Source organism: Pistacia vera, unplaced genomic scaffold (genome assembly GCF_008641045.1).
Source record: "Pistacia vera cultivar Batoury unplaced genomic scaffold, PisVer_v2 Contig545, whole genome shotgun sequence".
NCBI classification, from domain to species: domain Eukaryota; kingdom Viridiplantae; phylum Streptophyta; class Magnoliopsida; order Sapindales; family Anacardiaceae; genus Pistacia; species Pistacia vera.
The window spans coordinates 189,078-291,760 of NW_022196385.1; the positions used below are offsets into that span (position 1 = coordinate 189,078).

At 34.8% G+C, this 102,683-nt stretch overlaps 9 protein-coding genes, 1 non-coding gene and 1 pseudogene across 15 annotated transcripts; 5 read left to right on the top strand and 6 right to left on the bottom strand.

The window, feature by feature from the left end:
• Positions 1-21,846: 21,846 nt before the first annotated feature.
• Positions 21,847-24,458, bottom strand: LOC116107690. The gene is made up of 4 exons (XM_031393984.1): positions 24,294-24,458; positions 23,175-23,649; positions 22,133-22,249; positions 21,847-21,901 (listed from the first exon to the last, which is right to left on the bottom strand). The coding sequence occupies exons 2-4, from the start codon at positions 23,183-23,185 to the stop codon at positions 21,847-21,849; spliced, it is 183 nt and encodes a 60-aa protein (XP_031249844.1). The 5' UTR covers positions 23,186-23,649; positions 24,294-24,458.
• Positions 24,459-28,127: 3,669 nt separating this feature from the next.
• Positions 28,128-31,002, top strand: LOC116107670. Its single transcript, XM_031393964.1, has 3 exons — positions 28,128-28,246; positions 30,556-30,721; positions 30,863-31,002. The coding sequence occupies exons 2-3, from the start codon at positions 30,557-30,559 to the stop codon at positions 30,908-30,910; spliced, it is 213 nt and encodes a 70-aa protein (XP_031249824.1). The 5' UTR covers positions 28,128-28,246; position 30,556; the 3' UTR covers positions 30,911-31,002.
• A 4,702-nt stretch (positions 31,003-35,704) lies between these two features.
• LOC116107641 (receptor-like protein CLAVATA2) lies at positions 35,705-38,192 on the top strand. The gene has a single exon (XM_031393933.1). It carries the CDS (start codon positions 35,928-35,930, stop codon positions 38,100-38,102), a length of 2,175 nt encoding a protein of 724 aa, XP_031249793.1. The 5' UTR covers positions 35,705-35,927; the 3' UTR covers positions 38,103-38,192.
• A 652-nt stretch (positions 38,193-38,844) lies between these two features.
• Positions 38,845-44,032, bottom strand: LOC116107689 (protein TRIGALACTOSYLDIACYLGLYCEROL 3, chloroplastic). Its single transcript, XM_031393983.1, has 11 exons — positions 43,752-44,032; positions 43,399-43,673; positions 42,457-42,585; positions 41,286-41,381; positions 41,086-41,163; positions 40,936-40,997; positions 40,718-40,793; positions 40,174-40,281; positions 39,890-40,065; positions 39,725-39,809; positions 38,845-39,300 (listed from the first exon to the last, which is right to left on the bottom strand). The coding sequence occupies exons 2-11, from the start codon at positions 43,612-43,614 to the stop codon at positions 39,262-39,264; spliced, it is 1,065 nt and encodes a 354-aa protein (XP_031249843.1). The 5' UTR covers positions 43,615-43,673; positions 43,752-44,032; the 3' UTR covers positions 38,845-39,261.
• Positions 44,033-46,627: 2,595 nt separating this feature from the next.
• On the top strand, positions 46,628-48,740 carry LOC116107668 (molybdopterin synthase catalytic subunit-like). Of its 2 annotated transcripts, none has more exons than XM_031393962.1 (2): positions 46,628-46,788; positions 47,846-48,740. In XM_031393962.1, the coding sequence occupies exon 2, from the start codon at positions 47,871-47,873 to the stop codon at positions 48,453-48,455; it is 585 nt and encodes a 194-aa protein (XP_031249822.1). In that variant the 5' UTR covers positions 46,628-46,788; positions 47,846-47,870; the 3' UTR covers positions 48,456-48,740. The 2 variants fall into 2 exon arrangements, with proteins under 2 accessions (XP_031249822.1, XP_031249823.1); XM_031393963.1 differs by lacking the exon at positions 46,628-46,788 and adding an exon at positions 46,836-47,728.
• Positions 48,741-49,338: 598 nt separating this feature from the next.
• On the top strand, positions 49,339-49,410 carry TRNAE-UUC. Its single transcript has one exon. It is a non-coding gene; the product is annotated as a tRNA-Glu (tRNA).
• Positions 49,411-53,064: 3,654 nt separating this feature from the next.
• Positions 53,065-62,111, top strand: LOC116107666. 4 transcript variants are annotated; one of them, XM_031393959.1, is made up of 9 exons: positions 53,065-53,705; positions 55,440-55,531; positions 55,897-56,597; positions 58,747-58,817; positions 59,630-59,719; positions 59,832-60,044; positions 60,146-60,283; positions 60,660-60,795; positions 61,327-62,111. In XM_031393959.1, the coding sequence occupies exons 1-9, from the start codon at positions 53,340-53,342 to the stop codon at positions 61,488-61,490; spliced, it is 1,971 nt and encodes a 656-aa protein (XP_031249819.1). In that variant the 5' UTR covers positions 53,065-53,339; the 3' UTR covers positions 61,491-62,111. The 4 variants fall into 4 exon arrangements, with proteins under 4 accessions (XP_031249819.1, XP_031249820.1, XP_031249818.1 ...); XM_031393960.1 differs by lacking the exon at positions 55,897-56,597 and adding an exon at positions 57,020-57,720 and having other exon boundaries at positions 61,330-62,111; XM_031393958.1 differs by lacking the exon at positions 55,897-56,597 and adding an exon at positions 57,020-57,720 and having other exon boundaries at positions 53,066-53,705; positions 61,327-62,110.
• Positions 62,112-67,007: 4,896 nt separating this feature from the next.
• On the bottom strand, positions 67,008-70,974 carry LOC116107644 (annotated as a pseudogene).
• Positions 70,975-76,182: 5,208 nt separating this feature from the next.
• Positions 76,183-77,231, bottom strand: LOC116107645. The gene is made up of 2 exons (XM_031393934.1): positions 76,411-77,231; positions 76,183-76,304 (listed from the first exon to the last, which is right to left on the bottom strand). Exons 1-2 carry the CDS (start codon positions 76,778-76,780, stop codon positions 76,183-76,185), a joined length of 492 nt encoding a protein of 163 aa, XP_031249794.1. The 5' UTR covers positions 76,781-77,231.
• A 1,369-nt stretch (positions 77,232-78,600) lies between these two features.
• Positions 78,601-93,589, bottom strand: LOC116107682. 2 transcript variants are annotated; one of them, XM_031393981.1, is made up of 5 exons: positions 93,514-93,589; positions 80,843-80,943; positions 80,679-80,756; positions 80,260-80,331; positions 78,601-79,187 (listed from the first exon to the last, which is right to left on the bottom strand). In XM_031393981.1, the coding sequence occupies exons 1-5, from the start codon at positions 93,535-93,537 to the stop codon at positions 79,067-79,069; spliced, it is 396 nt and encodes a 131-aa protein (XP_031249841.1). In that variant the 5' UTR covers positions 93,538-93,589; the 3' UTR covers positions 78,601-79,066. The 2 variants fall into 2 exon arrangements, with proteins under 2 accessions (XP_031249841.1, XP_031249840.1); XM_031393980.1 differs by lacking the exon at positions 93,514-93,589 and adding an exon at positions 82,290-82,439.
• Positions 83,944-88,179, bottom strand: LOC116107679 (flavin mononucleotide hydrolase 1, chloroplatic-like). The gene is made up of 6 exons (XM_031393976.1): positions 88,037-88,179; positions 87,377-87,428; positions 86,637-86,751; positions 85,796-85,866; positions 84,759-84,846; positions 83,944-84,339 (listed from the first exon to the last, which is right to left on the bottom strand). The coding sequence occupies exons 1-6, from the start codon at positions 88,118-88,120 to the stop codon at positions 84,174-84,176; spliced, it is 576 nt and encodes a 191-aa protein (XP_031249836.1). The 5' UTR covers positions 88,121-88,179; the 3' UTR covers positions 83,944-84,173.
• Positions 93,590-102,683: the final 9,094 nt, after the last annotated feature.

Genomic DNA, 102,683 nt, shown 5'->3' on the forward strand with positions numbered 1-102,683 from the left:
TTCTCCTTTATGAGTAACAAAATTGCAAAGCCAAGTCTTTTACGTACACCTTAGACCGACAAAACAGTAAAGTACAGATGGTAATACTAAAATAAAAGATGAAAATATAAGGCTGAGATGTTGCCTGACAGAAGAGAGAAACCACGTGTGAGCATCTGGGTGAGGGATGATGTCACAAGGATGTCGTCATTCAGAGGATGATGTGTCCAATGGTAGTAGAGATTGGGGATACAAAACTACTGAGCTCATTCATATTGGAACTCTCAAAGAATATGTTGTTCGCCTGGCTCTTACCTTCCATGGTCGTAAAGGTCTTCCTACGACAGCTCGAATTGCCCTATTGGACACAAGGTTTCCCACTTATATCAGTGCCTGTATTGGCAGCATGGAAACCACACTTAATGCTGGCACTGTTCCTTTACTACCGTTCATCCTCCCGCAAAACAACCACGAACCACACACCCCCAAAATGGTTCGTCTTCTCAGCCTGGTGGTTCCACACAGTTTATGATGTATTCGGCAGATTCTAACCCCATCACTGATTTCCTCACTCATCATACTCTTCAGGACCCAATACCCATTCACAATCTCCCAATACACTACTCTGCCATTGGCGAAGACTCCAGTTCTTTTGACGAATCAGATGAGACTTCATCAACTGAATCAGAATCTCCAATTATCTTTATGAATCAAGCCCTTTCTATGTGCATTCCAAGGAAATCAATGGCAGTTGCCATAGAATTTCAGCATTCTTAGATTGCCAATTCAATATTGTTTCTGCAGGAGAAAGCTTGATTGGAGTTCCACCTCCCATATCATCTTTACTTTTCAACGAGTCCCATACATAACTACTGAGCTCATTCATATTGGAACTCTTAAAGAATATGCTGTTCACACATTTTCTCTCCATACACACTGGTGGATGGTAATGCAATCCTCCAAAGGTTTGTAATCCTGTAGCCTGGATAGTACGGAGCTGGTATTGGGTTGTAAGGTTGGGAAGTTGTTGTTCCAGAGTATTATTTTCAAGGAGGGCTGGAACTTCTGGGGGTTGATCTGAAAATGGGTTCATCATGCATAGTACAGGGATTGATGGTGGTTGGATATGGGTAATAGGCCTTTGAAGTATGTAGCCATGGATTGGATAGGAAATTCTATGGCTAAGATGTGTTTGTAAAGGAGGCACCATAAGAGGTACAAAAGGTGGGTAGAAAACATGTGTGGGCCTTATCGAACCCACTCAATCTCCATGGGCTTGCCAGGCTGACAGAAGAGAGAAACCACGTGTGAGCATCTGGGTGAGGGATGATGTCACAAGGATGTCGTCATTCAGAGGATGATGTGTCAGTTCTGTTTGGGTCTTCTTCGGAGTCCATTGGGTCGTGGGAGTACCCAAGTATTTTCCACCAAAGAGGATCAGGGGAATATGGGTTTTGAGAATCTTGGGCTGTTTGATCTTGGGCCTGTATGTAGGCTGGGTCATTTAGTATAATATCAAGATCAGGGCCGTTAACTGGACAGGATATCCTTTTCAGTTCAATTGGTATCAGAGCCAGACTTCCATCTCCAGTGCCTGGGTTCGAGTAACGCGGCTGTCAACCCCATGCATAAATTCAGACTGGGCGTACCAGCTGGGTCGTGGGGGGAGGGGAAAAAAGGTATTTGTCCTCTTTTCCCCGCATGCTCGAGTTCAAGCAGAAAGAAATTCCTGACGGACAACGACTCAGATGGGCTCAATGGTTTTTCCACCACCTCCCATATCATCTTTACTTTTCAACGAGTCCCATACATAACTACTGAGCTCATTCATATTGGAACTCTCAAAGAATATGCTGTTCATGGGAAAATATCCAAATTGGAGAGAACTGCTACTTGAATATTCATCTGGAGAAGAAGAAGAAGAATCTTCCATCATGGGGGGGATGGTAAAGAGATCAACAGCAAAAACTGTAGCAGGAGTCTGTTCTTCTGTCTCAGAATATAAAGACTCGAGATCATGTTGATCAAGAGCAAGGTCTGTAGCAAAGGAATTTCCAGTAGGAAACGGGGTGAAACCATTCAAGAAAGGTATGAAACAGATATTCAGGAAAACTGTTGGTATGTTGAAAAGGGGGCAACTTGGGCTCCACCTTGCTGATAGAGAAAACCCTAAACCCTGTACACTTTGGCAAGAATTGCCCGAAAAAAAAGAATCTTGCACACCAACTCATTGCTACAGACTCTGCTCTTGATCAACATGATCTCGAGTCTTTATATTCTGAGACAAAAGAACAGACTCCTGCTACAGTTTTTGCTGTTGATCTCTTTACCATCCCCCCCATGATGGAAGATTCTTCTTCTTCTTCTCCAGATGAATATTCAAGTAGCAGTTCTCTCCAATTTGGATATTTTCCCATGAACTTATAGGTCCAAGTTCCCATGGTCGAGCTCACACTTTACTTACACTCCAAGTTTGACCGACCAATAAAAGTCATGGCTCTTTTTGATACTGGTGCTACATCAACTATACTCAATCCTGATGTGCTTCCTACTGAATACTGGCATCCCCATATCCGTTGGTTCACTGCTGCCAATGGAGAACATTTCTCCACCAACCTTATCAGTAAACCCATCCTGATACAGTTCTCCCCAAACCTTATCCTTACCCATGAATGCCTTGGTTCCCATCATCCTCGCAAGGATATGGTTGTTGGATGGGACCTCTTTAATCAACTCCTCAAAGCCAAATTTACTTTTACCCCCCAAGGCCTCAAACACAAATCATATTTCCAGCCATACAAACAACCCCAAAACTATTTCACCACTTTATCCATCACCCTTCTTCTCTCCATACAGACTGGTCTTTTCACCTTCCTCAAATTAAACACTTCCAATCCCACATGTGCCACCTGAATAAATATATTCCTCCATCTCTTTGGCCCAGATATGATCCCACAGAACCACCTTGGGACACACTTCCACATGAATATTGTCAGACCCCCATACAGGCTGTCCATCAACATGCAGATTCCCAAGCAAGTTCCTCCTCCAGAATCAGGCCCAAAGTCAAAGATACAGTACCTGTTCACCAATTCACCCAGCTCATTAACCACAGTCCTCCTCAAACACTTTACCCACTAGACCATGATCCAAACCTTGCTGTTACTATTCCTGGCGTCCAAACTGGAGACCCTGATCTTGATATTGTACTAAATGACCCAGCCTACATACAGGCCCAAGATCAAACAGCCCAAGATTCTCAAAACCCATATTCCCCTGATCCTCTTTGGTGGAAAACACTTGGGTACTCCCACGACCCAATGGACTCCGAAGAAGACCCAAAAAGAACTGACACATCATCCTCTGAATGACGACATCCTTGTGACATCATCCCTCACCCAGATGCTCACACGTGGTTTCTCTCTTCTGTCAGGCAACATCTCAGCCTTATATTTTCATCTTTTATTTTAGTATTGCCATCTGTACTTTACTGTTTTGTCGACCAGATCCTGGCCTTCCACTTGTCTGTAAAATTTAGAATCTCTATGTAATACGTGTATGGTGTGTAATGCTTGTCAAGCTTTAATCTACATTGATGATATCTTGCTTTATTCTCCGGATCACTCAAGCCATTTGGCCTTGCTACACCAATTTTACTCCCTTCTTAAAAAGTATGGTGTGATGCTATCTGACGAGAGAAATCCTCTTTTCGTTGAATACAAGAGAGAATTTCATGATGGAGAGATTCTATTCGTCCACGTAATTTAGCGAAATTGTCCTCAATTGGCCCTTTGGGTCAACCCTCCGGAAAATACGACTATCTTGTCTCTTATGGTGTTCCTCCTGCTACACCATATCCTTCCCAACCATCTGGATGGGACTAAGATGATCAAGATCTCAACCCTTACAATAACCCTAAATCCTAAACCGTAAACACATCCCTTACTCTCAATGAAACCCAACAGTTTCTTGGTATTGTCAATTATATGGCCCCTTTCATCAAGAAATTGTCTCCTTTAGTTCGCCCTCTCCAACTCATGCTAAAAAAAGACCCTCCTTCTTGGGGACCTAAACAAACCTCCTCTGTCAAAGCCTTAAAAGAAATAGCCCTCAAGTTACCTCCACTACAAATCCCCTCTAATGGCCAGCGCATCCTGCAAACTGATGCCAGTGATTCTCATTGGTCAGTCATTCTTCTTGAAGCACTGGAGATGGAACGCTGGCTCTGATACCAATTGAACTGAAAAGGATTAATGGACAGACTTCTATGAAGGAGGAGGGCTTCCGGCCAGAGAAATCTTTAACAGAACTAATGTATTGAGAAGTTTAGAGATAGAGAGACATTTTAGAGAGAAGAAATTTTTATTGCTGATTGTCTGCTTTGTACAAGGGGGAGAGTCCTCTTTTATAGGGGAAGAGAGACTCTTGACAAGCATTACACACCATACACGTATTACATAAAGATTCTAAATTTTACAAACAAGTGGAAGGCCAGGATCTGGCCGACAAAACAGTAAAGTACAGATGGCAATACTAAAATAAAAGATGAAAATATAAGGCTGAGATGTTGCCTGACAGAAGAGAGAAACCACGTGTGAGCATCTGGGTGAGGGATGATGTCACAAGGATGTCGTCATTCAGAGGATGATGTGTCAGTTCTTTTTGGGTCTTCTTCGGAGTCCATTGGGTCATGGGAGTACCCAAGTGTTTTCCACCAAAGAGGATCAGGGGAATATGGGTTTTGAGAATCTTGGGCTGTTTAATCTTGGGCCTGTATGTAGGCTGGGTCATTTAGTACAATATTAAGATCAGGGTCTCCAGTTTGGACGCCAGGAATAGTAACAGCAAGGTTTGGATCATGGTCTAGTGGGTAAAGTGTTTGAGGAGAACTGTGGTTAATAAGCTGGGTGAATTGGTGAACAGGTACTGTATCTTTGACTTTGGGCCTGATTCTGGAGGAGGAACTTGCTTGGGAATCTGCATGTTGATGGACAGCCTGTATGAGGGTCTGACAATATTCATGTGGAAGTGTGTCCCAAGGTGGTTCTGTGGGATCATATCTGGGCCAAAGAGATGGAGGAATATATTTATTCAGGTGGCACATGTGGGATTGGAAGTGTTTAATTTGAGGAAGGTGAAAAGACCAGTCTGTATAGAGAGAAAATGTGTGAACATCATATTCTTTGAGAGTTCCAATATGAATGAGCTCAGTAGTTATGTATGGGACTCGTTGAAAAGTAAAGATGATATGGGAGGTGGTGGAAAGAGTCTGTTTCAGTTGGAAAAGGAATTTCCAGTAGGAAACGGGGTGAAACCATTCAAGAAAGGTATGAAACAGATATTCAGGAAAACTGTTGGTATGTTGAAAAGGGGTGTATGTTTTGAAGTATGTAGCCATGGATTGGATAGGAAATTCTATGGCTAAGATGTGTTTGTAAAGGAGACACCATAAGAGGTACAGAAGGTGGGTAGAAAACATGTGTGGGTCAGGGATGTGGAAGAGGGTGAGGAAGGGATAGTGTGGATGGTAATGCAATCCTCCAAAGGTCTGTAATCCTATAGCCTGGATAGTACGGAGCTGGTATTGGGTTGTAAGGTTGGGAAGTTGTTGTTCCAGAGTATTATTTTCAAAGAGGGCTGGAACTTCTGGGGGTTGATCTGAAAATGGGTTCATCATGCATAGTACAGGGATTGATGGTGGTTGGATATGGGTAATAGGCCGTATGTAAAAATTGGGCTTGGGCTTTTTGGGTCGGGATCTCCAATTATCTTTATGAATCAAGCCCGTCAACCACCACCAGCTCCTCCACCTCAACCTCAACCAGACCCTATTGTTGAGGATCCACCTGAACCCATGGATACAACAGAACCACCATATACACCATTTTACCCACATTATATTCCACCTTCTTCTGGTTGGATGGGACCTCCTTAATCAACTCCTCAAAGCCAAATTTACTTTTACCCCCCAAGGCCTCAAACACAAATCATATTTCCAGCCATACAAACAACCCCAAAACTATTTCACCACTTTATCCATCACCCCTCCTCTCTCCACAGATATTACCAAACAACTGGTTTCAGACTGTTCGGCTCAATCCCACACAGAATTCCTCACTAAATGTTCTCATCCTTTATGGCTTAACCCAGATTTCTTTGTTAGTCTTCCTTTCAAAAAAAATGAAGACATCAATCCCACCAAAGCCACCCATCTTGGAATGAATCCTGAACATTTAGCCCTGGCCCAACAAGAATTAGCTCAACTCGAAAAAGAAGGCCTTATCGAACCCACTCAATCATAGCCCTCAAGTTACCTCCACTACAAATCCCCTCTAATGGCCAGCGCATCCTGCAAACTGATGCCAGTGATTCTCATTGGTTAGCCATTCTTCTTGAAGAAATTGACAATGTTCGCAAAGTTTGTGGATACAAGAATGGACATTTCAAACCCAATAAAGAACACTACCATTCCACATATAAAGAGATTCTTGCAGTCCGACGTGGCATTGAAAAATTTGAATTTCACCTGGTCAGCCATCATTTTCTAATAGAAATGGATATGTCCTCTTTTCCTCGCATGCTCGAGTTCAAGCAGAAAGAAATTCCTGACGGACAACGACTCAGATGGGCTCAATGGTTTTCCCGTTATCAGTTCACTGTCAAGCATATTAAAGGAAAACACAATACCCTTGCTGACTTACTCTCCCGACCCAAAAAGCCCAAGCCCAAATACAAGAGAGAATTTCATGATGGAGAGATTCTATTCGTCCACGTAATTCAGCGAAATTGTCCTCATGGTTTTGAAGACGAGACTCAATTCGCTAAAGGCAAGAGTTTTGAGCTACAACATTCTGAGATTGCCGTTAACTGGACAGGATATCCTTTTCAGTTCAATTGGTATCAGAGCCAGACTTCCATCTCCAGTGCCTGGGTTCGAGTAACGCGGCTGTCAACCCCATGCATAAATTCCAGTTAACGGCCCAAATACCTTTTATTCCCCTCCCCCCATTACGCATGGAGTTGACTGCCACTGGGCATCTAGAGTTGGAAGGTAAGAGCCAGGCGAACAACACCAAAATGATGCCCAGTGGCAGTCAACTCCATGCGTAATAGGGGACAGGATATCCTTTTCAGACCTTTGGAGGATTGCATTACCATCCCGGAAAGATTTTCTGTTTGGTTATCTCACCAATGCCCATGTATTCTCCAAGTTTGATCTCAAGGTTGGATTTTGGCAACTTGGGCTCCACCCTGCTGATAGAGAAAAAAAATGACAAGCATTACACACCATACACGTATTACATAGAGATTCTAAATTTTACAAACAAGTGGAAGGCTTCCAGATGGGCTCAATGGTTTTCCCGTTATCAGTTCACTGTCAAGCATATTAAAGGAAAACACAATACCCTTGCTCGTAATGAAACCCAACAGTTTCTTGGTATTGTCAATTATATGGCCCCTTTCATCAAGAAATTGTCTCCTTTAGTTCGCCCTTTCCAACTCATGCTCAAAAAAGACCCTCCTTCTTGGGGACCTAAACAAACCTCATCTGTCAAAGCCTTAAAAGAAATAGACCGTAACAGTGCCAGCATTAAGTGCCAGGAATAGTAACAGCAAGGTTTGAATCATGGTCTAGTGGATAAAGTGTTTGAGGAGGACTGTGGTTAATGAGCTGGGTGAATTGGTGAACAGGTACTGTATCTTTGACTTTGGGCCTGATTCTGGAGGAGGAACTTGCTTGGGAATCTGCATGTTGATGGACAGCCTGTATGAGGGTCTGACAATATTCATGTGGAAGTGTGTCCCACGGTCTCTGCAACAAATGGAAGAACTTGCTTGGTAATCTGCATGATCCGCATCTTCCAACCCATTCTAAAGCAAGCTTTAATCTACATTGATGATATCTTGCTTTATTCTCCGGATCACTCAAGCCATTTGGCCCTTAAAGTTCAGATCCAGATTGCCGGTCAAATTCCACAAACCAGTGAGTTTATGGCTACTCTCCATTATCAATTGGTCTACAGAGTGCAAAATCATGCTTTTGACCTGGCTCCTCCACGAAACCCAGATTTGGTGGACAAAGCCTTGTTTCTTAAAGTGGACAGTCAATGTGCTCCTAGTTGCACTTATGTTCCTCGACAGATTCCACGGCCAGAACTGCTGACTCTCATGCCAGAAAAGTGGCTCACAGCTTATGAGACTTTGCATCCTACCGCTGAAAAGAATCAGCCAGTACAAACAACTACTTGCACGTTCCAAACTCTTCCAGATGGAACGGTGGAAACTCGATATGAAAGGGAAACTCCTCCGCAAGATACTCCGTAATTCAGCGAAATTGTCCTCATGGTTGGGGAAAATAGGACATATCCATTTCTATTAGAAAATGATGGCTGACCAGGTGAAATTCAAATTTTTCAATGCCACGTCGGACTGCAAGAATCTCTTTATATGTGGAATGGTAGTGTTCTTCACTGGGTTTGAAATGTCCACTCTTATATCCACAAACTTTGCGGACATTGTCAATTTCTTCAAGAAGAATGGCTGACCAATGAGAATCACTGGCATCAGTGTGCAGGATGCGCTGGCCATTAGAGGGGATTTGTAGTGGAGGTAACTTGACCGATAAGTTCATGGGAAAATATCCAAATTGGAGGCTGTTTGATCTTGGGCCTGTATGTAGGCTGAATAGCATACATTAGTTCTGACTAAAGATATTCACTGGCGAGGGAAGATCATTAAGACAAGAATCACAGAGCATGAAGATTTCTGGACCATATTAGCCTGTGGCGTGGGCACAGGAAAATAAGATACTGTAACGTCTCCAATGTCACAGGAAGATAATTATTAAGATATTGGAAAATTCTCCAGGTAGTCTGGTGCGGCACCATGGCCATCTTAAATACCAGCCACCTTAGACACACAGTCTGGTTGACAAGAAGTTGATGAAGTCTCATCTGATTCGTCAGAAGAACTGGAGTCTTCGCCAATGGCAGAGTAGTGTATTGGGAGATTGTGAATGGGTATTGGGTCCTGAAGAGTATGATGAGTGAGGAAATCAATGATGGGGTTAGAATCTGTCGAAGACATCATAAACTGTGTGGAACCACCAGGCTGAGAAGACGAACCATTTTGGGGGTGTGTGGTTCGTGGTTGTTTTGCGGGAGGATGAACGGTAGTAAAGGACGGTGTTTGTGGTGTCTGTGATGGTGGAGATCTAGGCTTCCATGTTGCAACTTGTCTGGTATGAGCAACTTGAGAGAAAATAGACATATTAGGTGATCCTTGAGAAAATAATGGAGTACTTTGGAGGGGCTGAGTCACTCTAGGGTTATGAAAAATGGGAGAAGGACCAACGGGAGATGGATTCCATAACGGACCAGAGGAAGATCCTCTGGGTGGGGGTTGCTTTGATTGTTCAAGGGATTGTAGCTGTATTTTGAGAAAATTAAAGGAAAACACAATACCCTTGCTGACTTACTCTCCCGACCCAAAAAGCCCAAGCCCAATTTTTACATACGGCCTATTACCCATATCCAACCATCTGGATGGGACACAGATGATCAAGATCTCAACCCTTACTATCGTAAGGCTCTCAAAAACATCCCTGTTAACCAAAAGCAGCCACAACCTAATTTGGCTGCTACCCCTTGTGCCATGTATACAAGTAGCTCTGCCCCTGCACCCCCCACACTTTCATCCCCAGAATCTTTCCCACCTCTCACTCCTTTTACTACAGACCATACTTCCCATACATGGAAAGTTAAAAATCCAACTGCTGTGGATCCCGCTGGAACTCCAATCAAGCTTTCTCCTGCAGAAACAGTATTGAATTGGCAATCTCAGAATGCTGTAGCTCAAAACTCTTGCCTTCAGCGAATTGAGTCTCGTCTTCAAAACCATGAGGACAATTTCGCTGAATTACGTGGACGAATAGAATCTCTCCATCATGAAATTCTCTCTTGTATTCAACGAAAAGCGGATTTCTCTCGTCAAGAGCAAGATATTAATTTTCTCAAAATACAGCTACAATCCCTTGAACAATCAAAGCAACCCCCACCCAGAGGATCTTCCTTTGGTCCGTTATGGAATCCATCTCCCGTTGGTCCTTCTCCCATTTTTCATAACCCCAGAATGACTCAGCCCCTCCAAAGTACTCCATTATTTTCTCAGGGATCACCTAATATGTCTATTTTCTCTCAAGTTGCTCATACCAGACAATTAGCAATAAAAATTTCTTCTCTCTAAAATGTCTCTCTATCTCTAAACTTCTCAAAAGATTGAAAAATCGTGCCACAGGCCAGGGTAAAATGGTGTATATGGTGGTTCTGTTGTATCCATGGGTTAAAAGGCGCAATGTAACAGTGCAAGCCAGTGGAAATGAAGAGCACAGAACGCCGCATCCAGGATCACAAAAATACTCTAGCGTTAATGGACAACCGCGGCAGAGCCGAACTGAGTGTCCATTAAGACGAGAGACTTCTGTGAAGGAGGAGGGCTTCCGGCCAGAGAAATCTTTAACAGAACTAATGTATTGAGAAGTTTAGAGATAGAGAGACATTTTAGAGAGAAGAAATTTTTATTGCTGATTGTCTGCTTTGTACAAGGGGGAGAGATAAAGGCAATCCTTCAATTGGCCCTTTTCTATGTGCATTCCAAGGAAATCAATGGCAGTTGTCTGGAGGACCATCTTTTTGTCTGATAGCATCACACCATACTTTTTAAGAAGGGAGTAAAATTGGTGTAGCAGGGCCAAATGGCTTGAGTGATCCGGAGAATAAAGCAAGATATCATCAATGTAGATTAAAGCTTGCTTTAGAATGGGTTGGAAGATGCGGATCATAGCCTTCTGAAAAATAGATGGAGCAGTTTTGAGCCCAAAAGGGAGGACAGTCCAATGGTAGTGGAGAACTTATCGGTCCAAGTTCCCATGCTATAGTACCCACGGTCCAACCACGGGTTATTTTGGGTGAAATCACCTTTCCAGTTTTATGTCAGCCCGACCCGACTTAGAGGTCGTTTCCCGGTTGAAACGGTCGAGTCGGGTCGGGTCCCAGTCCAACAAATATTATTACAATTAATAATTAAACAATCTAGTTAATTAATTGGAAAGAAAAATACATAGATCCAGTTTTAAAGATTAATTCATATCTGGGTATCAATCTGCTTGAATGAACTTTTCTCTTTGCTTCGAGTTTACAATTTAAAAGTAATTAAGAGATTGAGAGAATGAATTTTTCACAAACTGAAAATATTATTGATTTTTCTCTAAATAAAAATATACATAAGCTTCTCCTTAAATAGAGAAGTCCGGATTTCAAATGAATTGAATCCGTAAAGCAAAACAAAAGGTCTAGTCAACTAAAGGTGACTTGACTAACAAACTAAAAAATTATACTTATCTTAAAGATAATGACACTAGGGTCCACATGTCTCCCATGTGTCTTACAAAGATTATATTACACGTTTTACATAGCAAAATATAATTATTACAAACGACAATACATAACATCCAATGCCTTCTTTTAATCTGGATCGTTGAATTCTGTTAGCAGAATCATGGATATCCACGTATTATCTTCCGTTGTTTGATATACGTCAGCATATTATGTGTTGAACATTTCTGGTTGTCCAAATTTCCAACCTCTTAGATTCGTATCAACCCTTGAAGTTATCTACTTCTATTAGATCAATAAAATCCTTTAGAGTTTCATCTTCTTGGGCTTCTTGGTTATGGGTTAGGATCATCCTTAGAAGATCAATAGTTCCTTCCATCAAGGCCTGTTTTGGTAGATGGGCTAAGTCAAGCCCTTTTAGTAGCGTTTTTAATTGGGCCTGATTATGTTGAAAGAGAGTATCCTGGATTGTTGCATACATGTCCGGTAAAACTACCATTATCCCATTATGGACATGGACAGTAGCATTTGCCTTAACGAGCTTCTCCAGCTTGGATTTAACCAGTAACATTTTCGCAATGTGTAACCTGGTCCAATCTTCCTCTTCTTTCTTCTGAATTTCTTCTAGTGCATAAGAACTCATTTTTACCTCACTATTTAACATAATTCGGTACCATGACTCTCCTACAAGAAATTCTCATATCTGTACAGGCTAAACATTGTAGCTCTCTTGCAATGAGGAAGTAATCATGCAAGTGAATATGTCGATCTTTCGATTCAGTACACAGAGTGTTTGCTTAACCGTATGTGGCATATTCGGGTCCACCATTGCTCCCTATACATCAATCTCCATTGTATCGATCCATCCTCTATTCAAAAGATCTCTGCAATAACCTTTTCTAAAGAGTTTCCATGGAATGAACAATTCCATAGCTCCATTAGGATAAACTGCTAATCCTTGAACCAAATCCGTCAAATCAGTTTTTCTCAATTTTACTATTTAGTTATTCAAATTTTTGAATCTGAGATTCACCATGTTAAATAAATGACATTTTCTCATTACCTCAAGTTTCTGAATTCCTGCTTTGTAAAGTTGAGCAGTTCCTTTAAACTCTTCGTCTTCATAAAACAGTTTATCAGCTTCCAACCATGCTAACCTTCTTACTAGCTTCTCTAAAAACTTCTGCAGCTGTACTTCTCCTTGACATGTCACAATTGTGATTCTAGTTTGGGTTTCTAGATCCTCCCAGAGTGTTTGACTAGTTGAAGTTAACCTTAAGCCTTCTAGAAAGTTAAACCTCTCACAAATATCTGTATCAATTAACCGCTTCTTTTGTAGAGTGTGTGGAGTCACCACGTTTGTAGCGCCTGACGATGATTCCTCAGAATTCTATGTCTTTGGCAGTGGATAATTACCCTTTTCATGTCTTTCATGTTTACAAGACCAGCAAACTATTGTTTTCTTATGAGTTTTTTCCTTCTTAGGAGTAACCTCCTTTTCAGAAGTATTTTCCTTCGTAGAAGCTTCACCCTTTAATCGTTGAAATTTCGGGTTCCTTCTCTCTGAAGTATTAAAGTCATAATGTCGACTTTTTCCTTCTTTAACCTGCTTTGCCGCAGTAACCTGCTTTGGAGTAGAAATCACCTACTTATTCACAATTTTCTCCTTTTTAGCAGTAACCTTTGAAGTTGAAGTAATCCTCAAAGGACAATTCCTCCTCAAGTGTCCTCGTTGTTTACACTTGGAGCATGAGAAGTGACTTTCAGTTTCCTTCTTGTTCGCCATTATCCTGCAACTCTTCAGAGAAATGTCTGGACAAAAAGTCAGCAACAAAGTTAGATTTACTAGAAATATATTCAAACTTGATTTTATAATCTGCAAACCAAATTTGTTATCTGATTAATCTAGATTTGTTATCCTTTAAAGACAGTTTCATAAAAATTTTTAAATATTTGGAGTTTGTCCTTAAAGTGAATTCCTGACTGATTACAAACAATCGAAATCGGTCAATACATTCTTTCGCTGCTAAAACTTCATTTTCATGAAAAGGATAGTTTATTTCAGCAGGAGAATTTGTTCAATATTATTAGTACCTTTAGCCTTAAGCACTCTTCCCCAGTACAAATAAGACGCATCACTTTCTATAATAAGCTTATCCTCATCTTCTGGGAGTTTTAAAGGTTTTAACTGCTTTATCAAGGCTTTGGTCCGCTTAACACAATTAGTATCTTTCAGTGTCCAAATCCAGGGCACTTTGTCACTAAGCTTAAGCGTTAAACCATTAATTACATTAGCAAGATTAGGAACAAGCAGTTAATTGATGCAGATATTTGTGAGAGGTTTAGCTTTTCAGAAGGCTTAAGGTTAACTTTAGCTAGTTAAACACTCTGGGAGGATCTGGAAACCCAAATTAGAATCGCAATGGCGACAGGTCAAGAGGAAGTACAGTTGCAAAAGTGTTTAGAAAAGCTAGCAAGAAGGTTAGCATAGTTGGAAGTTGATAAACTGTTTTATGAAGACGAGAAGTTTAAAGGAACTGCTCAACTTTACGAAGTAGGAATTCATAAACCTGAGGTAATGAGGAAATGTCATTTATTTGACATGGTGAATCTCAGACTGAAGAATTTGAATGACTTAATAGTAAAATTGGGAAAAACTGATTTAGCGAATTTGGTTCAAGGATTAGCAGTTTATCCTAATGGAGCTATGGAATTGTTCGTTCCATGGAAACTCTTTAAAAAATGTTATTGCAGAGATCTTTTAAATAGAGGATGAATCGATACAATGGAGATTAATGTACAGGAAGCAGTGGTGGACCCGAATATGCCACATGCGGTTAAGCAAACGCTCTGTGTACTGAATCGAAAGATCGACATATTCACTTGCATGATTACTTCCTCATTGTAAGAGAGCTACAATGTTTAGCCTGTACAGATATGAGAATTTCTTGTAGGAGAGTCATGGTACCGAATTATGTTAAATAGTGAGGTAAAAATGAGTTCTTATGCACTAGAAGAAATTCAGAAGAAAGAAGATGAGGATTGGACCAGGCTGTATATTGCAAAATTGCTACTGGTTAAATCCAAACTGGAGGAGCTCGTTAAGGCAAATGCTACTGTCCATGTCCATAATGGGATAATGGTAGTTTTACCAGACATGTATGCAATAATCCAGGATACTCTCTTTCAACATAATCAGGCCTAGTTAAAAACGCTACTAAAATGGCTTGACTTAGCCCATCTACCAAAACAGGCCTTGATGGAAGGAACTATTGATCTTCTAAGGATGGTCCTAGCCCATGACCAAGAAGCCCAAGAAGATGAAACTCTGAAGGATTTTATTGATCTGATAGAATTGGATAACTTTAAGGGTTGATACGAATCTAAGAGGTTGGAAATTTGGACAACCAGAAACATCCAACACGTAATACTTTGACGTCTATCAAACAGCGGAAGATAATACGTGGATATCCAAGATTCTGTCGACAGAATTCAACGTTCCAGATTAAAAGAAGGCATTGGATGTTATGTATTGTCGTTTGTGATAATTATATTTTGCTATGTAAAACGTGTAATATAATCTTTGTAAGATACATGAGAGACATGTGGACCCTAGTGTCATTATCTTTAAGATAAGTGTAATTTTTTAGTTTGTTAGTCAAGTCACCTTTAGTTGACTAGACCTTTTGTTTTGCTTTACGGATTCAATTCATTTGAAATCCGGACTTCTCTATTTAAGGAGAAGCTTATGTTCATTTTTATTTAGAGAAAAATCAATAATATTTTCAGTTTGTGAAAAATTCATTCTTTCAATCTCTTGATTACTTTTAAATTGCAAACTCGAAGCAAAGAGAAAGTTTCATTCAAACAGATTGATATCCAGGTATGAATTAATCTTTAAAACTGGATTTATGTATTTTTCTTTCCAATTAATTAACTAGGGTGTTTAGTTATTAATCGTAATAATATTTGTTAGACTGGGTATAACAAATATTATGTGGGTGTAAATGGTATTAGAGCTTTGGAAGCGGGGGGGTGTTTATACCTGTTAACTTGTCGAAAGTTATGTAGCATGAATAATGGTTCGAATGATGAAGTCTGTATGAATAAGACTTGTTTTCATTTGGATCTTGGACTCAAGGTAAAATCGGAAATCGGTTTGTTAAATACTATCATAGATAAGTTAGAGCTTTTGACCCAGAAGCTTGAAAACTTAGATTGGAGAGTAAATTATACGGTGTATCGTATATTTGCTATAAACGAAGAATTAACCCAGATCAGAAGCCAGATTGAAAAGGTTAATTCTGCACTTCAAAAGGCCAAGACATTGGAACGTGTTTTAACTATTTTACTAAGTCAGTAAGATAGGAGATGTCTCTGGTTTTAAGCGACATCGAGCAAGTGTGGTCTATTGAAGGATATACTGAACAAGAGGTTAAATGGGTTGTGTTAGACCTTTGTAATAGCAACCCAGATATTCGATAAGAGTATCTGACTTGGCTAGGAGTAAAATGACTTTTGGACGTTATCCAAAAGGCTTTTAGTCAAGGGTGCACCAAGATTTTGTATTTTATTTGCCAGATTTCAACCATTGAAGTTGTCGAGTTGGAACTTCGGAATAACTGGTTGGAAAAAGCTAAGGCGATAATTCCTTATTGGTATGATGAATCCCAGCCGTGTCTGAATCCTGAACCATATAAAGAGTCGGATTTTGTGACGGACTTAAGACCTGATTCAAACTGATCATGGGTGGTCAGTAGGGGCGGATTCAGCCCCTTTGAGGGTAGGCCCTCAGATTTGAAAAAAAAAAATTATTAATAAGTAAGCCATAAAAAATTGTTAATTAACATATATAGCCAAACCCTCCTTAGATTTAAAAAAAATAAGAACTATTATACATATTCTATATCTAGGTCTACAAAAAACTTATATATATATTTCAAGCCTACATCATATTAAAAGTTTAAAACTCTCTTCAGTGTTTTTCTACACAACTTTACCTGTTTTTTATGATTTTATCCTAAAATTCTTTACTCTCTCTTTCTTTTTCTCATGTTATTCGCTTTTAAAATTTTTGAAGACTGAAATTGTTAAATTTTCACTACTCAAGATGTCATAATTAGCCCTATTTTCCGTTTTATCGATTTTAGGTATATGTATTATTCATTTCAATTTAGTTTATTTAAAGATTGAATCATTTTTTTTTCTTTTTGAGGTTTTTTATTCTAAATTGAGAGAAAAATATATTAATCTTATGAGTTTATTTTGTATTTTCTGTCTAAGAATGAATCTGCTTTCTCAAATTAAAACCTTAACTATATTTTAAAGGACGTTATTCTCCATCCTTCACCCACAACTTTTCTACATTTTAAACGTCACCGTTCAGTTGTTCAAAATTATTAAGGAAATTTGAGTTACTATTTATGTTTATACTAAAAAAAATTCCTCTCTTTTATTAATTCATATTAAAAGTCAACGTAACGTTGACTTGATTTAAATTTTGGTTGACTTTAGCTTAATTAGGCTAAGTTTGATCAACGTTATGAAAATTTATATCGTAATATTTGAAAGCCAAAAATAAAAATATTAAAAGAAGGTTTTGTTCAAGGTTTACTCAACATTTTTACTCAAAATTTTGCTTCTCATAGATTTATTCAAGTAAGAAAATATTATGGTATTGTATATTCTTTTTTCTCAGGTTCTTAATATTATATTATTTTTTAATTAAGGTTTAGTGACTTTTTAATGTTTTCACTAGTTATTTGACAAATAACGGTGGAGTCGCAGAGGCCCCCCCTAGACAAAAATCATGGATCCGTCACTGGTGGTCAGGATGTTCTAGAGCAATTTGTAGCTAGTCTGCAAGAAAAATACCCTGGAGTACCTCCAGGATATGCACAATTCGTAGCTAAGGAAACCCAAGGTGATTGGGAAAATGCGGAAAAACTCTTTATGAAAGGTGTTAAGGAATAAGACTTTGTTTCTAAGGTGGATGGAAAACGGAAGGTTGATATTCCGAAAATTTCTACCTCAGATGTTGAACGAATCAACAGGTATTATGAGGAAGAAAAAAAGAAACAAAGGAAAGGAGAAGAAACTAGAGGATGGAAAATTACTCCAGGTCCTAAAAAGGCGGAGCTCAATGAGCTAATCTTGAGACTTAGGGAATCTGAGATAAAGATGATCCACTTGAAGGAATTCGAAATCCTTTAAATTCTTTCGAAGGATTCCTTAAGGAAAACTTAAAACCCGAATATAAACCTATTTATCCCACAAGGATAAGGTCAGAATTTATACCTAGGGGAATACCTCGAATGGTGGAGATACCCTCTAGTGGAAGTTTCCTAAACACCGATTGTGTTATGAATGTGGGTGTAAATTTAAATAAATATTATTTAATACTAAGTATTAAAATTTATTGGGGTTCTTACATATTTGTTAACTTTGTTTAAGTAATATTAAATATTTTGTAGACTTACAAATTATGCTAAAAATAAATAACACCACCTTCTTTACTCACCAACATTGCCTCATTTTCTTCTTGTTTCTAATATTAATTTTCTATAATATCTCAATTATATTTTTTAAATTAATATTTAAATTAATTCAACATTATTTATTAACTATATTTACTGCTTTCTCAATGAGTTTTTACTGTCAATATATTACCTATAAGTGAGTTATAAATTAAAGATTGTATTTCGAAATTAAATTTAATTAATTTGAATCTATCAATTTAAAACGGTTGTAAATGTCAAAAATTAATTTTAGAGCATAAATTGAACCACTAGTATCAATTTTATGCATTCAAATATTCAAACAAAATAACTCTAAGAGCATCTCTAAATGATTTTTTATATGATCTAAACTTTTAACTCTTTATTATAAAGAGTTTATTCATAAAAATAAGAGTCCAACAGACTCTTTATCTTTAAAATATAAATTAGACAGTGAGTTTGCTCTCCACATTTAGAGAGTCAAATTTCACTCTCTATCCTCATTTTAATTAATAAGTTACAAGTTCCTATGCATTTTATTTATTAATTCTCTCTCTCATTAAGTCTATTTCTTAGAAATAAAGAGCATCTTCATTAAATTTAAAGAGTCCATTGGATTTGAATAAAAATTGTGTTCTCTATATTTTAAGATTAATAAAGATGCTTTTTATTTATATGAAAGATGTTTTTCAAAATAAAAAGCACCATTGAAGATGTTCTAAGGGGTTGGTTGGGGAATCAATGAGGTTTATTTCCTTCTTTAAGTTTTTTGGTTTAAACTTTAAACATTGGGGTCACCTACCACAATAATATTGGATCCTTTGGGTTTATAAGATGTTCAATGGACTTCGGATATTAATTAAGGTGTACATAAGTTGGTTCAAATACCCCAGTTACCAATATATATATATATATGTTCAAGCAAAATCAATTTACAATAATAAATATGTAATGTTCATGTTACTTAAAACAATAAATACATGGTCTTCATGTTAATTCAATTTAATTATAGGATCATCATAAATTAACATGTAGGATCGCACTGGATTAAATTAGATTGGATAATATAAAATTTTATATATTGTTGTGCCGTGCTCAAAACAGTGTTGTACTAGATAAGATTTTATATATTTGTTAATAAATCTAAAATATTCTTTTAAATTAATTTTTGCTAAAATTAATTGAATAGAAAATAGTATAATAAATTTATTCTTATCATTCATAATAAATATGAAAGAAATACGGAGACTATTAAATTATTAAGTATATATTATTATTTTTTGTATTATTAATTATTCAAGTGTTGATAACCGATAGAGGTTAAATAGAATTTCTCTAGAATCAGTAAGATTATCCAATGTTGATAATAACATATTACAATTTTTAAACTAAATAACTTCACCAAACCTTTAGTTAAATGGGTGGGAGCTCAATCAGCTTTGACAATGTGCTAGATTCGAATTTTCGTTGTCACAGGATTGTCGTTTGTCATAAGAATAATACTACACATACATCATTTCCATACAACATTATGTGGCAAGATGTGATTTGGTGAAAGTTTAATTTTAACTTTAAATTAACCAATCATATCTTGTCACATAATGTTGTATGAGAAATATTGTATGAAAATAATGTATGTGTAGCATTACTCTTGTCATAATCATTATGTACCAAAGATGGCCGAGTGGTCTAACGCGTCAATTTCTTTTAGTACTTTTTCTAACCTCTCTATATTAACCATTACCTTTTAGTTTTATAATAATAATTTCCTCCAATATCTCAATTACTTAATTGTAAATTTGTAATGGAGAAATATATTTTTAGAAAGATGGATTTTCCACAAACAATAATTGGAAATAATTAAATTTTGAGTGCCTCTTATACTGGAATCTGAAACAATATGGCCTCCGCATGTTCAAGCAAAATATGAATGAATATAAGATTCATGTTAATGACGTTCATGTCAAATTAAATGAATGTGACATGATTCTTTTTAATTACAATATTGTCACCAATTTTATTTAACTATTAAGATAAAAGGACAAGGTTCAATGTAATTTCCTTAAAATTGGTCAGATTAGTTGATTTAGTCAATTTCACTAAATAAAAAATTTCAAAGCTTTTTTTCTTTAAAAAAAAAAAAAAAAAAACAAAAACAAACAATATTGAATGTAGATGGCATATTAATAATAATGCATAACCAATTTATTAGGTTTTAGCAAAATGACTTGTAACATAGTGCATAAGACTTTATAATATATTGTCAATTTTTAAGTTTAATTATGTAGTTGTTGAGGAAGATAGGCTAGGATAGTTTCTGCTTAAGTAGTTCAAACTCATTTTTATATTGCAATTTTAAAAAGAGAGTAATAAATGGTAAATATAGCTTACATATTTCTAAAGATGATATAATAGAATTAAAGTATTAAACGATGACGGTGGTATACTAATTTTTTATACTTTTCTCAAGCAGAATCATCCTAAAATTTGAACCAAATTCAAATCTCAAAAAACCGGGACGCATGTTCATATGATAAACCATGGAAGATCAGGGGTGTTTAAAAAAGTCCATAAACCGAACCAAATCGGAAACCAGACTGAAAAATCAGTTTTTTGGTGAAACTACTTAGATTTCGCTTCAAGAATTCTTTGAACCGGTTTTCTGGTTCGGTGGATTATGAGAACTGGTTAACCAAAACCGGTTTTTAAAACCGATTTTGCAATAAACATTAAAAATCACATAAGGGCTAAAATGGTAAAACCGGTAAATAAAAATTATAAACACAAAATCCAAATCCAAAAATCAAAATCCCCAAATCTCAAATCATCTTTTCACCCGAACTTCGTTCAACTTCAATCCTCAAGCTGCTGCACTCTATCTTCAATCCTCAAATCATCTTTTCACACTAGCGTGGTTTTACCGAAAAAAATCTCTTGTGCCACTCCACCTGGTCGTATGAAACTGGCATGCATCCTGGCACCCCACTCTCTTTTCATAGATCTCCCGCTCCTAAAGCCCTCAGGAACGGAGTTGATGCTCCCACATCCATGGCATGAGTAGTTAAAGCAAGTGAATGATTTAAAAAGTCTCTCCACGGCCGAAGAATGAGAATTGAAGAAGTGGGCTTTGTTTTGTTTTGAAAGGTTTGATTTTTGAATGGCAACTTGTTTTACTTGTTATTTAGGTTCATATATTTTTTCTTTTTTTGGGTCTGATTAGGATCTGGGTTTGTTTGTTTTTGTGTTCTTCTCTGTTTATGTTTACGTTTTTTGTGTTTCTGCTTCCAATTCTGTAAAATTATGGAAGTTTTTTTCATCTGAAAATAATAATAATAATAAACAGAGGGTTTTAATTTTGCTTTTTGTGTTTTTGCTTCCAATTCTCCATGTTGGAAAACAAGTTTAAAAATAGTTAACTGAAAAAACGGTTCAGTTCAAAACCAATTTCCTCTTAGAACCGGTTCAATTCAGGGATTTCCCTGAACCGGAAAACCGGTTTGGTTAAAAAAAAGGGTATTCGGACTGGTTAACCAGTTTTGAACACCCCTAGATAACTTATGATACAGAACATTACAGAGAACTCGTCACTGTCTCAACTACACAAAATAGTAGCACGGACATTAGTAAAGAATGGATAATTTCCTAGCTAGTTCTTGTAAAAATTGAGATTGTAAATTGATTCACTTGTTCGAATATGTAATGCCTAGATCGCTGCATTATTAGAAAGTGAAGCATCTTAGTTTTGAGTCTTCCACAAAAACACACATTAGTTTGGTTCCTATCATATTTCTATCATAATCATGGCATTGATTTAACCAAATCTAGACAAAATATATAAGGGAATTATGCATATCACAACTATAACAAACAAGATTGATTCTCGCAACTTTTCACACATTAACTAGATTCTGGAAAGTCAAGGTGCAGGAAATGCCCAACTCTTCAATAAAATATAAGCAGAGACAACATTATTAGAGTTACCTTTTGAAAAATTCACTCACACATCGTGAACTATTGTGATAGATGAACCACCATCAGCACAATCACCAAAAATGTCAAAATTTAGTAACTCAAAAATGCAATATTGAAAGAGTGAAATTAGCAAAAAAATGTTACAAGAGCTGCAGATCTCAACAATTTTTTCTTTCATTCCGAGTAAATTGGATGATAAAAACTAAAGCAACATGCAAATTAATAAGATATGGAACTAAGTATAGCTTGGGCTAAAATTAGGCAGGGGAATAAACATATTATATCCTTTATAGTAGAACAAAAATGAGGATACTGAAAAGATAATGCTCCCACCAATCCAACATGTAAAGTCCAAATGTGACATTATAGAGATAGATCTTGCGTTGAACCCAGTTCATTGCTCTCTTACTTACAAACAAAAAAAAAATTGTAAATGTGAATCCACAATAGGAATCAAATAAAAATAGGCATAAACTCAGCTAAATTGACAAAGCCAAGATATTAGATTTATAAGATAGACAAGAAACCAACGTTTGTTAACTGAGAATTGCCGACGGCTAATAAAAAAAATTGATCTTGTTTTCGCAGTTTGTTCAATGATCACAAAGAAAAATGATAACAATTTTACTTCCCCTGAGGATTAGTCAAGGTGCATGTAAGTTGACCAAGACACCTCAGTTAACAAAAAAAGAATGATAACAATTTTAAAAAGGCTTCATTCTCTGGACAAATTTAAGGAACAGATGGTATCATTAGAAGGAATGACAACAAATCTAGCAACAGATTTTTCTTATTTTCAAGAATTACCAAGAAAATTTCTTGAACCCGCTTAGCGAGTTCAAGTTTGACCCTACAAATTATACCCCACAAGAACCTATAATCTTTGAGAAGCAGAAAACCCATTTCACAAGCAAAATGGTAAATGAAAAATGAAAAATGAATTAAATTATGACCAGCACGTTTCTCAGGAACTAAACATTGATTTGAATATCTCATAATCTACCCAACTCTGATCAAAATACTAATTTTTACAAACAAAATGATAAATGAACGAATTAAAATTTTCAACTTTGATGTTTGATGATGTAATAAATCAAATTAAATTGTCTCCAAAACTTAACAAAATAGCTCAAAATCTGTACAACTTAAGGCATGAAACTCTTAAAATCTTCGCAGCAACCAAACAGATCTAACCAATTAGAATTAATTTCTAAATCCCATCAAGCTAAAACTGTACCAAAAGAAAAAATGACACATTCAAAGAACAACAATGAAATAAAGTAAAATAAAATACTAGTAAGAAAGGATGATCCAACCCAGAAGCGAAACTGACCTGTTTAGCATAAAGTTTTCTTCTTTCTTTGTTATTCAGACATGTTGGTTAAAATACTATGTAACGAGTGCCATTGATTTGGATTTAATTGTTGAAAGTTTCAAATATGCTTGAAACTATCAACAATTTATAAGAACAAGCTAATCAATTGATTGCACTAAAAACTTTCAACAATTACAAAACAAATTCAGAATTCTTATGATAATTGTATTATAAAAAAAGAGGGTGGAGAAGCACTCGGTAAATTACAACAAAATCCTTATGGCTAGGAATATAATCAATACAAAACAGGCACAATTGCTTTTACAATAACAACAGGTTTTTAATTGAATCACTTGATTAGCTTGTTCTTATAAAAGTTTCTAATTAATTCCAAATCATTGGCACCTGTCGCAGCATATTCGAGATTTTCGTGCCCGCATATCCATTGCCACAGTTTCAAGCTGGTGCAACTACTAAGACTCATGTTAAATGCCTAAAGTAAAATGAAAAGAATGCATGAGATAGTGAAGACATTTTGGCATCCATAATTATGGAGTTACAAAGAAATAGACAGTGCACCAGCAATAAGAACATTAGTAGCATCATGATACGGTTTCGATAGTGATAGACTGGAAACCTTGCCGAAGTTTTTAAATCGGTTTAGAACAAAATAAGACACAAACCGAGCTCCAAAGTCGACATTTAATTTATTTCTTCATATGAGGGGGTATGTATAGGTTACTACGCAGAATAGAGGTTCAACATGGTCATAAAACTTAAATCCTACAAGATCAAATCAGATTACAGTCGGCCATTTCTAGTCTGTGCCTCCTTCAAGTACAGTCAATCAATGAGCGAATTAAAAATTTCCACTTTGATGTTTGATGATGTAATAAATCAAATTAAATTGTCTGCAAAAGTTGACAAAATAGCTCAAAATCTGCACAACTTAAGGCATAAAGCTCCTAAAATCTTCACAGCAACCAAATAGATCTAACTAATTAGAATTAATTTCTAAATCCCATTCAGCTAAAACCAGACCAAAAACAACAAAGACACATTCAAAGAACAAGAATGAAATAAAGTAAAATAAAACACCAGTAAGAAAAGACGATCTAGCCCAGAAGCGAAACTGACCTGTTTATGAGAAAGCTTTCTTCTTTCTTTGTTATTCAGACAATTTGGTTGAAAAAATTATGTGGGTCGATTTCGATTTGTTTGTTCGTTTGCAAAAATTGTGTTTTCGGGGAGATTTAATAGAAGAGGACTTAATCTGTTAATCATACTAAACCCTCCATAGTTCTGTTTCGGGTTAAGGGAGTTAGGGGAGATTTAAAATATATTTTCTATAAAAAATTTCTCTAAGATAATATTAGACCACCAACCTTCTCTTACAAACTTTCTTTCATAATCATGATATAGTAGTTCGTAATTGATCAGTTTATAATAGATCTCATTAATTAATTATAAGCTGACTAATTGTGAGCTGTCACGTCAAAATTATGAGAGAAAATTTATGAAAGAGGGTTGTTGGTATAGTATTACTCATTTCTCTAAAATAGAAAAACAATATATTAATGCAGTTGATATAGTAGCAATATTGTATAATAAGATATTCTATTTTCCTTAATGTGATTGGATGAATTTAAATTAGAGATAATTTAAACAATTGGAGTAAAGGATATGTCAAATTTTTTTTTTATTTATTTATTTATTTTTTTTGGGTATGGCAACTGTGGCCACCTCTTGCCCATGTTACAACTTGAACCCAAAATTCCTTGATCTTTTAACTCTATAATCAATCGATATGTCAAAATGCATACAGTTATGAAATTAGTTTGTATAATTAGTTCGTACACGTAGCATAACTCATCCTTCAATATCTTATTTGTAGAAAAATAAATTGTAATATAGAAAATTTAAGTTGAATAACCTAATTGTTGATGATGACATATTAGATTAAACAATGATAGAATATAGCTTTTGTCACAAATACAATTTAATTTTAACCCTTAAAAATTTGATGCAAAATCCCCATTTTGAAATCTGTTTTCACATTTTCGGACAAAATCAATTTAAAATGACTCATGAATACACTTTCTTGTATTTTATTTATTAAAAAAATAGAGTAATTATACTTAACCCTTTTTAGTTCTTTAGTTTCGATCCCTTTTTATTTTTATTTAAAATTTAGTATTGTCATTAAATTAAAGTTTAAATATAGTTTTTTTTTTTTTTTTAAATGGTACGAATGTCAAAAGTCTACGTTGAATTGAGTTTAAATTTTCTTGATTTTAATTTATTTGATTTATATATATATATAAAGAAATGAATGTGGTAGGTAAAGTAGAAATAAAATAACTATTTTTGGATGGTCAAGTGATTCGATAAGGACTCTTACATGTATTACTTAAAAGGTCATGAGTTCAAGTATCTCTTTAGTTGCTAATAGAGATAGCCACTGGAGCTCTTACCCGGCTAATAGAGGTGATTGGTTTTAGGTACCCTATATTTTTTGAAGGAATCGAAACCAGAACCAGCTGGTTTCAGTTCCTAGAAACCTGGAACCAGAACTTGAAACATAGGTTCTGGTTCCGGGTACCTGGGTTAATTTTAATTATCCCTACTTTTTAAAAAATGACAAATACACCCCAAAAAATTACAATTCAATCCTGGATCCTACCAGGGCACTCAAACCTTGGTTCTAGTTCTGGTTTTGGTTTTAGGTTCCAACACTGCAGGAATCAAAATTGGAACTAGAACCGGGAATTCCCGATTCCAATTTTCCAAAATCGAAATCGAACCCTGATGGGGCCGATTCCGGTTCTACCCTTTACCCATGCTCACCCTACCAGTCGTAGTTCCAGACTTCCAAGTCATAAGAGACTATTTAAGGTGCACGTAAGTTAGCTTGGACACCTCCAGTCATAAAAAAATAGTAGAAATAAAATATAACCGGAAATTTTATTTCCATCCATACTTATAAAACAATTATATGAAACAAAAAATGATAGTAGTTGATATACAGTAGTAGCAATAATGTATAAACATATATTTTATTTCCATTTATGCTAGCATAATACATCTTCATCTTCATTGATCGTATTTTGGATGAGAATTTTTAATCCAATTAACATAGGGTAATACATAATTGCTTTGTATAGGGTTAGATTGGCTCAAACTGATAGAAAATGGACAGAATGGCTCACTTATTTTATTTTCTGTAAAATATTAATTGCATATAATATCTGAATTATAATTTATAAACTAATATTAAATTAACTTCAAAATGAAATTTAATTAAATCGAATAAAATAATTGTTCATGTTAATGATATGTCATTAGATCATTATCACATTATGTCCATGGCATTGTTTCTAAATACAAGACAACCATTATTAAGTACACGATCTCTTATTCTTTAATGTTAATTTGAATTTCCATTTCCATTTATTTTTATTATAGTATTTTCATGATATTTTTTATTTTAAACTATTTTTCAAAACAGTGGGGGTGATTTTGTAAAATATCAATGAATCATGTCACATTAATTTCATGGGAAGTTTAATTTCTACTTATTTTTGTTCTCTATTTTATGTTAAATTAATTAATTGATTTTATTTTTCTCTTTCTAATTACAATATATAGAAGGTAGAGATATAATTTCTTATAAGTTTATTTTATTATAATTTCTTATATATTAATTAACTGATTTTATTTGCTAAATTAAAAAGCAATAAATTCCAAATATCCTTAGAATATTTGTAACTTTGTTAAGCAATATTATACTACCATTTTTATTTATTTATTCTTAGTACACATTTTTTTTTTTAACATATAATCTATTCATATGTAATACTGTTTCAAACTAAATAACATGAAATAAAATAAAATAAAAATTTCTGTAGTTGGTATAGCAGCAAAAATATATAATCAGATATTTTATTTTTATATTTGAATAAATCATTTATTTATATTTAAGACTGACACTAAAGCAAAATTTATAACAAGAAATAAATTATTTATTATATGAAAAAATAAACAAGATATAAAAACCTTGGGCCAGCAAGGTCAGGAACGGGGGAAACCAGGAAGCGAAAGCTATTGATGTTTTCTTTTTTTCTAGCATATTAATTTCCTACAATATCTCAGTTATAATTTAATAAATTAATATCAAAGCTAAATCAATATTGTTTATTAGACAAAAACCAAATTAAGTATTTAACATCAATTTTATAGTAAAATCTAAAGCATCATGCATTCACAATTTCGAGAAAAATAAATTCAAAACAAATGAAAATGTTGTGAAGTCCGGCATCGCCGCCATGTGAGAGGGGATACCTCTATATATGGACTAAAGACCTTAACCCAACATGACGCGTTTTGAGCCAAAAGCCTAGAAACAAAATTGTAAGGCTATATAGTGTTAAAGTGGACAATATCATATTAGGCCATTTATAACACGTTATCAATACGATCGCAATGGAAAGACATGTTGTAAAGTCCCACATCATTCTTGTGTGAGAATGGGTGCATGTATATATAAAGCTATAGGCCTTAACCTAATATACCGCATTTTGAGCCTAAGCCCAAAAAAAAAAAAAAAATTCGTGAGATCCTGTAATGCCAAAGCGGACAATATTATGTTGGGCCATTTATAACAGAAAATATAACGTTCATGTTAATGATATGTCACTAAATCATATCACATTATGTTCTTGGGATTCTTTCTAATTAAGTACACAATCTATTATTTTTTTAATGTTAATTTCCATTTCTTTCCATTTACTTTTCAATTATAGTATTTTGATATTTTCATGATATTAACTATTTTTCAAAAAAGTGGGGTGAATTGTAATAAACCTAAAGTCAGCATCCATTAATGATTTCTGAAACGTCAGGGGTGATTCTGTAATTAACCCATTAAATGACTTCTCGCGCGTGAGATCTCACTTCTCACATGCGATTCACGAGGAGGCGACGTATTAATCTTCAACAGCTCCCCCTTAATCCATTTTTAAAACGACATTGTCGATCATCGTATCGTCTGCGGCGGCGCTGTTCCTCGATTCAACCATCTCCGAATTCAGGCGAGTGTTCAAATTACTTGATCTCTGCTTTGATTATCCAATAATGAAGCAATTGATCTTTATGTTCCCATTGTAGAATTGCAAAATCTAATCGCATCTCTTTAATGGGTTTAATCGCATGTTTCTTGTGATGGAATTGTTATAAGACATAATTTCTAAATGTTTACTGAGATTTTTCGTGAAATTTTTTATCTTTTGTCTATTTTTTGTTTGATTTAAACTGCTGCGGAGAATTACGAAACAATTTCGGTAATTTCCAGAAACCCTAAGTTGTTAAAAGGCCCCTTCATATTATTAAAAACCCCTATAAAAGTATTGAAAACTCCCTATCTGGGTGTACTTAATACTTTATGACAATCTGGGCTCGTTTAATTTTAATAAATCTCGTAAATAAACCAGAGATAATTAGGGAAGCAGTCTCTTTTTAATCTTTTTTTTTCTTTCGGTTAGAGTGAGTGAGGTTATTAAGGGTCAATTTGTTTGGTAATATTTATGATTTTGGTGGGCTGTATTTGGGATAAAACATGTGCATAATCCGAGAACTTTTGGTGTGTTGAATTGCTTATCTAGAATGCTCGTTAAGTGCTTTTCCGGCCTAGAGTAAGCATTCTGGAAAAACCGCTTGTAAAGTTTCCAGCAACCCTAATGAATTTCATTTTTGTTGTTGGTAGACTTCCAAAACTCTGTCTATGTTGTAATTCAGTTTTATAATCACGCAGCAACCAAAGAAATCACAAATTCTCTCCACCATAGACATAATAGAGAATATCATAATATTCATTTTCAAACCAGGACTTTTACAAAGTTAGAGCTTCATTTATTACAATACCTAATCTTAGTTCTCACTGTAGTATGTTTTTACTGTTATCAATTTTATGGTTATTATTGAAGAAGCTCTTGTGATTTTATTAGGTTTGATTTGCTGATTTAGTCTTTGTTTGAATTTTTTTTTTTTTTTAAATAATTTGTTTATGAAGACTCAAACTTTAGTTGATCGATGATGCAGTTTCTCAGTCTATTTTTAAAATTAGAGCTTGCTTATATATTCATTCTTCCATAAATTAAATTTCTCTTCTAGTAAATGTTATCAATATTTCAGGAAATGGCAAAATTAGGGTATCAATCTCTTTTTTACCCTTTTTTTTTTTTTTGGTTAACCCCCGTAAGGTTAAGCTCAATTAGTTTGGTAATGTTTATTTTTTGGATTGGCTACATTTGGGGGTGAACATGCACATAATTGAATAAATTTTAGTGTGTCGAAGTGCTTATCCAGAAAGCATGCTAAGTGCTTTTCTGACCTGGAGTAAGCATTCTGGAAAAACTGTCAATTATCAGTTGCTTCTCCTGAAAGCCCTTTCAGTGTGAATGTGTGTATTTTAGTCAAACACTATAAAATTGATAGAAAGAGCGCTGTAGTTTTTCACTTCTAAAATTGTATTTGGGAGTGCTTTCTATATTTTTAAAAGCTCATTTCTGTATATTTTATGGCATTTGATTGAAATAAACAAAATAACTTATTGTAGTCAGAAAAAATGCTAGGAATACCTTATGATGCCTTTGGGATATGAGAAAACTTGGAATACTTTCTAAGAGAATACATGATAAGGTGTTTCTGTAGAATATGATTTTAAATGCTTACACAAAAAGAAAAAAAAAGGTTTATGCTCAAAACCACCCTGAAACATGTTTATTTATTATTATTTTTTTTTTTTATTATTCTGTTACTACTTTGTTGGTACTTGTTTTGTGGCAAAGCCTAGGATGTTAAATATAGTAGTTGTACTTACCATATCACTGTTATATATCTTCTTACTGTAAATTTTTCTTTGTACGATCATTACACAAGCATTATGTTCTGGATTTGATCAAACATTTTTGTATAATGTAATGAAGATTCTTCTACAGTGCTTCTTAAATTGTCTCCCTTTTACCTTTTGCGATTGGGGCCTTGGTGGAAAAGTAATGCAAGAATGAGTAGTAGGAAGTCTTCCACAAACCTTCTCTATACTTTGGTTCTCATTGTTGGGATCATATATGGTTGGTTCTTGTGTTTTTTCTGGGAAATTATTTGCATGTATTATTCGCTGAACAGTTTCTCATTTGTTACGCGTACTTTGTGTGTACTTGGTGTATGGCATTTTGTTAATTGCATTTGTTTCTTGGTCTAAAATTAGTAATTGCAACCTTGATAACAAAGAAACATAATGAAAGCAGATAGATGTTTATGTTGTTTGAATGAGGTGGAGTGAGATTGTGATTGTTAGAGGCTTCAGGAGTGTGTTTAATGAGATCAATAATTGTTGATGCAGGATGTCACAAACTGAGGAGGTACCCTTTAGACCAAGAGAAAAGCTTGTCGAGAAGCAGAAGTATTTCCAAAGCATCCACAAACACACATACCTGAAAGGACCAATGGATAAGATCACCTCCGTTGCTATTCCACTCGCTTTGGCTGGCACTTGCTTGTTTCTCATTGTGAGTGTGTTTCTTTCTTTGCACAAACCTTATTTTAGTATTTACAATGTATAATCTCCGTAGAAATAGGAAATAAAAATATTAAATTTGCTTGTTATTATGTAACCGTTTTATATATAATTATTATTATCATTTTTTCAGGGGCGAGGTATCTATAACATGTCACATGGGATTGGAAAGAAAGAATGAGGTAGCAGTCTTTTCTGTTGCCGGGCTATATGATTGTATAGCCAAATTTCAAAATTGTGTTTTGTACTTCGACAATTAATTGTCTTCGAAGTTTTTTCTTCAATTAGCATCTTCAATAATGGCAACAACTGAATAGAAGTTGAAACCTTTTTTTTTAATGGAATTACATTTCAGATTCTTTTTAATACTGCAATTTCAAGTCTTTTGCTTGAGTGAATGGTTGATAAGTTATTTGCTTCTCAATGATAAACTATCCCGCATGTTGTGGTCGGGAGGCTGGAAACCATATAAAATTTGAGTTCTTACGGCCTGAGCTGTGCTGATTCAGGGAGCAAAAGGTGATGAATTTAGGTTAAGAAAGAGAGGACGGCAATAGCTTCGCGACAATATTTGGTATGATCCGTAACTCATTGCAAATTGGGCCGGAATTGCCTGTCAAAGCTTCGAGCAAACCCATTTTTCTAGAGAATGTCTGAATCGGAGCCGTTGGGTGTTTAAATAGGGTTAATAACAATGGGGTACCCCTGTAGTAGTAGTACCCTGGAGTTTTACGTTTTATAACAGGTGGGTGGAAAAGATGTTAGGTCAACACTCACGCCTCAAACGGTGATCAGCCTTAAAAGGAAGTTACACTAACCTTGTAAAAATCTCAAGCAAACTCATTGCAGCTCGAAATGCATTCATGAACGATTCTTTGAGCGAAATTTAGACTTTGCAAATCACATTTTGTGTTGAGGTTAGCTTTTCTTTCGTGGTCAGTTTCTCCTGAACAAAACTCAGGCGCTTAACCAGACCAAGTAGTCTCGTCGGAGCAAAAGCGATCAATTCCTTCTATCTGAACCGAAATACAACACAAATCAATATACAAAATTTGCATTCCGGTTCCAACCAACCATGGATTGATCATTAAACCATCACTGATTATTCAAACTATGGACTTTGGGGTGTTAAAGAGTTATTGTGTGTTTGTAAAATATTCATGATATCATGTGTTATAAATGTCATTGTTGCCATTATAATGTTTACAAGTTAAATGTTTTTTCTCACTATTACTGCATACTACACAAAAATAAAGTGAATGTTTGTTTGCAAAGCCCTGTAAAATTAAAAAAACTCGAGTATACAAATTTAATCAATAAAACCAGTAGTGAATTTATCTTCCGCTATGAATATCGAAATTATAGTTCTATTCTTCCCGAAACATATTCCAACTTCATATCCCAAGTGATATAAAATTATAATTGGCATTGACATGTAAATAAAATGATGATGCATTTGAATGATATGGCAATAGTCATATGACGACGCATCATATAAGATGTGAAATTTGAGATAAATATTTGGGATATTACTGAGAAGTGAGCATGGGTAACGGGTAGACCCGAAACCGATAGGTACCTACCCATTGGTTTCAGGTAGGAACCAGAACCGGCCTACATAAGGTTGGTTTCAATTCCAAATTTGGTGGAATCAGCCTTGTGTGGGTCCTAGTCCAATTCCACCACTTTACGAATCGGACTTGAAACCGAGGTCTGAGTACCCGAGGTGGAACTAAATGGTAACTAGGGTGTAATTGTAATTTTTATGAACTGTTGAAGATATATTTATAATTTTTAAGGGTATATTTGTCATTTTTAGAATATTAATGGGGTATAAAAATTTATAAGGTACTTGAAACTGGAACCGACCAATTCCTTGGAATTGGGTCAGATACCCAAACCCACTCACCCCTCATTATGAATCAAGCGATTGTTATTATTGACATAAAAAGAGGCGAATCCATGATCACTTACAGAGTTTTAAGTATTGATTTAGCAAGAAATAATCAACTCAGTAATTACAACCATTGATTTCAGACACAATGTCTACTATAGATAAAATATTATCATAGATATATGAGAAAAAAAACTATAGGCCACTAACTCAAGCAGAAGACAACTTGATAATGCACACAACTATTTATAATACAGCCACAGAATCATATAGTCTGGCAACAGAAAAAAGACTGCTACCTCATTCTTTCTTTCCAATCCCATGTGCCATGTTATAGATACCTCGCCCCTGAAAAAAAAATAACAATAATATAAAACGTTTACATAATCACTCCTTTTTCTACAGAAATCACACATTGTAAATACTAAAATAAGGCCTTGTACAAAGAAAGAAACACACTCACAATTAGAACCAATGAAGTGCCAGCCAAAGCGAGTGGAATGGCAACGGAGGTGATCTTATCCATTGGTCCTTTAAGGTATGTGTGTTTGTGGACGCTTTGGAAATACTTCTGCTTCTCGATAAGCTTTTCCCTCGGTCTAAAGGGTGGCTCAATTTCTGACATCCTGCAATAAGAACACACAATCTCACTCTGCCTCATTCAATCAATATATACATCCATCAGATTTTAATCATGTTTCTTTACTATGCACGAATTTTAAACCAAGAAACAAATGCTATAACAAAATGCCATGAACCAAAGTATACACAAAGTGAATATTCAGTGAAATAACACATGCAAAAAGATTCCCAGAAAAGAAAAGGACAAGAACCAACCATATATGATCCCTACATTCAGATCCAAAGAATAGAGAAGGTTAGTGGAAGACTTCCGACCATGCATTCTTACATTACTCTTCCAACAAGGCCCCAATCACAAAAGGAAAAAGGGAGACAATTTAACAAGCACTGTAGACAAATACTTTTTTTTTTTTGGGTTATTAGGGATGTCTGAGCCAGCTTACATGCACTTCGACCAGTCCCTGACCCCGAATAAGGCTTCCGAAATAAGGCAAGTCCTGTGGTCCGTGGCCAACAATATTAGTAACGGTTTTTGTGATTCGAACCTGAGACCACAGGTAGAGCAAACTCCTTGATTCCAAGCCTTTATCACTTGGACAACCCATTGTTGGTTATTAAAGACAGATACTTCATAACAACAAACACAAATTCTTGTTCAAATTTTCAACAGAATACTTGTGTAATGGTCCAACAAGTAAAATTTACAGTTAAAATATATAGAAATTTTGATTTGGTAAGTACAACTACTGGATTTAGTATCCTGGGTTTTCCACAATATATAAAAACACCTATCATGTATTTTCTTAAGCATTCCAAGTTTTTTTTTTTTTTTATCCCGAAGGGATCATGAGCTAGTCTTATTATTTATCTAACTACAAAAAATTGTTTTGTTTAAACCAATCAAATGCCATAACATACAGAATTGAGCTTATGAAAATATCAAAAGCACTCTCAAATAAAATTGTTAGTTGTGAAAATCTACGGCGTTTTTTCTATCTATTTTACAGTATTTGTCTTAAATACACACATTCACATTCAAAAGGCTTTTACAAGAAGCAACCTATAAGAGACAGTTTTTCCAGAATGCTACACCAGGTAAGAAAACACTTAACATAAGTACTTCGACACGCTGAAAAATTATTAGCATGGACGACAATTAGATTAGATGGCAGAAGATTTAGAATTACATTACGGAAAACACAGTAGACTAATTCATTAAGGACATGAAAGCTGATGCTTTTAGGAAGCTACATTTTCTTTGTTGCATTTCTAGTTAAAACACATTTAAATTGAAGGCTCAAAGACAGTTCTAAAACTAAACTCAATTTCAGAGAAGGGATACAATGTTAATGATACATTAGTAAAAGAATGAGAATTTCATATGCCACGTCTGAAAGACGAGAATCCCAAAATAGAGGCAGCTGGGACAAAGCTATAAAGTTCATAATAACAGTCAGTTCATTTCACCTTAAAATAAAATTTCCATAATTAATTAATTACTTGCATTTTCGCATGCCAAAGAGGAAAAGTGATCCTGTATATCAAGTGAAGATGACATAAGATGACTGACAATATTTACCTCGGAGATGGAGACTGAAAATCAAGCCAACGGCGGCGACAACGACGGCAGTGCAGAAAGGTGATGGAGCAAGGTGAAGCGGAATGATTGAGAACAATTTAGAAGCAGCTGGAGTGTTTCCATGTTAAAAATGAGATAATAGGGAAAAAATCACTTTCCCCCCTTTTCTTTCTGAGACTATTTGGCTAGTGACTTTTAATTTTTAATCACATGGATCCCTGAATTAATAAGAATTTATCACTTAATGCCCCTCAAGCTGATTTCCATAGACTTTCGTTGATGGATATTTAGTAAATGACTAATTTAGCCTAATTTTCAAGCATAAAAACAATTAAAATTAAAATTAAATAAATTAAGAACACATATTGGGGTGCGCTTTTCGAACTACAAAACATATCGTTATAATAAAGTCGCCTTCCACTATGAAACCGAACCGAACCGAGCCAACACAATACATGCAAATCTCGTTTGTGTGCAACAGTGCAAGTCACCATGGGATGGTAGGGGGGCTGTGCAATGACATGGGCTGTGGGGAAGAGAGAGAGGAGGTCCATCATAGACCACCTCCAACCCTTTTCAATCACCTATCTCTTTTTTTCTTCCATTTTTTCCCCAAATTTCATTAATAAAAGTCTAATAGAAGCAATTTGAGGGGTATTAAGTGATTGATTTTAGAAATTCATGGATGTATTTGATTAAAAAGAGAAATTAAATTGACATATTAGACTCTATTATGGGCCCATATAATGGGCCCATGTAATCAAAAGAGTTGAGCAATGTGGGCTCCATCCAAAGGCCCAATAGCATAAAAGCATAAAGAAGAGTTCATTTTGCTAGCTGTTTTCAAAAGAATTTGAGACCATCTCTCGCACGAACAAACAAAGAAGAAAAAGTATAAAGGAATAAACTCAACAAGCTTTCACTTTTAATAATTCCTTTTTTTAGCTTTAAAATTCCCACTTTACTTCATCTCCATAGCTCCAACATTGCTGCATTTTCACTCAGTAAGTCCCTCTCTCTCTATAGCTCAAGTCTCTTCAAGTTTCAGCTTTTTGTTTTTGTATTTTGTCAGTTTAATCTCTGTAAAGCTCAAAACTTTCATGTCAAAGTTGTGAACTTTAAGCTGAAGTTCACTTGTACAACATGAAACTCAACTGGGTTTTGCCTCTTTATTTCTGCAAACTCTTCTTCTTGATTTTGCTATTTACACACCCATCCGAGTCTCTTGACCTTAACCTGCAAGAGAAAGCTTCACTTTTGTTGTTTAGGTCACTGGTTCAAGACCCTAACCAGAGGTTATCATCTTGGGTTGGGTCTAACTGTACCAACTGGACTGGTGTCACTTGTGATAGGCAGACCAGCCATGTTGTGTCTTTAAACTTGATTAATATGAACTTGTCAGGCCAAGTTCATCGCAGTTTGTGTGAGCTTTTGTTTCTTGAAAATTTGGCTTTGTCCGGTAATAACTTGAGTGGTAGAATCCCTTTATGTTTTGATGCATTGAATGGTCTCAAGACTCTTGATCTTAGTCACAATGGCTTTGTTGGTGTTTTGCCTGATACTTTGATGAGGCTTAGGAACTTGAAAGCACTTATTTTGAGCGGTAATAGAGGTTTGGGAGGAGTTTTCCCTTGGTGGATTGGGAATTTTTCGACAAATTTGGAGAAACTTGATATGAGTTTTGATTCATTTAGAGGAGAAGTGCCTGAGAGCTTGTTTTACTTAAAGTCTTTGAAGTATTTGGATCTTGGAAACAATTATTTAGAGGGTGATGTTCATGAGTTTTATCAGGGTTTGAGTTATCTCAATCTGGGGTCTAATAGATTTTCGGGTACTTTGCCTTGTTTCTCTGCTTCTGCATCGTCGCTAACTCTTTTGAAATTGGATAATAATTCTATTGTGGGTGGAATTCCTACTTGTATTGCTTCATTGCAAGCTTTGACTCATATGAATTTGTCATTTAATCATTTGAGTTATGGGATTTCTCCGAGGCTTGTGTTTATGGAGAAGCTTCTTGTGTTGGACTTGAGTTTCAATGATTTGTCGGGTCCGCTCCCGAGCAAAATTGCTGAGACGACAGAGAAGTCAGGGCTTGTTCTTCTTGACCTTTCGCATAATCGGTTCTCAGGTGAAATCCCCTTGAAGATTACTGAGCTAAGAAGCTTACAAGCATTGTTTCTTTCTCACAATCTTCTCACTGGAGAAATCCCTGCAAGGATTGGAAACTTGACTTATCTTCAAGTGATTGATCTCTCACACAATATGTTGTCAGGTTCAATTCCATTGAACATTGTTGGGTGCTTCCAGCTGCTGGCATTGATAGTCAATAACAATAATCTTTCGGGTCAAATTCAGCAAGAGCTTGATGCTCTGGATAGTTTGAAGATATTGGATATAAGCAACAACAGGATATCTGGGGAGATCCCACTAACTTTGGCAGGCTTGAAATCGTTGGAGATTGTAGATTTCAGCTCGAACAATCTCTCCGGAAGTTTGAGTGATGCAATAACCAAATGGTCGAACCTCAAGTATCTCTCCATTGCGCGGAACAAACTCAGTGGAAATCTTCCGAATTGGTTATTCTCATTTGGAGCAATTCAAATGATGGATTTCTCTAATAACAAATTCACAGGCTACATACCAGACGGTAACTTTAATATCAGCTTAAATTTCAACAATGGTGATATTACTAGAAGTTTGCCTGCAAAACCATTTGTTTCCATGAGAAGTATGGCGATCAACATTTCTGTGGCTGTCATTGATACAAATGTGTTAAACTTTAACTATGATCTATGTTCAACAGTTGGTATAGATTTATCCGATAATTTGCTTCATGGGGTGATTCCAGATGGTCTATTTGAGCTGCGAGGTCTCAAATACCTGAACCTATCATACAATTTTCTCAATGGTCAGGTTCCAGGTCTTGATAAGATGTTAAGCTTGAGAGCTTTAGATTTATCACATAATTCTTTGACCGGTCAGATTCCAGGAAACATTTCCAGCCTTAAAGATTTGACACTTCTGAACTTGTCGTATAACAGTTTCTCCGGATTTGTTCCTGAGAAACAAGGGTCTCGAAAATTTCCAGGAGCATTTGCTGGAAATCCGGATTTGTGCGTGGAGTCAGCCTCCAGTGAAGGGTGTGACCGGACAAGCCTTCCAACGGTGCCTGGAAAGTCGTTTAGAGAAGAAATAGGCGAGGGACCGATATCTATCTGGGTATTCTGTTTAAGCTTTTTTGTTAGCTTCTATCTTGGTGTTGTTACTCTCTTTTGTTCAGCTAGGACAAGAAAGTACATTCTTCAGACAAAAAATTGATGTAGGGTTAAATTGAGAACGAAAACTTTCCTATTGTATATTCCCAATTCTATTTTCTCATAAGCTTAGTTTGCTTTTCTAAGATTATTCTTTGGCAGTGCCAGAATGGTGGCTTGGATGGTTTTGTTTAGTTGGATTTAATTTCCATCTGCAATGCTTTTGACTTGTTCTAGAGGAATTTTGAAACTGGAACTTCATTTGGCTTATCTATTGATCAAAAGGGTTGTTGATTTATCTACTGATTAAAAGAGTTGATGAAGATTGTTCAAAGAGAAATTTATTAATTGAAAATAAAAAGTGGCTCAACTAACTCTACGTGACCGAATAGTTCGATAGGGACTTTTGAACGTATAATTCAAGAAGTTCTGAATTCGAATCTTCTCTCAGTTATTAATGGGGTAGTCATTGTAACTCCTATCCAGTCGGTAATTATATGGTTGAGATGTGTATAAACTAATCTAGATATGGTCTGTCATTAAAAATATATATATATAATGGCAGGAAATCACAGAACGTCGCATAGTCATGTCATAAAAGAGCAAATGTATTATACTATTATGAACGGGTAACTTACATAGATTATTATGGTTTCTGGTTAGTTATTATAAATCAATAATTTAAGTTAAAAATCCCAGTCCAAACTAACTACACAAACACATCATCTACTTCAATTTTGTTCAAATAACTTTTAATGTCTCAATTCTCATTCTTCCATTAAGGTAATGTACTATCCCACTATCTATATAAAAAATTATAAATTTATAATAATTTTCCTTTCAAAATCAAATAACAATTGGTATACAACTTTTTCAATAATGAGCTTTCATTTCATTTCCTTGAATGAGGCTGAAACCATGGCCAGATTCACAAAATTCACTAGACTTAAAAAGACAATGAACTACCATTATACAGATCAAATCTATCAACCCCTGTTCGTCGAGGTAAAATATGCATAGACGAATGAACTCACTCATGGAGGCGAAAAACTTTATTAAAAGCTTCCGGATTGGTGGTAAATTTTGTAGAAAGCAGCAGGCATGGCGAAATTTCCAGCACAGTTTGACAAAATGCTGACATTCCCATCTGGAAACTCCTCTGGTGCAAACTAATCTATTAAGCCATGATTCATCATCTCAAATACAGCATGGTAGCGTGTGTCTTAATATCTTATGGGTCCTTCAAGGCTCCCTGATGCAAACTGTTGACAAGGAGAAGAGGAGTGACTGATTTGAATCATAATAGAAATCGTAAATTAACATGGCAAGTGCACATTGGCAATTACCATATCATCGATGTCTGGTTATGTGTGTTTATTAAAGAGTGTGTGTGTCGTGAAGAGGGGTGGAAAAGATATTCTTAACTGTATTGTGAAGGAAATGAGAAAATGGTTTTTTAAATTGTTTTCATTGATGTAGGAATTCATTTTGTTTTCTAAACCCGCGAAACATTTTTCATGTATCTGATACGTTTTGACTAAAAATACAAATTTCAAGTTTTTGTTTTCATTTTCTGAAAACAGTTTTGCATAACAATACTGAACGGGCCACAACGATCTTTAAGACTGCATTGTGATTAGAAAACCAGTACATGGAATTCATGAAACACTACAAAAGAGTCGTTACCTGTTGGACAATCGGATTGTCTGATGTTGTGAATTCATGAGTCATCCCTTGCCAAACAATTTTACCCTCGTGAAGAAATATCAACCTATATAAATTAACTTTGTCAGGGGATGCCACATTATAGCATAATTAACTACACAAACATGAGTTTGGACAGAGCATCACCTGTCAACCGCTCTCCTAATGGTACTATGTTGGTGTGTAACAACCACGTAAGATGCAATATTTCCAGGGTTCCCAAGTGCATTTTCACCTTTAATATGAACTGAACGGATAAGATCTTCAACTACAGTGGATGCAATGGGATCAAGTCCAGCCGTTGGTTCATCATACAAAAGAACCTGCCCATAAATGATAAGATTGTCAGGAAAAAATCCTTTTAACTATTGATGCAGAAATTCCTTTAGGAAAAGTTAGTATGAAAAGACTTATTCAGCTATTATACATACCTCTGGCTCAATTGACTCCTTTGTGGTATCAAAAATAATAGACCGAGCCAAAGCAACTCTTTTCTTCATTCCGCCAGACAACTCAGATGGTAAACGATCCTCAACTCCCTGAACACAAGACTCTGTCAGATCTTACATTAAAGGCTAGTGCAATTGCAAGTAGTGGGAGATGGAGTGGTGAAAATTTGGCAAGTAGCGTTAAAATGCTGAGACATCATCAAAGTTGCCAAATAGATTGAATACAATAATAAGAAATATCTTGTGCATACAAGTATCACCTTTTTTTTTTTTTTTTTTTGGCTAAGAGTATCACTTTCTAAAATGCTATAGAAACTGACACCAACAAATCCATAAGCGACTTTTTAGACCACTATGCTTCAATTCTTAATGACAGAGAAATGGAACACACTATCACGTCAATCCCTCCCATCCATCCAATTTAGTGGAGGGTCATCATCCTCAACCAAGCCGAGTTTACACATTTTGGGAAACATGAAGAACATCAAATTCTACTCAGACAGATATAAAGATATTTCAATCATACCTTTAATCCAACAGCCGCCAAATTTTCCTTCACGAGCTCTGAAATTTGATCTTCAGGCATTCTTGAATTTTCATATCTATAATCAACAATAATGAAGTAACTCAAATTTTTTTACTTTAAAAATACCATTAAAGTGGCAATTATAAGTGCCAACTCCGTAGTATTTAAACAACAGAAAAGAGTACACGATTTCAAAAGGTAACTAGACTGTTTCTTACAAAAGGAAACCAACATTTTCACGAACAGTCAATGAGTCAAAAAGAGCAGCGCTTTGGAAAACCTGTTGCAAGAAATGCATATAAAAGGATAATTAGTAATAAATAATCACAAAGGAATTAAGAGTATCTATAAGCTAACAGGATATTCACCAATCCAATTCGAAGACCAGATATCTCCTCATCACTAATCAAACCAGCTCTCCTTCTACCTCGAATGTAAACCTCTCCCTGCCCATCAGACAATTGAGACATGTTACATTGGAGAATCCGAAAACAAACATCTAATGGACTTCCTAATTATGGATAAGGGGTGTATAAGAAGAACATGAAAACCAGCTACAATTACTTACCTTGTCCGGGGCAAGAAGTCCGGCCATAATCTTCAGAATAGTAGATTTGCCAGTGCCAGAAGTACCAATTATTCCAACAGCATCGCCATGTCTAATCTGTCCAACAGGAAACATAAACGTGATTATTTTCAGGAAAAGGGAGGAGAGAAGGAACATAACCAGTGATATTGTTGAGAGAAGTACCAAAGACAAGCTAAACTATAACCACAGAAAGAAGAATAGAACTGGATCAATATTCTTATTATTTTTATTCATAAGAATCTAAAGAAAATGTCAAAAATGAAGACATGTGTATGAGAAAGTAAACCATATAGAAGACAAAATTCTACGGAGGGGCATCCACCTTATACTAAGACAATCCAAACTCACAATATATACCAAACTCTTCCCCCGGTGCATATACACACACAAAAACATTAAAAAAGACTACTTCTCAATTAACATAGATAAAGAAAAAAGAAGAATCTTGAAAAATATTTAAAAGGAAAGCCCTAAGTAATGCAAAAAGCTGAATCTTATACCACTAAGTGCCACTATCTTCCTCTTTTACCCCACCAAAAGTACAGTTGTTTCTTTCTTGCCATATAGAACTGGATTCTTAATTTTCTTTGTCTTCACATTTCTTACCAGGATCACTCACTTTCAGGAATCCACAGCATAGGAGCCTTTTACCTAATGTAACACAAGGCCGATAAGGTTTAAAGAAAGTGAGCCCAAGGTTAAAGCAAAACTATATCTAAATGGGAAGACAAAATAACAAACATGGAAGAGAATAGTTAAACTACACACTCAACCTATATTTTATCACTTTTTTAACTTTATATTTTGTTCTAAGCATTATCTTTTCAAACAGGATAAATACCTTGTCAAACTTTTTTCCTTCTTTTTGAGGAAACTTTTATCACAATTTAAGTTCACTTTCACCTTCTTTCTTGCAAGGTATACTCCATAACTTGTTTACTAGCTAATTATTACAGTGGACTTTATTCATCACCAACCAACAAAATGAAACAGTTGAGACTGAAAATTTGAAAACCAATGCATTTTTATAGAAAAATAAACATGCACATAGCAATTTATATTTTATGATTTTATTTTGATCCAAATGAGTAAATACTTTAAAAGCATTGCATGCGCACATAGGCTAGTATTATATCAAAACAAAATTCACCTTGAAGCTCACACCTCTCAATATATGCTTTTCCCCAAATGATTTGTACACGTTTCGACACTCAATAAGAACATCGCGATCATCGTCAGGTTCCCGTAAGGTCTTTAAATTCTCTGATTTAGATAAATCCTAAAGAAACAATCCACGTAAGCCACAATTAAAAAGCAGATCCAAATTAAACATAAAAAAAATAAATTACAATGGATATATCCTACACAAACTCTAGCATTCAATCAATGAATTGCTGATGTCCAATAATTAACACAAGAGATAAAACTGAAATGGACAGATTCTAAAATAACAGCGTCCATTGTACATAAATTCGGACTAAACTCAATGAAATGGATTAAAATCGTCACGAAGGTAAAGTGAGTAGCAATGTGCAACCCAAATAGAAAGCATTAAACAATTGGAAATGAAACAGTCACCGAAAAAGGGATACCGAATTCATGCACCGATAGACGTGGCACCATCATGACCGTTGATTAATTATGAATTTTTTTTTTAAAAAAAAGCGGATGGTGCCATGTCTGTTCGGTGCATGAATTCAGTATACTTTTTTCGGTAACTGTAAGCATTGCTCTTAAACAATTTAAAACCACAATATTACATGAATTGTTAACAAAAAAGTAGTTGCTTCTCTGACGAAAGCAAAGCAAAACACAAGCACAGAACACATAGAATCCATTGTGACTGTAATCAATCAAAAACAATAACCTAAATGCACATTAAACTAAACTTGAAGCCAATAAAACTAAAGCAAAGCACAATCATAAACACATGAAATTCAATTTGATTAATCAAACTACAAATAAGCTCAAGTTAACTGATAAATGCCCATTAAACTAAACTTGAAGCTACCAAATTTAAGCAACTTAAACTCTACAAAACACCCTAATTAGAATTCAAACACCAGAAGAACATAAACGATAAACGAATTACATTGAATTTCGTGGCAGACAATTCATCACTTCCCAAGTTCCTTGAAGGCGCCACACAAGCACAAACAACCTTTTTCTGTTCCTTGCTTGGCTTATGATAAAACAAATTCATTCTTTTATCAGCCGAAACAGCAAATCTAGAGGATCTACTAGAACTCCCATTACTTGTAGCAAGAGGTAACAACAACGAACCCGTTGAAGATAAAGAGACCACCATTTTTAGGGCGTTTTAAAGCAGACCCAGATAAGATTTCCAATCAAAACCTCCAAAAATCACTGAAATTTCATCATTCAAACTGGTTTTGAGAACGATTCAGCTTCTGGGTATTGAAAATTTCTAGTTTCGAAGCATACCATATGGGAAAACGGCGTAGAAATCATGAAAATCACTGGAACAATTTCATTTGAAGCGAGAATAATTGAAGGTGAGGATTCTTCTATAAATTCAGTAATAAAATAATAAGAAGAAGGAGGCTGAAATTTTGAGTTTTGCTTAGTGGCAAGAAAAAGAACCTGTGGGCTTTTGGTTTTTTGGGTTGATGGGTGCGTGGTTTGGTGACGTGACTTTCGGTTCTAATGAATTCCCCTAAAAATGGTCGGCTATCAATCTAGACTATCTAGTTTCAGAATTAGAGCATATTTTACTTGTGTGACCAGTGACTATGACCAAAAGAAAATCTTTGTTGAGAGATTAAAAGTGTTGAATCATGACGAAGGTTTAAACAATAATGCTGGCCTCACAAACACATCTAAACATATCTAAGTAACACATTTCACTAACCCCATGTGCTTACAATTGGCTTGGCCAGGTAACACTCATTGTTAGAAAGGAGAGACTCATACGAGTTGACCAATTATGAACCAACACGTAACGTTTATAAGAGAAAATTAGTAAGAAGTATTTATAAGTGTAGTATTACTCAAGTGTAAATACCAATCTAACCCCCTTGTTTGATACACTTTTCCAACCTTATTCTATTATCTTATCGCAAAAAATAAAAAACGTGTTTGTTCTAATACTGTTCAAAATTTAATCATATTCTATTCAACTCAAAACATTTAATAATTACATTTCTCAATAAAAATTTATAAATTAACAAAAACACCCCCACCCACCCAAGCAACAGTTACCCGCCAGCAACCATTGTTGGCCGCCAATTGCCGTCGTTGCCATTGCCAGTTGCGGGCACCGAAAACGACTAGATCAACGCACGATCGGCCATTTCGGTGACTTTGGGCCACCGTCTGACAGTGGTGACTGGCTGTCAGCAATCAATTGAGTGGACGTGGTTGTTTTTGTTAATTTATAAATTTTTATTGTGGGGGGTGTTTAGCTAAATTAATAAATATTCAAAAAATATTTTCCAAAAATCTACTAAACACATTCTCAAAATCTTATCCGATTTGATTAAATCCTATCTTATCATGTTCAAAATAGAACACTATTCTAAAAAATGTACCAAATGGAACACTTTTGCATTTTTCTAACGAAATATTAATAAATTCTACTCTAAAAACTTTATCTCGATAAGTTTTGCTTCCATAAATTTTATTCAAAGAAATCCAACTAAGACCTTTACTATGACATAATGTCTAATAAGAGAGAGAAGTCTCTCATCGGTTGCTAATAAGGATAATCACTGGAGCTTTTATTTAGTTGATAGTTTCAAGGTTCCGAGGGATTAGTTGAGGTACGAGTAAACTAACGTGAATACCCCCGATCATAAAATAAAAAAAATAAAAATGTCTAATAAGAGATCTTTCTAGATATATTGATGTAACTGGTTATAATTGAATGGAGTATATGTGCCTGTCTCATTTAAATTTTGTGGAACAGTTGGGTATGTGCAATTTTACATAGAGTAAACAACATACTCCCACCCGAGGTTTGGCGAAATCACAAGTTGGTATCCCTAGTTGCATTTATTCCAGATTTTCACCCTTGAAGTAACGAAAAATTGTTTAATGTAATAGTAAAGGAGTAAATTGGTCATTTTGCAGGAGGTGACGCACGTTAGCAGATCGTTGCCTCTAATAATGCTCTGACGCATGTTTTTAGACATCGCCCTCTACGTTTTTTGCCATTTTCCGACCATTCTTCCACCAAAAGTTACCTTTGTCACCACCATTCGAACCATTATCCTCCCTTTTACAAAACCTTACCCTTCACAACCCCTCATCACTCGCTGATTGCCAGCCATAACAGCCATGACATGCGACTGTTTTTTGCCAATTCCTACCGTTTTGAGTGCGACAACCCCAACCACCACCACCGTTTGACTCCTCGCATCCCCCCTACAAAACCCTTAATCTTCCCAACCACGATAGCTTACCGTTTATCGTCCACCACTTCATCAAAAAACGCGATGAACATGAACCTCTCGGCTAGCAAATGACAACTAAACGGTTGGTGGGGACATAGGGGTTTTCTAGAGTTGGAGACGTTGGTTGCAGTGATGGTGTCCAATTGGATTTTTACCGCTGGAATCCAAAGAAGAACATTGAAACCCTAAACCTAATGGCTCCGACGATCAGAGGGTCTAATGAGTCAGGAACAAGAGGGGTTTTGGACAACAGACTATGGAGAACGTGATGGAGGTGATCAAAGGGTTCAACTCTGTCAGAAATAGCCTTGATAAGGCAAAAATCGAGAGGGTGCGTAGTCACGGGGTGTTATTGAAGTAATTTGAAAGTGAAATAGTAAAGTTTATAATTCTTATTAATTTAGGGGTTAAAACATAATTTATTAATTTATTTGTTAAAGGCATTATGGTAATTGTACTATCTGTAATCTAAAAATTGCTAACACTATTATTTTAAGGGTAAAAATCTGGAATAAATGCAATTAGAGGTACCATCTTAAGATTTCGCCAAACTCGGGGTAGGAATATATTGTTTACTCTTTTATGTATAATTAATTAGTTATAGGACAAGTAAAGTTCCGTGATTAGTCTGATGATCAAGGAGGTTTGTTATTTTCTTTGAGTTTTTTGGTTCAAACCTAGGGACTACCTATCGCATTAATATTATAACTTACTTGATCTTTTAGGTTTGTAGGATGTTCAATATATCTCGAAAATTAGTTGAGATACCCAAGCCAGCCACCGAACAACCCGATTACTCAAGAAAAAAAAAAAAAAAAAAAAAAAAGTCTCAAAGTGAGCGTCTTAAAGATTTTTAAAGGTAAGAGCCAAAGGCTAGAGCCTAGAGAATAAAAACCTGGGGACATTTGCGCGTTCAACGCTGACATCCATTTGTCTTATTCTTAACTTTATGCCACATCTCACCGGGGCCCAAGTGTGGTTTATATAAGTAGATTGATGATGCAGCCAATTCCAGAAATCAATTAATCAAACTTGAGTGGATTGGCGCTGTTCATTTTCTGCTTCAGGTAAAGTCATACTCAACTCTTGATCCTTCGTCATCTAGTTCTCTTCTCTTTAAAGTTTCAGTCGCTTGTTTTTTTGAACCGAATGATTTAACTGCCGTTTAGATTATGTTATGTTATGTTATGCTATGCTAGCTCGTTACATTCATATGATTCAATTTCTGCTGTGTTTGGTATTAGAATTGTTTTAATTATTATTCTTGCTAGATCATGCTTTGATGGTTAGTTAGTGTTGATTTTAATTAAATTGTGATAGTATTGATTTAATTGAAGTAGATTATGTTTATTGGTGAACTTTTGAGGGTTTTTCTGAAGTGAGATTTTGTGGATTATTGTTTTAGTTCATCCATGATAATGGGAAATTTGGTTGAGGTTTATGTGATGTAAAATGGTGAGATTAGAGATAAATCAAAATTCTTTCTGAGAATACTCAGAGATTATGGAATACCGAGTAGAAGCAAGTATGTTTTCGTTGATTATGAGAATACCCAGAGAATATGGAATATGGAGTAGAATTAAGCGTTTTTTGGTTTTTGTTAATTCTGAGAATACCCGGAATATTGATATATATTTTGAGGTTGTTAGTTGATTGTAGGAATACTTGAAATATTGAATAAAACTAAGCAACCCTTTGTTTGTTTCATTTTTACGGGTGTTACTAGGATCAATGTGATTGTTGAAAGCCTATATTTAAGTAATGTGCTGATTTTAGGATTACTTGAAATACTGAAAAATGCTAAGCTGAGTTTTTATTTGGTTTCATTTTTCTTGGTATTCCAAGAATAATGAATTATTGAAAGCCAGTCATTCGGTTGTATCATTATCATTTTGGCTATTGAATTTGTTTGGGATTAATGTCTTCAAATCTTGTCATGTTCTTTTGGCAGTGGAATGTTATCCTGTTTGGTTGTAGAAGATGAATCCACAGCCCTCTAGGGAAGATGTAAATTTTCATGAGAAAAATTTAGATTTATTATTTTGTTTAGTTCTTAGCTTTTAGAGAATGAAACCAATGTGATAGCCTTCTTATACAAATTACACAAACATTTACGGTTTACAGGGTAATCACGAAAGACTGAAGAAGTATGGCTGATGAAGAGAAAAATCTGGTTGAAATCTTAGAAGCAAATAACCTGATTGATATGGCCAAGTACATAACCTATGTTGGTGCTCCACAAGCTGGAGCCATAGCAACATTTGCAGGCACAACACGTGACACCTTTGAAGGAAAAACAGTCGTGGAGCTAAGGTATGAAGCTTATGTACCGATGGCAATACGCTGCATCAAATCTATCTGTTCATCAGCTAGATCAGCCTGGAATCTTCATTCCATTGCAGTTGTACACCGGCTAGGCACTGTTCCAGTGGGAGAAACAAGTGTCTTTATAGTCGTTTCAGCTGTTCATCGAGCTGATGCCCTGGATGCTTGTAAGTTTTTGATTGATGAGTTGAAGGCATCTGTTCCTATATGGAAGAAGGAAGTATATTCCAATGGAGAAGTTTGGAAGGAGAATTCAGAATTTAAAGAAAGAAGATTAGAGCTGGGGAAGAAAGATGGCGTTTGCAATAGAGGAGAAGTTTTGGTAAAAACACATGATAGAAAGACCTGTTGCGGGACAAAGGTCAAGGTGGACAACGAAGAAATCGGAGATATCAGCGCTGGCAAGTAAGAGATTGGAGAGTTATCGTTACTATTTATTTGCACACTTTTACATGTTTCAGGTTGCCACCTTATGATACTTGGTACAATTTTGCCACACAGAACAGTCCACTCCTGATTACTTATTTCTAGCTTAACCACCCAAAAGCTTTGTGATAGTCTTTCTACTCCTTAATCCGTTGCGTCCTATCGGTTGCGGCTGTGCTATGCCCACTAATATTTGGGAAAGATTGTTCTTCTACAATGTCACTACTGTATATTATGTGTATTGTGGATAAACATCACTTAGATGTTATTTTGTGTGGTGAATTCAGATGAAGAATAGGTTGATTAGAAAATGCATGAAGGCTATATAAAGAAAAATATCAAAGTATTATACACGCAGTTGAAAGGGTTTGAACAAGATGTCGATAATTTCTCAATGGAAATCAATACAGATTTGGAAAATTAGGCCCTGAGAAAAGGTAAGCTCAGTAGTGTAATTACCTTATGACTCCGCTGGTTGGACTGAAAAGATATCATATAAGATCACATTAATAACTCAGTAGTGTTATTTTTAGTTGCATACTAGGAAAATCCTCTTCAGTTATTTACTGTAAAACTATTTTTATTCATATTTTTGTGGAAAATAATCCAAAAATATGTGTTTCAATCCACGAAATTAAGGCTTTTGGAAATCTCCAAATTATAAACATCCATTGTCTAACAAACTAATAATGGACTCAATGTCTAAGGTAAGGGATTTCTCTATTGTATTTGAAAAATAAAGATGATTGACATTAAATATAAAATTTGTAAAAAAGACACGAGACTCTTTACTTCATCAAGCCTGTCGTGAACATTAGACTATAATATAAAGTTAATTTAAAATAAAGCAAGCTATAGATCAATCATCCGTTGTCGTCCAGCGGTTAGGATATCTGGCTTTCACCCAGGAGACCCGGGTTCGATTCCCGGCAACGGAAATTTTTTTTAAAATAAAAGTTTCCCTAGGTTCTTCTTTTTCTTCTACTTTTTCTCTTTTAAAATAAAGTTTCCCTAGGTTTTTCGTTTTCTTCTACTTTTTCTTTTTTAAAATAGATTTTCCATAGGTTCTTCTTTTTGTAATAAATTCTCTTCTGTGTTTTTTTTTTTTTTTCGTTTTATATTCCTTTGGACTTTTGTTAGATTTTAGTAGTGTAGAAGGTGAAATGATTTGTATGGGTATGAATTGCAATGAAAAAGATCGGGATGTAAAATTAAAGTTATGAGAAAAAATTGAATTTACATAAGTATATTCTATTGATTCATTGATTAATCAAGTTTTACTGGACTGGTAATGCTCTCGATATTATTGCTAGGATATCTCTATGGACAGATGGTCTTAATTACCGATATGGTATTGGTCATAGAATTAGGTCTTACCTAAATGTTCATTTATTGAAACTAGCCTTTTTAGTAACCTTTTATTCTTTAATAGACTTTTATAGTATCTATACTAGTTTATGTATACCTCAACTAATTTCTTAGGACTCTGAAACTATTGATCGGGTAAGAGATTCGGTGTCTAACCCTATTAGCAACTAAAAATATATTTAAACTTAAGATTTCTTGAATAATATACTCAAGATTCTTTACCGAATCATTCAGCTACCAATAAATAATTGACTTTTAGGCTATTTAATGAATAGAAAAGTATTTTATGACCTAATTTACATTAATTAAGGTACTTTACTTCCTTTTTTCTTTTTTATTAAAAAAAACGAAAAAAAAGGAAAAAATTCTTCTATTAACAATTTTGTATTGTGCTTTAATTTGATAATGGGCCCCAGCTTTTGTACTTTTCCAGTGTTTTCAAAAGATTAACGAATTAAGAAAGAGTAAACGACATTTTCGGTTTTCCCACCAGCCAAACCTTGGGTGGGCAAATGTCGTATACTAGAAAATTAAAGATGTCAGCAACGAATCCATCTTCTTTTTCTTTTTCCTTTTCTTTCTTTTCTCATATTTTAAAAGATTACAGTCTCAAAAATATATTAATTTAATTATAAAGCAAAACTTTCGAAAAGCATTAAAGAAAATATTTGATAATCATATTGTGAATTAGCCAAAGAACTTCCCGTTTATTCTAATTAAAAGAGTTAAAAAGACATCAAACCCTTGGGGTTTGATGTAATAACAAAAATCCAGTTGAGATTTGATTATCAGTGAGCCGTTATTTAGCCGTTGAAACTTACAATATTATAAGTTAATAAATATTTACATAATTAACTTTATAACGTTTATTTTAATACTTAAAAGCTAAAAGTTAACGATAGAGAGATTTATATTTTTTCAAAAATCGTTAAGAGATTTTTGTTATTCAATTAAAACATCTCAATCTGATAGAATTTGAGGTGAGTTTGACTCGTCACCCAACAATGTCTTATTGAATTGGAGGATTACTTCCTCTTATAAACCAGTAGGTTTGAGTGTGCCTAGTCGGTGTGAGACTCCAACACTCTCCCTCACGGTCAAACTCATATGTTGGATTATGTCTGTTATTGGAGGTAGTTGTTAGCTCTAACTCCTCACCCGCTGGTCAAGCACTTAGCTCAATTGAATCTGGACTCTAATACTATGATAGAATTTAAGGTGGGTCTAACTCCTCACCTAATAAGGCCTTGTTGAATGGGAGGATTACCCCCTCTTATAAACTAGTAGGCTTGAGCGTGCCTAGTCGGTGTGAGACTCCAACACTCTCCCTCACGGTCAAACCCATATATTGGATCACGTTTGTTATTGGAGGTAGTTGTTGGCTCTAACTCCTCACCTGCTGGTCAAGTACTCAGCTAAGCTAAACTTGGGTTCTGATACCATGATTGAATTTGAGGTGAGTCTGACTCCTCATCCAATAAGACATTGTTAATGGAAGGATTATCTCCTCTTATAAATAAGTAGACTTTAGTGTGTCTAGTCGGTGTAAGACTCCAATATAATAAAACACTTTACAAAACTAAAACAAAACATATTGGATCTTCATTTAAATTTAGCGCGCTTATAAAGGGTCAATCTTGATTTTCCTTGCAAACAAACACCTGAATCAAACACATTACGAAACAAAGAAAATCAATGAAAACCATTTTGAATCTTCATTTGGCGTGCTTAGAAATGATCGATCTTTATTTTCTTTGCAACCAAACACATTTCTAATTATTTTAGCAACCAAATACCTTAGAAAACTAAGAAAATCAATGGATGGATCTTCATTTGGCATGGTCGGTGAAAATCGAACCCATTACCACATAATCAAACATTGAACAAATAACATAAACATATTTTTTTTTTTTAGTATTAAAATAAAAATATTACTATATACAATTTTTAACTATAATATGGATGGGTAGGTTTGGATGATGTTGATTTGGGTAAAAAATTTGAACACAAAACCTTACCCATAAAATAATTAAAAAACAAAAAAACAAAAAGTTAGGTCATGTTGATAAATTGATTTATTTATTTTTTATATAAGCCACACATGTGGCAATCTGAGTGTACTTTCTCATGATATCTTATCTACCAAGGACCAAAAAAGTAAGGGCTAGATAAAAATGATTATATTTATCAATAATGCAAATCAAATTGGTAATGATAATATATTAAACCAAATAAAATTCACATTATTGATCGTAGGATTAAAATTCACAGACATATTTCAATTTGATAATATTTATTAGTTTATAATTTTGTAAATTTTAATAGTTCACTACATTATATCACCGAAAAGTGAATTTTTATTATTTTGAAAACTTTAGGAAGAGTTTTGTTATTTCTCTTCTGTGGTCGGATGTCAAACTTTCATTTGAAGTTAGTTATACCAAGAGAGTATTGTGTTCGACTTATAGGAAAAATATCTATCTCATTTGTACAATTACCTTAATCTATTACGTTTGTAAGATGTTTTGTGATCTTGAGAAATATGTAAACTGTAATGCAGAGCTCGATACCTTCATTACCTAAAAAAAAAAAAGTCATTCTAAATAATACAATAATAGAAACTAATTTAATTAAATATCATTTAATAATTAAATTAACCGTTCTTGTGGCTTCTTCACATTTAGACCCACATTGAAACAAAATAAAAAAGAAAAGAGAATACATCCCTCTGGAAAAAACTTTGGTCCCTTTTATTTTTGTCTGTATTTTGTTGTCTTTTCCAAGGACAGCTATATTGAAAACTGGCAAAAAACCCCTATATTACCAGGGATTTTTTTAGAGTCGTATTTTTTTTGTAGGGTCCAAAATGCGCAAAATCTGGTTTACATCATTACATGACGTATAAAATTAGCGGAATTATGAAAAGCAAACAGCTATTAATTAACTGATAATTCTATTAAAAGTAGAACTGTAGAACTAGTCTAATAATTATAACAATAAATTAGAATATTTTAATTCTGTAAAAATTCTTCAAACAACTATAGCCAACAAGGACCCTTTTTACTGTATTTTTTAAGGACTATTATTTTAGAAACTACCAAAGTTATCTCTAGATTAAGGATTAAGTTAACTCTAGGGATGTTTTTGCTAGTTTTTGAAAATATCTGTCCTTGGTTGGGTGAACGGAAACAACAGCGAAAACACAGACCCAGAATCTAGCAATGCTTTCTGTTTTTGACCATTCCCTTCCTTCGAAGAAACTTCCAAACATTTTCTCTCAAATTTTCTCGAGAAAGTTAACCCAACCAAACAAACAAACAAACGTAAACAACGACGCCTCTTCGCGAAACCTGCCACGAATTTGTCATCATAATTTACAACCAATCTTCTTTTCCTTCTTCTTCTTCACAAACGCCATTTCAAATTCAAAGTTAAGATTCCCCAAAACAGCGTCGTTTTGACCAAGATCTCCGAGTTCAAACAGTTAACCACCGCAACAATGACGTGTCCCGCGAACTCCATAACCTACAACACCTCGCTCTGCGCGTGTCCGCCTGGCCAGCTGGCCGGGCCGGCCACCAGCTGCCACGTGTACAACGAGAGCTCGGGGTTTGTGACGGTTTCTGGAGTGCAGGACTACTTCAGCATGTCGTTTCCCGAGACGTTGTTCGCGTTCGATTCTATCAAGAAGTTTAGTCAGTCACAGGCGGTGTTCTTGGAGGGCACGCTGGTGATGGTGGTGAGCTGGCTGCTGCTGTGTTTCTTTTTGAGGTTTACGAATGTTGGCGACGGCCGGAATGTTTGGTTTCGACTCCGGTGGTGGATTAGTCGCCTCGATGTTTGTTATGCTACAAGACATTGGCTGGTAATTAAGAACAAATAAATTAAATTAAATTATTTAAATATTTATTTATTGTTATTATTTTGTTGGACAATAAGATTCCATTACAGTCATTGGAAAGAGATAATTTGGATGGTGGAGATATGATTTGATTCAATCTTCATATTTAATGCCTATATAATTTCTGTTCAAATGCATTTATTCAATTAACTCAAGGATTATGTCAAAACTTGTGAAAAAATTATGAGGCTGTTGAACCTCTATATATTGTTTGAGTTTGAGGAGGATATTTGCACCCAAAATTTTACTCGAAACACTGGTTTTATTAAATGCATGCATCAATAGAATTATAAAATGTTAAATTTTTTTCAATAAGTTTTTATGTTTTTCATCGTATTTTTATTTAATAAGGCATTAATTAATTGATTTCATGTTGTAATTATGGAAGTATTATTGGGCTTGTAAAACAAAACATCCATAAATGTTTTATACTGTATTTGAATTGTGATCAGTCTATAATATAGTTAGAGGAATTATTTTATTGCTATGCTATTGGGACTAAAGTGATTGTAAAGTTATAGGAATAATGGCTTAGTAACATAATTTCTTACCAATAGGAGAAAGTCATCCATATGAATATCCAATGATATAATGCCACATATGCATTTGTTTTAAACCAATCAATTATGGTTGTAGTTATTTAGATTGGGTCCTACCAATATTTCTGATGTTACTAGTGTGATGTTTTATGTTAAAATTTTGTTGTTGCACATTAGCAGTAAGCATTATGGTAAATTATTGGTAATGTAGTATGGTCAATGTAATAAGTATTGGTAAACTTGTAATATTTTATGGATCTTATGTTCCATACATAATGTTTAGTCACATATGTCTTATTGCAAATATAACATTTTTTTTTTTTTTGAAAATTAATAACTTCAACTAGAGTAGAACTTTCTATTGTATTATAGCTTAAATTAGCCAGCGGTGTTATATATTGTAATTACTAATTACTACTTTTGACATTGCACGTTACTACAAAATATTATGTTAACACTACTTTCTCCTAATGTAGTATGATCTGTCTATTAAGTATTGTTGGACTTATAAAATAAAACATATGTGCATGTTATATATTGTAATTGTATTGGGATCATTCTATAATGTTGTTGGAGGAATTATTTTGTTTCTATGTTATATGGAGTAACATCCAGTAACATTATTGGAATAATGTCTTTGACAACATATAGTGTCAAATTAGTAACAAATTATAGGAGAAACTCTTAGGTGGGATGCGGTTACAATGTCATCCGTGTGAATATCCAATGATATAATGCCACATATTCATTTGTTTTATATAAAGCAATAATGATTATGGTTAATTAGATTTAGCTGAAAATAAATATATACATGGTTGATATCATTGGACTCGTTTGGATGACGTGGTGTGCCCATCCCACTTAGGGTTTTTTTTTCTATCAATAAATGCATATGTTCGTAATATTTACTTGATATTAAAAGTTTGTCATTGCATATTATCAGTAAGCGTTATGGTAAAATTACTAGTAATGTAGTATGATCAGTCTATAAGTATTGTTAAACTTGTAATATTGTATGGGTATTATGTTTCCATACCATAAGTCATATATGCCTTATTGCAAATAAAACATTTTTTTATACAAATTAATACCTTTTAAGTAGAGTAGAACTTTCTGTTGTATTATAGCTTAATTAGCCAGCAGTTTCTTTTGTGTATAGGATGATCAGAAGGTGGTTACAAAGAGGAAAACAGAACTTGGCGGTACTTTTTCAATAGCAAGTTGGATACTGTTCATTGGTCTATTTGCTGCGTGAGTATGTTGTTTTTAGGATATTATGTTATTGTTTGGTTTTTTAATTTTTTTGATATGGATAAGTTCATTAATTACCCTTCAGAGGTTTGCCTTAAATGCTGAAGTTTGCATTTTTTGTTCATTGCATCTTCAAGGTATCTATAAAGTTTGACAAATGACAACACTCAAGAGAGTTTTCTAAAATAACAACAATGATGTTTTCCGTAGAATTCAGAAATTCAGGAATGGTCATTGACAGAAATGCAAACTTCGCATTTGTTTGTATTTGGGCCAAACTTGAAGGGTTATGAATGAAATTATCCCTTTTTAAGTTTCAGATGTGAATTGTTGATCATATGACTGGAAATTTAATTAATTTTCAGGTTGCTTTACCAAATCATATCAAAGAGAACAATTGAGGTGCATAATGTGAGAGCTACAAATGCACCTGATTTAGCTTCATTCATGAATGATATGGAATTTAATATAACCACTGTTTCTAGCATGACCTGCTCAAACTTACGTGGGCTTGGTACTTTATTTACTGGAAATCCTGGCTTCATTGACTTTAGAGTGGCTCCTCTTTCAAATTTTGTTAACTATTCTTGTCACAACACAAGTACTGGCCCAACCCTAAGTTTTAAGTGTAGCAGTTGCCGTCCTTTTCATGACCAAATGTACATTTCGTGGCAGTTTGTTGATCTTCCCAACAATCCTGCGACTGCTGTTGGTTTTCATTTCAACCTAACTGCAAAAGCTCATGGTAATAAGAAATATGTGAGCTTCGTGAGTGGCATACTGAAGAATGGAAGCGATTTTGATGATAGACCAGTTACATTTAGAGGGACAAATTCAAATGTTTTGAAATTTAATTTATTTCCCCAACTATACCATAATTTGAATGACCTAAGGCTCCTCCAACCTCTTTTTCATGAGTTTCTACCGGGTTCATTCTTTCGTGAGACAGCTGCGCTGCAGGCATCCCTTGAACGTTCTAGTGATGGACTAATAAACACCACAATGTATATAAACTTTCTCTCAGCCTACATCGTTGAGATTGAAAATCGAAGTATAATTGGTCCTGGTAAGTAAGATGGTTTTCCTGTATATAGATGATTCAGTAATTGATGAAATTACTCAATTCAGTTCACATTCTGCAATCAGTTGCTAATTTTTACTTGATGGTGCTGTAAAGCTATATAACTTTTGTATTCTAGTCNCTTCAGAGGTTTGCCTTAAATGCTGAAGTTTGCATTTTTTGTTCATTGCATCTTCAAGGTATCTATAAAGTTTGACAAATGACAACACTCAAGAGAGTTTTCTAAAATAACAATAATGATGTTTTCCGTAGAATTCAGAAATTCAGGAATGGTCATTGACAGAAATGCAAACTTCGCATTTGTTTGTATTTGGGCCAAACTTGAAGGGTTATGAATGAAATTATCCCTTTTTAAGTTTCAGATGTGAATTGTTGATCATATGACTGGAAATTTAATTAATTTTCAGGTTGCTTTACCAAGTCATAGCAAAGAGAACAATTGAGGTGCATAATGTGAGAGCTACAAATGCACCTGATTTAGCTTCATTCATGAATGATATGGAATTTAATATAACCACTGTTTCTAGTATGACCTGCTCAAACTTACGTGGGCTTGGTACTTTATTTACTGGAAATCCTGGCTTCATTGACTTTAGAGTGGCTCCTCTTTCAAATTTTGTTAACTATTCTTGTCACAACACAAGTACTGGCCCAACCCTAAGTTTTAAGTGTAGCAGTTGCCGTCCTTTTCATGACCAAATGTACATTTCGTGGCAGTTTGTTGATCTTCCCAACAATCCTGCGACTGCTGTTGGTTTTCATTTCAACCTAACTGCAAAAGCTCATGGTAATAAGAAATATGTGAGCTTCGTGAGTGGCATACTGAAGAATGGAAGCGATTTTGATGATAGACCAGTTACATTTAGAGGGACAAATTCAAATGTTTTGAAATTTAATTTATTTCCCCAACTATACCATAATTTGAATGACCTAAGGCTCCTCCAACCTCTTTTTCATGAGTTTCTACCGGGTTCATTCTTTCGTGAGACAGCTGCGCTGCAGGCATCCCTTGAACGTTCTAGTGATGGACTAATAAACACCACAATGTATATAAACTTTCTCTCAGCCTACATCGTTGAGATTGAAAATCGAAGTATAATTGGTCCTGGTAAGTAAGATGGTTTTCCTGTATATAGATGATTCAGTAATTGATGAAATTACTCAATTCAGTTCACATTCTGCAATCAGTTGCTAATTTTTACTTGATGGTGCTGTAAAGCTATATAACTTTTGTATTCTAGTCAATATGTTTTTTTTTTTTTTTTTTTTTTTTTTTTTTGGGTAAGTCAGTGTCAATATGTCTCTTTGTGTTTGTTTTTGTGTGTGTGTGTGTGTGTGTGTGTGTGTATGAAAGAGAGAGAGAGGGGGAGGGAGAGAGAGAGAGAATGTTCTCAATACTGAGCGAGTGATTGCATAGAAACTAGAAGAGATGACTCCATTGTGAAATTTTAAGGGTTGGGTTTTCCCTGAGCTTCGTAGCCAGACATCATGTTCTACATCTTTACTTAGCAAATTGTTTTCTGGTCTGTGATCCAAGATATAAACAAATGAGTTATAGTCTGCCTTTTTGGTCTCTACTGTTACTTAAGTTGGTCCATTCAGGAAATGTGTGGTCATTTTGCCATTCCAGGAAACAAAAAGACGATATTAGAACAAAAAAAACGTATATAAGAATGGACTAGTTGTCCACAGAAAGAGGATAAGCTGTCCTGAGAACCCTAAGGCTTTAATAACTATACAAGATGAAAAACAAAGGTTCCATTTTGAGATACGCTTGAATAATGTGAAAAAATTGCATATATTGTAAAGGTTAGTTGCTTTGGTCTGGCAATTTTAGGTCATAATCATAAATAAGTAGAGTTATAAGTACAATGTATGAACTTGATTCTTTTCTGTTCAAACAATCTTTTTTGTATTTGTAAACTGCAAGGTCTTTTGGTGCCTATTTCATATTTTAGTCCCATTACATTCTTATCATACTACAATAGTTAATTGAGTTCTTTTTGTTGACTTTAAAATCTATTGTTGCCTTTGATTAATTGGTACTGTATCATCTCTTTTGGAGCTTTCTATAGATTCATTGAAGTTGTAATTAATGCTTATATAAATGTTGTCTTCTTTCTTCAACATGCAGTGAGCTTTGTTGCAGATCTTGGTGGCCTATATTGCTTTAGTATCGGCATATTTTTCTACTTATTGGTGCAAGTATGATTGATTTCTCATTCTAACCTGTTTCCTTCAGTTTTTCTTTCTTATTTTTCTGAAATTTATGTTGGAGTGTCAGATAAATTTTATGTTCATGACTACTTATGTATGATAAATGTTTGTATGAGCATGACAGATATATAAAAACATGCAGAGGTGGATATAACCTCTAAACAACCAGATAATATGGCTCCAGCTTAGTGTTTTATACCGAATCTTTATGAAATCAAAATCCTTATAATGTCCCTTTTGTATGTGCTTAAAATAGTAACTGATATATTAAATTATTAAACCTGGTCTAATGATTGGAGGTGTCTTCTGTAAAACTTGTTGTACTTTCCAATAATTTCTGAGTCCTTTTTCTCTTACTTTTTTGTATTTACAAAGTAATTGGAAATAGAATCTGATATAGAGAGGGAGGACCTTTTTTTAGGCGCGCATACCAGTAACATGCATATAGTTTCTCCCTTGAATAGTCTTTAAGGCAACTCATTATAAATTATCCCAAGATAGAGTTAATGCAATGAATCGTTTTAATTTATTTCCTTTATTTTAGAGAGAGAGAGGCCTATGTGAGCAAGTAAATCAGAAATTTGGATCCTTCAATTTCATGATAGATAATAGTTGAAACATGATATATAGAAAAGAAGGGGTAAAATACCATTGATCGTGTCTTTGATAGAGAGGTCAGCTGTAAATCAATGTGCCGCTTGTGCTCTCAGCCCCTACTTTTGTGACTTTAATACTTGATATACAGAAATTCCTTTATTAATTCAATGCATTCCTGATTCTCCTAATTGTTCGGTTTGTAGTGTGAGTTCAGAATAAAAAAACTCCGCAATGAAGATAGCATTTTGCGACGAATTAGAAATCGTCGAAAAGCTCAAGAGCACTGGGATAAAGTAATTTCTTTCTTGCCTGATGAAGTATCTGTGTTTATTCATTCTGTTCTGAATATTCATTTCCATATTAGTCTTATTTCAATGGAACTGACTGATTACATCTTATAATTAGTTGAGAAAATATGTGATGTACACTTGGGATTGTAAGACTTTGCAAAATGACTACGAAGACACTGAAAATGGATCAACTTGCTGTAATCCCAGGGTTCCATCACTTCATAGTAATGGAACATTTAACAAATCTAGGTCTTCCCGGAAACGAAGTCAAAAAAAGGGCATGGATACTATGAGTTTTAACAAGAAAAGCAACTTGCCCTCTGAGAAGGTCAGGCTTTACTGATCACTCTGCAGTATCATTGATTTACAGATTCCAGCTTGTGTATTTTTTTTTTTTAATTTTGTTGTTTTGTTTTTCCATTTTCTTAGTATTTCCACCAAGTGGCTGAATATTTAACTCTGCAGAATACCATTCCAGAGTGCACCAAAACTGAAGAGGTGGAGTCTTGTGTAACAGGAACTGCAGCATATCCTGAAGGGACGCTGTCACTTCCGAAGGGTGAACCTGTATGATTCTTTGCTTGTCTCCTTGTTTAGAATTGATTTTAGCATTTCAGGTAGAACCTTTTGGAGAACCCCAAGGGTTAGGTTGAGTGGTTAAGACCCTTATTTTTTATTTAATTATATTTTTTACCAAATGTTTATTGTTCAGTATCTAAAATTTGTCACTGAAAAAATTAATTAAAAATTCTAGCAAACTAAGTGATGACAACTGGATTTTCCCCCTTGGAAACTTATAGCTCAAATACTACAAATTGTTGATCAATATTCTTGATGTTTTAATATTATCAATTGCGTTTTGTTCTCAGTTTTTTATTTTTGAGTTATGTTTATTGTTAATGTTGAGAGTTTAAGTTGCTTGTCTTCTATGCTTCTTGTCCAGCCTCTGAACTCGGAAGTGCGTAGCTCTAAAAATGGTGAGAAAAAGCATTATTGTAGTTCAGATAAGGGAAATGTCTCTCAACCTCAAGCTGTAGCCCTTGGTGATGATAATATCATTCCCCCACCACCTCCACTTGGTAACAACTGATCTTTTAAACTTAGACCTACTTGCTCTTTTTACCGGCTATTACAGCTATTTTTTTTTTTTTTGTTCCTTTCTTTTTTCTTTTAATTGCATGGATTGAGGTCTTTGCTTTTACTATCTGCACATGCATTGCCATTTTTAACAATTCAGTAAATTGATATATATTTGCCTTTCCTTTAATATGTTTATCTGAGGTTTAAGGGATATGTTTACTCTGATTCTTATTATCTAGAGTTATATACATATTTAATACAAATTAGGTGGAGAAAAATTTGATGTAACTATCTATAAGAGAATCTTTATACTATTTTTTCGATGACCTAAATTAAAAAGATTGTGAAAGTCTGAAACACAGAACGGTCATCATTGAGTCAGATTTTTACTATTCACCTTCATTTCTCAATGGGCCTGATAACAAACTTTCAGTGGAGATACTTCCATCTTAGAACTGCATTAGATATTGTCCCAACATTAAAACTTTTAGTTGCTTTGTTTATGTAACTTTGTTGCTTATCCGATGCAGTAGTGAAGGCTGGCTCTGAAGTAGAGATGTCTGAAATCCAGAAAAATTTTCAGCAATTATATGACTTCAATGTAATGCTGAGGGATAAGTTAGTCGCTACACAATCTTTGCTCCATGACCTAGCAGTTAAGCCTTCGTCTCCAGTAGCAGAAAGCGAAACATAATTGTGAAAACACCAAAGAGTTGCTACCCTTGCTTACAATTCTGCCAGAATTTGCCTTCACATTTGTCGAAGTTTCTTAGATGTTTGTCCTCGGGATTTGACCTTTTAAGTATGTAGCCTGGCCCCTCGTTGATCTTCCACAGCTGTAACTTACAGGCTCAAGTCTTGCCGCGTTCAAGGTCACTGCTTCGTAATAGAACGGCATGGGGAAAAGAAGAACAACTTGGGCTTATTAATTGATGATCAGCAATGACAATTTTATTGATATTATTTGTGTGGTTACAGCTTTGCTATATCTGTCCAAGTAAAAGATGGCCTGTGGGCAGGCTGCAGAATTTGAGGTTCTTTGTGCATTCTGCTGATCTTGCATACGATGTTCGCCAAGCGATACGTGTGTCGAAAGTATCGCGATTTCCTCTTGTATATGTTTTAGTTCTTTATGATTGGGAAAACAAATTGGAGGAAGAAGAGAAAAACATGGAACCATTCTCTTATGATTGAATTTATTCAATTTATTCAATTACCTATAAAGCTAACCAAATTCTGTGTATGAAGGGATTTCTTCACATTCAATGCTTCTTATCTTCTTCTCTACTTGGGTTTTTATTTTTTTTTAAATTATTATTATTATTGAAGTGTGTATTATTTTATTTTATATTTTTTAAAGGGTTCTTTTTGATAATTTTAGAAGGTATAAATTTTTTCAGTTATTCCCTATTTAACCAGTTTTTAATTGTTGGCACTTTTGCTCTTAGCCATTGTGTTTTAACTTTTATTTATATTTATATTTTCTTTATTTGTAAGTATATGTATATCAACAGTATTTTGTGTATAATCTTTCTACAATAATATTATACTTACAAAGACTCTTTATAAATGAGCAATGTTAGGTTCACAATCTAATTTTATAATCTTTTCTTACAACTCTTGAAGTGTTAGTTCACAATTGAGCAGATGTGACTCATAGCAAATAGGTGAAATCTATTTGCGGGTTGATCAATTAAGAGTTATCGCGTTGGAAGTTATAAAATTAAGTTGTGGACTTGACATTATTGTTAAGTTGTGGATTTGACATTATTATTTATAAAGTGACATATGAAAGAGTGAATATTTGTTAATGATTTATGAAATAATAGCGTGACCTATATGTATATATATTCATTTTAGAAAGATTATGCTTGAATGTTATTCGGTTCAGCAATAAAATATCATTGTTGTCAAATGAGTTTAATATAATAGAAGAATGTTATGTTTACAATCGAGTTATGAGTTTAATATAAGAGTAATACTACACATACATCATTTTCATACAATATTTTTCATACAATATTATGTGGCAAGATATGATTGGCTAATTTAAAGTTAAAATTAAACTTTCACCCAATCACATCTTGCCACATAATGTTGTATGAGAAATGTTGTATGGAAATGATGTATGTGTAGTATTATTCTTAATATAATAGAAGAATGTTATGTTTACAATCGAGTTATATAATCAGACAAAAATTATATAAAATTTATGTAAAATGATTATTTTATCTTATATTTTTTGTTTAGTTGTATGACTATGTTGGAAGACATTGGGGTGCGTTTGATTCATTATTTTGGATATGATTTTGAGAATAATATTGGGTAATTGAATAGGGAAGTATTACAAGATAAAATTTAAAAATTTATAAAAAAACCCCTTAGGTTTATTAATTTAATTAAAGACCTCAACATATAAAATGACAAAAACACCCCCACCACCCGTAGCTCCAGATTTCGGCCACACCGTCAGAATTTGATCGAAAAATTGTGTTACAACACAGACCGGTCGGATCTGTGTCGTAACGTATCGATATGGTATTTTCTGGCCAGATCTACCACTGATCTAGCTAGAAAAAGGTTAGATCTATGGCCAGATGTGACCGTCGACGGTCAGAAAAGGCCAAAGAAGTCCATCTTTGGTCGTCAACGATGGCCAAAGATATGACCGTCGTTTTCAGTCAACGATGGCTATTTCTTTGGCAGTCGTTGACGGTCAGATCGGTGAACTAACGGCCAGTAGCCGTCATGCTGTAGGTTGTTGTATAGATTTTGATTACCACCAAAGGTGGTTGTTGGAATCTGGCAAGTATGGGTTGATGGAGGTGTTTTTGTTTATTTTTAAACTTTTTTTAGAGGATATTTAATAAAATTAATAAATTTAAAGGGTCTAAAATAATTAAAAAAATATAATAATATTTATAGAATAATATAAAAAACAATATTTAGAAAATAAGACTGATGTAGAAATATTGAATCAAACGCAACTATTAACATTACTTTTGCATCGTCCCTATACATCATTCACATGTGGCGGCTGATGTAATGGCTGATGTGATGGGTGACCCCATCTTCCGCGTTTGCGAGTTACCACGTCATTTCCCCAAAATTAAAACAAAAAAAACTATATTTCGAATTTCACTTTCCCCCTTAATCAAATCCTAATCTCAAAATTCATTTTAAAAATACTTGCAAACACTAACGTTCAAGTCTCCTTCTCTCTCTCTCCTGCCACCACTCGACCCCTCTTCCCCCTTCAGCTCGTCCTCTCTCCCTTATCTTCGTGGCCTCTCAATTTCCGCCGCCGCACCTTGCTCTGTCGCTGCCTTGGGCTGGTTGTAGCGCTGGCCGATGAGTTGGTGGCGTGTGTTTGTTGGGCTAAGGATTACGATGGAGCTGAGTTGATTTGGAAATTACGGTATAGGGGTTTAGCAGGTTATTTTAGGACAGGAGTGCTTGAGTTCTTTTCAACTAAAGCTTCTTTTTATAGTTTCTGTTTTCAACTACTTTCATTCACCATTTGTGATTTTCTAGTTTATATTTTACTCAAAACGACATAGGTACTGGACAGTTCAGGTTACTTCTGCTCATTGAAACTCATTGGCTAATGGCCGTTAATGATAATTCTCACAAAGAACTTCAACAGAATTTCCAGTAATTAGGACTACAATAGCACATACACAAGTTATGCCAACAGCATGAACAGTTTTGTGTGACACTTGGCTATTAACGTCATCCAAAAACTGGCTGTTCATTTTAACGTTTGGTTTTGCAATATTCAAGAATGCGGCTCATTTGGTTAGTTATTAAGAATAACATTCAATGGTAAATAATATTTTTTAAAAATAGGATGGCTTCGTTTGGTTCAAAATTTTGGATTTTTGGGAAAAGTCTTTTGAAAAAAATTAAAAAAAAAGTTGAATTGGGCGGGTATTACGATGTAAGATTTACAAATTATAAAATATCCTCTATGTTTGTTTTTTTACAAAACACCCCCTATAATAAAACATTAAAAGTTAACAAAAACACCTCCAACCCACCCTCAAATACGGACAGCCGACCACAACCGCCGGAGGGTGGTCGGAGTCGTTGTAACAAAAACATTAAAAATATTTAGGGGTATTTAATTAAATTAACAAATTTAGGGGGTTTAAAAAAAATTGAATAAAGTTAAATAATATTATGAGTTTTTGAGTATTTTACTGTTTAACTTTTTTGGGAATACTAAAAGTAGTATTCCCAAAATCCAACCAAACGAAGCCGATAGGATTCTGAAAAGTGTTTTGTACATTTCTGAATAATATTTTTTTTTAAATATTTTATTTTTAACCATTTAGGTTTGTTAATTTAATTAAACATCAAGTTTATAGATTAACAAAAACACTTTCACCCACTCATATATTATCGGTAGCCGACCATTATCGTCGAAAAGTGGTTGGAATCTGTTAGAATGATCCACAATCGATTGGATTTAACTGGTCATACGTCAATCTGAGCTTTTTCGATCAGATCCATGATGGATTTGATCAGAAAATGCCATATCTATGGTCACAAATCTGGCCATTGATAACCAGATCTGGTTGTCGTCAACGGCTAAATATTTGGCCGTAGAAAACTAACAGATAGGCCAAATACAATCAATCGTACGTCGTTACGACGGTGGCAACCAACGACAACAACAGTGGCTATTGGAGGGTGATAGTGGCTTGGATGAGTGAGAGTGTTTTTGTTAATTTTAAAACTTTTATTAAAAAAAGTAATTATTAATATTTTGAATTGAATAAGATAAAATTGGATTTTGAAGAATATTAAAATATATGCATTTTTGGGTTTTTATAATAAGATAGTGGGAGACAGTGCCAAACGAACCCTCAATTTGCATGACAACATTACCCACAATAAAATGACACTTGGAATGGAAATTTAGAAACTCAAATATCGTTACCAAAAACCAAATTTTCCTCTCCCCCAAGCAGAGGATTTCGTTCAATTGGAAATAACAATGTAATCACATGATTTCAAGAACTGCATACTAAGAATATTGATTCTACACAGGAAGGCAGACAAAAAATTGCATGTTCTCCCAACTGTAAATAGCTAAAGAGATTATCCCTGCTTCTAAAAAACTATCATATTAACTGGCATTTGATGTGAAGACTAAAAGCATCCAACCAAAAAGGGATTTCAGATGTTCAGATGCCACCTGCATCAAGTACACATTATGCTTTAGTCCACCTCCATAAAAAATTACAGTTAAAACCTAGCAAGCTAAGTCTTCTACGAACATTGTAAGAATGAGAATCAGAAAATTTCAAATACGAGGAGATTTCAGATGTTCAGGCAATGAATGCGACAAAACATAAATTCAGACTCAAATTTGAAAAGAAACCAGAAACAGTGTATGTCAAATGCAATTTGCTTCTATCAGTCAACATGAACACATGGTCAGGCGCAAGTTTGTATCAAAAGGCAGAATAAGCAAGCAAGAAATTCAACATCAAGCCGCACAAAGGCACATGAGATGACTTCAACAACTCAGAATCAGGTTCTATCTTTCTTTAATATACATCAAATGAGCATATTACAAACATTTAAAAAGAAATACACTTAATAAACTTACTGTAGTTACATGCAAATAGGAAATTATATTAGCATTGATACAAGCATATAAGTATTTATTTGAAGATGTTACCTTGCAATATCATAGTCACTAACATACTTTTGAATTTGCATAGCAGCTATTAGACGTGAATCTGCATTAGAAACAGCAAATTGCAGATACAAGCAAGAGAGCAAGCCTTTGTTTCAAACAAGCCTCCAAGTAACAAAGCATTTGGCAAGTTCTAAGAGTTTTCACAAAATATTTCCATGCCGCCACTAATCAATGCAACAATGTAAAATCATCACGACATGAACAATCCAATCCATATATCAAACAAATAATTTTGTATGTAGAGCTCAATTCGAACACCCAATTCCTATCAAACCAGAAAAATGATACACATATAAACTCATAATTTTGTATGTAGAGTTCATGTTCATAATATTATTCTGAATGAAAACATCATTGAAATCAGAGGTCATATGTGTCCAGTAACTTTATCAGGCCAGATATCAAAAAAGGGTAACATTTGCCAAATCTTTAGTATCACAATTTATATATGATCCCCAATTTCATATAAAACGTTAAAGTGCATTGCTCATTATAGGACTAATTGTTGGCATTGCTCATTATAGGACTGATTGTTGGCAATGTTACATTCACACCAGCCAAGACATCATTAGCTCCTTCACGCACTCCATCCTTTTTCGCAGCCCTTTTCTTAGATCCTCCTGAAACAAATTAACAGTAGGTTATTTTTATCTTACACAAGTGTGATTACATCTTAATGGAGGTTACCTTTTAATGAAGAGCACAAAAGCGTTATAGTATGTTTACCATTGTTTCCACATTTATTCTTGCCTCTTGTCATCAAGTTCATTGCTGCTGCTTCTTCTTCTTCTGATGCTGTATCCTTCACCTCCTCTTTTCCTGCATTATATTCACTGTCATCACTATCTTCTTCATTAGATACACTGTTGCTCTGATCATCGGAAACATCAACACCAACAATGTCATCTTCCTCCATCTTCACCTCTTTGTCCATGCCCACGGAATCACCAGATTCTATCTTCTCACATACAGATCTCCCGAAAATCATAACATCAAATTTATGATCACCATCATAGTTAAAAACTAAAAAAATCCCTACACTCCACACAATTATCTTTGACATAATTTTGCCAACCATGTTGTGAAAATAACTCATTACAAATATATCTCAGACTTACAGGCCATAGCCTTTCCATCTTATTTTGATTAACAACAGCGATTGAAAATCCATTGAAGTGATTGATAAAAGCATTTGGGATTTTCTACCAAGGCTCCAACACCTAGAAAAAGATATAGTTAAGTACAAATACGTCTTTTTCAGATACGGCTCCATTGACCCAATTAATATCCCATAGACGTACTTTGTGTTAGGAAAAAGTGCTGGTTTTAATCCATACCAATTACTCAATCCTTAGCAACTTTTATGAATCAAATCAGCCAATTCAGGATTTGGCTTCAGTATTGTGGACATTGCTGCTCGGATTGAAGGGACAGTGACTCGAGTTGAGAGGACAACTTTCCCGTATGTCAGCACATAGCTCTTCCCAAACTAGTTCAAATGTCTGGAAGGCATGGACAATACTGTGGGCAAAGGTTGAAGACACAAGTTGAGTTTCTTCGCAAAAGATTAGGCCACATAGGACATGGCAATACAAGGATTGCTGGTAATCAGGACCAAATATTACTACATCAGGGCTGCAAGCCTGCAACACTGGGACTGCATTGCCTTCATCCACTCGTAAACTGTGAATTGTGGTAGACATTTGTAGTAGCAGTTCCTGCACTTAGACCCCCTTTTGTTATGAACTGCCTGCTGCTGTATATAAACTGTAAGGCTTTCCCATTTCTAATAGGAAACTCTCTGCAGGTCATAAAGTATTTTCATTAATCCAGGGTGTACTTTCAATCACACAAACAAGAAACATGCAGAGCTTTTCACGTTTAACAACCCATGGGTGACTAACCCAAAATTAATATAGTTCATCAAAGCACAATCCATCTCTAGCAAACAACTAAAACACTTTTGTAACACCAGGTTAATCGGTAACTCTGTATGGCACAAACATGAGAAATTTGAGTTTGAAATTTAGGTTTTCAAGCTAAAAGAAAATCAGATCACATCCCGTACAACGTCTAAGATAGCAATCAATAAAGTGTTATTTTTGGTCATGATCATCCATGCCTATGCTTTGTCATGTGGTCTCAGTCTCACCACGCTTATAACATTACTCAACTATTTTAAGGGTTCGAACAGAAGAATGTAGATGATAATTGGCGTGGCAGACTGTAAAATGACAGCTATTTTGAACAATTGCTACAAAACACAAAATTGAAGATGAAATTACTAGCTTCTTGGCTTCAAGGGTCGTTGGAAGGACGACTTTGAAGAACTATGTCGGCTTTGTCTTCACAGGCTTAGACATGGACATCTTTGTTCAATCGGAGAAAAACTAAACTTGACTGGAGATATCCCTGCTGGGAAGATCTGGAGAGGACCCCAGGTGCTTTTGTTGAACACTTCAATGGATTTCCAATTGTTGTTGTCATCTAGAATAAGATGGGAAATTTGTGGCTTGTGAGTCTGGGATATAATTCATAATGAGGTATTTTTTTTTTTCAACATGGTTGGGAAAATTTTGTCAAAGATAATTGTGTGAAGTGTGAGGATTTTTTAGTTCTTAACTATGATGGTGATCATAAATTTGACGTTATGATTTTCAGGAGATCTGAGTGTGAGAAGATAGAATATGGTGATTCTATAGGCATCGACAAAGAGGTGAAGATGGAGGAGGATGACATTGTTGGTGTTGCGGTTTCTGATGATTAGAGCAACAGTGAATCTAATGAAAAAGATAGTGATGACAGTGAATCTAATGCAGGAGAAGAGGAGGCGGAGGATACAGGGGGAGATGACAACCCTTGCGACAGTACCGTGGGGGGTTGTGAGGGATGTTGCAGGGGCTGCAGGGGGTGTTGTAAGGGCCAACGTTGGTGCTTGAAAGAGAATAAAGGTGGCAAAGGATTGCTAAACCACTTGTATAACAATGTAAATTCAGGTCTCCAACATACTGCTTCAATTTCTTCTCTGTAATCGTCAATATCAAAGTTTATATTGGCATCAACACCACAAAACTTGATTGCCACTCAATCATAAGCCCTGAATCATAAGAAAAAATTTCACCACTATGGCATCATAATCATACCAAAAAAACCAAAGCATTTCAAAGATTATATGCCTTGCCACAGTAAGAGCTGTGTCAAAACCTCTACAAAAATTCAAACTTTAGTATCAGAAACAGCATAAAAAAGCCAATTTTTAGTTTTACTATATAACCCAACTGAAAAAAGATTAAACAACACAAGAAAACTCACCCAAGTAGACTTGCTTTCCACAATCCCCGCAAAAAAAATGAACAAAGAAAATAAGTTCCACATTGCAGACATCAACACTCAATTAGTCGAATAGGTGAATCATTCTAGCTTAAAAATAACGCAAAAACAGAACCAAACCTAAAGCATCAACTGCTGATAAACAATAGGAACACTTTGTGCAAAGTGAGAACTAATTCTATCAAAGGGAAAACACTAAGAGCTTTCTAATGTTATTTACATTTTTACCAACAAAAAGAACCTATTCTTAACAAAAGACATTAAATACTATTTTTAAGCAACAAATAAAACAAATGAAAAAAAAAAAAATTCAGAGCACAAAAAGAATCCCCAAATGTAACACAACTTGGCAATTTCATGTAAAGAGATTGACTATCTTAAAACAAAATAAAACAAGTACAATTTCTGGTCATCGTCGATTTCGAGCTTCTTATGGCACCCAGTAGTCGGATTTGCAATATTAAACCCAAAATAACCAAAACGAAACCGTATGAGAAGATCCAAAAGAATTTGTGTATTATTACGCATAAACTTCAAAACCTAGAAACTTTATCCAGAAAACAAGAAAAGAGCTTTTTGTTGATGGAGTCAGTCGCTTCGCGGCTCACATGAGAATGCTAAAATTCTGCTGCTCAAACGACTCCTCGAGGCGAATGAGTTGATAAAAGATCGGACACAAAGCCCACTAGACTATAAATTCGGTTGTTGTAAAGCTACAAATTTGGGTGGAAGAGGAACAGCAACTGACAGTGGCGGGTGGTGGTGGTAGAGTAAAGTCGGCGGCGACGGTGGTGATAGAGGACAGTCAGCAGTGGGAGAGGTGCCATGGGTTTGTTTGATTACTAACTCCATATCCACAAAGACTTGAAGCCTGGTTATCGAAGCCTCAAGAGCTAGAGAATTACAAATAGAGATTTTTAGGAGAAAAAAAAAAATTCAAGACAATTAAAAGCAATCACGGTCGACCTTAGCAAACAAGGGGTTCTATTACGCTGCCAGGTGGGGAGAGATCTGGGTTGCCTATGCCCATTAAATGAGAGCATTCAATACCAAAGGCCCTACTGGAAGGAGAGCAATTTCAATTTTTGATTTAGGAGAAGGAGAAAGTTTGAATTTTTGGAGAGAGATTTGAGTTGGGGGAAACGGAAATTGAATTTCAGGGTTTGAAAACTTTTTCTTTAATTTAGGGGAAATGACGTGGAAATCTGATGACGTGGCATATGTCACGTAAGCTGCCACATCATAATATAAGAAGTTAATTTAAATCTAACATTATTCATCTTGAGTTAATATCTTCATATTTACACATTCTTGTAACCAAATTGTCTCTAAAACTAAGATATAATAGTATATGACGGTGAGCTAAAATAAGAAATGTTCTCTAGTTGTCTAAGTAGAGTTCGACAAACTAGGAAACACGATCCTATGTAATCTCGATGCTTCCTCATTTGTGTTAGCTTTTTGAAGGACTGGATTGGGGGTTTACCATGATATATTTCAACCAAGTTAGGATGGTCAAAGATTTATAGTTTCTCTAAGTTTTGATGTTCATTCCAATATATTTAGAAGAAATGTTACCGTCTGATCATCCATAGGTAGATCTTTCAACTTATTAAACCCTTTATTTACAAGATCAAGAAATATGTTTCCCAAACCGATTATATATAAATTCTTAGTTTTTTCAGTTACCAAATTCTTAAGACAATCAAGCAATAGTGAAATCATAACCTTATAACATGAGATCACCAATTTTCTCGAGTATTTTCTTATAGTCTCCAAATATGCCTAGAAGGTACCTATTATTATTGTAAAGCTTGATAAATTTTTTAATGGCACGCCATTATCAGGCAAGAGGTTTGGGATTGGGATGGAAATTTGCAAACTAGTTAGTTTAGACAAGTACCAAATCCCCCTCTATCTCCTTCAAAATCCCAAAAAGTACAACTTTCTAAAACATACAACTTCTCTAGCTTACAAAGAGAGGATATGACACCCTATGCTATTCATGTTAGCTCTCGACATTTGTTCAAATCTAATAGCTTAAGATGAATTAATCGATTAAAATATTTGGGGATCTTCACAAAATAAGAAACATGAATACTAAGAATTTCTAGGTTATTTAGATGTCCGATCATAGATAAATCACCGAACTTGGAATCATTAAGATACAAATGTTCTAAGATTTGCAAGCAAAGAACTAAATCGGGCAGTGACAGGAGTTGAGTTCCAGTCAAGCCTAAAACTCTAAGATCTTTTATGCCTTGAAAGAAATTGTTGGGCACAATCAATCTAGAATTTTGTTGTAGGAGCAAAGCCTGCAACTTTGGGCATTCCATCCCATCAAATACCGCTAAGATATTATTTGACATCAATGAAATACTCGTGAGATGTTCAAATGTGTCCCATCAGGTCACCACATTTTGCGGCTACATCTCATGCTGTTGGGTTTATAATAGAATTTCAACATCCATTCCAACAAGCTCCTTGAATAGTGGCCTAGACTCTTGTTTTGACAAAGTTCCAAACGATAAATGTCTTGTCACAGTCCATTTGATCGCACACATTTTTGCTTCGAGAGGTAAGCACAATCATACAACCTCCATGGTCCTTTCTGAAGGGAATGCCAAGCTCCTCCAATTCAATTCTTCCCCAAATGTCATCCAATATTACAAGGATTCGTTTCTCCTTAATTCTCTCCCACAGGGGACTTGCCCTTGCCGATTTAGAATTAACTGACAGCGTCGTCAAACATAAAATTTCACCAGTTTCTGTTTTAATATTCATAATATTTGGGGTTTGGGATGCAACCACCATAATTCTGTTTTAATATTCATAATATTTGTGGATCCCAAAGTTCCAGAAAATTCCACAGTCGGAGATATAATGTGCGGAAGAGGATCAGGCTGAGACAGAGTTCGGAATTTTCCATCATGTTGCAGCAGAGAGATCACCACTATTCTCAGCTTTGCCACCTTGCTCAACCGGTAAGGTGATCTGAGATCGATGCACCACCCATTGAAGCACCTCTTGTTTGCTTTGACTTCATCTTCCAAACATTTCTCAGCTTCTGCACAGACATTATTAACTTGTGCCATCCACTTTTGGACATCAGGCAAGATAATTTCTCTTTTTCTTTTAGCAGCATCAATCTTCCAACAGGTGCCTCTGGTAGCCTCGAGTTTCTTAGCTTGCTTTCTTAAGGCTTCAATGTTGTCATTGTAGCTAAGCAAGTAACCAATCTGACTACCAGCTGCATCCAACAGGCGGTGGGAAATTTTCTCGACAATGGAACCTGCAGTTGAATAACAATTTCCATATTCTTAAGTTTATGTTTCTGATTGTTGAGACATAGTTGAGGTTCTTCGCAAAAGATTAGCACATAGGACATGGCAATACAAGGATTGCTGGTAATAGGACCAAATATTACTACATCAGGCTGCAAGCCTGCAACACTGGGACTGCATTGCCTTCATCCACTCGTAAACTGTGAATTGTGGTAGACATTTGTAGTAGCAGTTCCTGCACTTAGACCCCCTTTTGTTATGAACTGCCTGCTGCTGTATATAAACTGTAAGGTTTCCCATTTCTAATAGGAAACTCTCTGCAGGTCATAAAGTATTTTCATTAATCCGGGTGTACTTTCAATCACACAAACAAGAAACATGCAGAGCTTTTCACGTTTAACAACCCATGGGTGACTAACCCAAAATTAATATAGTTCATCAAAGCACAATCCATCTCTAGCAAACAACTAAAACATTTTGTAACACCAGCTTAATGGTAATCTGTATGGCACAAACATGAGAAATTTGAGTTTGAAATTTAGGTTTCAAGCTAAAAGAAAATCAGATCACATCCGTACAACGTCTAAGATAGCAACCAATAAAGTGTTATTTTTGGTCATGATCATCCATGCCTATGCTTTGTCATGTGGTCTCAGTCTCACCAACTATAACCTTACTCAACTATTTTACGGGTTCGAACAGAAGAATGTAGATGATAATTGGTGTGGCAGACTGTAAAATGACAGCTATTTTGAACCATTGCTACAAACACAAAATTGAAGATGAAATTACTAGCTTCTTGGCTTCAAGGGTCGTTGGGAGGCGACTTTGAAGAACTATGTCGGCTTTGTCTTCACAGGCTTAGACATGGACATCTTTGTTCAATCGGAGAAAAACTAAACTTGACTGGAGATATCCCTGCTGGGAAGATCTGTGGAGGACCCCAGGTGCTTTTGTTGAACACTTAATGGATTTCAATTGTTGTTGTCATCTAGAATAAGATGGGAAATTTGTGGTGTGAGTCTGGTATATAATTCATAATGAGGTATTTTGTTTTTCAACATGGTTGGGAAAATTTTGTCAAAGATAATTGTGTGAAGTGTGAGGATTTTTTAGTTCTTAACTATGATGGTGATCATAAATTTGACGTTATGATTTTCAGGAGATCTGAGTGTGAGAAGATAGAATATGGTGATTCTATAGGCATCGACAAAGAGGTGAAGATGGAGGAGGATGACATTGTTGGTGTTGCGGTTTTCTGAGATTAGAGCAACAGTGAATCTAATGAAAAAGATAGTGATGACAGTGAATCTAATGCAGGAGAGAGGAGGCGGAGGATACAGGGGAGATGAAAACCTTGCGACAGTACCGTGGGGGTTGTGAGGGAGTTGCAGGGATGCAGGGGGTGTTGTAAGGGCCAACGTTGGTGCTTGAAAGAGAATAAAGGTGGCAAGGATTGCTAAACCACTTGTATAACAATGTAAATTCAGGTCTCCAACATACTGCTTCAATTTCTTCTCTGTAATCGTCAATATCAAAGTTTATATTGGCATCAACACCAAAAACTTGATTGCCACTCAATCATAAGCCCTGAATCATAAGAAAAAATTTCACCACTATGGCATCATAATCATACCAAAAAAACCAAGCATTTCAAAGTTATATGCCTTGCCACAGTAAGAGCTGTGTTCAAAACTCTACAAAAATTCAAACTTTAGTATCAGAAACAGCATAAAAAAGCCAATTTTTAGTTTTACTATATAACCCAACTGAAAAAAGATTAAACAACACAAGAAAACTCACCCAAGTAGACTTGCTTTCCACAATCCGCGCAAAAAAATGAACAAAGAAAATAAGTTCAAATTAGTTCCACATTGCAGACATCAACACTCAATTAGTCGAATAGGTGAATCATTCTAGCTTAAAAATAACGCAAAAACAGAACCAAACCTAAAGCATCAACTGTGATAAACAATAGGCACACTTTGTGCAAAGTGAGAACTAATTTATCAAGGAAAACACTAAGAGTTTCTAATGTTATTTACTTTTTACCAATAAAAAGAACCTATCTTAACAAAAGACATATAATACTATTTTTAAGCAACAATAAAACAAATGAAAAAAAAAAAATCAGAGCACAAAAAGAATCCCCAAATGTAACACAACTTGGCAATTTCATGTAAGAGATTGACATCTTAAACAAAATAAAACAAGTACATTTGGTCATCGTCGATTTCGAGCTTCTTATGGCACCCAGTAGTCGGATTTGCAAATTAAACCCAAAATAACCAAAACGAAACCGTATGAGAAGATCCAAAAGAATTTGTGTATTATTACGCATAAACTTCAAAACCAGAAACTTTATCCAGAAAACAGAAAAGAGCTTTTTGTTGATGGAGTCAGTCGCTTCGCGGCTCACATGAGAATGCTAAAATTCTGCTGCTCAAACGACTCCTCGAGGCGAAGAGTTGATAATAGATCGGACACAAAGCCCCTAGACTATAAATTCGGTTGTTGTAAAGCTACAAATTTGGGTGGAAGAGGAACAGCAACTGACAGTGGCGGGTGGTGGTGGTAGAGTAAAGTCGGCGGCGACGGTGGTGTAGAGGAGTCAGCAGTGGGAGAGGTGCCATGGTTTGTTTGATTAACTAACTCCAGAGCACCTCCAAGTAACAAAGCATTTGGCAAGTTCTAAGAGTTTTCACAAAATATTTCCATGCCGCCACTAATCAATGCAACAATGTAAAATCATCACGACATGAACAATCCAATCCATATATCAAACAAATAATTTTGTATGTAGAGCTCAATTCGAACACCCAATTCCTATCAAACCAGAAAAATGATACACATATAAACTCATAATTTTGTATGTAGAGTTCATGTTCATAATATTATTCTGAATGAAAACATCATTGAAATCAGAGGTCATATGTGTCCAGTAACTTTATCAGGCCAGATATCAAAAAAGGGTAACATTTGCCAAATCTTTAGTATCACAATTTATATATGATCCCCAATTTCATATAAAACGTTAAAGTGCATTGCTCATTATAGGACTAATTGTTGGCATTGCTCATTATAGGACTGATTGTTGGCAATGTTACATTCACACCAGCCAAGACATCATTAGCTCCTTCACGCACTCCATCCTTTTTCGCAGCCCTTTTCTTAGATCCTCCTGAAACAAATTAACAGTAGGTTATTTTTATCTTACACAAGTGTGATTACATCTTAATGGAGGTTACCTTTTAATGAAGAGCACAAAAGCGTTATAGTATGTTTACCATTGTTTCCACATTTATTCTTGCCTCTTGTCATCAAGTTCATTGCTGCTGCTTCTTCTTCTTCTGATGCTGTATCCTTCACCTCCTCTTTTCCTGCATTATATTCACTGTCATCACTATCTTCTTCATTAGATACACTGTTGCTCTGATCATCGGAAACATCAACACCAACAATGTCATCATCCTCCATCTTCACCTCTTTGTCCATGCCCACGGAATCACCAGATTCTATCTTCTCACATACAGATCTCCCGAAAATCATAACATCAAATTTATGATCACCATCATAGTTAAAAACTAAAAAAATCCCTACACTCCACACAATTATCTTTGACATAATTTTGCCAACCATGTTGTGAAAATAACTCATTACAAATATATCTCAGACTTACAGGCCATAGCCTTTCCATCTTATTTTGATTAACAACAGCGATTGAAAATCCATTGAAGTGATTGATAAAAGCATTTGGGATTTTCTACCAAGGCTCCAACACCTAGAAAAAGATATAGTTAAGTACAAATACGTCTTTTTCAGATACGGCTCCATTGACCCAATTAATATCCCATAGACGTACTTTGTGTTAGGAAAAAGTGCTGGTTTTAATCCATACCAATTACTCAATCCTTAGCAACTTTTATGAATCAAATCAGCCAATTCAGGATTTGGCTTCAGTATTGTGGACATTGCTGCTCGGATTGAAGGGACAGTGACTCGAGTTGAGAGGACAACTTTCCCGTATGTCAGCACATAGCTCTTCCCAAACTAGTTCAAATGTCTGGAAGGCATGGACAATACTGTGGGCAAAGGTTGAAGACACAAGTTGAGTTNTGCTTTTAGGATACAATGAAGCACTATTATGTTTAAATAAACAAGTAGGGGCTTCTGAACTCGCCCCCTGCTAGGAATAGGAAGGTAAAAAGAGTACGTATATCGAAGCCTACTCGCATTCGTAACAAATTTATCACACTACGATCTCCCCACTTTCCGCCGCTCCCGCGTCTTCCATTTCAAGTCCAATGTGGGAAAGCGAAAGTAGTCCCCTTATCCCACAGGTTAGATGAGAAAGAGTCCCGCGTCTTTCATTTCAAGTCCAATGTGCACTATCAATAACATTAGGTACACCAAAAAAGTTGTACCGAAATTTTGTATTGATCTACGTGTAACACGCGTCTGAATTTTTTTATAATTTTTTTCTAATGAACGGCCGTCCATCAAATTTGGACGACCGTTCACTCACATGGATGTCTGTCCATATTATATGGACGGACGTCCTTTATATACAAGGGACGAGCGTCCCCATTTAAAGGACGCCGTCCATAAATAAAATACAATAAAAAAATTTGCAAAACATTATGGACGGCCGTTCATAGGTTGTGGACGGCCGTCCCTTAATTTTGGATGGGCGTCTGCAAATACGAGACGCCCGTCCAAACTTAATTTGTTTTAAAAAATAAAATAAAAAATTTGGACGGGCGTCCCTTAAGTTTGGACGGGCATCCGTAACTAATGGACGCCTGTCCATTATGTATGGACGGCAGTCCACACTTAAGGGACGGTCGTCCCTTGTGTAAACAGCAAATTTAAAACTCAAGAAACTGGAATTTTCTTGACATTTTCACTCCGATATCTTCAGCCACGCTTCACTCAGTTCAACGCCCTCCATTTCATCGTCATACTCTACTCTAAAAACTCCCTCTTCATCTTTCCTAAGTTTCCCAGCCAGCTGATGAAACTCTTCCATAACAACCTTCAACCCGTCCTTGAGTTTCTCAACCATGGCGTCGAACTCTTCGTTACCCTTATAAAGAAGCAGCTTGTGGTTGTAGTAAAAAGCTATATATGGAAGATCGAAGGTGATCAATTGGCATTCTCTTCTTCCTATTATCTTGCCGGGCTTGATGTGGGTTTTTCCGGTGACTTCACCTTCACCGTGTCTTGTGATTTCTTCTCCACTTCTTGGGTTGCCATTGTGACTGAGTTAAGGAGTAGTGTTGTTGAGATAGTAAAGATGGAAGAGATCGGATGAATTTTAAATTTTCAAAGATGGAATAGAAAAGGGAAAATACCCAACTGGGGTTGTCTTGAAGAATAAGTTANGAAACATTCCCACTTCAAATTGACCACATTTATACCAAGTGTCTCCAAGATTGTTCAGTTGGTTGGGTATCAGAAATGATTCTTGTATCCTAATGTTTTAGTATGAGACAACTGAAACGGAAATTTTCAGGAGATCCAAACATTCCCATGTTTTCAAGAGTTAAAACCTCCATCCCAAGTTTAACCAACAGTGTTTCATCAACACATAGAAAGCTTCTTGATGATGCTTTGACAGCTATAGCTCAAGTTTAACAATAATCTTTCAGAGACGTTAGCAACCAGCTATACAGCCTTTGCTTCGTACAGGACCTCAACAAGGCATATTTCCTATCATCCATCTCGAACATAATTAGCAATTCAAATATTTTTTTGGTACATAATATTGGATAGATACAAAGATATCATATGTCATACACTGTAATTCACAAAAGAAGGCAAAATACAACGGAAAAAGAAACTGCTAATATCATTGACTATAGTTGATATTGTTAAAAGTACCCAACAGTGCTCAGTTCCATTTTTAGGATGGAATGGCATTAGCATAAATAATTCTTTTAATTAAAGGGCAGGAAAAACTATACCTGGTGGAGCCTCTTTCCTCCTCAATAATTGGTGAGATGTGGTGACGAGCTCAGGCTCTCCATACTGCCACAAGATATCACTAACAAGAATGGATGGTCTGCAATCCAAGAACAAAGATGTTGGAACAGGAAATTTATGAGAAATATATTTTCATACTGTAATGCGTGCACTTATGAAACAAATCCAAAAATCTGAATTCCAACATTTTTTTCATTAATATATCAAAATTATTACATTCAACGTAAACTGGTACTACTACTAGGGCAATGCTGCTGTTATAACGAAATCCAAACATTCATAATCAAATTTGTTAAGTCAAATGATTGTCAGAGGCACACAAAAGATGTTTGCATTCAGAACAAGTAGCAACCTGATGTCAGACTCAGTATTCCACAAAAAGATAAGATAAAGTAAAACTCTTAAAAGGCACAGAAACGAAAAAGGAAAAAATCATCCATGCAGGTTCATCACAATAAGATGTGCAAATATAACTGAAAATCAACTCCAGCTGAAACTATAAAGAAGATTGATAATATCATCAAATATATACTATAATCATTACAAAACGCTAAATTAAATTAATTCAGAGTAAAACAATACACTTAAATTTTCTAAAAATAAAAAATAAAAATAGAAAATTTGTAACAGAAATTAAACACCTTCAAATCTTCTCGAGGAACCTGCACTAATTAAGTGGATTCACTAGGAACTGTTTTCAACAAATTGAACAGATTCACTTTTGTTTTATAAGTCTTACTTTCATCATCGAAGTACCGTTGTCTTAAACTAGTTTTATACCCTAAAACTATAGTATTAGGAATCAGAAAGCATCTTTCAATGGTTCTCTCAAGTCATCAAGTTGATGGTTGTGCAGTTTAGCAACATGTTTCAATAAGCCACAGCAATCTACAATAGCTGAGAACCATGTTGCATAGTATTATTAATGATAAAGTCCACCTATTTAAGCTTCATATTTGAGGATGAAAGATTAAGGATCTAATAAGCGGCAACATGATCCACATCATCACCTCATTACATGTTTTATATATGTGCTCCCAGGATTATTTATCCAGCAAACTTTAATACACGACAAGACATAAGGAGATAGACGCAAGAGTGAATATATAATGTAACAAATCCTAGGTATGGCATCATGTTTCTTCACATACATTGAAGTCTCAGGGCATCGCTCTAAAATCAAGTGTCGATCATCTCCTTCACCAACAGATTCATGGGCAAATCTACATAATCAGAAAAAGTTCATGATATCAATGAAAGGCTTAAAAAAAATAAGTAATCCTGTAATCAAATGAATGCTCAATTTAGAACATAATGCATATATGAAAGAATGAGATCAATTTAGCAACAAATAGGCATTTAAAGGAATGCCCTGCAGTAGTCCTCTGAGGGCCCATATTCCCATGAGGCTATCCACTTGGGATATAATTTCTCACAAGTTTAAAAAACCCCCAAGGGTGTAAAATCTGATACTAGTCTTCAGATTCGAACCCAGTGAACTCATAAGGAAGGTTAGGGGATTTAAGGGTATGAAGCATGGGAAGGGGCAAAAAAGGAATAAAAGAACTACCCAAATATATCTGCCAATCTATGCAAGAGAAGACGACTGTAGGAGTTCATTGGTTCCAACTCAAGGACCCCATCAGTGCTGCAATCAAAACATATTATTAGAAAAGTATTTACATAAGCTAACAGCCTTAAGAAAAATAGCTTCATATAACACATTTTTTTTACCTGTTATCATCCTGAAGGAAGTTGACCAAGGCCTCCTCCATCGAAAGTACAAGATGCTTACATGGAAGATTGTCCTTCACAAGGAAAGCCAACTCCTCCACCTGCAAGTTCATCATCAATATGTATGGAGTAGAAAAGATCATGGGCCCCTCTCACATTTGACTTAAATAAAACACACACAAAAGAAAACAAAACAAATAAAACCATTTAGTTTGAAATTTGATCAAAGAAAACATGCAAAACCCTAGTCCTAGCATCAGTACCAAAAGTTTGGCAAATCAAAAGAACATGAAAAACACCATTTACTCCATTAACGTTGGCCTAATACACTAATAAAAAAAAAAACTAATCGTTTGGAATTTCATCAAAAATTCCAGCCATTTCTTAAAACTGAATTACTAAAACAGAACACCAAAAACCCTAGTCCCACTTTCCTAATATTAAAAAAAGAAGAAAAGATTTAACCAATCATAAATGCTCCATCAAACACTTCCTAATCATTAGTAATAACACCATTAATGAAACAATCCCAGTGGGTTTTCCTAACAAACACTTAATCCATTAAAGTTTTACCTAAAACAATAACTAAACTAAAATCAACTTTATACTAAGAATTAAAAAACTTAACTTTATAATGATAAATTCAACTTCAGCAGCCCACCATAAAAATTCAACAGTAGAAACTAAAAATACCCAGTTGGCATAGTACCATCAACTATTATTTGTATAAGACTTGACAAAGACATGATATTTGCCCTAAAACAATTGCTGCACTAAACTGTAACAACTTTAAGTTATAAATTAAAAAACTGAACTTTACTATTACAAATTCAAATTCAACAACCCACCATACAAATTCAACAACAGAAACTAAAAAACTAAAACACCCCGTTGATCATCCATTATATCTTCATTAGAATTGATATAAACATAATATTTTCCTTAAAATAATAGCTAAGAATTGAAAAACTGAACTTTATAATGATAATAAATTCAACTTCAACAACCCTGGCACACAAAATCAACAACAGAAACCAAAAATACTCAGTTGACATATCATCATTTATGTCTGTATATGAATTGATAGACATGATATATGCCCTAAAACAACAGCTATTCCAAACTGTAACTAGGAACAACTTTCATGTTAAGAATTAAAAGCTCAACTTTATAAGATAAATTCAATTTCAACAAACCCCATCATACCAAATACCCAGTTGGCATATCATCAATTATGTTTCTAACTAAATTCACAAGGAACAACTTTATATTAATAATTAAAAAACCAAATTGTAATAAAAACTTCAACTTTCAAAAACCCCATCAGTCAAAATCAAACGTAGAAATCATCCACTAGGTTTGTATATAAATTGAAAGAGACATAAATTGAAGGCAGAGAACGTTAAAACAGTAACCAAAATTGAGAAAAAAGAAGATGAAAAGTTACCATGGCGAACTGAGTCATGCTCATTTTAATGGAAAAGTAGGAGGAACAGTTAAAGCAAGGAGCATGAATTGTTGAAGAAGAGAGATAAAAAGAGAGGTAGATCAACAAACAACCGCAAGAACATGATATGTATTTGTTCCTGTAATTACATTTTTATTGCTTTTTTTTTATTACAAGGTATATTCTTTATCTTTATATATTCAAATACTCATAATCACTATTTTCTTTATGTTTTTAAATATTTATTTTATTATTTCACTAATTTGTATAATTATTTTTCTATGTAAAAATTCAAAGTTGGTTTGAATTAGCAATTTAATTCAATAAAATCCGAAATACTATCAAAATTTATAATAAAAAAATTATTTATTCTTATTAAAGAATTTTAATTATATGCGACCTTAAATTAACTAATATAACAGATTTAAACTTATTCAATTTGGTCTGAATTTCTAATACACACGTGTTGTTCAAGTTTTTTTTTTTTTTTTTTAAATAAAAACATTTGGTTTGATTTGGTTCTGGTTTAGTGAAAATAGTAATTTATAACAAATCCATGGATAATTCAAATGGTTAGAACGAATTGGAGATAGGGTAGACAGACGCACAGTTTCAAGTTTAATTCTCTATTTGAACATTCCTGAATTAAGTTTAAATTGGGGGTCAGTGGATTGTTGTGGTAATCTTTCTAAAAAATTAGTCGAGATGCATATAACCTAGTTCAAACACTTTGATTAAAAAAAAACAAATTTAATATCAAATATTTAGTTAAACATTGTCATACGCTAGATACTATCATCTAATATGTTAGACAATGTTGGATAACTTGTTAAATTGTACTACACAAAATGATAGACGAGTTTAATGCTCTGTTTTAAAACCTGAAACGAACCGGCTAGTCAAACCGGGATTGGGTAACCTCTCCGATCTAGTTCAGGTTACAAGAGGTTTTTGTTATATTTGAAATTTATAGGGACTGATTGAAATTATTTAGGAGTGTTTTTACAATATTTCAAAAATTTAGATTCTAATTAATTATTTTGCGCATTTTAAAAATAAATTAAAATTTAAGGGACTAATTTACAGTTTTTAAAAAATACTTCTGATGCTGATCAGTGATCGACCTAAGACTCAATCACCTTACCAATCTTATAATAAGTCAGGTTTTAAAACAATGGTTTAACGGATGGAAAGATGTTTTTACACATACAACTGATAAAACCGTACACCTGTAACATATTATTCAAGTATTTAATCGTAAAACGTCAAACTTGTTATATTAAATGATAATTTACAATGAAATGAGTTGTAACACTTTATTTTAGTACTGAAAGTTATGTGATTATAAGTTTCATGTTCCAGTAACGTTACCAATCTTGTAACGGCAACAAAAACGTCGCGGATTAAACAGTTCTCTTCAGCCTGCCAAATTCTGCAAAATACACGAACAAGGGAAAACTATAGAGTTCTTCAAGTTTCAGAAACTGTTTCCTGGATTTCTTTCCATGGATAGTGCTGTTTTGTTTGTTTTCAGATCCTACACAACGGAACTGAAATACACAGTTTGACGATGATTCGATTAAAGACCTCGTGTACAATCACAAGAAACTTTACGTGAAAAGTTCAACAAATTCATGTAAGTTGGAGAAGCTGATGAAAAGCTGGGAGAATTTCGGCAAGGATTGATATTTGATCAAGAAGTTAATAGAATGCATACAATTTAGATGAATTGAAGGCATTTATCTTTCGAAGATATGGCCAAAAGAAAAGAAAATGTTTGTAGTACTCATGAATTTATAGCATTTTACTACGATTTGAGAAAAAAAGAGGAAACAATTATGAAAAGGAGGGCATAAAGTCATAGGATAAAACCATCCACAAGAATTACGGTCTCTGTTCTTTGGTGATCTGGGATTGGTTCTCACTTCTGGGGAATTTGTTTGTTGAAACGTTGATTCCCATTTGGGAGAGATCACGACGCAGAAAATCGGCACCCTTGAACTGCAGACCGACTATGCCAACTTCAGTTGCAGCCTCCACGTTCTTTAACCTGGTGTCAGTCCAAGGCAATAAATTAGCGAGCAAAGTGAAGCTCAAAATGTACGACATTAAAACAAACCCAATCTCTTTCTATGAAAACATGTTAAGCCGATTCAGTAGGCAATGCTAGTCAACTTTCAAGAGATACCTATTAAATACAGAAAATAGTAACATTGATGTCTTCTAAAAGTCAGATTACTAGCAATAAAGATGAATTGTGCAGATCATTTTGACAGATACTTTACAAAAACTGAAGTTTTGAAATGATCCAAATCCAACTAACATGTCAAGAAGTAGCAATTTTGGCCCATACTTTTGGCAGACTACATCTAGTGGCAACGAGAATAGAAGACATGTAAATCGATTCATACAAGAAATCAAGATTCTATAAGAGTAATAGTTTAATATATATAGAAATTAGAAGGATACCTGTCATCAATGAAAATACAATCTCCTGAATCAACCTTCAGATGTCTCACGACTTCCAAGTAAAAATCAGGATCAGGTTTCCTCTTTCCTGAAAGAAGGCGAAAAACGTATCACTGTCCAGATGGACCAGGCTGTGCTAATGTCCACAACAGATACAGGAACAATCGTTGTTTTGCAGTAGAAGACTCTCTAAAACAGTCAGATGGCATTCAAAAAGAACATTAACTTGTTAGCTAAAATAGCAGAAAATCATGCTGATAATACAGGATACTTTGCACCACTGATCTAATCTCGAAATAAGAGATCAACAAAAAATCACTGGCTACCCTCTAGTTTGGAAGTGCTGGATGGCTCGCTGAACTATTGTAGTATAATTTGAGACAGAAACCTTTAACATCTTCAGTCATGGTTTGATAGCTCAGAACAAGCTCCTTTCACCAAAACATGCCATACGCGCTCAGGTATATGACATAATAATTTATCCCAAACAGTGAATGACTGTGGTTGAACTTACATGGCTTAACTGCCCTGCAAATTATGGATCACAACAACTCTCAAGCCTAAATTCATTCTCACAAGCTGTAACACAACATTGCTTTTATGATCACAATAATATTTATGTGGAAAAGCTAAAATCTACGAAAACCAGTACTAGCAAAAAGATAAGTATACTACACATGTATTAAACTGAACAGATTTCCCTCAAGCCTCCTTATACTCAAATGACGGAGAAAAAAAAAACATAGATACTGATAGCTGATTCATATCTTGAAGTTATGATCTTATTTCCAATATATATTACAAAATACTAGGTAGATTAAATTTATTCCTAATAGAACAAATGTCAATCTATACATGAATACTTGAAAATCTATAAAAAGAAGGCAAGGCAAGGATAATATTCTGACCAAAGAAAACAGACTAAATTTTGGTGTCACCAGCACATACTGAAACACACACATATACATCCAATTTAATATGTTTGGGGTAAGAAAGCGAGTTCATAGTATCAAGCAACTTCAAACTAGTGAACATACCTATGGCACAGGAACAAAATGTCCATGATAAGTAAGTTGAGATTTTTAATTTGTCCTCAATTATTCTGTACCTACAAAACACATTTTCAAGAAAATGATGAGCCATCCACTGTCAAAGGAACTGCCTTTGAAAAAACTGAAGATGCAACATTGAAATTTTGGAGCTGATAGTTTTACTGATGAAACTGACGCTTTGGATTTGAATTTGCTTTCAGATTACCATCGAGAGAAATTAAAACTCAACAATACTAAATATAGTTTCAACTATAATAAACAAACATAAGTGTCTTTAAGTGTATCGTGTACTCTATAAATTTAAAGGCAACTAGTCGGTTTGGTGAAGCAGGTTGTGTGCACTAGCGAGCTGGAGATTCCTCCATCTCACTGGCCACCATTTTGATAAAATGTTTTCATCACTTCCAATTTGGGAGGTTTTAGCTCTCATGTACCTTATAGACATATAAAAACAATAAAAATAAAAATTGATACATCTTGCAGGATGCAGAGCTGATTTAGAGGACAAAGAAGAAATTGCTTATTCTTTGTATGGAATGAGGATTTGCTAATGGATATGAAAGGTATTTATGCTATACATAGAGGAAATGTTTTACATTCATAAAAAGTCTTTAAACCAATTAGATGGGCACTCTCTGCAGAATATATACAGCATGTGTGGGATACTCACTCTTTCCACTAACTTCAGTGTGAACAGAAATTTTAAGCAACGGCTATTATGTATTACCATATTTGTTAAAAGAAAGAAGTTCGTGCATAAATTTCTTTTTTCTGTGCTTAGGTTGGTCAAAAGACCCTCCAAAAGTAAAAACCAAGTTCACCTTACCAGATAGGATAATTAGTGAAAGCATGCATCTCATAGTTGTTTTGTTTTAAATCAAAAAGCAATTCTTCAACACCTTCTATGTAATAATATCCTCTTCTCATACAATTTTTAAGTCCTGCAGAGATTTTTAGTTAAAATTAGTATTTTACAAATAAGGAGGGATAGATCCATAAAAGAAAGAGAACATAGAGCATATCAGCATATCCAAGGAATAGTCATTCAGAAATAAAGATAAATCAGTATATCTGCAATTGATTCTCAAAATATTACAATAAAATACAGTGTTTCACTTTGTAATTTGAGTAATTGGTGGAAAGGATAAGAAAGACAGGCTAAAGTGATTCATGACATAAAGAAAATTACAAACAAAATGATAAGGTACAGACCACTAACCAGTACAAAAATTGCTATTGAATAAGACTTAGATTTTAGTTGGATAAAATGTTAATTAACAATTTATTATCAATTATTCATATTTGCTTGGCTCACGTATGTAACCAACACTTGTTTTGAAAAAGAATCTAAACAAATAATGCAGTTACCAACATGTAAGAAAAGAAAATAACAAATATAAGTTGCATTGTTACTGAAGCAAAACTCGGTTATAAAAAAAATACATTTCATATGATTTCTTGTTCTAAAGTTCAAAACAATTTTCAGGCAAAACCCAGAACATGCTCTCTGCTCTAACATGGCAGGCACTAGATTGTCAGAGCTCATAAAAAGAGAAAACTACCAACCTTCCAAATCGAAAGGCCTTCCGTCTTTAAAGAATTTTCTGGCTAACTCCATCTAAAATAAGACAAAACACATTAGTATAGGACATTTGATAGGGACCAAAAGCAAAGAACAGCTCATTTAGATGATCAATTGATGTAAATTTAAGAAAGCAATAGAGCGGATTTTAAAGCAGAAGGGAGTTATTCAGGCTAAAATCTATCACATGATGAAGAGTATGAGAGAAATTGCCAAAAAAACAGGGGCATTACTTTGCAAGATATCCTCAACTTTTGGGAGGAGAGACCACCCCACATTTCCGACAAGTTAAACAATCCAGAAATAGTGATTATTGATCAGCAAGTTTAAATTCCAAAATCACTTGTGTTTCAATGCAATCCCAGACTTCGAAATATAAAAAAGGACACACAAACACAAAAAGAAAACAATAACATAACCATTATGCAATCAAAATATATACAAGGATATAAAATCCTTTAATGATTTTTCAAATTTCAAACATGAAGTGACCTAATTACATAATAAAATTGATCACTCAACATTCTATACCATACAAATTTAATCATTCAATACTACAAATGATGCCTCAAATCAATTTAACTGAAAAATGAGTTCTTTCAACTGAATGAAAGATAATATTTGGACATAAGTGTCGCACATACCTCATCAATCAGCCCCTTTTCGAATTCAAGCCATGCAGTTGGGTGCTTGCATTCTATTAGTTCCTTCATAGGCATTCTGAGCATAAATTCTCATTTTGATTATTGCAATCTTAATATAAGGAAATAACTGGAAAGATAAAGAGAAAGGCATGCTGACTATCCAAATACTGTTTCTGAAAACTATCTCTGATTACTTCCATCGTTTTGCCTTTCGTCTCAAGGCTTCATGATTCCATCCTCTCAAAGTCATACTTTTCTGCAATTAACTGCTCTGTGAGTTAGGAATTTCTTTAGCATGATAGAAACAAAGTTATTCTTTCTACAGAGAAAAGATACTGAGTGGAGAAACAGAGGAAAGGTAAAAGGTGTGAAACACTTTGGAGACACAACATGTAAGTATATCCCGGTTCTTTCAGAAATACAAAAGCAAAGGGAATTATTTAGTGGTACATATATTAAATATCCCAGTTATCCTCAGATATTGGAGCTTGTTCTCATTAAGAACAAAATGAAGATAACATTACGAAACTAATAGTATTTCCATATCTACAATGCATATTAAATATACTTAAAATTAGTTTAAAACATCGAACTGTATACAACATCACTTTAATAATACATAAAGGATGACTGGTACATGTTACCATTCTAACATCATAGCTATTTCGATAACTTTATCAAGCCTACTATAACGATGCCAGGAAAAGCTGACTCACTTTTGGGGTGCTTCAACAAGCTCTGGCTGCAAAAATGCCCGCAAGCAAATCACAGAAGATGCCAGCAGCAGAAGGTCCTTTGGAGCTTTGATTCTTTCCCCTTTCATTCCCCTCGCTAGTAAATATCAGTAAAAGGCTTTTGAAAATTTCATCAGGTGCACCATAATCGATTCCTTGAAACATGAATAAAACATCTACTATGAGCAAGTGCTTGGTCTCATGCTTTTCAATGGAAACCATCTTTGGCTGAGTGTAACCCAAGCTTGAGCAAACATTCTCTTTGCAGCTCCCAAATGTTCCCCTTGGAGTACTCTTTGCTGACGCTGGTTTTACTTCTTCCATTCCCAGATACACTAACATCGGTGTGATGCTTTTCAACTGGTTCTTGAGGTGTAGTTCTATCGCTTTGTGATGGCGTTCTACATTTTTGGAGATTGCCCTTTGGTTTACCACGAACATTGGTATTTCGTCCTGGTGAGGAAGTGGTTTCCTGATGAGCTTCAAACTGAATTGGGTCTGGCTTATCATTGTTTTGAGTGTTAACTTCATTGGCTAGTTGTGCAGATTCTTTGTCGTCTCTAATAACATCAGCTTGATTCCCAGTTTTTACTTTTGGCCAACGCATGTGCAATCCATCGCCGAGCAACGTCCGGAACATTTCGTGGCTTCTGCTAACAGGTTCTCTTACTGCGCCCCACATCCATTGAAAAAATTCTTTCACGAGCAGCCAAATATGCGGCTTCTCTCTCCTCAAAGGTATGTTCAACAGAGGAGATTGAGAGCTCAACACTGAAACAAACACAACTTTTTTATTCTCAAGAGTAACCTGTATGCTATTTCGCATTAATTATAGAAAGAAAGAAAAACATATCAACAAACTAGATCATGGTAATAATTTAAAAAAAAAAAAAAAAAAGCAATTTAATATAATAACGATATTTCCTAGCGAGAATAAATATTCTAATCGTCAAAAAGGCTAATCTCAAGTAGCCTCACAACCAGAACTCTCTCTATCTTCTATTGTAAAGTTCCTTTTTAATAAATTCAGAGAAAATATCATTGGCTGATGATGAATGAAACATTCCCACTTCAAATTGACACATTATACCAAGTGTCTCCAAGATTGTTCAGTTAGTTGGTATCAGAAATGATTCTTGTATCCTAATGTTTAGTATGAGACAACTGAAACGGAAATTTTCAGGAGATCCAAACATTCCCTGTTTTCAAGAGTAAAACCTCCATCCAAGTTTAACCAACGTGTTTCATCAACACATAGAAAGCTTCTTGATGATGTTTGACAGCTATAGCTCAAGTTTAACAATACTCTTTCGGAGACGTTAGCAACCAGCTATACAGCCTTTGCTTCATACAGGACCTCAACAGGCATATTCCTATCATCCATCTCGAACATAATTAGCAATTCAAATATTTTTTTGGTACAATATTGGATAGTAAAAAGATATCATATGTCATACTCTGTAATTCACAAAAGAAGGCAAAATACAACGGAAAAAAAAAACTGCTAATATCATTGACTATGGGTGATATTGTTAAAAGTACCCAACCGTGCTCAGTTCCATTTTTAGGATGGAATGGCATTAGACATAAAATTCTTTTAATTAAAGGGCAGAGAAAAACTATACCTGGTGGAGCCTCTTTCTCTCCATAATTGGTGAGATGTGGTGACGAGCTCAGGTCTCCATACTGCCACAGATATCACTAACAGAATGGATGGTCTGCAATCCAAGAACAAAGACGTTGGAACAGGAAATTTATGAGAAATATATTTTCATACTGTAATGCGTGCACTTATGAAACAAATCCAAAAATCTGAATTCCAACATTTTTTCATTAATATATCGAAATTATTACATTCAACGTAAACTGGTACTACTACTAGGGCAATGCTGCTGTTATAACGAAATCCAAACATTCATAATCAATTTGTTAAGTCAAATGATTGTCAGAGGCACACAAAAGATGTTTGCATTCAGAACAAGTAGCAATCTGATGTCAGACTCAGTATTCCACAAATAGATAAGATAAAGTAAAACTCTTAAAAGGCACAGAAACGAAAAAGGAAAAAATCATCCATGCAGGTATCACAAAAGATGTGCAAATATAACCGAAAAAAACTAGCTGAAACTAAAGAAGATTGATTATCATCAATATATACTATAATCTACAAAACGCTAAATTAAATTAATTCAGAGTAAAACAATCACTTAAATTTTCTAAAATAAAAAATAAAAATAGAAAATTTGTAACAGAAATTAAACACTTCAATCTTCTCGAGGAACCTGCACTAATTAAGTGGATTCACGGAACTGTTTCAACAAATTGAACAGATTCACTTTTGTTTTATAAGTCTTACTTTCATCATCCGAAGTACCGTTGTCTTAAACTAGTTTTATACCCTAAAACTATAGTATTAGGAATCAGAAAGCATCTTTCAATGGTTCTCTCAAGTCATCAAGTTGATGCTTGTGCAGTTTAGCAACATGTTTCAATAAGCCACAGCATCTAAATAGCTGAGAACCATGTTGCATAGTATTATTAATGATAAAGTCCACCTATTTAAGCTTCATATTTGAGATGAAAGATTAAGGATCTAATAAGCGGCAACAGATCCACATCATCACCTCATTACAGTTATATATGTGTCTCCCGGATTATTTATCCAGCAAACTTTAATACCGACAAGAACATAGGAGATAGAGCAAGAGTGAATAATAATGTAACAAATCCTAGGTATGGCATCATGGTTCTTCACATACATTGAAGTCTCAGGGCATCGCTCTAAAATCAAGTGTCGATCATCTCCTTCCACCCACAGATTCATGGGCAAATCTACATAATCAGAAAAAGTTCATGATATCAGAAGCTAAAAAAAATAAGTAATCCTGTAATCAAATGAATTCTCAATTTAGAACATAATGCATATATGAAGGATGAGATCATTTGCAACAAATATGCATTTAAAGGAATGCCCTGCAGTAGTCCTCTGAGGGCCCATATTCCCATGAGGCTATCCACTTGGGATATAATTCACAAGTTTAAAAGCCCCAGGGTGTAAAATCTGATACTAGTCTTCAGATTCGAACCCAGTGAACTCATAGGAAGGTTAGGGGATTAAGGGTATGAAGCAGGGAAGGGGAAAAAAGGAATAAAAGAACTACCCAAATATCTTGCCAATCTATGCAAGAGAAGACGACTGTAGGAGTTCATTGGTTCCAACTCAAGGACCCCATCAGTGCTGCAATCAAAACATATTATTAGAAAAGTATTCACATAAGCTAACAGCCTAAGAAAAATAGCTTCATATAACACATTTTTTTTTTTTACCTGTTATCATCCTGAAGGAAGTTGACCAAGGCCTCCTCCATCGAAAGTACAGATGCTTACATGGAAGATTGTCCTTCACGGGAAAGCCAACTCCTCCACCTGCAGTTCATCATCAATATGTATGGAGTAGAAAAGATCATGGGCCCCTCTCACATTGACTTAAATAAAACACACACAAAAGAAACAAAACAAATAAAACCATTTAGTTTGAAATTTGATCAAAGAAAACATGCAAAACCCTAGTCCTAGCATCAGTACCAAAGTTTGGCAAATCATAAGAACATGAAAAACACCATTTACTCCATTAACGTTGGCCTAATACACTAATTAAAAAAAAAACTAATTGTTTGGAATTTCATCAAAAATTCCAGCCATTTCTTAAAACTGAATTACTAAAACAGAACACCAAAAACCCTAGTCCACTTTCCTAATATTAAAAAAAGAAGAAAAGATTTAACCAATCATAAATGCTCCATCAAACACTTCCTAATCATTAGTATTAACACCATTAAGAAACAATCCCAGTGGGTTTTCCTAACAAACACTTAATCCATTAAAGTTTTACCTAAAACAATAACTAAACTAAAATCAACTTTATACTAAGAATTAAAAACTAACTTTAAATGATAAATTCAACTTCAGCAGCCCACCTAAAAAAACAGTAGAAACTAAAAATACCCAGTTGGCATAGTACCATCAACTATTATTTGTATAGACTTGACAAGAACATGATATTTGCCCCAAACAATTTGCCTATAAACTGTAACAACTTTAAGTTATAAATTAAAAAACTGAACTTTACTATTACAAATTCAAATTCAACAACCCACCATACAAATTCAACAACAGAAACTAAAAAACTAAAACACCCCGTTGATCATCCATTATATCTCTCATAGAATTGAGATAAACATATATTTCCTTAATAATAGCTAAGAATTGAAAAACTGAACTTTATAATGATAATAAATTCAACTTCAACAACCCTGGCACCAAAATCAACAACGAAACCAAAATACTCAGTTGACATATCATCATTTATGTCTGTATATGAATTGATAGACATGATATAGCCCTAAAACAACAGCTATTCCAAACTGTAACTAGGAACAACTTTCATGTTAAGAATTAAAAGCTCAACTTATAAGATAAATTCAATTTCAACACAACCCCATCATCCAAATACCCAGTTGGCATATCATCAATTGTTTCTAACTAAATTCACAAGGAACAACTTTATATAATAATTAAAAAACCAAATTGTAATAAAAACTTCAACTTTCAAAAACCCCCATCAGTCAAAATAAACGTAGAAATCATCCACTAGGTTTGTATTAAATTGAAAGAGACATAAATTGAAGGCAGAGAACGTTAAAACAGTAACCAAAAATTGAAAAAAAGAAGATGAAAAGTTACCATGGCGAACTGGGTCATGCTCATTTTAATGGAAAAGTAGGAGGAACAGTTAAAGCAAGGAGCATGAATTGTTGAAGAAGAGAGATAAAAGAGAGGTAGATCAACAAACAACCGCAAGAACATGATATGTATTTGTTCCTGTAATTACATTTTTATTCTTTTTTATTACAAGGTATATTCTTTATCTTTATATATTCAAATACTCATAATCACTATTTTCTTTATGTTTTTAAATATTTATTTTATTATTTCACTAATTTGTATAATTATTTTTCTATGTAAAAATTCAAAGTTGGTTTGAATTAGCAATTTAATTCAATAAAATCCGAAATACTATCAAAATTATAATAAAAAATATTATTTATTCTTATTAAAGAATTTTAATTAGCACCTTAAATAACTAATATAACAGATTTAAACTTATTCAATTTGGTCTGAATTTCTAATACACACGTGTTGTTCAAGTTTTTTTTTTTTTTTTTAATAAAAACATTTGGTTTGATTTGGTTCTGGTTTAGTGAAAATAGTAATTTATAACAAATCCCTGGATATTCAAATGGTTGAACCAATTGGAGATAGGGTAGACAGACGCACAGTTTCAAGTTTAATTCTCTATTTGAAGATTCTGAATAAGTTTAAATTGGGGGTCAGTGGTGTTTGTTGGGTAATCTTTCTAAAAATTAGTCGAAGTGCATATAACCTAGTTCAAACAATTTGATTAAAAAAAACAAATTTAATATCAAATATTTAGTTTAAACATTGTCATACGCTAGATACTATCATCTAATATGTTAGACAATGCTGGATAACTTGTTAAATTGTACTACACAAATGATAGACGAGTTTAATGCTCTGTTTAAAACCTGAAACGAACCGGCTAGTCAAACCGGGTTGGGTAACCTCTCCGATCCAGTTCAGGTTACAGGGGTTTTGTTATATTGAAATTTATAGGGACTGATTGAAATTATTTGGGTGTTTTTACAATATTTCAAAAATTTAGATTCTAATTAATTATTTTGCGCATTTTAAAAATAAATTAAATTTAAGGGACTAATTTACAGTTTTTAAAAAATACTTCTGATGCTGATCAGTGATCGACCTAAGACTCGATCACCTTACCAATCTATAACAAGTCAGGTTTTAAAACAATGGTTTAACGGATGGAAAGATGTTACACATACAACTGATAAAAACCGTACACCTGTACATATTATTACAAGTATTAATCGTAAAACGTCAAACTTGTTATATTAATGATAATTTACAATGAAATGAGTTGTAACACTTTATTTTAGTACTGAAGTTATGTGATTATAAGTTTCATGTTCCAGTAACGTTACCAATCTTGTAACGGCAACAAAAACGTCGCGGATTAAACAGTTCTCTTCAGCCTGCCCAAATTCTGCAAAATACACGAACAGGGAAACTATAGGTTCTTCAGTTTCAGAAACTGTTTCCTGGATTTCTTTCCATGGATAGTGCTGTTTTGTTTGTTTTCAGATCCTACACAACGGAACTGAAATACACAGTTTGACGATGATTCGTTTAAAGACCTCGTGTACAATCACAAGAAACTTTACGTGAAAAGTTCAACAAATTCATGTAAGTTGGAGAAGCTGATGAAAAGCTGGGAGAATTTCGGCAAGGATTGATATTTGATCAAGAAGTTAATAGTAGCATACAATTTAGATGAATTGAAGGCATTTATCTTTCGAAGATATGGCCAAAAGAAAAGAAAATGTTTGTAGTACTCATGAATTTATAGCATTTACTAACGATTTGAGAAAAAAAGAGGAAACAATTATGAAAAGGAGGGCATAAAGTCATAGGATAAAACATCCACAAGAATTACGGTCTCTGTTCTTTGGTGATCTGGGATTGGTCTCACTTCTGGGGAATTTGTTTGTTGAAACGCTGATTCCCATTTGGGAGAGATCACGACGCAGAAAATCGCACCCTTGAACTGCAGACCGACTATGCCAACTTCAGTTGCAGCCTCCACGTTCTTTAACCTGTGTCAGTCCAAGGCAATAAATTAGCGAGCAAAGTGAAGCTCAAAATGTACGACATAAAACAAACCCAATCTCTTTCTATGAACATGTTAAGCCGATTCAGTAGGCAATGCTAGTCAACTTTCAGAGATACCTATTAAATACAGAAAATAGTAACATTGATGTCTTCTAAAAGTCAGATTACTAGCAATAAAGATGAATTGTGCAGATCATTTTGACAGATACTTTACAAAACTGAAGTTTTGAAATGATCCATCAAAACTAACATGTCAAGAAGTAGCAATTTTGGCCCATACTTTGGCAGACTACATCTAGTGGCAACGAGAATAGAAGACATGTAAACGATTCATACAAGAAATCAAGATTCTATAAGAGTAATAGTTTAATATATATAGAAATTAGAAGGATACCTGTCATCAATGAAAATACAATCTCCTGAATCAACCTCGATGTCTCACGACTTCCAAGTAAAAATCAGGATCAGGTTTCCTCTTTCCTGAAAGAAGGCGAAAAACGTATCACTGTCCAGATGGACCAGGCTGTGCTAATGTCCACAACAGATACAGGAACAATCGTTGTTTGCAGTAGAAGACTCTCTAAAACAGTCAGGCATTCAAAAAGAACATTAACTTGTTAGCTAAAATAGCAGAAAATCCATGCTGATAATACAGGATACTTGCACCACTGATCTAATCTCGAAAAAGAGATCAACAAAAAATCACTGGCTACCCTCTAGTTTGGAAGTGCTGGATGGCTCGCTGAACTATTGTAGTATAATTTGAGACAGAAACCTTTAACATCTTCAGTCATGGTTTGATAGCTCAGAACAAGCTCCTTTCACCAAAACATGCCATACGCGCTCAGGTATATGACATAATAATTTATCCCAAACAGTGAATGACTGTGGTTGAACTTACATGGCTTAACTGCCCTGCAAATTATGGATCACAACAACTCTCAAGCCTAAATATTCTCACAAGCTGTGACAAACACATTGCTTTTATGATCACAATAAATTTATGTGGAAAAGCTAAAATCTACAAAACAGTACTAGCAAAAAGATAAGTATACTACACATGTATTAAAAGACAGATTTCCCTCAAACCTCCTTATACTCAAATGACGGAGAAAAAAAAACATAGATACTGATAGCTGATTCATATCTTGAAGTTATGATATTTTCCAATATATATTATAAAATACTAGGTAGATTAAATTTATTCCTAATAGAACAAATGTCAATCTATACATGAATACTTAAAATCTATAAAAGAAGGCAAGGCAAGGATAATATTCTGACCAAAGAAAACAGACTAAATTTTGGTGTCACCAGCACATACTGAAACACACACATATACATCCAATTTAATGTTTGGGGTAAGAAAGCGAGTTCAATATTCAAGGCAAACCTTTCAAAGTACAACTTCTCTAGCTTACAAAGAGAGGATATGACACCCTATGCTATTCATGTTGGCTCTCGACATTTGTTCAAATCCAATAGCCTGAGATGAATTAATCGATTAAAAGACTTGGGGATCTTCACAAAATAAGAAGCAGGAATGCTAAGAATTTCTAGGTTATTTAGATGTCCGATCATAGATAAATCATCGAACTTGCAATCATTAGGATACAAATGTTCTAAGATTTGCAAGCAAAGAACTAAACCGGGCAGTGACAGGAGTTGAGTTCTAGTCAAGCCTAAAACTCTAAGATCTTTTATGCCTTGAAAGAAATTGTTGGGCACAATCAATCTAGAATTTTGTTGTAGGACCAAAGCCTGCAACTTTAGCCATTCTATCCTATCAGGTACCGCTTTAATATTATTTGACATCAATGAAATACTCGTGAAATGTTCAAATGTATCTCTTTTTTGCCACTCTTCCTAACTAATGTTGGCTTTCACCAAAAATATTTGGTTTTCACGAGCTATGGTATGTGCAACATCCCGTACAACATCATGCATTTTAATATAATTTTAATCATATTTTATGATCTTCATCTTTTTCATGAATCAAGAGAAAACAAGAGACAAAGGTTCTTACAATGGCATATGTTCTAACTCTAGTATCCTCCATTGTGTCCATGTCTTGAACCATCTTAGATCTGTTCTGCATCTCACTAAGACTTCAATATGAATATTGAAGTCTTCAGGAAATAAAGAGCAGAACAGGAAGAGCGATTTCGCCTCACTTTCAAGATAATTGTAACTCAGCTCCAGAGATGAAATTACGTTTTCATGCATTCCTTTGATGTTTGTTGGTGAGGACCTTTTAAGCTGTTGTGCAGCATCGATTCATACATATTTGTTCTTCAACGCCCTTGCTACAGTCAAAATCACAACCTCCATGGTCCTTTCTGAAAGTAATGCCAAGCTCCTCCAATTCAATTCTTCCCCAAATGTCATCCAATATTATAAGGATTCGTTTCTCCTCGATTCTCTCACACAGGGAACTTGCTCTTGCTGATTTGGAATTAACTGACAACATCGTCAAACCTAAAATTTCAGCAATTTCTGTTTGAATATTCGTAATATTTGGGATTTGGGATACAACCACCATAATTACTGAGTCATATACTTTTTCTTCTTTGGCAAGTTTTGCCAATTTCTTTCACTAGTGTGATCTTACCCACCTCCCATCCCACATATTCCAATTATGCTGATATTTTCATCTTTCAAGGCGTCCATAATTTCATTCTTCATTGATTCTGTGAATCCCAAAGTTCCAGAAAATCCCAGAGTCGGAGATATAATGCGCGGAAGTGGAGCAAGCTGAGACAAAGTTCGGAATTTTCCATCGTGTTGGAGCTGAGAGATCACCACTATTTTCAGCTTTGCCACCTTGCTCAACCAGTAAGGTGATCTAAGATCGATGCACCACCCATTGAAGCACCTCTGGTTTGCTTTGACTTCATCTTCCAAACATTTTTCAGCTTCTGCACAGACATTATTAACTTGTGCCATCCACTTTTGGACATCAGGCAAGATAATTTCTCTTTTTCTTTTAGCAGCATCAATCTTCCAACAGGTGCCTCTGGTAGCCTCGAGTTTCTTAGCTTGCTTTCTTAAGGCTTCAATGTTGTCATTGTAGCTAAGCAAGTAACCAATCTGACTACCAGCTGCATCCAACAGGCGGTGGGAAATTTTCTCGACAATGGAACCTGCAGTTGAATAACAATTTCCATATTCTTAAGTTTATGTTTCTGATTGTTGAGAATTAAGGGTGGATAATGATGGATAAAATGTGGGAATTTTATTATTTTAAGAAACAATGTTTTGTCAATTGTGTAGCAAAAGAAAAAAGTTGGAGCGCAAAGCAATTGAACTAGGAAATAGAAGTCAAGGGTATGTAATTCAGCTCTTGATTCTCCATCGTTTGCCTTTCGTCTCAAGGCTTCATGATTCCATCCTCTCAAAGTCATACTTTTCTGCATTATAACTGCTCTTGATTTAGGAATTTCTTTAGCATGATAGAACAAGTTATTCTTTTCTACAGAGAAAAGATACTGAGTGAGAAACAGAGGAAAGTAAAGGTTGAACACTTTTGAGAACAAACATGTAAGTATATCCCGGTTCTTTCAGAAATACAAAAGCAAAGGATTATTTAGTGGTACATATATTAAATATCCCAGTTATCCTCAGATATTGAGCTTGTTCTCATTAAGAACAAAATGAAGATAACATACAGAAACATAGTATTTCCATAACTACAATGCATATTAAATATAACTTAAAATTAGTTATAAACATCGAACTGTATACAACATCACTTTAATAATACATAAGGATGACTGGTACATGTTACCATTCTAACATCATAGCTATTTCGATAACTTTATCAAGCCATACTATAACGATGCCAGGAAAAGCTGACTCACATTTTGGGGATGGCTTCAACAAGCTCTGGCTGCAAAAATGCCCGCAAGCAAATCACAGAAGATGCCAGCAGCCAGAAGATCCTTTGGAGCTTTGATTCTTTCCCCTTTCATTCCCCTCGGCTAGTAAATATCAGTAAAAGGCTTTTGAAAATTTCATCAGTGTGCCAATAATCAGTTCCTTGAAACATGAATAAAACATCTACTATGAGCCAAGTTGCTTGGTCTCATTGCTTTTCAAATGGAAACCATCTTTGGCTGAGTGTAAACCCAAGGCTTGAGCAAACATTCTCTTTGCAGCTCCCAAATGTTCCTCCTTGGAGTACTCTTTGCTGACGCTGGTTTTACTTCTTCCATTCCCAGATACACTAACATCGGTGTGATGCTTTTCAACTGGTTCTTGAGGTGTAGTTCTATCGCTTTGTGATGGCGTTCTACATTTTTGGAGATTGCCCTTTGGTTTACCACGAACATTGGTATTTCGTCCTGGTGAGGAAGTGGTTTCCTGATGAGCTTCTAACTTGATTGGGTCTGGCTTTATCATTGTTTTGAGTGTTAACTTCATTGGCTATTTGTGCAGATTCTTTGTCGTCTCTAATAACATCAGCTTGATTCCCAGTTTTTACTTTTTGGCCCAACGCATGTGCAATCTTCGCCGAGCAACGTCCGGAACATTTCGTGGCTTCTGCCTAACAGGTTCTCTTACTGCTCCCACATCCATTGAAAAAATTCTTTCACGAGCAGCCAAATATGCGGCTTCTCTCTCCTCAAAGGTATGTTCAACAGAGGGATTTGAGAGCTCAACACTGAAACAAACACAACTTTTTTATTCTCAAGAGTAACCTGTATGCTATTTCGCATTTAATATAGAAAAAAGAAAAACATAATTCAACAAACTAGATCATGTAATATAAAAAAAAAAAAAAAAAAAAGCAATTTAATATAATAACAGATATTTCCTAGCGAGAATAAATATTCTAATCGTCAAAAAGGACATCTAGTAGCCTCACAACCAGAACTCTCTCTATCTCCTATTGTAAAGTTCCTTTTTAATAAAATTCAGAGAAAAATATTTGGCTGATAGATGTGAAACATTCCCACTTCAATTGACCACTTTTACCATTGTCTCCAAGATTGTTCAGTTAGTTGGGTATAGAATGATCTTGTTACCTAATGTTTAGTATGAGACAACTGAAACGGAATTTTTCAGGAGATCCAAACATTCCCATGTTTTCAAGAGTTAAACCTCCACCCAAGTTTAACCACATGTTTCATCACCACATAGAAAGCTTCTTGATGTCTTTACAGCTATAGCTCAAGTTTAACATACTCTTTCGAGACGTTAGCAACCAGCATACAGCCTTTGCTTCATACAGGACCTCAACAAGGCATATTCCTATCATCCATCTCGAACATAATTAGCAATTCAAATATTTTTTGGTACATAATATTGGATAGATACAAAGATATCATAGTCATACTCTGTAATTCACAAGAAGGCAAATACAACGGAAAAGAAACTGCTAATATCATTGACTATGGTTGATATTGTTAAAAGTACCCAACAGTGCTCAGTTCCATTTTTAGGATGGAATGGCATTAGCATAATAATTCTTTTAATAAAGGGCAGGAAAAACTATACCTGGTGGAGCCTCTTTCCTCCTCAATAATTGGTGAGATGTGGTGACGAGCTCAGGCTCTCCATACTGCCACAAGATATCACTAAAGAATGGATGGTCTGCATCCGAACAAAAGACGTTGGAACAGGAAATTTATGAAAATATATTTTCATACTGTAATGCGTGCACTTATGAAACAAATCCAAAAATCTGAATTCCAACTTTTTTTCATTAATATATCGAATTATTACATTCAACGTAAACTGGTACTACTCTAGGGCAATGGCTGCTGTTATAACGAAATCCAAACATTCATAATCAAATTTGTTAAGTCAATATTTGTCAGAGGCACACAGATGTTTGCATTCAGAACAAGTAGCAATCTGATCAGACTCAGTATTCACAAATAGATAAGATAAAGTAAAACTCTTAAAAGGCACAGAAACGAAAAGAAAAAATCATCCATGCAGGTTCATCACATAAGATGTGCATATAACCGAAAATCAACTCCAGCTGAAACTATAAAGAAGATTGTAATATCATCAAATATATACTATAATCATTACAAACCTAAATAATTAATTCAGAGTAAAACAATACACTTAAATTTTCTAAAAATAAAAATAAAAATAGAAAATTTGTAACGAAATTAAACACCTTCAAATCTTCTCGAGGACCTGCACTAATTAAGTGGATTCACTAGGAACTGTTTTCAACAAATTGAACAGATTCCCTTTGTTTTATGTCTTACTTTCATCATCGAAGTACCGTTGTCTTAAACTAGTTTTATACCCTAAAACTATAGTATTAGGAATCAGAAAGCATCTTCTCAATGGTTCTCTCAGTCATCAAGTTGATGCTTGTGCAGTTTAGCAACATGTTTCAATAAGCCACAGCAATCTAATAGCTGAGAACCATGTTGCATAGTATTATTAATGATAAGGTCCACCTATTTAAGCTTCATTTTGAGGATGAAAGATTAAGGATCTAATAAGCGGCAACATGATCCACATCATCACCTCATTACATGTTTTATATATGTGCTCCCAGGATTATTTATCCAGAAACTTTAATACACGACAGACATAAGGAGATAGATGCAAGAGTGAATATAATGTAACAAATCCTAGTATGGCATCATGTTTCTTCACATACATTGAAGTCTCAGGCATCGCTCTAAAATCAAGTGTCATCATCTCCTTCACCGCACAGATTCATGGGCAAATCTACATAATCAGAAAAAGTTCATGATATCAATGAAGGCTTAAAAAAAATAATACCTGTAATCAAATGAATTCTCATTTAAACATAATGCAATATGAAAGGATGAGATCAATTTAGCAACAAATATGCATTTAAAGGAATGCCCTGCAGTAGTCCTCTGAGGGCCCATATTCCCATGAGGCTATCCACTTGGGATATAATTTCTCACAAGTTTAAAAAGCCCCCAAGGGTGTAAAACTGATACTATTCTTCAGATTCGAACCCATTGAACTCATAAGGAAGGTTAGGGGATTTAAGGGTATGAAGCAGGGGAAGGGAAAAAGAATAAAAGAACTACCCAAATATATCTGCCAATCTATGCAAAGAAGACGACTGTAGGAGTTCATTGTGTTCCAACTCAAGGACCCCATCAGTGCTGCAATCAAAACATATTATTAGAAAA

Excerpts from the sequence above, each read along its gene's own strand:
- LOC116107690 (XM_031393984.1), bottom strand. Across the intron at positions 21,902-22,132 it reads ATCCTCATTTTTGTTCTACT|GTGGTTCATCTATCACAATA; the intron begins ATAAAGGATATA and ends ATTGTGCTGATG.
- LOC116107670 (XM_031393964.1), top strand. The coding sequence starts at position 30,557 with ATGTCACAAACTGAGGAGGTACCCTTTAGACCAAGAGAAAAGCTTGTC. Across the intron at positions 30,722-30,862 it reads GCACTTGCTTGTTTCTCATT|GGGCGAGGTATCTATAACAT; the intron begins GTGAGTGTGTTT and ends TCATTTTTTCAG.
- LOC116107641 (XM_031393933.1), top strand. The coding sequence starts at position 35,928 with ATGAAACTCAACTGGGTTTTGCCTCTTTATTTCTGCAAACTCTTCTTC.
- LOC116107689 (XM_031393983.1), bottom strand. The coding sequence starts at position 43,614 with ATGGTGGTCTCTTTATCTTCAACGGGTTCGTTGTTGTTACCTCTTGCT. Across the intron at positions 40,282-40,717 it reads TGGCGGCTGTTGGATTAAAG|GGAGTTGAGGATCGTTTACC; the intron begins GTATGATTGAAA and ends TCTTGTGTTCAG. Across the intron at positions 39,301-39,724 it reads ACAATCCGATTGTCCAACAG|TTTGCATCAGGGAGCCTTGA; the intron begins GTAACGACTCTT and ends CCTTGTCAACAG.
- LOC116107668 (XM_031393962.1), top strand. The coding sequence starts at position 47,871 with ATGGCTGATGAAGAGAAAAATCTGGTTGAAATCTTAGAAGCAAATAAC.
- LOC116107666 (XM_031393959.1), top strand. The coding sequence starts at position 53,340 with ATGACGTGTCCCGCGAACTCCATAACCTACAACACCTCGCTCTGCGCG. Across the intron at positions 56,598-58,746 it reads TCGAAGTATAATTGGTCCTG|TGAGCTTTGTTGCAGATCTT; the intron begins GTAAGTAAGATG and ends TTCAACATGCAG. Across the intron at positions 60,045-60,145 it reads GCAACTTGCCCTCTGAGAAG|TATTTCCACCAAGTGGCTGA; the intron begins GTCAGGCTTTAC and ends CCATTTTCTTAG.
- LOC116107645 (XM_031393934.1), bottom strand. The coding sequence starts at position 76,780 with ATGAGTTATTTTCACAACATGGTTGGCAAAATTATGTCAAAGATAATT. Across the intron at positions 76,305-76,410 it reads GAATAAATGTGGAAACAATG|GAGGATCTAAGAAAAGGGCT; the intron begins GTAAACATACTA and ends AATTTGTTTCAG.
- LOC116107679 (XM_031393976.1), bottom strand. The coding sequence starts at position 88,120 with ATGCTCAGAATGCCTATGAAGGAACTAATAGAATGCAAGCACCCAACT. Across the intron at positions 86,752-87,376 it reads AAGGCCTTTCGATTTGGAAG|GACTTAAAAATTGTATGAGA; the intron begins GTTGGTAGTTTT and ends AAATCTCTGCAG. Across the intron at positions 85,867-86,636 it reads TTCACTAATTATCCTATCTG|GTACAGAATAATTGAGGACA; the intron begins GTAAGGTGAACT and ends TGTGTTTTGTAG.
- LOC116107682 (XM_031393981.1), bottom strand. The coding sequence starts at position 93,537 with ATGAGCATGACCCAGTTCGCCATG. Across the intron at positions 80,757-80,842 it reads TTCCTTCAGGATGATAACAG|CACTGATGGGGTCCTTGAGT; the intron begins GTAAAAAAAATG and ends TTTTGATTGCAG. Across the intron at positions 79,188-80,259 it reads CGATGCCCTGAGACTTCAAT|ACCATCCATTCTTGTTAGTG; the intron begins GTATGTGAAGAA and ends CTTGGATTGCAG.